Source organism: Oryx dammah, unplaced genomic scaffold, assembly GCF_014754425.2.
Source record: "Oryx dammah isolate SB20612 unplaced genomic scaffold, SCBI_Odam_1.1 HiC_scaffold_5, whole genome shotgun sequence".
Classification (NCBI taxonomy): Eukaryota; Metazoa; Chordata; class Mammalia; order Artiodactyla; family Bovidae; genus Oryx; species Oryx dammah.
This window is the reverse complement of record NW_024070189.1, coordinates 56,665,198-56,808,998: the sequence shown is the minus strand read 5'-3', so window position 1 is coordinate 56,808,998 and position 143,801 is coordinate 56,665,198. Positions and strand designations below refer to the sequence as shown.

The following is a 143,801-nucleotide window of genomic DNA, read 5'->3' as shown; positions in this document are numbered from 1 at the left end:
ACTTTGGAAGATTTTAGGAGCTCTGCGGGTACCCCCATCTTGGGATAAAGCGAGGATGTTAAACAAATGAATAGGACACACTTTGAAAACCCTTGAACTCCTCCTACATTTCTTTACCTGGGGTTGGAAATAGCCACTACCCGTGGGCAATCTAATAGCCAAACTCTGAATGCTGCAATTGTATGGAGCTGGATGGACATGGCTATAAAACAGTCACTGGCCCACTAAAGTTATGACCCTGTGGCATTAGTTCCAAGGAAACCCCAGAAAGAGCTGAAAATGGTGACTTCTTGTACTTACACAGTTGGAAGTTACAGTTGACTTCTTATAGCCCCTTCAAAGCCTATGATATGTCTAAGCACCAGCCTTGTAAAGAAGTAGAAAATCTACAAGCTCTATTAGCAAGGATGCCTTTGACAGCAAATCACAAAAATTACCCAGCTCAGAATGGCTTCAATTATATGAAAGTGGGACTTCCTTGGTGATCCAGTGGTTAAAACTCTGAGCTTCCCAATGTTGTGTGGCAGCCTGGATTGGAGGAGAGCTTGGGGGAGAATGAATACACGTGTATGTATGGTGAGTCTCTTTGCTGTTCACCTGAAACCATTACAGCATTGTTTGTTAATCGGCTATACTCCAATACAAAATAAAAAGTTTAAAAAACAAAAGCAAACAAAAAAACCCCTCCAAGCTTCCAGTGCAGGGGGTGTGGGTTTGATCCCTGGTCAGGAAACTAAGATCCCACATCCTGCATGGCCACAATATATGTGTATATACTTCATAATCATATGAGTATGAAAAATTTATTTACTTAGATAAAAGAAATCTTCAGGTAGAATGACTTCAGGACTGGCTAATTACGCAGCTGAGCGATGTCAAAAAGGACCCAGGTTTCTTCCCTGTTTTCTCTCTGACATCCGATTTCTGGCCTTTATCCTCAGGCCACCTCTGTTTATGGTACTAAGAAGGCTGCTGTTTCAGTGTCATAAGACACTACCGTATTTTCCTTTCTTCTTGGTTTGTCATTTTAACAATGAAGAAACTTCCTAGATTTCCCCTCCCATCCTATTGGTCATTTCTGTATTTCTTGTCCACGCATGAACCAGTCACTAGCTAGGAGACTGGGGTCAACATAATTTGATTACACTCCTTAGGGCTTATCTGTGCAGCTGTAATAGTTACTTCTGCCTGAACCTTGGAAGAAATCCAAACACAAACAGGGGATGGATATCAAGGTGTCTGCCTCATTAGCTATGAGAGCAAAACTTTGGAAGTAATTTAAATGTCCATCAATAGAAGATGGGTTCCTTTGTAAAAAGGAAAAAATGATAACCAGTATGCCAAGAACTGTTTAGACCTGTAGATACAGCAGTGAATAAAACTACTCTTGATGGGGGGAAGACAGATAGCAGTAAGCACATGAACACGTATGTGTATAATTGCAAATTAAAATAAGCGCAGGAAGAAGACCAGGACAAGAGACAGCCCAGAAAGTCCTCTCTGAGGAGGTGACAGTTCAGCTGAGAGAAGAGACAGGTGAGCCATGGAAGAATATTTTAGCAGGAGCAAGAGACAGTGCAGGGGTTCAGAAGCAGAAGCGGCTTCTTGGGGTTGAGAGTCAACAAGATAAGGGTGGGAGGGCTGGATTAGCCAGGGTCTTGTGGGCTTTGGTAAGGAGTTTGATTTTCATTCTAAATTGAGTGGGAAGAAACTGAAGATTTAAAAGTACATATTCCTTTTTAAAACTTTATTTTTTTTATTAATTTTATTGAATTAAGTTGATTTACAATGTTGTGTTAATTTCTGCTCTACAGCAAAGTGATTCAGTTATACATACATATATACATATATATACTTTTTTTTTTTTGTCTTAATGACCTTTATTGGAATCTTTTGAATATCAGCTCATTAAAGTCTTTGTTTTCTATTTCTTGCATTAATCCCCTGAAAGCTCCAGACTGGCAAAAATATTAAGTACACAGCTGATTTCTATACAACACTTAATATTTATAAATTTATTATTTGTTTTGCACATGTCTATGGCTTTACTACTTTCAAGACAAAAGTCACATATAAAAATACAGACTACTCAAAACAAAAGTCAGCCAATGTCTACGGTTTACAATGCAGACAACACAGACTATATAATTCATCTGTTTTTGAAAACAGAAAGCACTCATACTGAACTCTACAGAAAGGTAGATACGTGGGGAAGCTCACTGATGACTCTCCTTTATGTTTATAATATAGATCAACACCAAATTGTTTCACATATACTCAGTATCTATCTATCTATCTATCTTTATATATTTTTTTATTTTTTTAAACCAAATTCTGGTGTAAAAGTCACAAACCAACATGTAGATACGAAATGTTAGGAAGGGTTTAACATGTATAGGGAAAAATAATGTCTTATGTATTGTAAAGAGTTTTTACAATCCAGCATAAAGGCAAATGTGGTTGAAAAAATAGGGAAATCCATATACAATGATAGAAAAAAATTCAGTCAAGCCACCTAATAACAACAGATTTCAGATATCACTTATTTAACATTATGTCCAAAAATGTCCATGTGCTGCAGAGGTCTCTACAAATCAGTTAGAATAACGTCAACAAGATCTGCAAACAGAAGCCTTAGCAAATAAACATGACTCATGCTTCTGTCTCTGAAAGAATGAGGCTTGACTTCCAGTGAAAGGCAGGTAAGCACAGCAATGAAGAAACCTTCTTTATAACAGCTCAACTGTTCCAATTTAGGGCACTGTACACATTTCCCCAACTATGCGTGCACACAGTATTCTATGATAAAATGATTCAATTAAAAAAAAAAAGCATAAATGAAAAAAAAATAGAACTCAGTGAAGCTAGTGAAACCACAAAGGCATTGAACTCCAACAACATTTGAGAAGCTAAGGAATAAAAATTAATCATAAAATCTGGATGATCAATCTTCCATCAGCACTCTGATTTTGGATTTACTATTAAGATTTTATACTAGTCTTTGGATGAAACTGAAAAGTCTGACAAGAACCAATGTTTTGGAAGAAGCAGTGTCACCTGTAAACATCCTGCCACCCGACTAACAGAACGGCCTCTGCTTCAAGACCCGGGACGTGGTAAGACAGGAAGCTCTCAACACACAGGCCTGGAGAAGATGGACTGCACATATCACTGTTGAGTAAAACCACTCTACTGCAACAGAGCTACTGATCATTTATGTTTGTTCTTAAAAAAGAAATACAAAACTAACCAATCTTTTTCTCCAGAATTATAAAAGATAAAATCTATGAGTCAGTACTGTAATGTGATTACAGAAAAAGAGCCAACAGAAGAAAACTCCACGGGCTGTCCACATCATCCCCAATCCACTTTCTGTAGCCAGTACCTTCCATGTGCTCTGAGGACAGAGCCTCAGAAACTGTCACCTCAAAGCTGAATCAATGATCATCTCTGTCATGGCAGCACAAGCAATGTAGCTTCTTTCTTAACACCACACTGATTTCCTTCTTCAGGATTTTCTTTGATGGTATTACTCAACGCTGGTTCTTTTAAAGGTAACAAAGGTATCACAAAAAATTCCTTGGAAATTTTCTGCAATTCCATAGACACCTAGCAATTTCATACTTTCATTCCTCCCCCATCACAATTTTTCTTTTTCTAAATTACAAGTGACAACTCACATAAGATTTCATTAATTTACTTAAAATAACGGAGGGCTCTTCAGTGTCTCTCCATTCCAGATAACTGAAATATTTAGTGAAACTTCCACTCCGTTTCACTTATTTAGTGAAACTCAGTGCCAATAATTAAAAGGTTGATACTATAAAATTCAAACTTGGGCACAGGCGTGTCCCACTCAGAAAAGATTTTATACAGTTAAAAACTGGTGCTTTCTGTCTCACACTTTATAAGCAACACAGGTTAATTTCAACTTCAGTTCTCCTTTTTGACGCAGTGTATCTCGTGTAAGGAACAGTCTCCCAGCCGCCTCCACACACAGACCTCAGTGATTCCTGAGAGCGGGAAGTCAGAGCCTCCTCCAGGGGACTCTCGGCCTTCTGAGAAAACATTCTTAACTTGTGGACTGTGTTCACGCAAGTCAGACTGAGGGACGAGCGCTCTGGAGGACAGTCAAGGACAGACAAGCTGCAGAGAGGAGCCCCTCTGGCCCCAGTGCGCCTGCTCCGGTGGCCCTCCAGGCAGACTGGGTCTCCTCCCCTGAACCACAAGACCTACTTTTCTCTGTAATAAAGCAGGTAGTACTTCAGGGGATCTGGCAGAGGGAGGCTCAGGACCTTCTCACGCAGGAAGTTCACCGGGGGCTCAGGCTTGGTGTTCGGCAGGGTGGTCACCTCTTCTTCCTGCCGCTCCTCCTCCAGGTCTCCAGAGCTGTTGTCATCAGAGGGGTTGGAGATCCGACTGGCAAAGACCTCTTTGTCCAAAAAGACAATCGTTTCCATTCGGCGGCGGCGAACTCTCCTTCGTTTAAACCTGGGAGTGTTCTTCAGCCCGTTTCCATTTTTGTTCACTGCTTCCTGGTGAATGACCTTCTTAATGGTGCCCCGGATGGCGATGCGTGCCAGGTCCTGGAGGCTGCGAACCGCCAGGGGTGGTAACTGGACGAGCCTCGACTTCCCGTTCTCGGACTGGCAGGGCTGGATCAGCGGAGCAAAGGAGACAGCCAGAATCTTCTTGGTTTCCCAAGTGGAAGGGCCAGTGCGCGTTATCTTAGTCAGCGAGGATGAGCCCCACCATGGAGCTGAGGTAGCCAGTGCCACTGCCCAGGTTCAAGAATGAGAGACCAGGCTGCAGGTCCAGGGCCTCCATCACCTCTGAGTAGATGCACGGAGCAGAGAGGTGGATGTTGCCATGCTTCCACGCTAAATCTTTATATGCGTTCTCTTTAAATTCTTCGAGGTAATAGTCTGCACGGTCAATAGCTCGGAAAGCCTGCTCCACCAGCTCAGAGCGGATGTACCGCGCCTCCTTCAGATTGTCTATCAGCTCGTCGTTGTCCTCACCAGCACTCACCGCGCCTCCCATCTTTGAGATCGCGCTCAGGCAAAGCTGCAGCTCCTCCGCCGCCCCTCGCCCCGCCACCTGTCGATTCCCAGCTCCGACCTCTGCCGCTGTAAACATACGCCGCCCCCCATATATATACTTTTTCATATTCTTTTCCATATGGTTTATCACAGGATGTTATAGTTCCCTGTGCTATTCAGTAGGACCTTGTTATTTATCCATTCTGTATATAATAGTATGCATCCGCTAATCCCAACTCCCAGTCCATCCCCTCCTTCCCCCTTGACTGTTGCAAGTCTGTTTTTTATGTCTGTGAGTTTGTTTCTGTTTTGTAGATAAGTTCATTTGCGTCATATTTAAGATTGCACATTTCCGTGCTATCACACAGTGTTTGTGTTCTGACTTACCTCACTTAGGATGATGACCTCTAGGCTCACCCGTGTTGTTGCAGGCGGTATTATTTCACCTCTTTCATGGCTGAGCAGTCAGCCCACTGTGTGTATTTGCACCACATCTTCTTTAGTCACTCGCCCGTCGATTGGACATTTAGGCTGTTTCCATGTCTTGGCTATTGTGAGTAATGCTGCTACGAATATAGGGATGCACGTATCTTGTTGAATTGTATTTTTGGGGGGATATATGCCCAGGAGTGGGATTGATGGGTATATGACAACTCTATTTTTAGAAAAAGCTTTGTATTTTGAAATAATTTTAGATTTACAAAAGAGTTACAAAGATAGTACAGAGAATTCCTGTATTCTTCACCCAGCTTCCTCTGTTAACATTTTACATAAACCATGGTAATTTATCAAAACTAGGAAACTAATATTGGTACCATACTCTTTATTCAGATTTCATCAGTTTTTCTACCATGTTGCATGTCTCCTGTTTTCCCTAGTATGTGACAATTTATCACTCTTTCCTTTTTTTTATGGCCTTGACATTTTGAAGAGTACCTATCAGGTATCTCATGGAATCTCCCTCAGTTTTGAGTTTTTCTGCTGTTTTCTCATGATGTGACAGAGTCTGTAAATTTGGGGATGACTAGGAGAGGTGACAGGCCTTCTCTTCATGTGATTTCAGAGAGTATATGATATCAATGTGACTTTAACTGGTGATGTTTAACCTTGATGACTTGGTCAAGTGGCATCTGCTAGGTCTCTCACTGCAGAGCTACTGTTTTCCCCTTTCCATGCTCTATTCTTTGGAAGCCAGTTGCTAAGTCCAGCTCCACTCAAGTAGAAGGGCGAGCTGGAGGGTTTTAAGGGCAGTGACAAGAAAAAATTGGATAAATGGCTGTCACTGTGGAATACATGTCTCTAGTACAGACCTGGAGCTGTCAGTGAAAGTTGTGTATCTTAAAGACGATTGCCTTTCACCTTACCCTTCAGTTTATTTTCATGGCCATCTATAAGGTGAATGCTGTGCTATCTAGGCTTCTGCACTCTGTGAGAGATGTTCCACTTGGCAGTTCTTCTGAAGAGAGGACTTTGCTGTGTCTCCCAGTGGGCCCTGTGCACAGCCCTGCCACCCAGTTTGCCCCATCACACATACACACTCATGGGTCCAGTGAGGCTCCTGTTTTTAACCACTGGCCTCCTTGGGCAGGATGAGTAGAGGGTGTGTCGAGGGTGGTTTAGTTAAGGTTGGGTGGTTGGTTTGGAGAGCAGTGCATATGAAAGGGAAGGTGGGAAGAGGAGGTGGTGAGGCAGAAAATAAAACGACATATAATATCAGCTATTAAAAATCAGAAAGTGGAGTGGTGGAGGTATGATAGAAAGTCTAGGTGTGTTGTTGAGTGAAGAAAGCATTTTGCAGGAACAGCTTTATGCAGTATGATCCCATATATGACTTTAAAGATGGAAGGACAGTCCCTAGCACATGGTAAACACTCACTATTTGTTGAATGAATGAATGATATATAGCAAAATGTTAAACTGAGGCTGGGAATGGGGGGGTGAGTTTTTCCCTGTTATTTTCTCTTTCTTTTTTTTTTTTTGCAACATTCATGTTATTAAAAAAAAAAATTAAGTACCACCTTAATCTTCCCCTTGAAGTTAATGAGTAATAGTTCTCAGCTGGCCAGTTTGAGTGGTAGATATTTAATACTGACCCTTAATAAATGCTTTTGGTAACCATACCTCTTCTAGAAGGGCCAGGAGAACCCAATAGCTTAAGTTCCTAAACTGACTTCCTTTTTCCCTCCTTGGGATGTTCTGTCACAGGCAAGTGATGAAGGGAGCAGAGGACTGGGAATTTGCCAGATTCAGTTTTGCAAACTACTGGCCCCAAAGACCTTCGCATTTCACAAATGATCCTACAGCATGCAGCCTGGGCTCAGGCCTCTTCCCACACATCAAACATCCCCATAATCCATTGACCAGACACCCTCTTCCCAGTGTCCAGGGATGGGAGCACAGGTAGGAAAGCAGGGGCTCTGGAGTCAAGCCTGTGCAACCTTGGGCATATGGCTTCACTTTCTAGAGCCTCAGTTTCTTCAACTGTAAAATGGGTGTAATAGAAGTATAGGCACAGACTGAGGATGAAAAAAATGGGTCAAAAGCACTTGGTTGGCATCAGGACTTAAATACTCAAGTGTCAGCCACTGGGGGTAAAAGCTGGTCCTGTCATTCACATCATCCTGGTTATGTGGTGGAAATCCTCCATCCTCTCACAAGGCTGGCTTTGGGACAGAAATAAAGCCTGAGACCACTTGTCCCTTCCCCTTTGACTCTCCTTTTAGTATATCATTAATTAATTAACACATTTAACAAATATTTATTGACTGCTACTCACATGCCAGATGCTGTGCTGGAAGCTTCCCAAGGGGTGTGGTGTGTATGGGAATGCTGATCCCCAAGCTTGGGGCAGTGGGTATGGCTGGGGGTGGACAGAGACTTGGACTCTGGAGTGCTGCCAGTCACCAGCAAGCGATCTGCTGCTTTACCACAGTAGACAGCTTCTAAGTGCGCCATGACAAAGGCCAGGTGGTCCTGAAGTTGAGAACAAGAAGCCTCAGAACAAGAGCTCATCTGCTGGGGGGAACAGACAGGCTGTGAATAGACAGGTGTGAATAGGTCATCGCAACACTGCATGTTGCTGGAGTGTCAGGAGGGAGGCCAGTAAAGATCAGAGGAGGAGGGTGAGACTGAGTCGGGAGGTGTGGTGCTGATGGCATCATTACTGTTGCTATCAGTTTGGGGAACTTTTTGGTAGAAGACACTATAGACTGGTACATAAGTGCTTGGAAACCACAATTTCCTAGGGAGACAGAAAGCCTGGCTCCTCTTCTTGGCTTTGCAGCTAACCTGTGGTATGACTTCGACAAGCTACACTCAGGATCTTACCCATATGATGGAAGTGGGTGGATTGGACCAGCGATTCTGAACACTGTAGTGGGTCACATACCCCTCTGAGAAGCTGGAAACTCTCTCTCTAAAAGCAAAAATATACAGAAATTTATCTACAGTGTCAAAGGACTCCTTTTACCCCCTCCTCCACCTTCAAATCCTAGGCGAAAAATCTCCAGCTTCCATGACCTCAGATATCCTTTCTGGCATTATGACTCTGACACCTGTGCCTGAGAGACATGCCTGCAGGGTAGGCATCCTTAGGAAGCCTTCTAGATGGGGGTTGGAACATCTCGTCTTGGGTTCAACTGCCCAAGGAGGCCAGTCAGACTTGACGCCAGCTGTTATTAGGAATGGAGAGCCAGGAAGATGATGTGAAAAAGAGAAGCAAGGTTAGGCTAAGGGACATCAAGGTACAAACACCATGATCAGTGCCAACCGGCACTCAGTGCAGGGGATTTGGACAGTGAAATGGGTGGGGGGATGCTGTGCAAGAGTGAGGGGACCCTGTCCAGTTTGCAAAGGGTAATTAGTTGCCTTTCAGCTCCAGCCATCTGCCACAGGTGATGGGGGGCCCAGAGCAGCCAGTGCTTTTTGTTTTTCATGAGAAGTTTTAGATCTGGCTTTGGAAGCCTCTTCATTTTCAAATAACAACCAAGTTTCTGAAAACACTGTGAGCTACGGTCTGATTTCTTGCCTATGTGATCCATATGTCTAGGCTACAGATGGAGACACTGAGGCTAAGGGGAGAGGAGACCGAGTTCTTATTTCTCTACTCTTCTATGCACCATGTTTCCACCTCTAAGATAATGAGTAACGTTATATTAGTGCTGCACATAACCTCCAAGTGTCATCAGAAGGGCAGTGACCCTCCCAAGGTCATAAGAGAGAAGGTAGCAGAGCAGAGCCCCAGGCAGTGGGACCATAAGGCTCAGCTGCTCTTCCCCACACATGGTCCTAAGGGGAGGGGTCTGCGGAAGTGGCAGCCACTTCTCAGAGAGCCCCAAGGCCCTGGCTGTGCCCACTCTGGGAAACGGCTCCACCTGGATGGACACTAGTTCTTTAATCCGATTAGATCCGGCACCTCAGAGAGCCTTGGTAATCCAGGGCTGGCTGGAACATTGCCTGGAAACTCGTCAAGCAGTGGCCTCGGGTTGGGAGGAGCTCTGCTTAGAAACATGGGGGTCCCCAGTCCTGCTGCCTTCTGCGTCCACCCGGGTGACTGTGGCTCCTTGGTCTGTGCCTTCTTTGTGCTTTGCCCCTGGAAACCCAGAGAGGGGGCCTGCGCCCTTAAATCCTGTGTATGCATCTCTCTGCACACAGCCGCCGCCACCCCACCCACCCACAAAGCCACCAGACCACACTTCTGAATTATCTGGGGCAACTTAAAGTCCCCCCTCACCCTGTTAAGATTCTTGCCTCTGGCCACCACAGACCAAGTAATTCCACAGGTTGGGGAAGCAATTCGTCTTTTGATTGCGGAGGAAATGAGAAAGGCTGGCCAAGAGCAGTGTTGGGAGGGTTGTTACCACGTCGTGTGGTGACGCAGCATCCTTCCTGAGATCTGTTTGAGGGGGCCTCAGTGTTTTATATGGGGTGTTGTGAAGTGATGCGTAAACCTGGGTTCCAGTCCAATCTCAATCAGTCTATGTAATCTTGTTTAAATACTACCTATCCTATTGACTTCTGTAGAAGCACACAGTGGGGGTGGGTGCGAGGATCCTAGGAGACATGCTATCTGGGGAGTGTTTGAAAGTTAGAGTAGGCCCTTAGCATTCAGTACACAGGCTGTGGGGGAAGGCCTACCACTTATCAGCAGTGTGGCCTTGGAGGAGTGACTTACTCTCTCTGAGCCTCAGGGGTTTCTCATCTATAAAAGGAGACTGATTATATCAACCTACTTTGATTGTTTTTCAAGACTGTAAATGATAATGCAGCTCTGAAGCAATAGCTTTTGTAATGATTTCCTAAGGCCACTTGACCTCCATAACTCTGTGAAGACTTTCTAGAATACTGACTCCAAGTAGAGCATCACCTGGAACTCTTCTCTTGCTTTGTCCTTGGTGGATTTTCTGTTCAGAGTCGTAAGCCACTCACTCCCTCCTTCCCGAATCCCAGTGAGAGAGAAGCCAGTCAGGAGACTGGTTACCTAGTCTCTGCAGGTACAGGGAAGAAAGAGGATAGACCCAAGGGAGAAGTTAGGGGAGGAAGGCAGCAGGGAGGGTTCCAACCTTGCAACAGTTAAATGTTAATATAGGTGTCTGCATAGGAAGTGTCTTCTAATGACAGAAGGAAACGAGGGAGTTTTTCAATCATCTCCTGCTTAACAGATACAGATGTATTCATAATTATCCCTTGCCTCGGGCCTTGAGGCCCAGGTGGGCTCCAGAAGGCCTGTGTTCCTGCCAGACAACAGTCCTTAAGGAACGTCATGTAGACAATTGGAATGCCGTTTATCGTGCAAAACACAATAAAACCCTGAGCTCTCTTCCTGTCTCAGAGACCCATAAATTATGAAAATTATACCTGCCCCAGGCCATGGACATATTGTTTTATTAAAGTTCCGATGAATAAACTTAGGGCTCTGAAAAATGTCCTCTTGGCTTTCATCTGGCACACACCTCCAGCGGGTGCATTCAACGAGTTCACAACCCAACTTGGTGAAGTTAAGCTGATTTCAAGGTGCAGTTTCAGCAGGCTGCAGGGGCCAGCTTGGGGAGCTACGGAAGGGGCTCAGGGCCTCCTGGCCTGATGACATGAGTTGTCCAAGGGGTTCTTGTTTTCTGCCATCAGCATGGGGACTCTCCCTGTCCTCACTGTTCTCTTTTTTTGGATGAGCTGAGGCTTGTGGTGCCGTCATATGAGGTGTGTCGTTATGGATGTGGAGAGAGTTGAAATCCTCCTCTATTTTTAGATTTAGTTGCTGGGGAGTCTTTTTAGTCCATCCTGTGTTTCTGCCCCAAATTGAGTTGCTAACCCTTCAGCTCTCCATTTTCCCATCTACCCTTCAACCGTGACAGGCCTGTAACTCCTTCTCTGGCTCTCAGTTTCTGCATCTTGAAGAGGTAACCAGCAATGGTATCGGTCAGGTATGTTTCAGATTTGGCAAAAAGGAACCATTCACTATATTCGAAGCATTGTTACTGCCCCAAGTCATTTCATAACTGGGAGCCAAGAGGAACAGGGCCAGGCGAGGAAAGACAACGAAGGCACAGGCAGGGCTTTTTCTCTGGCCACCGATTTTTAAGAAACAAGCTCACATTTGTTTAGCTTGTTTCCTCAAGAGGTTTTGGGTGGGTGAGACAAACCCAACATCCTGTATAGGTTTCTGTTATTTTTAATCTCTAAACTGTAGAAACAAAACCAGAGGCAGGCCTGCCCCACGTCTCCACCTATCAAGACACCCAAGACTTAAAGCCTGGGTGTCAGTAACTGGGATTGAGCCAAGGAAAAGGAAAACCACCTCCAAGTGTCATCAGTGAAGGAAGACACAACATCCAGGAGCGGGAGAGACCACAAGTTCTGGCTGAAGGGGAGGCTGGCGTTGTCTTTATTCTGGAGCAGTTTTAGAGCTGAGAAGACCACAAGGAGGATGGACATCCTTTATGCCTTTTTGGGAAGTTACCAGGGGATCCTTGGCATGGGTTTGGATGTCTCGAAGAGGAGCCTGAGGCTTTCCCAAAGACTGGAAACATGCCATCCCTGGTGACCCCAGAGAAAACCCAGGGCTGGATTCAGGGCTCCAGACTGTACCTGTCTAGCTTCTGTCAACCATTGTTGGACCCCTTATGGCTAACAGAAAAGTGTCTTTAAAACAGGAGGCATGTGTTCAGTTTCAAGATAATAGTCAAAGTCTCCTTGTGATTGGCATATGCAATGAAAGTAATTAAATTCTCTCCTCCTCGCCTCCCCCAACCCCTCTCCTGCATCCTGATTTAAATGTCTGCGTGGTATGGGGGAGATGGATAGATGGAAGGTGTATTGCAAAGGCAGAGGCATGTCATTTACTAGATGGAAGTCCAAGGGGACGGGTCTGTTACAGTAGCCACCAGTCCAGAGAAAATAAGGAAACTGCCAAGGGTTTTTTTGTTTGCCTTTGGTAAGCGTGTGTGGGTATATATGTGAAAATGTGCTTGGGGAACACCAAAGTGAAAAGAAAAGAGCTGCAGAATTTGTATAAATTGGACAGGTAGACGAACCTCCCCCACTTCCCAGTCATCCATCTGTTACCAATACACTCTTGCATAGGGGAGGGCTTGCCAGAGGATTTAGCAGCACCTGGCAGGATTCAGCTTCATCAGACAGTGAAGCTTTCCTCCAGAGGCTCTAAGGTCACCCTCGAGGCAGCACCAGGGCCAAGGAAGCCTTGTCCCCCTGCCACACTGTCCGCTGGAGCCTGGTCGCTCATTTCCATTCGGCAGGTGTTTGACAAACTTTCACACCTTGCTGGGTGAGGATGTTGGGGGTGTGAACACACAAACACACGAGAAACGGCAGTCCTATGTATATTTAACAATATATATTTATATATATTTTCTAGATCAGTACATTCAGTTTTTAACTTGCTTTTTCTTCACATACAGAAGAACTCTTACAATAGTAGACTTTCTAAAATAAATACTATTAAAATAGAGCTTCAAAATAAATATTCTATACAAAGGAAACCTTCTGTGGTAACTTTTGATGTGGGGTGAGAAAGGGTTACAGTGAAGAGGGAAAATGTGACAGGATGGGACCCTTGAATAGCTTTTCTGTTTTTAACACAAAACAGAACTGTGGGGCAGTGAGAAGAGAAAGCAAGACAAGACACCACACTGAGTTACCCACAGCAAAAATGGCAGCTTAAGATTTGTCATCGACTGTCACAGTAAGCAGAGGGCATGAAAATGTTTACCAAAGGCATAAACCAGAAGGCCAGTTAAGTTCATAGGATGCTGTCGTGACATGTACAGTGCAAAGTGGTGGTGCCTACACCCCGCCGGACACCTCCTGGGGCAGCACGGAGACCATGAACGCGGCGGGATCTGGTCCCAACCCACACCTTCCACACTTGGGACTTGTCGTAATCTAACTGGGCCTCACTCGATGTCAAGCGGGGATGTATGCAGACTCCAGAGTGCTGAAAGAACCAGACACGTCACATGACACTCTCCTGGCTATCAGTTGTGAAGGGGCCCGTATCAACAGCAGGGACTGGTCTCCACTCCTCCCAGACAGAGCCAGTGGGGAGCCTTGGTGTACCCCATCCTCTACCTAGAAAGGCTTGGCTCTCCTAGACCCTGTTCTCAGGGCACTTGCTGGAGTTTTGGGACTTTACGAACCCACCCTCCAGGGGAAGCAGCTGTGGCCCCTTAGGACAAGGGTCCTAGACCCAGGCTTGTGGATCCCACCCCCAGTTCCAGGCAGAACCACCAGCCATCCCTAATTGAACCTTAGTGGGAAGCAGCTGGCAGTCTGCTTAAAAGGTCAAGATGAGGAGGCATAATCCAGCTAAGCAAGCCATTGGTCACAGGACACACAATCAGCCAGAAGTGGCCACAGAAATGCGTCGTGTTGCTGACAGGTTGATCCCTCAGTGGCCCTTGACTGGCCCCTGGGGGCCACAGGCAAGCCAGTTTTTTCTTTTTGCCAGAAAAACATGCCGAAGGACTGCTATGCAAAAGAGCTGGGAGAACGGAAGCTGAGCACACAGGACACAGAGAATTCTGCAGACATCTACCTAGCAGGTTAGATGCAAACCAAAAAGAACAAGCCAAAGCAGGGGAAGGAAAAAAAGGAAACCAAAACCCAGAAAAATCCGTGTTTACAACTATATACACAAAGGCAGGGTTCAGGAGGCTACTTGCCAGGAAATAAGGGTCTTTGTCGAGATGGTGGGGTAGGGGTAGGGTGTGTGTGTGTGTGTGTTCACGAGGCTGCTTGCCAGGAAACAAGGGTCTTTGTCGAGATGGTGGGGTAGGGGTAAGGTGTGTGTGTGTGTGTGTGTGTGTGTGCGCACAGCTTATGTAAATCAGTTCTCCACAGAATGGGCACGTAGAACACCAAAGATCACCAAAGTGCAACTTGCCACTGGGTCAAGTTTCCCGTGGAGACATTTGAGGGAGGGGCTTTGGGGAAAGTTCTGAGGCCTCTCCCAGAGTGGACGTATGCCCTCTCTTTTTGGGGGTAACCTCTGCACACCTGTTCTGAGGAAAAACATCTCCAGTCCCTTCAGTACACATCTGATACATTCAATTAGGACAAGTGGTTGGCTGAATGTGTTTTTCCTATCATTCCCTCTGATTTGTGCAAGAACATACATCCATGACAACCGTGGCAAGGGTAGCTACAGGAATCAGCCTTCGGAAATGCAGATGCAGTATTTCATATTCGCCTTTTACAAGCTAGCAAATGTTATATAAATAAAGCCTAAAATAAGAAGACCATCCCCTCCTTTCCTCCAGTCAATAAATACCTACAGTTACAATTAACTTATTCTAAATCATAAGATGTTACTACCAGTCTTTAAGAAGGGAAGGGGAAAAAAAGTCCTTGAGAAGCATTGGGTGCATGACCATCACAGCTCCCTGCCTCCTTCAAGAAGGCTGTTCTGTTCCTACAGAACAAACTGAAGTGCTACAAAGGCTGTGCCTAGTACACTTCCAGCACCGCCCCAGGGTAGCTCTTCTGACCCAAGCTACTTTCTCTCACGGCGGGGAGGGGGAAAGGGAGGAGGCACAAAATACCACATGAAGCAAAAACCCCACACAATTGCTGGGGCATAAGGACCAGACACACTACAGCTTTTGCATGCAACAAGTACCTACCCACGGGACGAGCTGCGCTTTCTGAGTCCTTTAGCACCTTGAGAGAGAGTTGCTATGTCTTTGGGGGCTGCTGGGAGGGGCTCATGTGGCCATGCACAGAAGCAGGGCTCAATCCCAAGAAGTCCCCCGGAGAATCTTCCCCCCACCTGCATTCTTCTGACTCCCCCCGCCAGGGCCTCCTAACACTAAAATAGACTCTTTTGTCACCATCTGACTATTTACATTAAAGATACAGACACTGTACACAAAAGGCTAGGACAGCGAGCAGCAGAATCAGGAGAGAAGAAGCCCACACCCAGCCGTCACTGCCAGCGCGAGGTGCTGCCTCTCTTCTCTGCTGTTAAAATCTTCTTCTTGGTGGGGAGGGGGGGATTGTGTTCCTTGAGGTTGCTCGCCCCCCAGATTTTGAAATCAGCCCTTCCTGGGGGTGGCCCAAAAGGAAGCAAGTGTTTTATTATTTTTTTTAAAACACCGTTAGTATCTGATATAAAAACGTGTAACGACTGGATCCAGAGACCACAGTCTCAGACTCATTGGCAAAATGCTATTTGGTCTCAAATTTGCTGCCCCGGTCTTCTCTACCCGTAGTCAAGTTTCTGGAAAGGATCTGGGTAGAGAGAACTGGGGGCACACAGCAGGCAGGTGAGTCTGTGACTCAGAAAGAGCCGAAGGACGGTATTATGAGTGGAACACCCCCGAGAGTTAGTGAGGAAGCTGGAAGGGAGAAAATGTACTGTGCAGTGGCTCCTAAATCCGTCCATGGCTCCAGGCAGAGCAAGGAACGACGGGCGGGGGCTCCCGAGTATATACAACAGGGATTGCCAGGGTCTACACCTTCCCCAAGATGGGGCAGACTGGGGTGGAGGCTGGGAGGAGAAGGTACAGACGGTAAGACTCCAAGTGTCTTCTTCCAAGTCCCCTGGCCACTCAGATTCCTCCCAGGCAGCCAGAGAGAATGCAAAAGAGCAGGGAGAAAGCGAGGGAGGAGGAGGGCCAGGAAGGCATTCAAGCAGCTGCAACTTCCGGATATGTGTCCACATCTGTGATGCATCTTCTGGAAAAGAAAAATCGCCCCCAAACCACACCACACCCCTGCCACTGTCTGTTTCACACAAAGTTCCAGGATCCTGAACAAAACAACCCCAAAGTGCTTCTTCATCCTTTTGGGGAAGAGAGGGGTGGGTGATGGTGGTCCCTGTTTCTTCAGCAGCTGGGGGTGGGGGGTGGGTGGAGTGGCAGGGTCAGCCTCAGGATGCTAAAACCTCTGGCTGTGCCATGGTGCTCTTCTCAGGTGTCAGAAGGGAACCAGGGTTCCAGGCGGAGCGCTGGGCTTGACCCCGAGCGTCAGAAAGGCTTGTCGGGTCTGCTGGCCTTGGCATCCCCGGCGGCCGCCTTGCAGATGACGCTGTTCGTGTGCTTGCAGCGGCACCCAGGGCGGCGCAGGCGGTCGTAGCCGCGCTGGGCCAGCTTCACACAGCCAGTGGCGGGCAGGTAGCAGAGCAGACAGGGCAGCACCAGGGACAGGGCACCCATGAAGGACCAGCGGGCGCAGCAGTTCGAGCGGGAGCAGGAGCAGGGGTGGTCGGCGCAGGAGCCCTCATCGTCCTCGTTGGTGCAGTGGTAGAAGATGCCCTGCACCAGGCACATGCAGGTGCCATAGTTGACCAGCGTCTGCGCTGAGCACAGGCACTCCTGGTTGCAGACCCAGCAGGAGGGCAACGTCCGGGGAGACGCGCACTCCTTGCACTTACACTTCCCGCAGGCCTCGCACAGCAAGAAGTGCTTGTCCAGCTCTGGGGGGCCAGAGGGGCCCTTAAGGTCCAGTGGCTTGCAGTGGATGGCCTTGGGCTGGATGCGCACAGCCCTCGGGGAGGCCTGATCAGCCACAGGTGGGGGCGCCATGTGGTCTAAGAGGCGCTGGTCGGAGGACGTGCTGCTGCTGCTGCTCACAGAGCTGGGGCGCCCGCTGAAGGAGATCCAGTGGTGGGTGACGTCCTGGTCACAGCGGGCTGGGGTTGGGGCCAGCTCTGGGGCTCCACCCCGGGTCCGCTTGGGGCCAGAGGGGGGTGCCAGGCCAGGGTTGTCGATGTAGTCGTTCTCCACATGGCTGGTCTTCATCTGGTCGATGGGAAGGATGGTGAGAGGGTGCTGGAGCCGGCTGTGGGCCGTACGGCTGTCCAGTAGGGGCTGGACCATGACTGAGCTGGGAGTCAAGGGGACGCTCTGTGGGATCGGGGGCTCCATGGGGCCGGAGGTCCTGGGATGTGCGGAGTAACAGGCTTCTAGGGGCCCTGGGTAGGGGGGGAGGAAGAGAATGGATTCCAGGCATCAATAGGTGGCCTGTTAACACCCCCATCCACCATTAGGTTCTTGGGAGCCCAAATGAAATAGGATTCCTTCGGTGGACTACCCAGCATTAAGGCTTAGATGATTACTATTAACAGTAATGACAATTTTAAGTAGTAGAAATAACTTATTTAGCACTTACAAGGACTCTTCTAAGCATCATATTATTATGTCATCAACTTTTCACAATAACCCTAGAATGTAACTACCACTACCCCTTTTCTAGTTATAGGAAATTAATGTTCAAAGTAGCTTGTCCAAAGTCACACAAAACCATCAGTAGCAGAACTAGGGCTCAAACTTGGGCCATCCAGGTTCATTCTTTTTTTTTTTAGGTTCATTCTTATAATCCCCATGAAACTTGCTTTTGATTTATGACAGACAGCTTAGCAGTTATAAATGCAGGCTCTGTAATTAGATCGAAGTTCAGGTTCTCACCTTTGCCTAGCAGTGTTGCTGTGAATGAGGTTCTTTAACTTCTGTGCCTTAGTACTGTCACCTGTAAAATGGGTTCTTGTGAGAACTAAATGAAAAAATGCATATCCAGGACCTAGCATTTTACCTGACACACAACACGTACTCTAATTTACCACCATCCCAGAGAGCAACCATTTAGATTTCCTGAGCACTAATAAGCATGACTAATGAGTACCAAGTGTTATGCTGAATGTGAGGATGAGTGACTACAACAGTCAGTCCCTGTGTGCTCCCATGGAGTTTTTATCAGCTAGATAAACAAAAGCCTTCATTTCAGATAGTCGCAAGAGAAGGAGGAGCTGTATCTGAGGCCTACACAATCAGGATTATTAACTTATTACTACTACTTTTAAGAGCAACAACCTCCAGTGGCTAATAACCCCTGGGCAGGTGCCCTCTGACAACTTGGATGGGAAATCCTCTCCGAGGGGCACTCACTTCACCCATTTCCAAATACTGAGCTGAACATTTAGCCTAAATGCTGTTTACTAGAATAGCTAAGCCAAGCCTGGATCAGTTTCTAATTTCACCGAGAGAGTGCAATTTTAAGTTGGAAACTGGCCAGAGATTCAACTGCAGTGCCTGACACGGAACCCCAGGAAGTCACTTAAATCAAAGAGCGGAAACAGCTTGGTTCAAATTTAGAAAGTGCACATTGTTTTCTATTAGAAGTGCCATTTCCTTGCCTGCTGACCTTTACATTCGGAATTCGGCTGGAGATCAATTTAAAGAAATAGCAGCAGAGGCCAAGACCTCTGCCCAATTTGGAATCCCAGAGAAAGATTAGACTCTGGGAAGATTCCACTGGGCTTGTGGCTGGGGGATAGAACAGACAGCCAGGGTGAAGATAGAAGGAGATCATAACCACCTTTGAAAAAAAAAACAACCACATTGGATTCATGTGCTATGGGGTAGGGCTTCTGTAAATGCTTTTTCAAGATGCTAATGATGCTCTAATTTGGAGAGCTGACACTGTACCTCTGCTATTAGGTTCATCTTGCCTCAAAGGTGATACCTTGGGAATTCCCTGGCAGTTTAGTGGTTAAGACTCCAAGCTTCCACTGCCGGGGGTGGGGATTCAATCCCTGGTTGGGGAAATAAGATCCCACATGCAGTGACAAAAATGAGAAAAATCCTTCAACTGGATAAAAATGAAAATACAACACATCAACTTAAAAACAATTTAAAAAAAAAAAGCGATACCTAAGAAGAAGATGTGGATAGGTTTCCACTTCCAGTTCTAACCTCACATCCCTCCAGACTTGGGCCCCAGCTAGTCATCCTAGTATTCCAATTATAGGAGGATACCTGGCTCTGAACAACACATCCATACTTATCAATGTCTATAACAAAGAATGAAGAGAGAGAGAGAAAAGCCATTCAGGACAACTCTGCATTATACTTCCTCTGCTTGGAAACAATGGTTTGATTAGAAATGGCTCCGTTGTTGGGGACGGAGTTCTTAGATGCTTTCCAGCCTAACTGAAATAAAGAGCTCCGTCTAGGTGCAAAGTTCATGAAGTGAATGAAAGGGAGCTTATCCCCAGGGTTCTCATCTGCAGAAAAAAGCCCTAAGTCTTTTCCACAAGGTTCATTGCTCAGTCAACTGATATTTCCCCTTCACAAAGGCCATGAACTATTGGCTTTAGTCCCACAGCCCTATCCACTTAAGAGATGCTGGTGTTTCTGTGCAGAGTTTTTCCCATTTCGGAGAATATGTGCCTGGGGATAGCCTCTCCCCTGCCTCATGTTCCCTCCACACGTCAGGAAAGCATCATCTTCAAGGAGGAGACTTTCCTATGGCAGAGTTTGACTTCAGTGTCAGGCAGGTCTGCCACCAAGAAGCCGTTCTTTGCCGAGACAGCCTCCTTTAGGGGTCCTGGGTTTGGGGCTGGATGAGAGATGTCAGTTGAGCATTTTGGGAGAGGAATTTTTTCCAGGGCTCAAGCTGGTCATTGGGCAGAACTTCAGGAATGCTTAAGTGGGCTCACTTTGTTCTTTGCAGGGATTCCAAAGCCTTGCTTCTAGAATAAATGGGTTTGGGGTCAAAAGAAGAAGAGTTAGGAGCCCTGGGTTCTAGCTCTTTGCCTGGAGGAAAAGGTGTGACTAGGCAAAAGAATGGAAAATGCTGACAGAGGGTCAGGAGACGACTCTCTGGCGCCAGCCAAGAGGTGCCTTCGCCAGAACCCACACCCCGGACAAAGACAACGTGATTCCCCTATGCCAGAAGCTCAGGTCACAAAGCTCAGGGTCCTGCCAACAAAATGTCAGTGGCAGTTTGAAGGCTGTATTGCCCCATGTAGTTGAGCTTTCATCTCTTAGGACCAGGGCTGGGACTTGCCATGCTGTGGGTACTCCCTCCCCTAAACCGATCACCCACTCTCCAATCCTATTCCTGAGATTCTTTAAACAACGAGCACACTTTCTATGGGTGAATCAAAGGCATGGGCAATGCTCAGGGATTTTAACAGGCTCTGCACTCACAAGGCAGATTCTTGGAAAAGTCCCACCAGGAAGCCAGGGTGGGGACAGTGGCTGCTGGCGACGGGATATTGACATTACCCCACTCCCATTACCCTCCAGAGGCAGCTGTCAACATCTGGGTCTGCACTTAGGGCCAGACAAGGGGGTGGGAGCTGGGTCCCTGATAACTCAGCTCTCTCGGGGTAAGCCACACCCTGGATGGCTCCAGCTGGCATATTCTAAAATGCATCTTCCCCATCATAACACTGATGCAGGATTCCTTCTGGCTACAGCCCAGTAAAAGCCAGCAGCTGGCTCAGACCTATAGGTCTCCAGTCTTCTCAGCCTTTATCTAGTTAGCTGGGACCATCCGTCCACAGGACGGTTGAATTCATTTGACTCACTTGAAAAAAAAACAAAAAACAAACTTGCTGATAGCCTGATGGATAACACTTCAGCACAGCAAAGTGAAGTTTCAAACAAACCCCCACCTCCCCATTCCTAGGTTTCAAAGATCGATCTCTACTCACTGGGACATACCTACCCTCCAGTCTCCCCAATACTGCTGAACTTAAGTGTAGTTTAATACGTACTCTGTTTCCCCTGCAAGAAAGGAAGAGATTTGTAATATAAATAGGAGAGAGGAGACTTTTGCTTCCTTTAGGTCGTTTGGGAAACTGATGGCCCATTTGGAAGACTGTGGACAGAGAAACAAAGCCAGGATTCCACTTAGCCAGAGAAGCACTTCTGTGGAGTTGTAGGTGACAGCCTTATGGATTAGCACGAGGAAAGGAAACTTTTACCTCCACTCCAATTTTCTAATAATAATTAATAGTTAGGAAAACATCTAGTATTTATGAAACATTTCTTGGTGCCAGGATCTGTGCTAAATCCTCAGTGATGTTCTTAAATCCTCACCATCACTTTGGAGAATAACACCTACTTTGCAGTGGAAGAAACAGAAGAACAGAGGGTCATAGAGCAGGCAAGTGGTCAGGGCAGGAGTTGAACCCAGTCATCCCCGCTGCCTGGACTTGCAATAACTTCTGGATATTCAAGGAAGGGCGTGAAAGCACGCTTCTCTCTTGTAGCTAAGAACTCTGCCAGTCTCCCGGGTCTGCCGTCAGCCCTCGGGGAACCTCATCAGGCCATCTTCGGGCTGTTAACCCAACCAGCCTGGAAATGAAGCCAGACAGGGCTGTATCAGACTGGCCCCCAGTTAGGGGAATTTTCAGTGTGGAGAGTGGGGGCCGGGGCTTTGAAACCTATCACTAAAGGAAGCGTCAGTGCTTAAGACATCTTTGCTTCCAACTCCGTTTTCTTTGCTGTCCCTTTTGTCCTCCACACACCCCCATTTTACTGAGTGTTTTCATTTTTAGTTTTCTTAAGGTTGAATGGGTCTCACTTGTAGGATCTCACCATAAAGCAGCCCCTAAAAGGGAAGCCTAGAGTGGGTGGGAATCCCCTCTCCTCCCACCTGTAAAGCTGAACTTCAGGGTCCCCAGGGCACATTCATGGATGTGGCTTCCTGGTCCAGGTCTGTGAGTAAGAGGAGGAGCTAGGGCAAGAGGAAGGCAGAAGAAAGAATACCCAGTCAGTGGATATTAAAAAGCCTAGAGCACAATGCCCTGTATTTGTCTATGATACCTGCGGGGAGGGGCTGAGTATCAAGGTGACACACAGCTCAGTGCAGGCTGGCTGCAGAGAATCAAGACCCATGGTAACTGTCAGCTCCAGCCATCTACCACTTCCCCTGGACTTAACCTAGGGAGAGGAGTTGAGAAATATTAGGAAAATCTGACAGCTGTACTTTGAAAACTACAGGTCAGCTAATGCCAAACTGACAAGAAGCTCTGAATGAAGGGGCACTTTTTGTATTGCCTCGTTCAGTCCTAGCAGGTGCTTTCAGGGAAGGTTGTTTAACCCTTTAACAGCTCAGAGAAAAAGGTCTCTAAGCAATGCAGGAAACACGGGTTCTATCCCTGGTTTAGGAAGATCCTCTGGCGAAGGGAATGGCAACCTACTCCAGTATTCTTGCCTGGGAAATCCCATGGACAGAGGAGCCTGGCAGGATGCAGTCAGTCCACGGCACTGCAAAGACTGGACGCAACTGAGCAACTTAACAACAGGCTGCGTGAGAGCCCGGGGCTACATCTGCCACTATCCCTTGGGTTCTCTGGGACAACATCTCAGTTCATTAAGCTCCAATTACTGCTTCAGAATGACTTTAAAGGGGAGGAAGGGGGGAACTTCCCTGGTAACCCAGTGGTTAAGACTCGATGTCCTCAATGCAGGCTGCAAGAGTTCAGTCCCTGGTCAGGGAACTACAATTCACTAAGGATCCGTAAGATCCCACATGACACATTTTTAAAAAGTAAAGGGGATGAGGAGGACAAGGGAAGCCAGAGCTTGTGTTCCCTGTACCCTACACAGAGGGAGATCATCTTGGCTGAGAATAAAGCATTTAGACAGCTAGATCTGTCTGAGAATCCTTGCCCCCACTCCACCCCACCCCATTCCAGCACCACTAGGAGCTGACCTCTGGCCATAACCTGTCAGAGATCATAAAAGAAAACAGCTGCTTATCCTCACTTTGTCTCATCCTCAGTTATCAGTTCCCAAACTTCTTTTTCCACAACCAGTCAGCTGCGCTCCAGAGCCCCTGTGCAAGGCTGAGTTGGAGGGGTCTTGCTGTACTTTTTGGTTCTGGACTATTCTAACCAGCTACACATTTTGGCTTTGATGTATTCCCCTCATAATTGTTGTCTGCTCAAATCCCAGGGACAGGGGAGCCTGGTGGGCTGCCATCTATGGGGTCGCACAGAGTCAGACATGACTGAAGCGACTTAGCAGAAGTAGCAGCAGATCCCCTTAAAGAGGGATTAAAAGTCAAGAGTGAGAAAAGGATGGAGCTAGAAGCCTGTTAAATACTGGTACAGTTTCAGAACCCCTGGCCTGCATCAGAGTTTGGGGGTGGGGGACCAGGAACCTAAACCCCAGGGAGGGACCTCCCCCCACATTGGCACAAAGATCATTTTATTGGTCTCACCACCCTCCACTATGAACTGGAGTTACAATAATAGGTTTTAGCTTACTCCTGGGATAGGGCAGGAAATGACTCCCCCTCCCCCCAACCAGAAAAAGACAAGGGAAACCACTTTTCTGCAAATGGCCACCTGCCCCAGAAGGGCCCCTTCCCTCCTCCTTGAGATCCAGCACATCTGTGCTCCCTCCCTGGTGCCCTTGCTTCCTCCACTGACTGTCCTTGGAAAGAACAATCATGATCACAGCTGAAAGGTGGAGCCTCTTAAACCCAGCCACATGTCCCGGATACATCCCCAGCCTTGTCAGCTGTCTGGATCTGCAGGGTGGCCCCAGGGCCCCTTGACAGCTCCGCATCCTCCACCCTGTACATCAAGAAGTACCCCACGTCTCCTGTGGAGGAAGGGTCTTCCTTACAACCAGGCCTGCCTTACAGGCACCCCTAGTAACAAGGGCACAGCCCCAGCCCTGCACACTTGGCTAGCTGCTCGGCTGGCCCTGGCCCCTGGGTAGGGGCGGGGGTTGTTCTCCCCACTCCGCAGATGGGGAGACTAAGGCCCAAGTTTAGCATATTTCCTAACCTCTCATCCGCTCTGACCCAGTTCCCTACCTTGGTCTAGAAGAGGTAATACAGTCTTCCGTTATGTTGCCCTTCATCACCTTCTTCCTCTGGCTCTTTTGAAAGAGTAAAAATATATTCCAGTGAGTCATTGCTTTTTGTCCAGTAGCTTTAGGTTGGCCATGCGAGGGGAGCTTCTCCACTCTTGCCCTTCCCCTTCCTTAAAAACACAAGTCGTATCGATATCCCAAATCCAACATTTTCAATTCTGTCCCTAGATCCAGAGGTTTTCCTCACAAGGAAACTTCTGCCTCAGCTGGGGCTAGATGATAGACAACTCTGGATGCAGAACCAAACTGAATCCCATAGTTTTTACACTGAACTCCTTCTCTGAAGAGAAGGGGCTCCTTTCTAAGCACCCTGGTACCATTACCCGGGCCCTCTCCAAGAGGACAGCCTGGGAAAAGAAAAAGGCTTGTGGGGGCCCAAAAACTGGTGCTGGAAGATGTAACATGAAGGGACCAACAGCGTCAGAAATCGGAAGAGAATTCCACACATGTGATCCCAAGCATTAAGCTCCAGAGCAGTACATCTCAGGGGCCATTTCTGGAAGTGTAATGGGTGTTTTTTCCTCCCTTAATTTTAAAATCACTGACTTTCAAGTTTTGCACTGAAAGGCTGCCTTCATTTGTTATTCCGGTTTACCAGAGTCGGGGATGGAATCTCCACCTATTCTGGAAGGATAAAAGCAAAAATGACATCTGTAAGCTCCAGATGTCTTCAGCCTCTGCCCTGCTTTAACTAGGAATCATTCTGTTCCATGTGGTCAGTCTCCTCCCACAAAGGCCCTTGGAAGCTCTAAGGAGATGTTGCCATTTCAGAGGGTACTGGTAGAAAAGGTGGTGGGAATGAGCAGGAGAGCACTTATTCTCCACAGAACAGAGTAAGAATCTAAAAAGGAAGATAACCAAGAGATGTCTTCTTCTAAAAAGGAAGATAACCAAGAGATGTCTTCCTCACTGAGCATTTGTCCATCAAGGAAATTTTACAAATCTGCCATCAAAATGCCTACCTTCTACTAGCCATGCAGCTCAGTTGGTCAGGATGTGCACTGTTCATATTAGAATTCATCTAGAGCCTTCTAGCAAGTGAGGACCCTCCCAAGGGCTAGGAAAGAGGCAGTTTGATTTTATACTGGACATGTCTACAACTTCTTTCCCACCCTTCTGCTTAAAGAGATAGAGGGAGACAGAGAAAGGGGCGGGGGGTAGAGGGAGGGAGGTAGAGGTGGAAGGGTGTCAATGGCTGCCCTCCCTTTCCTGCCCCATACCCACTTAGTTTTTCACTAAGGGGAAAAACTGAAATTTTCAGATGTTTATGCCCCATTTGTGTTAAGATCCAGGGAACTCTAAACATTGTGAAATCACCAGTGCAATATTGGGTAGGGCCTCAGGCCAGACCGAGCTTAATAAGACATTGATAAACCCACATTTCCTAAATGCTCTGGGCCTTTACCTCCCAGCTTTGTAGCCCTGAGAGGCTCAGAGGCACTGGAGAGCCTCCTCAGTCAGTGAACCAGACTGACAGGCACTTTCTCTTACCCAACCCCCAAAGTGGAGAGAATCGTGCAACTGGTTTGGAAGCAGGAAAGAGGGGATTCACGCTGGGTCTGGACACCCCTTTGAACACACACCCTTCCTTTCTTCACAAATCATCCTTGGGGGGAGAGGTGCTCTCCAAGCCCTGATGGGCCACAAGGCAGCCTTCTGCCCCCCTCATCCAGGCCTGGCAAAATGGATACCCATCCAGCAGCTGGTGCATGAGGCAGCCAGCATCTCTCCCCTCTGCCCACCATGCAGCCCTCCAGCCCAGTTCTCTTCTTTCCTTCATCACTCAGCCCATCTAGCTATGCAACCATTTTCCACCTCTCTTGCTTCCTCTGCCCACAACCCCCAGCCCTCAATCAAAGAGAATTGAGAAACTGGCTTCTTGCACAAGAGCAGCTACTGTCTAAATGCTTTTTGATCGTCTGCAGGGAGGGGAAACTGGGCACAGCTCTGGCCCCAGCCCTGGCCCCAGTGATGGAGCCAAGCTCCAGCTGTCCTGGCTGGCCAAACCTGCCCTTACCCCCTCTTCGTTGCCTCCCAAGCCTTGGCGATTCAGAATTTTCAGAACGTACCGTCTCTGTCCTTTCTTCTCGGTGATGTCAAGCCTGGTACCACCAAGAAGGAAGGTGGGAAGGCAGGAGCCTTATCTCTCCTACGCACGCAACCTCTTCCTCCAGCTCCCACACGCCCGGCGTTATGTAAACGCACCTTCAGCCCCCACCACAGCCCCAGCGCGGTCGGGGGCCTCGGGGCCTGGCACAATTCGGTGCCAGGGTATAGGGGGACACAAGGAGGCCGAGGATCCTCAGCCCCTGCAGAGGCCAGGGAAAGGAAAGCAACTGCAAGGCAGTTGCACAGCATAAAATGCGGCAGCAGAGCAAAGGTCAGACGGCGAGGAACCGCCTCACCAGAGAGAGCAGAAATGCCCAGTTCTGGGCCAACCCTGCGCTGACCATCGAGGGGTAGGCAGAAGGAAAGAAAACCTAGTTCATCACGGCTCCGAAGGGTAAACTAAAACCTCCGTCGAGCATAGGCCGCTGAGGCGGGCTGGGGAGATCTACGGCAGACTGACACCGTGGGCAGAGAGCCCAGGGTGGGCGAGCCGCCCAGGGTGAAGGCGCCCACCGGACCCAAGAGGTGGCTCCTCACGGAGCCCAAAGTCGCCTGTTCCAGCGCCCGAGGTGGGTAGTGGTAGGCGGAAAGGGGCCAGGCCAGAAGCAAATTCCCGGGACACGCACGGGGCTTCTGAGTGGTAGAGTGGGAGAGCCCGGCTTGGCAATGCCCGGGGGTCGGGAACGCCGGTACCAGGCTGTGAGCACCCCCGGCGCCTAACTGGCCCAGCCGAGGGCGTCAGGGAGCTGCGGCGTACCGCAGCTGCTCCAGGAGGCGCAGGGAGAGGGAAAGAACATTGAGGCGCGTATAGAAATAGCGCAGCATTTGCCCCAGCCCGAGGGGGAGTCGCGTTGCGACTCAGAGAAGGGTAGCTTCACATCCCGAAACCGGTCGAGGACTTACTTTGAGGAGCCGCAGAGTCACAAGCATTGCTCCACGTCTGTGTAAACCCCCGAACCCGAGCAGATCGGACGCCGCTGTCCTCGCAGACGCCAGCCAGAGGAACCGGCTCGGCTCCCTGCACTCCGCAGCGCCAGCTCCGCGCTGTCAGCCTCTCTCACTGCCTCCGCGGCGATGTTGCAACCACTGCCTGGGAAAATGGCTTTTTTATGAATGGGAGGGAAGGGAGCTCCAGTGCGCACGCGCGCCGCTCGCGATTCTATGAATGGGTGGGCACAAGAGACCCCGTGTGCGCATGCGCCGCGTTCCTTTTTTTATGAATGGGGGGCCGGAAAAGGACTTAACCCGTGATTGCTGGGGCTGGCTCTCGCTCCTCTAAGGGCCGTCGCTCTTTTACAAAGAGGGGTGGAGGTTGTTGTTGCCTTTTTTTTTTTCCTTATGAATGGAGGGCGGCGGCGACTGCTGCAGCTGGTTCAGCTGCGCGGGCTGTACCCCCTCCCAGCCTGCGAGAGGAGGTAAAGGCCACCTTCAGGCCACTGCGGACCAGGGTTGGAACCGTCCGTGTTGGGGGGGGGGGGGGGGGGGGGAAACACGGCGACCTCAGGATCCTGGGCTAAGAGCTGGGTGCGGGAGGACACACCTAGATCCAGGGATTTCTGCCCGCCGCAAGCATTCAGAGGGCGGGGGAACGGAGGACCCCTGCTAGGGGCCTTCTCTTTCTCTAGAGTAGGGGCGTCGGGGGGGGGGGGGTAAGGGTCTTGAAGCTGTCTTTACCAAAAATTTTAAGAAAATGTCAAAGGTCCATATCAAAGAAGGGCGGAGTGGTGGGTTACTGAGTGAATCTGGTTCCCTTCCTGAGGCTGAGTCTCCCTTGAATAAGTGCAGATCACCCCCCTCCCCCACTTCTTGGGTGTGGACAGGACTGGGCCGAGCCTCTTCCGGCCCTAGTACCCCCCGGAGTGGACTGGCTACTCAGTTAGAGACCTGGCTCTCGCCTGGCAGCGCCCCACTTCCTCCTGCCCCAGTGTGATGTCCGCAGTGCTCCGGCGTCCGCCCGCCCTCTGCTGCCCCGGCTGGTGCTCCCCTCCACTCCCGCGCGTTTCTCAGCCCTCATGGGACTCAGGCCTGAGGAAGGCCACAGCCTTTGCTGCTGTAGGCGCCACTCCCCAACCGCCCTGACTAGTGTCCCGCCGGAGAAGCGGGAGCGGTGCAGAATTGGCCAGGTGGATGGGGTGGAGCCGTCTGCGCCAAGGATGCTGCTGGGGTGGCCGCGGGATTAAATAACAACAGGGCTCTTGAGCCGCAGAGGAAATGGAAATGGCCGGGATCTTTTCTTTGCAGTTAATGATGGGGCGGGTGGGGCGAGGCGGGGAGGTGGGTAGAGCCTCAGCCCCGGCGGGTGAAAAGAAAAGCCCCCGCCATTAGGCCCGACTCCGGGAAGGCGGGGAGCCCTCGCAGCAGGCCCAGCTCCGCCCAAGAACGGAGGAGGCTGTAGCCTCCGGGGAGTACGGGGTAGGGGGTGGCTTTGATGCAGGGATAAGACTGGGCTAGGGCCTGCTTCCCCCCTGAAAGGTTTATCTTGGTGGTGTTTTCGCTTCACCGGGAGGTGGTGAGGCTGACTTTTTCTTCCTACGCCACCATAGGACTGCGCTTGGCAGTTGTCAACGGAGCCGATGCAAAGCTCCAGACCAGAGGTCTGGCCTTGGGCTGGAGCTGGGACCCAGGGGATCGGCAGAGGGAGAGACATTTTACAAACCCAGACCGGAGCCCAAGGTCACCGAGTCTAGGCTAAGATGGCTTCTCGCTAGTCAAATGCACCTGTGTAATGTGATTTACTTACTCATCTCCTGGGGGCAGAGCAGGCCCGCCGCTATGAAAGCTTAGTTTTCCTTTGAGTACCAAGATCTAACTGAATGCCAAGAGAAAAACACTTTACTAGAATAAGAGAGTATTTTAAAGTCATTCAGTTTTTTCTTTACAGGCATCCAAGCTCAATATCATTATTCCTATTTGTCAGATGTAGAAATTCAGGCCAAGGGTCCTGCTCCTGATAAATGAAAGATTTACTAAATTATGGTGCTGATTCTCTAGACCTTTGCAACTCGGATCTTTCTATCACCCAGTCTCCATATCACCAACCGTGTTGTTCAGTCACTTAGTCGGTGTCCAACTCTGTGACCCTGTGGACCGCAGCATGCCAGTCTTCCCTGTCCTTCACTATCTCCTAGAGCTTGCTCAAATCATGATCACAAACCTAAAAACCTGTTTTTTGCAAGTCATTTAAACATGTTAAACAAGGAAAGTTGAAGCAGTAATTTTCCAGCCAGTGGTTGCTCATGACCTTGCTTAAATAATTAAAAGAATGAGAATAAAGAAATCCTTTCTGAACTCTACCAGAAAGTCAAGATGGGGATGGGGGTGGGGGGCGGTGTGTGTGGGGGGGGGCGGAATTGTCCTGTGTTCTTTATTAGAGAAATTTGCCAAGAAACGTGTTCCTTTCATTCCTGGTCTTTTTTCAGCTTTTCTAAAGGAGGAGTGAGGAGACCCCAGCTCTGGTGGGAAGGTGGGTCCATGAAGGATACCAGTCCTAAACTGGGAGGAGCCTCTGATGCCTGAGTGGACTGTGACTCAGTGTCTGGGAGGGTTCCTGGAAACCTAAAGAGCGGAGAGGTTTGGGGGTTACTTATGAGAAATCCATCCATTCATTCATGCAATCATATATTCTGTGCTGCGGCCTGCCCTGACTCTGGGCACTTGGTCGTGAGGGACAGACAGCCCTCCCTGCCCTGGTGAAGCTCACAATTTGGGGAGAAGGCAGACTATGCAATTTGAGTCTATGATAAGTGCTAGGAGGGAGATGTAGCAAGATCTGAGGGTATGTGGAGAGCCAGGAAGGACCTGATTTTAATTTGGCATGGCGGTGAGGGGGTCAGGTCTCTTTCTGATAAAGTGGTTATAGAGTTGAGACTTGGAGACGGGGAAGGAGTCCTGAAGGAGGGTAAGGAGACAGGCAGAGGGAGCCCAGCGGGGAAAGAGAGGTGGATGGTTTCCTGGGGAAAGCCTCATTAAGTTGCCTACGGGAGGCCTCTGTGGCCACAGCTTGGCGAGCAGGGTTGAGATCAGCCTGGTGAGGAGTTCAGATAGTGTCCTCTTCAGGGTCTTAAGCAGGGTCCCTACACACTCTGATTTGTGTTTTAATACTAGCTGGAGGAGAGGGGACAAAATCAAAGATGATGGGGGAATGCTAGGCATCTGTGCCTTCCCGGTTTGATGGCACCACCTTCATTCTTTAGATTGAATGGCAGGTAGACCTGCACTGGATTTTTTTTTTTTTCCCTACTTCCTGGGACTTTGTTCATTCCAAAGCTGGCCTGTCTATCCCTCAGGTATAACTTTCCTGCTAGAGGTGGATCTTAACAGCCCTGCATTTCTACCTATGCAGTTATAGTCCTTTCACCCTAACACAGGTGTAAATGTCTTCACCCCTACCAGACCGTGTCCAGAGAGTCCAGTGGCTTCAGTTCTGTGCTTTGTCCTTTTTATTAAAATGGGAGCTGAATACAATGGGAGTGAGGAGAGGCAGGAATTCCCATTCAGTGCCACATATTTATGGGGAACCTACTGTATGCCATTGGGACTTCCCTGGTGGCTCAGACAGTAAAAGCATCTGCCTACAATGCGGGAGACCCGGGTTTGATCCCTGGGTCAGGAAGATCCCCTGGAGAAGGAAATGGCAATCCACTCCAGTACTATTGCCTGGAAAATCCCATGGACAGAGGAGGCTGGTAGGCTACAGTCCATGGGGTCGCAAAGAGTCGGACACGACTGAGTGACTTCACTTTCACTTTCACTTACTGAATGCCATTCCTGTGCTCGACCTGTTTTCATATGTCATGGTGCTTCAGAAAAACCATGCTCTGGGTCTTATTTTCTCTCTTTTTCAGATAAGAAGTCAGAGGCTCTGTTTGAATTATTTATTAATTCCACAAAACATTATTATAGACTTCTTGTGCATCAGGTGTTGGGTTTACAGTGATGAAAGAGATAGATGCTATTTTTACCCACATAGAGCTTACTGTCAGTGGTGACACCATGGTGTCGACCCTTATCTTCATCAGCAACCTCATTTATTTGTGTTTTCAGTTGACTTTTTTCAACCTTATATCAAATAGGAAGCCCCGGAACCAAGCCCCCAACACAAATAGATGACCTGCCCCCATCTATATAGAAACTCTGAAACTGCTATTATTTATATAGTCAGAAGGGGAGATAGATGTTAGCAAATAATAATTTGTTTGTTTCAAAGGATGATTTAATTACAGTTAACATCAGTGATCCGAGAGTACAGAAAGCAAAGGAAGGCCCTGGGGGCCCTGGCGATGCTTTCCTGCATCTCGCATCTGCAGGAAGCCAACTCAGCCAGGCGAGGGGTGGCAGAAGTCCCAGGAGCAGGAAGGAGCCATGCGGAGTGGTCCTGCAAGTTAAGATAGCCAGAGCGACATGTCAGACCTAAGGTGAGAACTCTGTTCTGGCACTAGCCCCTAGGGTTTCTGGGCTAGTGTACACCCTCAGTGTATTGAGGTGTTTTGAAGCCTGGAAAGCTTGAAAAACAGATGTACAAACATTGACCACAGGCTGCTGGGGTTCAGTTCCACCCTTATAAGCTCCACAGCCTCGGACAAGTTAGCTAAACTTTATGTGCCTCTTTTTCCTATGACAGTTTCTTTTTCATATGAAAACTAGTAATAGTACTTACCAAAAAGGCCTGAATGGACCTTGAATGGAATAATGCTCATAGAGCACTGAGGATAGCCCCTGGCACATTCTGAGTGCTAAATATACATTTTGATGATTATTCAACATATCCAACCATTTTAATGTAGGGAGTGAGTTAGAATTTTAAGAGAAGCCTATTTATCTGGGTGCATCAAAACCTCAGAAAAACACTAAAATGCACACAAAGTTTTCTTTTTCAGCACAGAGTTCAAAGGGTCATACCGTGCTGTCGCTGCTGCTTTAACTAGTACAGTTTTTACAGGACAAAAGTTATATTTTTAACTGTGTGGGTGGGTATCTTAAATAGTTCACGAAAAAGTTGATTTTACATGTTTGGCTTTAGGTAGTAGCAGATCCTGTAATATGCTGGGAATGATGGTTCTCTTATATCAGTATTGGGATGGGGATTGTTAAAGATTTGGTGACTTTACATAATTCTTAATCTCTTTAAATCTCTATTGTGAAAAAGGAGATAGTCATAGTATCTGCTTCAGTGGGTTATCATGAGCCCTAAAGGGCATGATATTCTTCAAGCAATCCAGCTCAGAGCCAAGTGCCCAAGTAGTTTTGAGATCCTCTCATTGCTCTGTTTAACAGAGAAGTTTTGAAGATTTTAGTTTGGTTATGATAATACAGGTCACTAGCCTCCTCTTCCCCATTCTTCCTTCAAGACCGTCCAAGAACAGGGCTGTGGAAGGCTATGCAAAAGAAGCTTTCCTAAACTTCAGATAGTCCAGAGTGATTTCCTCATAGGTGTGACTGTAAAGTCAGAATTGCATTGTTTTAGCTTTGGCTAACTGAATCAAGATTTTTATGAATATGTTTAAATGGTACAGTTCAAATTTGCATTAGTTCAGGTTCACCTACAATGAAGCACACTGCTCACTTCACATGTGGGAGCTAAATCCAGAGCAACCATTGAGAACAGTAAGTAGGAAGTGAAGAAAAAAAAAGAAAAAAAATTAGTAGCTCTCTTGGTCCTTGCTTGCAAATCACAGAAATTCCCTGGCAATGTTGAAAAACTCAGCTGGTTTTGTTGTTCAGTTGCTATATCATATCTGACTCTTTGCAATCCCGTGGATTGCAGTGTGCCAGGTTTCCCTGTCCTTCACCATCTCCCAGAGTTTGCTCAAACTCATGTCCATTGATGCAGTGGTACAGTTAATATACCTCCTAAGTGTCTGTGTCCTTCATAGGACAGAATGGGGACCCTGAGAGAAACACAGGGATAAGGAACAGATATCTGAACTCTGGAGGGGTCAGCAGCTTTTTGGAGGCTGATCTTGGCTTTCGTGTCCATTGAGAGAAATTGGAGCTGCATCCACCTTTCCATCTTGACACTGTGCTTTGGGCCACCTTTTGTCCCTTGGCCTCACGCCACTTCATGTGGTCAGTCAGTCATTGTTCATTCATTCAGCCAATATTTAAGCAGCATCTAGGTACTAGGTGCCATCCTGGGCCCTGAGAGTACAACAGTGAATAAGTTATAGGAATCTCCTGCTCTCATATACCTTAGTCTAATGAGGAAAGCAAATATTAAAAGGTAAACACCCAAATAATAACATAATTTCAGAGCTTGATCAAGTCCATGAAGGGAATGTGACAGTGATGAAAGGTCTTTAGGGAGGTCAGAGAACGCCTGTCTGAGAAGTCTGAAGGCTGAGGAGCAGGAGCCTTGCAGATGTCCAGGAAGGAGGTCACTTTGAGTGCAAAGAGCAGGGCAGGCGTGACCTGGTGTGTTGCAAGAACAATGAAACCTTGAGCCTGAGGCTGGAGTGGTTCCTTCATCTCTGCCTGAGGACATCCTGGCCTCCTCTAGCTGACTTGCACCACACCAGGGCTGGCTGGACTCTGGACTTGAGTACAAGGCCAAGTGCACCAGCCTCAGGCCCTGGGGAGGAATTTATAACCATCCTGAATCTGTTTACCACCTGCCAAAGAGCCCTTGGAAGGCACAAGCTCTTTCTCATAACTAGTTTTTACAGAGCTGTGTACAAAGCAATTCAACTGGGCAGGACTTTTTTTTTTTCTTCATAATTCTTTCATTAAAGTATAACATTATAGTTGAACCATATGAAATTGCTAATATTCAGTGACTTTTCATGGACAAAGTAGCATTTCATATGATTCAACATAAATATATTATTTTACAACATAGAAGTGTACAAAATCAGAAGTGTATAACTAAATGAATTTTCACAAAGCGAACACTGCCATGGAACTAGCATCCAGGTCTAGAAACTATATTACCTGATTCAGGAAGCCCCACTCATACTCTTCCCATCCCAAATGACCACCAGGCCCCAACTCCACCCCTAAGGATAGTCAATATTTTGACTTTTAGCAACATAGACTAATGAAGTCTATTTTAAAAATCTTTCTTTAAAGGGAACTATACAGTAGATACTTTTTTCTTGGTGAGATTCATTCATGTTGTTGCATATAGTTGTGTTTTCTTTTTTGTTGCTGTATAGTGTTCCATCTTATGATTATACTATAATATGTTTATTCATTCTATTTGATGGACATTTAGGTTGTTCCAAGCCTTTGATTTTAAGAATGTTGCTTCTGTGAACATTCTCGTACATGGCTTTTTGTTGGACACATGTTTGTGTCTCTGTACCTATAAACTAAGGACTGAGTCATTGCTAGTATTTCCAAACAGTTATCCGAAGTGACTGTACCAGTTCATACTCTGTACTGATTTACTCAATGCCTGTTTACTGTCTAGCTCTTAATCCAGGCTCAATGTAAAGAATGAAAATGGGAGTAGTAGTGGGGAGGATACAAGACATGATTCATGGGATGAATCCCAGTTTGCCAAGGCCTAGGGCCATTACTATCCATGGGTAAAGTCAATCAAATCAGAGAACAGGATGTAATGATTCAGAGCACAAGTCCAGGAGGAAATAGTCCTGGGAAAGATTGTTACTCATTGCCTCTATTTACTCACTGTCTCTGTGACCTTGGACAAGCCACCCAATGTCATTAAGCCTCAGGTCCTTCATTGATGAAATGGTGTAGGTAGAGTATCTCTTATCTTACAGGGTCTTTCACCCTTTTTAAAAAAAAAAAAAAAAAAAAACTTGAGAAATGTTCGTGGAAGGCTGATAAATGCTTGGCTCTGTTCTGGCCACTGAGAATTCAAGAGTGAACAAGATAGATAAGACTTTGCTATCATGGAGTGTATGTTCTAGTTAAGAGAGACAGATAGTAGTGGAGTAAACAAAAAGTTAATATAATTTCAAATAGTGATACTTGCTATGGAGGCCATAAAATGGTAAGGTGATGGAGTTGTGGGGTGAGCGGGGTAAGGGAGTCAGAGACGTAGTGACTGAGGTGAGACCCAATGACCAGCAGGAGGAACCCATGTAGATCTGAGGGATGAGCACTTCAGGCAGAAGGGTTAGTCGGTGCATTGGTGATAAGGTACGAACAAGCTTGACATCTGTGAGTTGTGAAAGGAAGGTGCATGCTGCTGGAACTGACTGAGGGGGGAGACCATTTAGTGTAAAACAGCAGAAATCATTCATGTAGGACCTTGAAGGCCATGATAAGGAGTCACTGAAGGGTTTTAAGCAGGGGACCAACCTGAGTTCATTTACATGAAGATTAAGAGATACTACATGTATGTATACATGTATAAAGAACTTACTCCTTGGAAGGAAAGTTATGACCAACCTAGATAGCATATTCAAAAGCAGAGACATTACTTTGCCAACAAAGGTCCATCTAGTCAAGGCTATGGTTTTTCCTGTGGTCATGTATGGATGTGAGAGTTGGACTGTGAAGAAAGCTGAGCACCGAAGAATTGATGCTTTTGAACTGTGGTGTTGGCAAAGACTCTTGAGAGTCCCTTGGACTGCAAGGAGATCCAACCAGTCCATTCTAAAGGAGATAAGTCCTGGGTGTTCTTTGGAAGGAATGATGCTAAAGCTGAAACTCCAGTACTTTGCCCACCTCATGTGAAGAGTTGACTCACTGGAAAAGACTTTGATGCTGGGAGGGATTGGGGGCAGGAGGAGAAGGGGACGACAGAGGATGAGATGGCTGGATGGCATCACTGACTCGATGGACGTGAGTTTGAGTGAACTGTGGGAGTTGGTGATGGACAGGGAGGCCTGACGTGCTGTGATTCATGGGGTCGCAAAGAGTCGGACATGACTGAGCGTCTGAACTGAACTGATGAAGAACTTAGCACAGTCTGTCACAGAGTGGTGTTCACTAAATGTTCACTAACTAATTGATGTTCACTAACTAAATGTTAGTTGCTGCTACTGCTCTTATTGCTATTTACTTGCGCTCTTTAAGAACCTAAAAAGCGTTCATCCTTGTTGAAGATGAACAAGCCAAGGCATACAGCCATTACCGTTCATGTGTAAAGTCAATCAAATCAGAAAACAATGTTGATTTTAATAATCAAAGGAAATGCTTTTTGTCCCTTTCCCAAATGGGAATTTTGAGGCAGAGGATTTTCTCTGTACTTAACAATTGTCTGGAGCCAACCAAACTCAGCTCCATCAGCCCCACTGTGCCAAAATGCCCAGAGTTCAGTCAGGTGGGTACCACTGACTGTGGCCCTGGCCACCATTTAGGGCTCTGGAAAAGGCTCATGGTTGACTGTTCAGTCCTAGCTCTGGGTCTGATGGGCCCAGAGTGGGGAGGCACTCCCTATTCTCCATCTTGGGTGCCCACCAAATTTACTGAGATGCCATCTACTGCCCTGGCTTGAAGACTCTCCCACCATGTTCTTGCCATGTATTCCGAAAAAAATTTTTGAAGGAAGCTGCCTCCAGTGTTCTTGCCTGGAGAATCCCAGGGATGGGGGAGCCTGGTGGGCTGCCGTCTATGGGGTCACACAGAGTCGGACATGACTGAAGTGACTTAGCAGCAGCAGCAGCCTTCAGTTCTGACACAGAGAAATGGCAAGTAAATAATCTGTGAATGAGTGAATGTAAATTTAATGAAATTGGGCAAAGCTTCTTAGGGTATATAACGCTTATTTCTGTGCCAAGTGCCCTTCTCTTAGGATATTTTCATTTCTTTATTCATCAGTATGTACTGAGCTTCTGCTAGGTGCCAAGTGCCACACAGTGCACAGTAGTGAGCAAAAGGGTACCTTTCTTGCCCTCATGCAGCTTCCAGTGTAGTGGAACACACATACATCAAACAATTGCACAAATACGAATTGCTGTTCAGTTGCTGTTTTGTCCAGCTCTTTGCAATCCTATGAGCTTACAGTCCAAGGGACTCTCAAGAGTCTTCTCCAGCACCACAGTTCAAAAGTATCAGTTCTTAGTACTCAGCCTTCTTTATGGTCCAACTCTCACGTCCACATATGACTACTGGAAAAACCACAGCTTTGACTATATGGACCTTTTTTGGCCAAGTGGTGTCTCTGCTTTTTAATACACTGTCTAGTTTGTCATAGTTAGTCTTCCAGGAAGCAAGGGTCTTTTAGTTTTGTGGCTGCAGTCACCGTCTACAGTGCTTTTGGAGCCTAAGAAAATGAAATCTGACATTGTTTTCACATTTTCCCCGTCTACTTGCCATGAAGTGATGGGACCAGATGCCATGATCTTAGTTTTCTGAATGCTGACTTTTAAGCCAACTTTTTCACTCTCCTCTTTCAATTTCATCAAGAGACTCTAGTTCCTCTTTAGTTTCTTCCATTAAAGTCCTATCATTTCCATATCTGAGGTTATTAATATTTCTCCCGGAAATCTTGATTCCAGCTTGTGCGTCATCAAATCGGGCATTTCACATGATGTACTCTGCATATAAGTTAAACAAGCAGGGTGACAATATACAGCCTTGACATACTCCTTTCCCAATTTTGAACCAGTCCATTGAACAGAAAATTACAATAGTGGTAAGTGCTCTGCAGGAGAGAGATTAATGTCCTGAAGGTATATCACAAAGGTGGAGTTTTGGGAAAGTTCCTCTAATAAGTGATGCTTGAGCTCAGCCCAAAAAGGTGAGTGGGGATGAGTGGGTTTAGAGAGTAGAGTGAGAAGTATCATATGCAGAGAACAGCACAAGCAAAGGTCCTGAAGTGGGAAGGAACGTTCTTGGTGAAGCCAAGAATATAAGAGAAGGCCATTGTGACTAAAAAGCTGAAAGAGAGTAGACTCTGGTCCCAGAAAAAGCTGGAGATAAGGCATAGAGGACAGATCACAAAAGGCTTTGAGGCTATGTGAAAGCGGTTTTAACCTTCTCAAGGACTATGAGGTTCTCTTAAAAGACTTGAAACTGTAGATGTGTGTGAGTGAGTGCATGTGTTAGGGAGTATGTCACTGGCCACAGTGTGGAAGATGGATTGGAAGGAGCCAGTATGGGTTCTCGTAACTGCCCAGCTCTCCTTGGCCTTTTAGTCCTGGAGGTGATAACAGAGCCCTGTGTTTTCCAGTTCCAGGGTGTTGCACTTATCCCTCTGGTTTCCTTACACTCTACCCGAATGTTTGACAATAGTTCCTTTATCAAACACTTGTCACATGACCACATTTGTTCTGGTTGACTTTATGGAAAAGTTGCATATGGATAAAGCAGGAAGGAACTTTCACTTCAGTTCAGTTGTTCAGTCGTGTCTGACTCTTTGTGACCCTGTGGACTGCAGCATGCCACGCTTCCCTGTCCATCACCAACTCTCGGAGCTTACTCAAACTCATGTCCATTGAGTCGGTGATGCCATCCAACCATCTTATCCTCTGATGTCTCGTTTGCCTCCTGCCTTCAGTTGTTCCCAGCATCAGGGTCTTTTCCAACGAGTCAGTTCTTTGCCTCAGGTGGCCAAAGTATTGGGGCTTCAGCTGCAGCATCAGTCCTTCCAGTGAATATTCAGGGTTGATTTCCTTTAGGATTGACAGGTTGGATCTCCTTGCTGTCCAAGGGACTCTCAAGAGTCTTCTCCAACACCATAGTTCGAAAGCCAGATCTAATCCCTTGAATCTATTTTTCACTTCCACTGTATAATTGTAAGGGATTTGATTTAGGTCATACCTGAATGCTCTAGTGGTTTACCCTGCTTTCTTCAATTTAAGTCTGAATTTGGCAATAAGGAGTTCGTGATCTGAACCCCAGTCAGCTACTGGTCTTGTTTTTGCTGACTGTATAGAGCTTCTCCATCTAGAAGAAACTTCAGCAGTTCCCTAACCTAGCTCTTTTACTTGTAATACGCCCCTATTACTGGATTTTGTTTTCTAGCCATTCTGACAACCTTTGTCTTTTCAGTGCAGAGCAAAATATTTCAGTTAGAATGAATGTAAGAGCTGAAGATTATTGAATTAGTTAGATTTCTTTCTATCTTATTTTGTGCAGTTTGTGCTGGGTGTGTGTGTGTTTAAGACATATTTTTTTTAGATTTGTAACAACATGGAAAGGAAGGTACAGAAAGTTCCTATATACCCCCTGGCCCTACACAGAAATAACTTCACCTATGTCCTGGTTTTTATTTTTGTTTTTTCCTTCTGCTTTCTTTTATTTTTACGGATTGAATTTTTTAACACCCCATCTTTTCCCCATTGATTGCCATGGAAGTTACAGTCTTTATTTATTCTTTTGGTGGGTCCTCTAGATACTTAAAATTTAATCAGAATTTTCAACTTCTAAAACAAAACAGTGTGTGCTGTGCTCAGTTGTGTCTGACTCTTTGCAACCTTTTGGACTATGCCCACCATGCTCTTCTGTCCATGAGATATTTTAGGCAAGAATACTGGGTGTGTTGCCATTTCCTCCTCCAGAGGATCTTCCCAACCCAGGGACAAAACCCACATCTCCTGCATCTCCTGAATTGCAGGCAGGTTCTTCACTACTGAGCCAGCAGGGAAAGCCCAAACAAAACAGTAAAGGACCTTAAACTACTTTAACTTAGCCCCTTCCCCCCTCATCATTTATTTCCTGTTATAGACCAGTATTTTCATTCTGTTTTTTTCCAGGATAGATGAGATACCATTGTTTTTTATGCAATCAAGTGTTCATTGGTGTCTTACAGAATCACCAATCTCTTTGTTCACAGTTCCTTTTTAAAATTAATCAATTTAAATTGTTGGCTGTGCTGGGTCTTTGTTGCTGTGCACAGGCTTCTGACTGCAGTGGTTTCTCTTGTTACGGAGCACAGGCTTCAGTAGTGTGGCACACAGGCTCAGTTGCCCCACAGCACGTGGAATCTTCTCGGGGCAGAGATTGAACCTGTGTCTTCTGCATTGGCAAGCAGATTCTTAGCCACTGGACCACCAGGGAAGTCTCCACAGTTCTTTTTGTAAGAGTATCCACCTGAGATTCCCTTCTTTCTGCCTGAAAGTCATCCTTCAGTGTTCCCTTCAGTGATGGTCTATTGGGAGTAAGTTCTCTTAGTTTTTGTGAGCTTGAAAATGACTTTCTTTTACTCTTGGGGGCTTCCCTGGTGGCTCAGCTGGTAAAGAATCTGTCTGCAATGCAGGAGACCCCGGTTTGATTCCTGAGTTGGGAAGATCCCCTGGAGAAGGGAATGGCTACCCTCTGCAGTATTCTGGCCTGGGGACTTCCATGGACTGTATAGTCCATGGGGTTGCAAAGAGTTGAACATGACTGAGCAACTTTCATGTCTTTTACTCTCATATTAAAGTTACTGAATGAAATTCTCGACTGCCATTTATTTTGACTCAGTACCTTGAAGATACTGTTGTGGCTTCCACTGTGGCTGCTGGGAAGTCTGTGGTCAGTCTAATTGTAGTTTCTTTTTTATTGATCTGTACTTGACCCTGGCCCTCTGCAGTTTTCACTTTGCTGTTACTGCACGTGAGTATATTTTATTTATTCTTGGAATTTCTGGATCCAGAGTTTGGTGTTTTACAACATGCTGGAAAAATTTTCAGCTGGATCAGCACTAGTGTATAGCCAGTGACATGCCTAGGGCCTCAGATTTAAGGAAGTGCTCATTTTTGAGTTTGTGCAAATGCAGGACTGGCTCTGAGAGTGATTGTCTAAACTAAAGTGCCCTAGGTCCCTCAGTCAACTCCTCTAGTTCTGGTGTTGACTCTATAAATACCTCTTCTTCCTTATTCTTTCCTTTACTTTCTTCTGTAAATATAATTAAATATATATTAGACTATCGTATTCTACTCTCCAGTGTCACATATGTAGTTATTTTATTTTTTGTCTCTTTGTATGCCTGGTCACTTTCTAGATTTCTTTAGGTCCATCTTCTAGTAAATGAATTCTGCCTTTTTTCTTCAGTTGCTCAGTCATGTCCGACTCTCTGCAACCCCATGGACTGCAGCACAACAAGCTCCTCTGTCCGTCCATCACCAACTCCCAGAGTTTACTCAAACTTATGTCCATTGAGTTGATGATGCCGTCCAACCATCTCATCCTCTGTCGTCCCCTTCTCCTCCTGCCCTCAATCTTTCCCAGCATCAGCGTCTTTTCCAGTGAGTCAGCTCTTCACATCAGGTGGCGAAAGTACTGGAGTTTCAGTTTCAGCATCAGTCCTTCCAATGAATATTCAGGATTCATCTCCTTTAGGATGGACTGGTTGGATCTCCTTGCAGTCCAAGGGACTCTCAAGAGTCTTCTCCAACAGCACAGTGCAAAAGCCTCAGTTTTCTTTATTTATTTTTTCAGCACTCAGCTTTCTTTATGGTCCAATTCTCACACTGATACATGACTACGAGAAACACCATGACTTTGACTAGATGGACCTTTGTTGGCAAGGTTATGTCTCTGCTTTTTAATTTGCTGTCTAGGTGGTCATATCTCACACACTAGCAAAGTAACGCTCAAAATTCTCCAAGCCAGGCTTCAACAGTACATAAACCATGAACTTCCAGATGTTCAAGCTGGATTTAGAAAAGGCAGAGGAGCCAGAGATCAAATTGCCAACATCCGTTGGATCATCAAAAAAGCAAGAGAGTTCTTCTACTTCTGCTTTATTGACTATGCCAAAGCCTTTGACCATGTAGATCACAACAAACCCTGGAAAACTCTTAAAAGAGATGGGTCTACCAGACCACCTTACCTGCCTCCTGAGAAATCTGTATGCAGGTCAAGAAGTAACAGAACCAGACATGGAACAACAGACTGGTTCCAAATTGGGAAAGGAGTATGTCAAGGCTGTATATTGTCACCCTGCTTATTTAACTTAATGTAGAGTACATCATGAGAAATGCTGGGCTGGATGAAGCACAAACTGGAATCAAGATTGCTGGAAGAAATATCAATAACCTCAGATATGCAAATGACACCACCCTTATGTCAGAAAGCGAAGAAGAACTAAAGAGCTTCTTGATGAAAGTGAAAGAAGAGAGTGAAAAAGCTGGTTTAAAGCTCAACATTTAGAAACCTAAGGTCATGGCATCTGATCCCATCACTTTATGGCAAATAGATGGGGAAGCAATGGAAACAGTGAGAGACTTTATTTTTGGGGGCTCCAAAATCACTGCAGATGGTGACTGCAGCCATGAAATTAAAAGATGCTTGCTTCTTGGAAGAAAAGTTAAGACCAACCTAGACAGCATATTAAAAAACAGAGACATAACTTTGCCAACAAAGGTCCATGTAGTCAAAGCTGTGGTTTTTCCAGTAGTCAAAGCTGTAGGTTTTTCCAGTAGTCATGTATGGATGTGAGAGTTGGACTATAAAGAAAGCTGAGTGCTGAAGAATTGATGGTTTCAACTGTGTTGTTGGGGAAGACTCTTGAGAGTCCCTTGGACAGCAAAGAGATCCAACCAGCCCATCCTAAAGAAATCAGTCCTGAATATTCATTGGAAGGACTGATGCTAAAACTGAAACTCCAATACTTTGGCCACCTCATGCGAAGAGTTGACTCATTGGAAAAGACCCAGATGCTGGAAAAGACTGAGGGTGGGAGGCGAAGGGGATGACAGAGGATGATATGGTTGGATGACATCATCGACTCAAGGGACATAAGTTTGTGAAAACTCTGAGGTTGGTGATGGACAGGGAGGCCTGGCGTGCTGCAGTCCCTGGGATCACAAAGAGTCAGACATGACTGAGTGACTGAACTGAACTGAGGATGTACATAGCTTTTTTTCCCCAAGGACCAAGCATCTTTTAATTGCATGGCTGCAGTCACCATCTCCAGTGCTTTTGGAGCCTAAAAAAATAAAGTCTCTCACTGTTTCCATAGTTTCCCCATCTGTTTGCCATGAAGTGATGGGACCACATGCCATGATCTCAGTTTTCTGAATGTTGAGTTTTAAGCCAACTTTTTCACTCGCCTCTTTCACTTTCATCAAGAGCCTCTTTAGTTCTTTTTTGCTTTCTGCCATAAGGGTGGCATCATCTGTATATCTAAGGTGATTGATATTTCTCCTGGCAATCTTGATTCCAGCTTGTGCTTCATCTAGCCCAGCGTTTCTCATGATGTACTCTCCATATAAATTAAATAAACAGGATGACAATATACAGACTTGACGTACTCCTTTCCCAATTTGGAACCAGTCTGTTGTTCCGTGTCCAGTTCTAACTGTTGCTTCCTGACCTGCATACAGATTTCTCAAGAGGCAGGTCAGGTGGTCTGCTCTTCCCATCTCTTTAAGCATTTTCCATGGTTTGTGGTGATGTGCACAAATATTTTAGCGTAGTCAATAAAGCAGAAGTAGATGTTTTTCTGACATTCTCTTGCTTTTTCTATGATCTAATAGATGTTGGCAATTTGATCTCTGGTTCCTCTGCCTTTTCTAAATCCAGCTTGAACATCTGGAAGTTCATGGTTTATGTACTGTTGAAGCCTGGCTTGGAGAATTTTGAGCATTACTTTGCTAGCTGTGGGATGGGTGCAACTGTGCAGTAGTTTGAACATTCTTTGGCATTGCCTTTCTTTGGGATTGCAATGAAAACTGACTTTTTCCAGTCCTGTGGCCACCGCTGAGTTTTCCAAATTTGCTGGCATATTGAGTGTAGCACTTTCACAGCATCATCTTTTAGGATTTGAAATAGCTCAGCTGGAATTCCATCACCTCCACTAGCTTTGTTCATAGTGATGCTTCCTAAGGTCCACTTGACTTCACTCTCCAGCATGTCTGATCTAGATGAGTGATCACACCATTGTGATTATATGGTCATTAAGATCATTTTTGTACAGTTCTTCTGTGTATTCTTGCCACCTCTTAATATCTTCTGCTTCTGTTAGGTCCGTACCATTTCTATCCTTTATTGTGCCCATCTTTACATGAAATATTCTCTTGGTATCTCTAATTTTCTTGAAGAGATCTCTAGTCTTTCCCATTCTATTGTTTTCCTCTGTTTCTTTGCATTGATCACTGAGGAAGGCTTTATTTCTCCTTGCTGTTCTTTGGAACTCTGCATTAATATGAGTATATCTTTCCTTTTCTCCTTTGCCTTTCCCTTCTCTTCTTTTCTCAGCTATTTGTAAGGCCTCCTCAGATAACCATTTTGCCTGTTTGCATTTTTTTCTTGGGGATGGTCCTTATTACTGCCTTCTGTACAGTGTCACAAACCTCCATTCCTAGTTCTTTAGGTACTCTTATCAGATCTAATCCCTTGAATCTATTTGTCACTTCCCCTATATAATTGTAGGATTTGATTTAGGTCTTACCTGAATGGTCTAGCGGTTTTTCCCTACTTTCTTCAATTTAAGTCTGAATCTTACAATAAAGAGTTCATGATCCGAGCCACAGTCCCCGGTCTTGTTTTTGCTGATTGTATAGAGCTTCTCCATCTTTGGCTGCAAAGAATATAATTGATCTGATTTCATTATTGACCATTTAGTGATATCCATGTGTAGAGTCTTCTCTTATGTTGTTGCAAGAGGGTGTTTGCTATGACGAGTGCATTCTCTTGGCAAAAGTCTTGTTAACTTTTGCCCTGCTTCATTTTGTATTCCAGAACCAAACTTGCCTGTTGCTCCAGGTATCTCTTGGCTTCCTACTTTTGCATTCCAGTCCCCTATAATGAAAAGGACATCTTTTTTGGGTGTGAGTTCTAAAAGGTCTTCATAGAACTGTTCAACTTCAGCTTCTTCAGCATTACTGGTTGGGGCATAGGCTTAGAGTACCATGTTATTGAATGGTTTGCCTTGAAAACGAACAGAGATCATTCTTTGTTTTTTGAGATAGCATCCAAGTACTGCATTTTGTACTCTTTTGTTGACTATGATGGCTGCTCCATTTCTTCTAAGGGATTCTTGCCCATAGTAGTAGATATAATGGTCATCTGAATTAAATTCACCCATTCCAGTCCATTTTAGTTTGCTGATTCCTAAAATTTCGACATTCACTCTTGCCATCTCTTGTTTGACCACTTCCAATTTGCCTTGATTCATGGACCTAACATTCCAGGTTCCTATGAAATATTGCTCTTTACAGCCTTGGACTTTGCTTCTATCACCAGTCACATCCACAACTGGGTGTTGTTTTTCCTTTTGCTCCGTGTCTTCATTCTTTGTGGAGTTATTTCTCCACTGATCTCCAGGAGCATATTGGGCACCTACCAACCTGGAGATTTCATCTTTCAGTCCTATCTTTTTGTCTTTTTGTAACTGCTCATGGGATTTTCAAGGCAAGATTACTGAAGTGGTTTGCCATTCCCTTTTCCAGTGGACCACATTTTGTCAGAACTCTCCACCATGACCTGTCCATCTTGGGTGGCCCTACACAGACAGCATGGTTCACAGTTACATTGAGTTAGACAAGGCTGCGGTCCGTGTGATCAGTTTGATTAGTTTTCTGTGATTGTGGTTTTCATTCTCTCAGCCCTCTGGTAGATAAAGATAGGAGGCTTATGGAAGCTTCCTGATGGGAGAGACTGACTGAGGTGGAAACCTGGTCTTGTTCTGATGGGCGGGGCCATGCACAGTAAATCTTTAATCCAGTTTTCTGTCAATGGGCGGGGCTGAGTCCCCTACCTGTCATTTGACCTGAGGACAAACTGTGGTGGGGGTGATGAAGATAATGGCGACCTCCTTCCAAGGTCCCATGCCTGCCCTGCTGTACTCAGTGGCCCGACCCTGCAGCAGGCCACCACTGACCCACACCTTCGCCAAAGACTCCTGGCCACTCACAGGCAAGTCTGGGTCAGTCTCTTGTGGGGTCTCTGCTCCTTTCTCCTGGGTCCTGGTGCTCACAAGGTTTTGTTTGTGACCTCAAAGAGTGTTTCCTCAGTTCTGTATAAGTTCTGACAGCTCTGTGGTGGGGTTAATGGCGACCTCTTCCAAGAGAGCTTATGCCATGCCCAGTCCTGCTGCATCCTGAGCCCCTGCCCCTGTGGCAGGCTACTAATGACCTGCACCTCCACAGGAGGCACTCAGACACTCAACAGGCAGGTCTGGCTCAGTCTCGGTGGCGTCTCCTGGTGCACACAGGTTTTGTTTGAGCCCTCCATGCATCTCTGGCGGGTATGATGTTTGATACTAAACGTGATTATGCCCCTCCTGCTGTCTTTCCTTGGAAGGAATGTTATGACCAACCTAGACAACATATTAAAAAGCAGAGACATTACTTTGCCAACAAAGGTCTGTCTCGTCAAGGCTATGGTTTTTTCAGTAGTCATGTATGGATGTGAGAGCTGGACCATAAAGAAAGCTGAGAGCCAAAGAGATGCTTTTGAACTGTGGTGTTGGAGAAGACTCTTGAGAGTCCCTTGGACTGCAAGGAGATCCAACCAGTCCATCCTAAAGGAGATCAGTCCTGGGTGTTCATTGGAAGGACTGATGTTGAAGCTGAAACTCTAATACTTTGGCCATATTATGTGAAGAGCTGACTCATTTGAAAAGACCATGATGCTGGGAAAGATTGAGGGCAGGAGGAGAAGGGGACGAGAGAGAATGAAATGGTTGGATGGCATCACTGACTCAATGGACATGAGTTTGAGTAAACTCCGGGAGTTGGTGAGGGACAGGGAGGCCTGGCATGCTGCAGTTTATGGAGTTGCAAAGAGTTGGACACGACTGAGTGACTGAACTGAACTGAACTGAACTGAACTGCCTTGCTGGGGCTTCTCCTTTGCCCTTGGACGTGGGGTATCTTTCTTTGGTTGGATCCAACATTCTCCTGTCGACAGTTGTTCAGCAGCAAGTTTTAATCTTGGAGTTCTCCCAGGAGAAGATGAGTTCACGTCCTTTTACTCCGCCGTCTTGTAGAACCCTATGTATGATGCAGGTCCCATTGTAATTCCCATTTTATAGATCACAAGGCTGCCCAAGGCCATAGAATAAAACCAGGAACCAAAACTATGTGAGAAACCTAGAGCTTTTACCCTTTACCCTTTGTAACAGAGTAGGCTACTGAGACCTAAACATTCAATACTTATCTAAATATAAATGCACTGAAATATTTAATGTTAGGTGGAATCAAGATAAAACTAGAACTTTGGACAAGAGGCACCATGATTTTGGAATCCACTTGATTGGCTATGAGATGAAAGAGAGAGAAGAAAAGATGACTTTGCATTTTTGAGTGGTGACCACCAGAAGTATGGTGCTTTTAGGAACAGGGAAGTCGGGAAGAAAGCCTTCTGGTTTTATCTGTTTATTTTGTTTACTGCCTCAGTTTCCTCATCTGTAAAGCAAGGAGGTTCGGCTGACTTTAAGGCTTCTGTAGCTCTAAACCTCTTGAAGTTTTGTTGTTCATCAGCTCAGTCACATCCTACTCTTTGTGACCCCTAGCTCAGTCACATCCTACTGTTTGTGGCCCCATGGACTGCAGCACACCAGGCTTTCCTGTCCTTCACTGTCTCCCAGAGTTTGCTCAACCTCATGTCCGTTAAGTTGGTGATGCCATCCAACCATCACATCCTCTGTCGTTCACTTCTCCTTACATCAGTCTTTTCCAGCATCAGGGTCTTTTCCAATGAGTCAGCTCCTCACATCAGGTGACCAAAGTATTGGAGGTTCAGCTTCAGTATCAGTCCTTCCAATGAATATTCAGGGTTGATTTCCTTTAGGATTGATTGGTTGGATTTATTTGCAGTTCAAGGGATTTTCAAGAATTTTGTCCAACACTACAGTTTGAAAGGATCAATTGAAGTTTAAACAATTGGCAAAATTAATTAATTAATTAATTAAATCAGGAGGCATTATCTGGTAGGCAATTGGAATTCAGAGCGGAATGTGGATTAATAGAAGATGGTATCTTTGTGGGTAATGGTTCGTTCAGTACAGGGAGTATATTAGTTTTCTAGGGCTAAAATAACAGAGGACCATAGACTGTGTCACTTAAACAACAGAAATTAATTTTCTCACTATTCTAGAGGCTAGACATCTGAGATCAAAATGTGAACAGGGTTGGTTTCTTCTGCGGCCTCTCTCTTATCACTTGTAAATGGCCATTCTCTCCCTATCTTCACGGGGTCTGCCCTCTGCCTGTGTCCTATTATCCTCTTATAAGGATACCATTGCAATTCAGTTCAGTTCAGTTCACTCACTCAGTTGTGTCCAACTCTTTGCGACCCCATGAATCACAGCACACCAGGCCTCCCTGTCCGTCACCAACTCCCGGAGTTCACTCAAGATTCATGTCCATCGAGTCAGTGATGCCATCCAGCCATCTCATCCTCTGTCGTCCCCTTCTCCTCCTGCCCCCAATCCCTCCCAGCATCAAAGTCTTTCCCAATGAGTCAACTCTTCACATAAGGTGGCCAAAGTACTGGAGTTTCAGCTTTAGCATCATTCTTTCCAAAGAAATCCCAGGGCTCATCTCCTTCAGAATGGACTGGCTGGCTCTCCTTGCAGTCCAAGGGACTCTCAAGAGTCTTCTCCAACACTGCAGTTCAAAAGCATCAACTCTTCGGCGCTCAGCCTTCTTCACAGTCCAACTCTCACATCCATACATGACCACAGGAAAAACCGTAGCCTTGACTAGATGGACAGGTCTGTCCTAATGACTTCGTTAATTACTTTTTAAAGACCCTTTGTCTAAATATCGCCACACTGTGAGGTACCTGAGGTTAGGACTTCAATGTTTGGACTGGGGGGAGAGGGAGAGGACACAATTCAGCTCATGACAGAAATCAGGAATCAGGCACTGAGGTGAGAGACAGGTGGATAACTGAAGAATATAGCGTCCCAGAGTAACCCATGGAGGAGAGGTGGTTGTTCACTTACTACGTCATGTCCAAATTTTGTGACCCCATGGACTGCAGCATTCCAGGCTTCCCTGTCCTTCAGTATCTCCCAGAGTTTGCTCAAATTCATGTCCATTGAGTCAATGATTCTATCTAACTATCTCACCCTCGGCCATCCCCTTCTTTTGCCTTCAATCTTTCCCAGCATCAGGGTCTTTTCCAGTGAGTCAGCTCTTCACATCATGTGGCAAAGTACTGAAGGTTCAACATCAGTCCTTCTAATGAATATTCAAGGTTGATTTCCTTTAGGATTGGTTTGATCTCCTTGTAGTCCAAGGGACTCTCAAGAGTCTTCTCCAGCACCACTGTTCAAAAGCATCAATTCTTTGGCGCTGAGTGAAAGGTAATGAGGAACAAGAATGGAAGAAAGTAGATTAACGGTGGGGTCTCCGGAGGCTACTTGCAAGGAAGCCATTCAATAGAGAGGTGGGGACAGCTTTGAGGGGTTGAGATGGATGCTAGCATAGGAAGAGAGTAGAGGGGACAGGGCCAAGAAGGGCCCTTCTGGCTTCAATTTCAGGCACAGTAGATGCTCCTTATATGCATTTTTTAAAAGTATTTGATTTTTTAGCTGTTTCAGGTCTTAGTTGCTGGGCATTTGAGATCTTTCTTGTCATGTGGGATCTTTCCTTGTGGTTCATGGAGTCTAGCTGTGGCTTGTGGGGATAGAGTGGGGGCAGGGAGCTCTATAGTTGCACCAGGTGGTCTTAGCTTCCCTGAGGCAAGTGGAATCGTAGTTCCTTGACCAGGGATTGAACCCCTGTCTCCTCCTTTGCAAGGCAGATTCTTAACCACTGGACTATCAGGGAAGTCCCAGATGTTCCTTCTATGTATTTATTGAATGAATAAGTAAATTTAGTTTCCTCCTTTCTCTGATGTTCCATGGTCCTGGGAGGCAGCTTCTCTTTAGAAATTGAAATGAGGCTGCATTCCAGGACCTTGGCCTTCACCTCATTGTTTTTATTTGGCTAGGATTTATCATCAAGCTAGGGAGAAAGGAAGTCTTTTTTCCTAGGAATAGAGAGAGGGAGAGGGAAAAGTGAGAATGGGGTGGTGTGAGGTTGGAGAGACCTTAGAAGTCATTTTGCAATTTTCTTATCTGCCTTCCAGAAATGAAGAGGTTATTCATTCATTGATTGAAAAAAAAGTCTTCATTAATCACCTACTTTGGATTGTGCACTGTGTTAGGCAAGGGGGACATATATCAATGAAGCAAGTATCACAGATTGAATGACTGCTTGTGGAATGCCAGGCCCTGTGTCAAAAGCTTGGTGTACTTCCTGCTCTCAAAGGCGGTATATGACAGGGACTGTTGATGTTCCCTTTTTTTTTCCATCAATAGGGAATTGACCCAACTGAAGCTTAGGGTGGTTTGCTAACTCACTGTAAGTAACTTGAACTCAGCCCAAGGGCACTTTTTTCAGCCCTAGCTTCTGCTAGGCCCCTGGGTCTTTTCCCAGGGTACAGTAAGTGACTGGCTTAGGGTGTTCTGCCTGACTCAGTTCCTGCCCTTCCATCCTGTCCTTGGCCTGAGAAAGGACGCTGTGTAAAGGGATAGATGTGGGTTAGGATAATCATGCCGAGTCACTGCCTATGAAAGCCCTGTGTCTTCCCCTTGTCCCAGCCACCACCTATAGCCTGGCTCAGCCCCTGTCCTTGTTGTCACACTCATATCCCTCCTGGTCTCACTGACAGCAGCTGGCATTGTGTCTCACAAACCAAAAACATGTTTCCTTCCTTCTCTGGAACTTCCTCAGAGCTACCAGAGAACACGGCCAGATTCTGAAATCCTACCCCCCAATACCAGGGATTTCCTTTGTGGTTCGAGAGAAAGAGAGAAATGGGTGTTCTGCAACTTCTGTTGCATGAGATCATGAAGAAAACAATCCAGTTACCTGTTTCTTCTATTTTAAAGTGAGGAGGAAGGTGTTCCTGCAGCTGACCAGTGAGTCAGTGGGTCTAGGGACTGAATGCTAGGTGTGGGTGGAGAACTCAGGAGGTAGAACCAGAGTTGGAAGAATCACCTCCAGTCTGGTCTAATCTGGCAGTCAGAGGCCTTAAAGACTTAAGGAGTCTACAGATTTTTATCTATATCTATCTATCTGTTTCTATATATATGTGTGTGTACATATATACACATATATAAGTATGCATATGTGTATAATTTTTATACTTATGTAAATATGTATCTATTCATCACATTGTTTTAGTGGTAGCAACCTACCTGCCCATCTGGAGGGGATTCATGAAATCAATAAAGGTTGTTCTCTACAAAAGAAATCTAAGTTGCTATTAATTACTGTGTGGTAGACCTATCAAGTGTGGGTAGATATGGAAAGGTGTTCAAGACGGTTATGTGAGTAAAGCAAGCCACAGATGGTGTATGTGTGTGTGTATGTTTCAATAGCCATGGTTGATTTCTAGAAATACTCTTGAGAAACTGCTAATTGGTTATTTGCAAAGAGCAGGAATGGAGCTTTGGGTGGTGACGAGAATTTTGCTCTTGTGCAAAGACTTTACACTCTTCTATACTTTAAAAAGATTTTTTTTAATAAATAATGAGTATGTATTGCTTCTATAATACAAAGAGAACGAGAAAGGAAAGTAGAAGAAAAAAAGGCCTAAGAAGTTTCACAAGCCAAGGACATGAAAACAATTTCAGTGTTGAATTCAGGAGTGTTGAGGGCAGGAGGAACAACACAGTGGGGCCTGAGATGACCTTGCATGATGAAACTTACCCTAGCCACTGTTTGCAGAGATACGCTTTAACCACCCACAGGTGGTCACAGAGGTAGGAACTGGCAGGAAATCCTATTTGCCAGGCTGACTCATGACCGTAAGTCTAAAATAAGATCCAGGCCAAAGTTCAACTTCACGAACAGGGACTGGAGCCTCTTATAACCCTAGCTAACATATATTGAGTGTTTACCATGTTTCAAAGTAATGTACAAATTGCTTAACTTAGTGCTACCTAATTTATCTTTACAACTCTGAGGTAGCACTGTTCTTATTCTACTGTTACTGAGGACCCTCTAAGGCTCAGAGGGTCCAAATCACTCTCCTAAATACATACAGTTAATTGGTTAGGCTGGGGTTAACCCAGGTCTGTCTGTGGCAGTATTACTTCCTGAGTTCTACTACATGTTGAGCTCTTAGGGTCTTAGGAGCCCTCAGGTAGAAGAACAGGACATCCTTACTGTGCCATCAAGGAGCACCCAGGCTAGTTGGAGAAAACCACACCAACCTAGGTAGACTGTATAGTGACTTATATAAGGCAGTCATCTGGATTTAATTGGGCTGCAAAGTTGATAAGCTCTATTTGGATTTTCAACTTGGAGAGATCAACAAGGCCTGAAGTTGTCAATGAAGGCATCTTGGAGGAGGACAGATATAAACCAGGCCTGGAAGGATGGATGGAATCAAGAGAGGGGTGGGGAGGACATTCCAGAGAAGAGAATGTGCAAACTGTGCAGAAGTCTGCTCTGTTGTTTCTGAGACAGTAAAGCATCTTGCTTAATCAGCATGAACGTTGTGTATGTGTGATAAGTGAGCTGATGTGTAGAGAGGGAAAAGAGAGCAATAGAAGCCATCCTGAAGGTTGAAAACTGGAAGAGTCGAAACTTAATGTGGAAAGAAATAAAGAGCCTCCAAAGAAGTTTTGGGCAGTGAAGAGACACTATGAAAAGTGATGATTCAGAGAGGTTAATCTGATAGAGCTGTCAAAGTGACAGTGAAGGAGAGAGCCATGTGAAAACCTAGGTGTGGGGTGATAGGGGCCTTGAGGGGGAACCAGCAAGAGGACTGAAAAAGGAGGGCCAGTGTGAAAGCTGCTTATGAAGGAAGAGGAAGCAACAGGACTTGATGATTGAGAAGAAAGAGACTATGAAGGAGCAGGTCTGAGCCAAATAATTCCAGGGCTTCAAATCAAGGTGTCCAAAGAAGGGAACACATATATCTGGAAAAAGGAATTGGGAGAGGGTTTTGGTTTGCTATGATGTGGGAGAAGATGATGGATTGTGTCTTTGTTCCAAACCTCTTTTTTTCCTCCCAAGTTTGTAAGACAGCTTAGGGAGTTTTTCTCACTTAGTTTTCTTAGTTGTGTAATACATAGGACTTCCTTTGGACCGGTTCTTTCAGTCAGCAGCTGTTTATTAAGCTGTCTTATGGTCTGGTTGTTGGGAACATAGCAGTGAGCAGGCGGACCTGGTGTCTGTCCTCATGGAAGACAGATATTGAATAACAAATCATAAGGGTTCTTTCTTTGCTCCTGATATCAAGGTGGCATTTCTTCACCAAGACCAATTATGTTCTGTACCTGAAAAATGTGAAGCATTAAGGGCATTTGTCAAATACTTTATTATAGACTGTATTTTGTAATAAAAAGCACCACAACCATTTATTTATTCCTTTGCTCTACAAATATTTATTGAATGGTACTGTGGCTCTGTATTTTTAGCCCTTATGTTCACAAAATAGGGGAGGACATAGACAAGTAAGTAGGTAATGATAATATGGTGTAATAAGTGTAGTAAAGGGTAAACACCAGGTATTGTGGGAACAAGTAGGAGGTGTTCTGATCTTCGAGGGGCAGGTAACTGACAGGAAAATGTCCCTGATAAGACTAATGAGATGTTAGCTATACAGGGGCGGGAGTGAGGGTGAGTGTATGTGTTCCATGCAAAGGGGATATCTAGTTCAAAGACCTGGACACTAGAGAGGCCTAGACTTGTTGGGGAATGATTTGTAACCTAGAATTTTATACCTAGCACAACTACGTATCAGAATGTGAAGAAAGAATAAAAAGAAAAGGCATGTTTGGATATACAGGGTGGCAAAAAATTATCTCCCATGTGTCTCTTCCCAGGAAGCTAGTGGAGGACCTGCAACGACAAAACCAAAGAATAAAGCAAGAGGATAGACACCATGGAAATAACTACATGGACCTCAGGTAGGAAGGGCTGAATCAAAAAGGAGACATAGTGAGCAGTTGGGACTTCATTATAATGACAAAATTACTTAAAGTAGTAATAGAATCATATTCTAAAATAGCGCTCCCCCCAACTTTGAATTCTAGGGACATCTTTGAGCAACATTGTGATTGGATTCAACCAGGAACAACAGTTTTAAGGTTTTTCATATTTTGTATTCCTTTGAATAGGATGCTGCTGAGTTTTAAAGAATTTGGAAGTCATTGTACTAGGGAAACCTAAAAATGTGTGTAACTACTTCTTCAGTAGCCTTGTGCAATTTGGCAGTGTCCCCAGAAATTCCCACCGTCAAGAAGTTGTAGAAATGTGAAGGCCTATACAGGCAGCCACAGGACTATGAAAGTTCCTGGAGCAGTGCGTTGTGGGAGAGGGATTAGTATAGGGAGGTAAGGGCCAGCTTCCAAATCCCAACCAAACTCTTTGATGGTCATTCTTTCTTCCATAGAAAAGGAGGCCCCTAGGAGAACATTTCTGCTAGAACAGATCTGCTTACCAATTAAGTGCTGAAGCTGCTCTCTCCAGTGACTTTCAGACTGCCTAGAAATAAAATTTTAAGATGCCACCACCGGGTGCCTGTTGAACTTTTCTGTAGCTGGAATAAGGCAGTGTATGTTTGAGAGAGAGAGAGAGACAGAAAGGGAAGGGAGGAGGGAGGAGAGAGAGAATACATGTGTGTCTGTTCAGTGGGCTCAGAAGAAATTTATGGCTATGTTATATTTTAGCAAATAATGGTCAAAGCCAGAGCAGGAATCCAGGTGTTCCCTAAATCTGAAGCTAAGCAGAACATTTTATTTATGGATTCAGCAGACAGATGTTTGTTTTCTTTGTTATATCTGTATTTCAAGTTTGGATGATAAAAGATCAGCCCAGAAACCAAGCAGCATATTATGGTGTTTACTGGTTTTACTGGCCATAAAAGAGGGCGTTACTCGGTTCCCCATCAGCTGAGAGAAATCCTTCCCCACCCACTCCTGGCCAACCTCTCTCCCTCCCCCTAAGCAAGTGAATTTTAAACACCACTCTAAAGTTGTTGGCTGGTGACCTGGAAAATTCCTTTTGCTTTGTTCCGCTGTTAATGGCCCATCAGTTTAAACCTCCTACCCCCAGAAACTTTCTTTCTCATAACTAGACAGAGGAAGGAGGAAGTAGACGTTAAAAAGAAAGAAAGAAAGAAAAGATTCCTATTCTAAGGGCTTTGAGAAGATTCAAAGATGGCCCAGCCCGGATGAATGGAAGGAAGGAATTTCATTTGTCTTGACCTGTCTGTACAGAAGCCAGCACAAGGGCATATGTAAATAGGGCCTTCTTGAATACTTTTGATGAAGTGATAATTTTTGAATGCAGCCGTGGCTCAACCATGTGGGATTTTAGTGGACATAGGTCTAGAAGTCTTCTAATTCTGGAGGCCAGGATTTGGATTTATGTTTGAGCTGTGTAAGCTAGTAAATGTGTGAACCTCATCGAGCCACTAAGCTCAGTAACCTTCCTTATTCTTATCGTATCATATTTAATGATAGTAACTGTTTTTGATCTTATTGTTATTAGTCCGACTCTTTGTGACCCCATGGACTGTAGCCTGACAGGCTCCTCTGTCCATTGGGATTCTTCAAGCAAGAATACTGGAGTAGGTAGCCAGTTCCCTTCTTCAGGGGATTTTCCCAACCCAAGGATCAAACCCAGGTCGCCTGCAATGCAGGTGGATTCTTTACCCTCTGAGCCACCAGGGAAGCCCTGTTCTTATTGTATCATATTTAAAGATACAGTTAGTAACTGTTTTGGATCTTATTGTTATTAGTTGTAAAAGCCAGTAATTATCATTGACTCCAGAAAAACATCTATTTCTGCTTTATTGACTATGCCAAAGCCTTTGACTGTGTGGATCACAAGAAACTGTGGAAAATTTTGAAAGAGATGGGAATACCAGACCACCTAACCTGCCTCTTGAGAAATCTGTATGCAGGTCAGGAAGCAACAGTTCGAACTGGACATGGAAAAACAGACTGGTTCCAAATAGGAAAAGGTGTATGTCAAGGCTGTATATTGTCACCATGCTTATTTAACTTATATGCAGAGTACATCATGAGAAATGCTGGGCTGGAAGAAACACAAGCTGGAATCAAGATTGCCGGGAGAAATATCAATCACCTCAGATATGCAGATGACACCACCCTTATGGCAGAAAGTGAAGAGGAGCTAAAAAGCCTCTTGATGAAAGTGAAAGAGGAGAGTCAAAAAGTTGGCTTAAAGCTCAACATTCAGAAAATGAAGATCATGGCATCCGGTCCCATCACTTCATGGGAAATAGACGGGGAAAGAGTGGAAACAGTGTCAGACTTTATTTTTGGGGGCTCCAAAATCACCGCAGATGGTGACTGCAGCCATGAAATTAAAAGACGCTTACTCCTTGGAAGAAAAGTTATGACCAACCTAGATAGCATATTCAAAAGCAGGGACATTACTTTGCCGACTAAGGTCCGTCTAGTCAAGGCTGTGGTTTTTCCTGTGGTCGTGTATGGATGTGAGAGTTGGACTGTGAAGAAGGCTGAGCGCCGAAGAATTGATGCTTTTGAACTGTGGTGTTGGAGAAGACTCTTGAGAGTCCCTTGGACTGCAAGGAGATCCAACCAGTCCATTCTGAAGGAGATCAACCCTGGGATTTCTTTGGAGGGAATGATGCTGAAGCTGAAACTCCAGTACTTTGGCCACCTCATGTGAAGAGTTGACTCATTGGAAAAGACTGATGCTGGGAGGGATTGGGGGCAGGAGGAAAAGGGGACGACCGAGGATGGGATGGCTGGATGGCATCACGGACTCCATGGACATGAGAGACATGAACTCCGGGAGATGGTGATGGAGAGGGAGGCCTGGTGTGCTGCGATTTATGGGCTCGCAGAGTCGGACACAACTGAGCGACTGAACTGAACTGAACTGAACTGTGTGTGCCAGGTCTCAAGACACTTCCTGTGTTATCTCATTTAATCCTCACTGAACAACTCTATGAGGTAAGTACTATTATTATTTCCATTTTAAAAAAGAGAAAACTGAGGCTTAGTCAGGGTGGTAGAGCTGAGATTTCCACCTAGGTTCTCTGTCTTTCTATTAATAGCTGATGCTCTTAACCTCAACATTATTCTGTTTGTAAACTACAAAGATCTGAGAAAACACGATTAAGAGGAGGCACAGAGTGGCCATGAGCTCTCCCTAGAGCATGACAGTGGTCACCTTGAACTTGCTGAGCTATCCCTGGAGGGGACAGTTCTGCATAGAATGTTGAAAGCAGGTCACTGCCCCTGGCCATTCGGATTTCTGGAATAAAGTTCTGTTTACAAATCTCTCTTAAGGTTTTGGTCTGTCAGATTCCATTTCTCAGCTGCCAAAACACCAACCTAGACGCACAGAGAAATCAGAGCCTTTGAACACTAGTGCCACGCTCTTTACCCATCCCCACCATCAAGTAGCACCTATGGTCTCTCAAATGAACTTTGTCATGTCTTACATCTGTTGGAGCTGGCAGATCTCAAATCCATCTTCTGTAACCCAGAAATGCTGAGGAACCCTCCCTAGCTGGACGGGAGGCAGCTGACCAGGTGAGAGACTGCCACTGATCTGACACACTGAGGACAAAGCAACTGAAGAGCAATGGGACCATTAACACCAGCTAGAAAGCTCTGAAAACATGGCATTAGTACAGATTTACTGAGCCCTCGCTCTAGACCCCAGGAGTTGCAACTACTGAAGCCTACATAGCCCGGTTGGTAAAGAATCTGCCTGTGATGCAGGAGATCTGGGTTCGATTCCTGGGTTGGGAAGATCCCCTGCAGAAGGAAATGGCAACCCACTCCAGCATTCTTGCCTGGGAAATCCCATGGACAGAGGAGCCTGGGGTCGCAAGAGTTGGACACAACTTAGTGACTAAACCACCACCACCACTTGCCTTAGAGCCTGTGCTTCACAACAAGAGAAGCCACCGCAATGAGAAGCCTGGGCACTGCAACTAGAGAAAGCCTGTGCAGAGTAATGAAGACCCAGTGCTGCAAATAAATAAAAGAAAAAACAAAGTACCAATCTACATCCAAATGAAATTACCAAAAATAAAAAATGGCATTGCTGTGGGTGTACCCTGGGTGGAATTCCCAAGGCCCAGGGTGGGCTTTTATGTTCTCTCTTTCGTGAAAGTGTGTCCAACTCAGTTGTGTCCGACTCTTTGTGACCCTGTGGACTGTAGCCCACCAGGCTCCTCTTTCCATGGGATTCTCCAGGCAAGAATACTGGAGTGGGTAGATGGCATTCCCTTTTCCAGGGGATCTTCCTGACCCAGGGATCGAATCCAGGTTTACTGCATTGCGGGCAAATTCTTTACCATCTGAGCCACTAGGGAAGTCCCTTATTAGAAGTATCTTTATCTTAAAAAATTAATACATGATTGTTGTCAATTTAAATAATATGGATATTAATACAGAGAAATTAAAAGTATATCATTAACAGAACACACTCCCTGACTACCCTCCCCTGATCACTGCCCCCTGCCCCAATGCACCAGTCCTGGCATTACTAGTAACAGTTTGATGTCTCTCTTTCCAAATGGTTCTGCTGATTCCTGTGTGTGTGGCATTTACATAAATATCAGTGAGAAGATCCTATTCTGTACCTTGTATATCACAAGTACATTTCTAGTCTATCCACACATCTCTTCTTTTTGACGGCAGCACAGTATTCTACAATAAGAATGGATCAACTTCCTTTTTCTCCTTTTTGTTTTATTTTTGTTTATTTAATTTTGGCTCTGCCATGTGGCATGTGGCATCTTAGTTCCCTGACCAGGAATTGGACCCATGCCTCCTGCAGTGGAAGTGTGGAGTCTTCACCACTGGACCAGCAGGAAAGTCCCCAGCTTCCTTTTTTTCTAATCTCTGCTTTGACAGATCTTTTACTCTCCTGAGAACCTGTCTCAGCTCCCACTTAGCAAGCCCTTGTCTGGGTCCTGCCTCAGGAAACTGCACAGATGGGAAGGTGGTCAAGAGGTGAAAAGGACAGTGGTGGGCACCATATGGGAGAGTGTGGGGATGAGTGTATTCTATCCTCGCCCTACTGGGATACACAGGAAGCTCTTTTCTCTCTTCCTCACCTTGCCAAATGGTTCCACTGTCTAGCTAAAAAGCTGCACATTTTATGGGAATATCTTTGAAAACGATTAGGAGGATCAATTTAGAGAAACATGAAAGGCTGTCGTCTTAGAGTCACACTCTATCATTTGGGACCTCCACTCTGGGCGTGCACACCTTGGGGCTGTCAGGATCACCAGAGGTCATCCAGGTCAGTCTCCTGCCTCTATCCAAGATGGATGAGTAGCTCCTACTGAAAGCACTCTGTGCTCCTCTGTTGGTAACTACTTTGTGTGACTAACATCTCCCTTATTTACAAATGTGCTCTTTCTCCCTCGAAAGGCATTCTAGCGTAGAGGATTCAGGCAAGACCACTTATTAGCTAGGTGCTCTTGACCAAATTTCATATTATTTCTCTATCTCAGTTTCCTCATCTGTGGAATGGGGATAATAGTATGTGTCTAATTTGGTAGGGTAACTTGTCTTTTTTTTTTTTTTTTTTTGGTAATTTACAATATATACATAGCATATTTGGTGTATTATGTAGTAGATGCTAAGTACTCATTGATGGAAATGATTATACCCTGAGTCCAAACAAGATCACTGGCTTCTAACCCAGGCTGCACACTAAACTCACCTGAAAGTGAAAGTGTTAGTCTCTCAGTGGTGTCCTACTCTTTTTGACCCATAGATTGTAGTCCATCAGGCTCCTCTGCCCGTGGGATTCTCCAGACAAGAATACTGGAGCAGGTAGCCATTCCCTTCTCCAGAGGATCTTCTCAACCCAGGGACTGAATCCCTGTCTCCTGCATTGCATTACCAGTGATTCTGATTCTGCTGGTCTGTGGTGGAACAGGACGGGACGATTGAAGGTTTTTGAAAATCTCTCTGGGAATTCTAATATGTACCAGGATTGAAAACTGCTGGTTCTAGTCTAGTGATCTCTTTCCAGATGAGGCCTGGAGTGGGGAAAGACTTGCCCAGGTTACACAGCCTGACCACAAGGACCCAGGTCTCTCTTATCCTGGGTGCCAACCTCCAAGACTTGTCCTCATGAAGGAAATCTGTTCTTTGCGTGCCCTTCAAGTGAAAGTGGAAGTCGTTCAATTCTGTCCAACTCTTTGCCGCTGGATAGACTATACAGTTCATGGAATTCTCCAGGCCAGAATACTAGAGTGGGTTGCGTTTCCCTTCTTCAGGGGATCTTCCCAACCCAGGTCTCCTGCATTGCAGGTGTGTTCTTTACCAGCTGAGCCACTAAGAAAGCCCTTCAGGTACTGCCCCAACTTTCAGTCTCTTTCCTGAGAATGCTATATAGACCCCTCAACTAACTCTTACCAGGAACGGTGCTTTTCCCCCCTTCTGGTCCCAATCAGATTGTCCCCTGCTCAGAAAGTTCTCCAGACCAGAAGCTGCTCTTCTAGAAAATATGACCCTTTAATCGTAGCACTTAAGAATATGTGAAATAATCCTGTTCATTCGTTTGTTCATTCATTCAAGAGTCTAAGCCCCCTGGGGCCAGGGACCGGTGTTATCTTGTCCCTGTTGTACAGGGCCTAGAATGGTGACCAGCCCTCATTGCATGACTGAATGAACGAAACCTCAGGAGGGCAGTTGAATGTATTTTATTTTTCTGTCCTAGCCATCTGATTCTCATTACTCCTACAGCTCGGGAAGCCTCTCTGCTTTGGTGTTTTATAACCTTGTGTGCCTACGTCGACATTTTAACCATAAATCCAGAGTTTAGGGGTGGAAAAATTCGAGGCCAAGGGATTGGAGGAGAGGGATAAAAGCTACCCTGAGGTCCGAGGCTGGGACGGCGCTGCCCCAGGGTTGGGGTGGGGAAAGGAAGGGAAACGTCGGCGGGGCTTGGGGGGGTCCCCTTCTGCCCGCTGTGTGTCCCCTTGGCGGGACATAGCTCCGGGCTGCGACGTCAGAGGGGTGCTCCGCTGCTGCCGTTACCTCCGTCCTGGGATGGGGACGGGAGGTGGGGGGATTCCCCAGGGGAGGGGACACTGCCCGGGTCGCAGCCCGAGGGACCGCCTCGAGCAGTAGCCCCCGTATTCCGGCAGCGCGCGCCCCGGGAGGTGGCGCCTTAGGGAGGCTGTTTTTTTTTTTTTTTTTTTTTTAATTTTTTTTTTGAGCCACAGGGGAGGGAGGAGGGGAGCCCAGTGTGTGTCCCTTTAAGAGCCGGAGCGCTGCCCCCGCCTCGCAGGCGCCCAGAGCCTCACAAAAGAACAGGATGTTGTTGATTTGTCACCAAACCACAGAGAGGAAATGATTGTAAATTTCCTTTAAACATCCCCACCGCGCTCCAGCCGCCCCCGCTTCCGCCTCCGCCGCCCCCGCCCGGCCGGGCGCAGCGGGGCCTCGGCGCTCCCGCGGGGCGCCCTCTCCACGGCCTCCCCGGCCAGGCCACAAGCCCCTGCCGGCTCCGGGGCGCCTGCGGGAAGAGCCCCCGCCCCGCGCCCCCCTCGCGTTCCAGTTGCTTTCTTCTGATTATTTTTTCAGCAGCTGCCACAGAGAAAGGGCCTCAGCTCGTGTGCAGCCTCGCGCGCCACCCTTGCCTCCTCGAACGGAGGACACCCGCACCGGCACCGCGGGCCCTGCCTAGGAAGAACCTGAGCATGACCCCGCGTTGAGCCTCTGGATTCCCTGCGGTCGCAGTGATCATTAGTTCCAGAGTCGCGGGGGTGGGGTTGGTGCACTGAGGCCCAGGGAGGTTACCGGATAGCTGAATGGTCACCAGCTCCTGGAACCATCTGGGGACTCTTTGAGCACCTACCTAGGAAGTTTAATTCACCCTGAGTTTACGTTTGTAACCCCACGGCCACACTGCCACCAGAACATGATAGAAGTCTCAGATCTTCAATCGTGGCTGTTTCCATTGGGAAGTCCAGTGTAACCGGTGGTTAAGACCAGGTTGTTTCAAGAGGCACATCCCCCACCATTTCCAACGGGACACCCCCGCACCCTTCCAGGAGCTGCTAGGGTCTTGGTTAATTACACCTGTGGTTTTATCCATTCTTACCTTTCCCGACCCCTCCCCACATGTCTTGGTATGATTTCTGGAAGCCTCTGGTACGGTTCAAGTTTGCTCCCAACCTGGGCCTATGGTGGGGTGGTCCAGTCTGGTCTGTGGTCTAGGGAAAGGTTGCCTTTGTTGCACACAGTGTTCTTCTGGAGCAATTAATGCTTATGGTTCCCGGAATGGCTTAAATATTCAGAGCAGCAGCTAAAGTCCCAGGTATGATGCGCAGCGGATTTTCTCATTTCATCTTTCCAATATTCCCTTGAGGTTGGCATTGCTATGGTCTTTATGCACATGAGGAATCTGCATGACCAACTCACACAGACTAAGGTGAAAGTGACTGGACTCATTTAGTCCTCACTCTGATTACTGGTGGTGTTCTTCTTTGGTGCTTTAAATCTGATTGAGGGGACTAGTAGTAAAAAGGATGTGGGGGATTTTTGTTGTGTCTTTTGTCACCCCAGCCTCCAGGGAGCTCTGGGTCAGGTCCCACTTTCTGGGGAAAAAAATCCAAAAAACCTGAGTGGCTGACACCCTCAAGCTGGAATCTGCCTTTTTGGGACTGTATCCTCGGGTCTTGGAGGAGGAGGGCCCTGGTGTGGAGTCTTAGTTCTTTCCCCTCTACTTGAATGGGAAAACGGGATCCTTGAAAAAGATTTCCCTGGTGCTGGATTCCTAAGGCCAAGTAGCCCCCTTCATTTCAAGACCTTGGATTCTAAGCTCAGAGGCGGTGAGGTGGAGGTGGGTGGGGGGAGGAGAAGTGTTTGCCTCTGGATTTCATCAGTGTCCTGTAGAACAGTTAATGGCATCCTGTACCTGCTCTGTGCTACGCACTGCTCACATGCTGTTTCTGGGCTTTCTCATTTGATCCTGTGATGGATCCTAAGAGATGAAAAGTTAGTTCCCGGAGATGTCGTGCCCCTAGGAATGTTGCAGCTGGGGTTTCTGTCCTTCCCCACATGGTCCGTGTGTGTGTGTAAGAGAGAGTCATTCAGACACGAAACAGGGCCGCAGTGCTTGCCTTTAGTTGGTGCAGAAAGCCAAGAGGGTCCTCGATGCCGGTGGACTTGAGAGAGAAGTGCAATGGCTTTTGGCTCCTTTATGCTGCAGCTGTCTGCGGTCCTTCACCACTGAGCCTATTTGTTGATGGATTTCCAGAGCGGCTGTGGTGTCTCCACCTGTCTTTGTTGCTTTTATAGATTGCCAATCACTGGGCATCTGGGTCCCGGGCATTTGGGAGGGAGAGCCATCTGCTTAATTGTTTCCAGTCCGCAGATGAGGAGCACCAGGTACCAAGAAGCTAAGTCGTTGGTCTGAGCAGGCTGGCTCGAGGCAGAGCAAGGGACCAGGAGTCAGGGCTCCCAGCCTCCACCACCACACAGTTCTAGGGAGGCTAGAACCAGAGGGCAGATCATGTGGTGTCTCTCAGCTTCAGTTTTCTACCCTGTGAAGGACTCTGGCCTGTGTGTTCTCTTGTGGCCCTTCTCGTCATCGTCATCAGAAAAACAACTTCTGTTTATTCATTCAGTTAATATTTATTAAATGCCCACTGTATGCCAGGAACCTCTTTTATAGGTGCTGGAGATACAACAGTTAACAGTTCCTGGAGTTTATCTTTTAGGATACAAAAAATTATATACACTTATTTATATACATTTAAAAGAAATACATGTACCTTTGACCCTTTACCCAGGGGTTAGGAGCCCTTACCCGCCACATTCAGTAGAAAATCCACATACTACTATCTTTGCCTCAAAAACAAAGGATTTGATAAATGACTCATCCAAGCACAAGAACCTGAAACAGTTTGGATAGAATCAAGACTCAAACCATAGTTCTTTGAATTCCATGTGTTATGATCTCTTATTGAACACAAATTTGCCCCACACTTAAAGATCTCTGAAAGAAAAATACAGATACTATAATGAAAAATTTGTGTATAAATGGATCTGCACAATTCAGACCCACATTGTTCAAATTGTTGTGTGTGTTTGTGTGTGTGTGTGTAAAATGTCAAGTAGTGTTTTGTGCTGTGGACCAAGGTGAAGAGGGTGTGTGTATGAGGTGAGGGAGTAGTATTTTATTTTATTTAAGGTAGTAAGGGAAGGCTTGTTGATAAAGTGATGTTTGAGGTTTGAGATGAGGGGAAGGGCTGAGCTATGCAGCTTTTTGGAAGCTTGCTTTAGCAGTAGGAACAGAGCAGTGAAGGTTGGGAGTTGTAGGTTGCATAGCACTTAGAGTGTGTCAGGTACTGTGCTAAGTGCTTTATGTTCTACATTTAATCCTGTTATTGCTGAATTTTATTTGGAGAAACTGAGGTTCAGAGAGGAAGCCAAGGTTCCGAGAGGTTAGGTGATTTGCTCAGTGCCATGCAGCAAGTAGGTAGTGGAGATGAAATTCAAATGCTCCTATTAAGCATCATGTTGCCTCCCACTTGAGGACTCTTCTTATGGATCTGGTACTTACTTTATAACCCGCTTTTTAAAAAAAAAATTTTTTTTTCCTTCTCTGTGCATGCAAAATCTTGGTTCTTAGACCAGGGACTGAACCTGGGCCATGGCAGTGAAAGTGCCAAGAGTCCTAACCACTGGACCACCAGGGAACTCTCCATGACCTGGTTCTTAGATTTTGTAGGGAGTAAGTGTCAGGGTACTCTTGCCTGGAAAATCCCATGGATGGAGGAGCCTGGTGGGCTGCAGTCCATGGGGTCGCTAAGAGTCAGATACGACTGAGCGACTTCACTTTCACTTTTCTGCATTGGAGAAGGAAATGGCAACCTACTCCAGTGTTCTTGCCTGGAGAATCCCAAGGATGGGGGAGCCTGGCAGGCTGCCGTCTATGGGGTCGCACAGAGTTGGACACCACTGAAGCGACTTAGCAGCAGCAGCAGCAGCAAGTGGCAACAGTAGCCAGGGTAGCTCCTGGCCCCTCAGTTGCATGGTTCTGGGGGTTGAGCTCAGGGTCTGAAGTTCCATTTTATGAGTGGAAGAAGGTAATCTATTTGATGCTGGAAACATCCCATGTTGTGTTTATGGCAGAAGAGGGAAAAACACCATCAGATTAGTGTAAACAAGAGAAATGGAAGAATGGGGTAGCCTGAATCTCTCCAGCCCACTCCTTGGTTTTAATTTCCCTATGACGGGGCCCGACACAGCACGCTGTATTATACAGTGATAATGAAAACACTTGGATTAGTAAACTGAGATTTATAGGGCAGACGGGAGCCAGCAGAGAAGATGGCAGTCATCTCTTTTATTTGCAGGCAGATATCCAAATTGCCACTTGCTTGCTTTTTCTTCCTGACACTATCACCTACTCTGCTTAATTAGATCCTTTCCCCCTCCTGTATCATTTCCAATTCCCGCCCAGCAGCTGGCTGCTCAGAAGAGTTGGTGAAGCTGCATGCAGAACGCTTTCCCAGAGTCCAGGGAAGATGAGTCAGAAACACAGCACATGAAAATCAGGGATGGGACCTGTGCATCAGGCTATGAGCCTGCCTTTTCATCAGCAACGTGTGGCAGGTTGAGGAGGGCTGGACCCAGGGCCACGTGCTTCTTAGGTCTCCTCAGTTTTCCCCCTGAGCATCCTCTTTGTTGTGGGGAGCAGAGACAGTGAATTCCCCAGACAGCAGACCACCCCCAGCACACTTTTCCAAAAGCACATCGAAAGAGTTCAGTCCTGCCTCTGAAGTATTTTGGAATACTCTACTATGTTCAAAGTATCATTCTGGACTCTGAGGAGGGTAAGAGGTCCTTGGAGACTGAGATGAACAGACTGCTGCTAAAATCTAAAATAGAGGGAAATAGAGTGGAATGGCCAGATTAATTTCTTCAGTAAGTATTTATTGAGTACCTGCTATGTATCAGGCATTGTTCTGGGCACTGAGGGGACCCAGCAGTGGCAAGACATGCAAATAAGTCCCTGGCCATGTGGACTTATGGTCTACCTGATGGGGGAAGGGACAGGACAGTAAGTTCATTACTAAACAGCCTAAGAACTATGGAGAAAAACCAAGTAGAGGAGGTGGTGAGAGAGTGTTTGGCCTTATAATTTTAAAAGGAAGCCAGTGAAGGCAGGATAGTGTGGTGGAGACTGAGAGAGCTGATCTGGAATCTAGGCTTTGACATCTAGACTTCGATTTTTTTTAAGTTTCTGTGATCAACTGATCTCAACGTATTTCTCGTCTGTGAAGTGGTACTAGTTATAGACATTCCTAAACTGATTAACTGAGGGAAAAAAATATATATACAATACACACTTAATTAGGGCTCTGTGACTGTTAACTGTTCCAAGTATTATGTGTGCTTGTAATAGAATAATGGGAAGCTGAATGAGTGACTTATTCTGTTTGGGGAAAAAAAGGATTATTATCCATGTCACGTTTTGTTTTTCTAGGAATCACAGTTGGCCTGTACGTAAGGAGAAGGCAGGAATGCGGATGAACTCTTGAAGCTAGAATTCAGATTAGAGGGGATTTAGATAAGGGTTTGGTATGTGGGATGTAGGTTGGAGTTGGACTATTGTTGGTATTTTGCATTCTCTTTTTAAAATGATTTTCCACATGCTTTGTGTTTGCCCTGATACTCCACAACAAGCCTGGCAGGGAGGCTGGGGCTGCCCATTAGACAAACAGGCACAGGATGTGAGTGCCCAGCCAAGGTCACCGCCAGTCTCCAGAGGAGATCTCCTGCCGGTCTTGAGATGAGTCATCCTGGAGTGTTGCTCCCGGGGTGAAATCACAAAGGAAGGAAGGCTTGAATTTATTGCAGGCAGTATGGGAAGTTTCCTGTTCTTAACAAATCTCAGAAACAGTAACCCTCCACCTGAGGGGCCTTATTCTTCAGAGGTCAGCCTCCTGTGTAGCCTAAAACCCTTCAGAAGATATAGGATCTAATTTGGGGTGAGGGAGAGGGTCTTAAAAGCTTTTGGCATAAACAGAGGTGAAAGAAAGGAGATGAAAAGAGGGAAAATGTATAGTGGTTGAGGGCTTGGGGTCTGGGTTTGGTGGTTCTGCCAGTTACCAGCTGGGGCAAGTCCTAGAACCTTCTCCAAGCCTCATTTCCTCATTTGTAAGATGGAATAGTAATGGTCCCTAACTCCCAGGTTGTTGGCACAGTGACACACCAGGATGAATGCCAAGGGTTTAGCACAGTGTCTGGCAGAAAGAGGCCCTTAGTAACATGAGCTGTCATTATTAGAGAGGAAAAGGAGGCCATGCTGGGAAAGGAGTGAGGGTGAGAGGGTCCCCAGGTTAGTGCATCTCTCCTGATGCTAAGCCGTGTAGATGGGGTCTTTTTGTTTATTTGTTTATTTCCTTGACTGTGCTTACTTGGTCATGGCATGTGGGCTCTAGTTCCCAGGATTGAACCTGGGACCCCTGCGTTGGAAGCATGAAATCTTAGCCACCAGACCCGCAGGGAAGTCCCTAGATGAGGTCTTGATGAAGCTCTTTCTGCCTGGGGTACTTTCTTCTCAAGGAGTTTCTACTTCGACCAGCAGCGCATACGTGTGTGGTCACTTCAGTTGTGTCTGACTCTTTGCGACGCTATGGACTACAGCCTGCCAGGCTCGTCTGTCCATGGGATTCTCTAGGCAAGAATATTAGAGTGGGGTGCTGTTTCCTCAGTCTTCCCAACCCAGGGATTGAACCCATATCTCTTTGGTCTCTTGCATGGGTTCTTTACCACTAACGTCATCTAGTAGACAAGCATATGATGTCTTCTGGTCCTTACTCATATTCCCTGGCATCATGGTTCAGTGGGCATGGCGGGCCTGGGATCATCCTCTGTTGGTTCCCTCTCTTCCCCTCCCTTTAACCCTTGCTTCTCTGGCAGACCTGTTATTTGTCCTGTCTCTCTTGACTCCATAGAATGAAAATAATGATCCTGTCTCTACTGGTAATTGTCTCGGAACAGATCAAGTCCCCTCCCAGTCATCTGCCTCTGATTGAACACACCCTGCCTGCTGTATACTGTCCTGCTGGAGCTTGGTGCCCAAACACAGGCACTGGGAACCCATTGGCTAGATGTCATTTCAAGGGTGGTGACACCCCACTGGACAGCCTTGAGGTTTGCTGAGGATGTTACACCTTGGTTCGGACCAACGTGGAAAGCTCTGAGAGTACCTCTGAGTGTTTACCCCAAACGCTAATTATTTGTTGTCCAATTATGAATCTGCTCTTCATCTTCCAGCTTCACTTCCTGTCCCCTCTTGGACGTAGAAGATTTCCTTAAGAAAACTGACTACAGCCTTTTCCAGCTGGGCTGAAGTGTTGCATGGGCTTGGGGTCAGGAAGCTCCAGAGGCTCCATATTTTTCTGATTTTTATAGAAATTGTCCCAAGAGCAGACCTCTTAGGAATAGCACTTCCTAGACTGAGTGAGAAGGGCAGGGTTGTGGGTCAGAGGAATCTTAAATTTAATTGTATTATTCTGTTTTAATAGATTCTAGTCCTGTTGATATTTGTGTATATTTTATTAAGATATAACCATCTTAAATGGAAAGCAAAATAAAACTCACCATGTCCTCTTCTTTTTTTTTATTTTACTTTATTTTACTTTACAATACTGTATTGGTTTTGCCATACATCAACATGAATCCGCCACGGGTGTACGTGAATTCCCAATCCTGAACCCCCCTCCCACCTCCCTCCCCATACCATCTCTCTGGGTCATCCCAGTGCACCAGCCCCAAGCATCCTGTATCCTGCATCGAACCTAGACTGGCGATTCGTTTCTTACATGATACTATACATGTTTCAATGCCATTCTCCCAAATCATCCCACCCTCTCCCTCTCCCACAGAGTCCAAAAGTCCGTTCTATACATCTGTGTCTCTTTTGCTGTCTCGCATACAGGGTTATAGTTACCATCTTTCTAAATTCCATATATATGTGTTAGTATACTGTATTGGTGTTTTTCTTTCTGGCTTACTTCACTCTGTATAATCGGCTCCAGTTTCATCCACCTCATTAGAACTGATTCAAATGTATTCTTTTTAATGGCTGAATAATACTCTATAGTGTATATGTACCACAGCTTTCTTATCCATTCGTCTGCTGATGGACATCTAGGTTGTTTCCATGTCCTGGCTATTATAAACAGTGCTGCGATGAACATTGGGGTACACGTGTCTCTTTCAATTCTAGTTTCCTCGGTGTGTTTGCACAGCAGTGGGATTGTTGGGTCATAAGGCAGTTCTATTTCCAGTTTTTTTAAGGAAGCTCCATACTGTTCTCCATGTCCTTTTCTTTCTGAAGGGCCCTGTGCTTTTTGCCTGAAATCCATTCTCATCTTTATCCTCATACACATCCATATATTGTGAGTTCTTTCACCAGGAGCCTGGATTGTGGTAAACCTTTTATGTATTTTCCACTTGATCTCAAAGTAACTTTAGAAAGATGGAATTATTATCCCTATTACTTTGATGAGAAGCCTGAGGCTCTAAGAGGCCATGTGGTCATGGCTGGCAAAATTGGGATTCAAACCCAAGTCTGATTCCATCCAAAGCCTGTAAACTTAGTGTATGATTTCTGCAACAGTTATTCATTCAGCATTATAGTCTAGACCTTTCCCCCATATGCCTTGATAGAGTTCCTAGTTACTGTTTAAAATGAGAACATAGGATGCCCTGACCTGTGTAACCATTTTCTCCTCTGGGCCTTTGTGGGCAGGGTCATTGGCCAGGGACTGCAGAGCAGTGCAGGCAGTAGGTTCGGGCTGCTAGAAGCAGGAGCACACTGCAGCTGGGAGGAACCCACGGAGTGCACACCCCCTGGGTCATTTCAACATTAGGAACTCGAGCTGGCAGCTCTGCACTACCTGGTCATTATTTCAGCTGGGGTAATAGGTGTGGGGCTGGGTGCCCATGGCAGCAGCTCTCAGCTCTGGTGAGGGAGGCAGAGGAGAATCAGTCCTCTTGAGGTAGACAGGAGAAGAATTTCTATCTCCATCTTACTGGTAGGGGATCTGATCTTGAAGATGGCAGGAGGTTTTCCTGCCAAACATAGGTCCAAAGTGGCGAGATGAAGACCAGAGCGTTGGCGTTCAGACTCCTGGTGCTTTTCTCCTCCATCGTAGAGTTTGTTTCTCTTTCTCTGGCTCATCTCCTCTAGGCCTCTTTTCTTCCTGATACATGGGGATGCTTCCCAGGTAAACTTTAGGTATACAAGTGCACATTAGACACAGCTGTTACACCAAGGCTAGCCCCACGTGGATAACCCATTTCTAGAGAAGGGCAGAGTGGTTGGCAGAGAAAATAACTTGTTTCCTAAACACTTCCAAGTAGTGGTGGGTTTTTGTCTTGTTGGGCCAGGATGCAAATGGTAGCTCAGTTTCCTCCCTTAAGTCTTCAAGAAGGCTTTCATCTGCCGCCTGGAGCAGTGCTATAAACATCTTTCTTGAGCCCAAGCAGTGGTCACTGCACATTTTTCTTTCACAGTAGGAAGATTGGAGTCCTTTGCAAGAGTTGACAAACAGCGTCCAGTTCTTAGGATGACAAGCCAAACTTAAAAAAAAGATGTTGTTAATGCAGCTCTGCAGCTTATCAAAATAAAATGAAGATTCAGATTCATTTATATATGAATGAAATAGACCATTTTGGGAGAGGGGTGTTAAAAATTCATATATCTTTACTAATGAAACCATTTTTACATTCACAATGGGGGAAAAAAACCCAAAACAAAAAATCAAGGTTCATACAAGTTTTTCTGTTAACCAGAAAAAAGTGAATCCCTGAAATTACAAACTTGCAGTATTATCTTTGCACATTAGCAAAATTCTTCAAGCTTTTGAATAGTAAGACTTGATTTGCTGTTCCGTGAATTTAACATCTTCTTTTATTTATTTATTTATTTTTGTTACATATTTTTATTTTTATTTTTTTTAATTTATTTTTTTTACTTTACAATTCTGTATTGGTTTTGCCATACATTGACATGAATCCACCACGGGTGTACATGTGTTCCCAAACATGAACCCCCCTTCCCACCCCCCTCCCCACAACATCTCTCTGGGTCATCCCCGCGTACCAGCCGCAAGCGTGTCATATCCTGCATCGGACATAGACTGGCAATTCGATTCTTACATGATATTATACATGTTTCAATGCCATTCTCCCAAATCATCTCACCCTCTTCCTCTCCCACTGAGTCCAAAAGTCCGCTATACACATCTGTGTCTTTTTTGCTGTCCTGCATACAGGGTCATCATTACCATCTTTCTAAATTCCATATATATGTGTTAGTATACTGTATTGGTGTTTTTCTTTCTGGCTTACTTCACTCTGTATAATCGGCTCCAGTTTCATCCATCTCATCAGAACTGATTCAAATGTATTCTTTTTAATGGCTGAGTAATACTCCATTGTGTATATGTACCACAGCTTTCTTATCCATTCATCTGCTGATGGACATCTAGGTTGTTTCCATGTCCTGGCTATTATAAACAGTGCTGCGATGAACATTGGGGTACATGTGTCTCTTTCAATTCTGGTTTCCTCAGTGTGTATGCCCAGCAGTGGGATTGCTGGGTCATAAGGCAGTTCTATTTGCAATTTTTTAAGGAATCTCCACACTGTTCTCCATAGTTAACATCTTCTTTTAATTTATACCTTCTGTAGACTTGAGTTTCTCTACACTCTGAGCCACACTGTACTAGCCCATTTTGCACTCAAGTGGCCTTGCATCATTACAACTCATCTTTGAGACAGTCACAGCTCCAATGAGCCTCAGTCCAGGAACAGACTAAGAATAGCTCCCCCTAGGGTTTAGCCACATGGAACTCTCTGAAAGGCTTCTAAGGGGAGGTGAATGGCAGAGGCAGGATTTGAATCCAGGTCTAGATAGCCCATAGCACATACTGTTTTCCACTACCCAGTTCTGCCTTGAGCGGGCAAATTTATGCTGAGCCTCTTCTTTGGAGTAAGACACCCTGTTAGGAAGGTACCTTGAAGGAGATGCTGAAGTGAGTCATACTGTTCCCTCTCTTCACAGTACCGTCAACCTAGCATGTGTTGGAGGATCATTTTTTGTTGTGAAGAAACATGAATTTGTAATCTTCATTTTACACAAAAGGAAACAGTGAATCAAAGAGGTCAAGTGACTTGCTCAAGGGCACACAGCTATGATGAGACAGAACTTTTACTAGGTGACTGTTGCTGGGAGCCCTTAGCAGTCCGAGACACTTATGTGGACCACCTCATTCCTAGGTGCAAGGCAGGTGAATCCCTTACAGGTCAGACAGAGGATGAGGTGCCAGTGCTTGATAGGTTCAGGTCAGTGCTCCTGAATCGAGTGGAGTGTCTAAGACAGATTTATCCAAAACGACGCCTCGAGGCTCCTGGGTCTGTGACTGTATGTGCAGCAGAATTCACGGGTTTCACCCACTTCTCTCTCCCTGTGGGGAAGCGTCCCCGCTTTGGCAAGCTGACTCCAGAGACCTCCAATCCCCAAAGATTCCTGAGGCCTGCTGAGTTGAGCCATGCAGTGTAGAAATATTTGCTTTAGGATGCAGGAGATGAGAAAAGCCTGGAGGGGCAGGGCAAGAAGGTGGGGCTGGGGGATGCCCTTTGCTGTCGCTATGGGCCCGTGGGCCCAGGTTTTCAGGACCCACACCTAGGAGTTTTGGGAACACTCCCAGCCTATCTGCTGTGCTTAGAAGTGGGCAGCAGGATAGTGTGGACTCCTTGGGAGGATAGGTGAGAAATAGCTAAGTCCATTGCCGGACATGAGTAGATGCTTCACAAGGGTTTCTTTCCTTCCTCTTTCATCCTTGCCTCTCTTCCCTCTTAATGTCTAGTTGATTAGCCCCGTAGGGCTTTCCTGCTGCCTTCACATCTTCAGTGTCTTCACAGCAAGTCCCTGTCTTGTACCCCCAGAGGCTGTCCTGACACACATGAAGCTCGTGTGAGGCACACAGAGGAACAGTAAAAAATGCTGGGCTCCGTCCCTGTCTCCCCCCGTCCCACCCAGCATAACATCCCAGGAGGGAGTCCAGTGAAGCCATTCTATATTTGTCAGACTTCAGAGTCACTCAGCCTGGGTGTTCATCCTAGCCTCCGCCACATTGGCTGTTGTGACCCAGACTATATTATTTGATCTCTCTGTGCCTCTGTTTCCAAACTTGAAAAAGATAATGAGAATAGTACTTACTTCATAGAGATGCAGGACGTATTGGATGTAATAGTGCATTTGAACCCCTGGCTCAGGTAAGTGCTGAGAACTGTTAGGTAAAACAGACATCAAATCCAACTGGAAGGGACTTTAGACAGCAGGGCCCACCACTCGATTTTAAAAAATTATTTAAGTCATTGACAGTAATAAGAACTAATAGCTAATAGTTATTGAATACTTACCATGGGCCAGCCACTGTGCCAAGTACTTCTCATACATTAACTTGTTTAAAAATGTGAAAGTTCAAGTGGGGTGTCTCCTTCTCATCTCAGTCCCCCTCCACAGAGACAGCCACTATTACTGATACTCTGTGTGTCCTTACAGATGTCCTCTGTGCATGTACAAAGATTTAAATATCTTTTTACCCCTTCAACTTTTTATAGAGGAAACTTGGGTTTGGGGAAGAAACACAGCCATTTGTCATAATAGTTCCTGTTCTGTGTGTGGAGGACTGCTCCTGTGCTGTGTGATTTTGAATCCTTGTTTCAACCCTGCAGCGTAAACTACATTATGTAGAATAAGTGCTCCAAGGCTTAGTTTACCTTAGTGCGTTAATTGAGGATTAAATTAGATAATCCATGAAGAGGGATTTATCAGTGTTCCTGGCACATCAGAACTGTTTAGAAGATGGTGGCTGTAGGGGAGGATCAAGGTTTTATGGGGACCTGAAGCTTGTACAATTTGAGAGCTATCTATATGAGAAATAATATAAAATTATGAATCCAGTATTAAAAATATTTGTTTAGAGAAAAGAGACCCAACAAGTTACATATTTGAAAAGCTACCAGATACTTCCAGCACTGTAAGAATATGTAACAGAACATTTTTGTCAATTAACTGCTGGGCACGCTCTATTATACTTTCCATTCCTACATTTTCTGGCTTCATACTCATTGTGATCACTTCGTCCTTTGATAACAATTTTATAAAACAATTTTCTGGGAATTTCCCAGCGGTCCAGTGGTGAGGATGCCACACTCTTACTGCCAGGGCCCCAGGTTCGATCTCTGGTTGGGGAACTAAGATCCTATAGCCAAAAATACAAACAACAAACAAACAACACTTCTAAAATAATTGTATGAAACAAGAATAAAAGATAATTCAGCCTTTTCTCTGGCGTGGTTGATCAAAATTTGCTTTTTGTTATTATTTTTTTAATTTATATGGAAGTACAGTTGACTTACAATGTTGTATTAGTTTCAAGAGAACAAAGTGATTCAGTTATACATATATCTATATATCTATTCTTTTAAAGATTCTTTTCCATTTTTGGTTATTATAAGATACTGAGTATTGTTGCCTATGCCATACCATATGTTCTTGTTTATTTTTTATATGGTAGGGTGTATATGTTAATTTGAAACTCCTAGTTTATCCCTACCTCTCCTTCCTCCCTTTGTTACCGTAAGTTTGTTTTCTATGTCTGTGGGTCTGTTTCTGTTTTGTAAGTCAGCTCATCTGTATCTTTTTAGTTTCCACATGCAGCTGATATCATACAATATTTGTCTTTCTCTGTCTGACCTACTTCACTTCATATAATAATATCTATGTCTATCCATGCTGCTGCAAATGGCATTATTTTATTTTTCATGGCTGAGTAGTAGTCCATTGTATATATATTGCACAACTTCTTTATTCATTCATCTGTTGATGGACACTTAGGTTGCTTCCACGTCTTTCCAGTTGTGAATAATGCTGCTATCAACACAGGTGTTGTCGTTTAGTTTTGTTGTGGAAAATGAGCAAATTCACACACGCTGTTTGTAGTGCTACTTCTTGTTCATGTCTCATAAACAGGAATTTTGGTGAATTCTGTTTTATACAGTTCCCATCAAAAATGAAAAAGAAGCTCTGGTATGTTATAATTGTAAGCATGGAGCATGTTTCTGACAGAAGGGAACTTCCTGCGCCTAGGGGAACCAAATCCTCCACTTAGGATTTTACAGGTCTAGGAATTAGAAGCATTTCCCACAGGCTGGTGTCTGACGCTGTACATGTTCAGCCTTTCTCCTTTTTCCCTACCACACATGTCAGTGTTGGGTGCTGCCAGACATGTTCCTGTGGCTTCAGGAAGAGGCTAGTGGGCCCTGTGTAGAGGAGGACTCCTGGGAGTTGGGCCTGCACTAGACGTTAGCAGTAATTCAGCATGCGTAAAAGGAGATGGTGAACCACAGAAACATAGCCCAGTAGCCTCAAATCATTTTTGACTCCTACTTGAAGAGTCCTTGGATGCCCTGGGCCACTGGAACATCACCCAGCATGAGGGCAGGAGTGATAGAGGGAAACGGGCGAGGCAAAACAGTGCCCTTTCCCTTCGTGGCTTAGACTTGACTTTGGCAAAACTTAGAGAAACCCAAGATCATGTGAGCACGTTTCTTTCCAGGCCCCCTCGTAGGGCTTCGGAAGGGGCTGCTGCAGGCTGGGACTCTGAAGCTTCAGGGCTTTGAGCTCTGCCAGCATCTGGTTAGCTGTTGTTCATGTTCTGGTTAAGAGAGGATCTCTGGGAGTCACGCAGCTTGCTTGGGAGCTGTGTGATCTTGGGTTATTGATTCCTCCCTGAACTCCTTACTAAGGAGTAAGTGTGACATTCCTCCTAGTATTTACCTCTCTGGGGATGTGACCTCTGTGAGGGCAGGCGCTGGTCTGTTTATTGCCGTGTCCACAGTGTCCAGGACACATAGTGCATACTCACACATCAGCTTTGTGGGTTTAATGAAAAGCAGGATGTTTGGGTGTTGAGCCTCAGGCTCTCAGAGAAAAGGAATCCTGGGCACAGTGAGCTTAAGTCCCTTTCCTGTACTACACGCTGCCTCTGGTCAGACCCAAGGGAGACCTTGGGTCTGTAGGCCTCCTTTCCTTCTTGCTGACCCTCCCATGTGAGCTGAATAAGAAGGGAAGCTTAACTCACTTCCGAGAACCTGAGATAATCGTCTCCGTTATTCCCTCCGTTGTGGATGTGTGCCAGGTTCCCTGGATCTCATATCTGGAATTCGCTCTGACCGGTGGAGCCTACTGTTCAGAGACTCACCTGCCTTTTCCCCTTCCCTGACCTGACTTGGGTCCTGGGGGATGGTGAGAGGCAAGGAGAGAGCTGGGAGAACCAAGGTGAATGGTTTTGAGCCACGAAATAGCGTGAAAAATCAAGTCTGGAAGATGAATGGCTCTAGGTTTTAGCAGGGACAACCCTCGGAATTACTGACATTACCTTCTGAGAACACCAGGAGCCCTTTCCTTTGTAGCTCCCCTGGATTTTGAGAGGTCCTTGAGCATAGCTGGAAGTCACTGTGCTACGGAACCATAGAGATGAGGCTGGAGGGGGCCACCAGTGAGTGGTCACCTTGTCATTGACAGGAGCTATGAGCTAAAGGGCCAGGTGGCTGCAGATTGGTACTCACCCAGCTGTGCAAAGCAGGTGACAAGACTCCAGTCCCGGCCCTGCAGATGGAACACACCTCTTTGCCCTACTTTTGCTCTGCCTGGCATAGATTTCTAGCCAAGCCCTGCACAAGCTTCCACCTCTGTTTTATGACAAGCTGCCCCACGGGGAGTGCCTGTGCTGGGATGGAGAGCTCAGGGAAAGAATTGGGGTACTCACCCCCCACCCCCGCCAACCTTGCTCTGTTAATAAGACAACTGGGATTTTGGAGCCTCTGCTTCCAGCCCAATTCTATTCTCCCTCCAGCCCTGGGATAGTATTTGTATGCAAATGTTGACTCTGATCTCCACCCAGGAAAACACCAGCTGAGACTGAAACTCTTTTTGCATGTAATAGAGAGCAGAGCATGGGGCCTCACATGGTCCCCCTTGAGCTGCTCTGGAGGATGCTAGGGAACATTTTATTTGTGTTTTCCAAACTTATCCCAGAGTTGTGTCCAGGCAACTGAGGGTCTGTCAGAGCCGAGAAAACATCTGATTCCTTTTAGAAAAGACACAGGGATTAGGTGTCCCAGGGACTTTGACAAATGCCTAGCTGCTGGTTTTGATTGAGCTTTCGTTTAGGGAAGGTTGATTGCAGAAGTGAGAATGCCAAAGACCCAGGCAGCCAGTGTTGAGAAGATGCCTGGAGACGGGCACACATATACCATTCGTTGGCAGGGATGTAAAGTAGTGCAGCCTTTTGGAGGGAAATTTGGCACCATCTTTCAAATAAAATGAGAATGACTTTTGATGCAGACATTCCATGCCTTAGAACCTACCCTAGAATGTGCCTGCCCATGTATACAAAGACCTGTGTTCACAAATTCCCACTTCTGCAAAAGTAGGAAATCACCTGTTTCTCTCAGCAGGGGGTCAGCTTGATAATTGATGGTTTAACCAGATGATGGAATATAACTGTCCATTAAAAAAGAAAAAGCAGAGTAAATCATAGCAATGGCCAATATGTAGAGAACTTACTCCATCCACTATCCTAAGTGCTTTATATATTTTATAATCTTTACATATTTACGATGTTAATTCATTTAACCTTTGCAACAATCCTCTGGTTACTTTTACTAGAATATTTTTATAGATGAGAAAAGAGATGTTAAATAACTTGTCCACAGTCACATAGCTTATAAGTTGGGAAGCTGGGCTTCAGGTCTGCTGGTCCCAGGTTCTATAACTACCTCACAAACCCCTGCATGTCCAGGTATGGAACGATACCTTTGATTTATTAATAAGTAAAAAATTCAAGTAGCAGTGATATAGAGTGTGATTTTTATTGATGTAAAAAAATAGTATGTGTGTATTCGCCCATGTGAATGGTCCCACATATTTGTAAAGGTGAAGTAAAGGTCTGAAAGAATACATATCCAATCGTCAGTTCCCTTCAGGGAGATGTTAGATGTAGTAAGTAAAGAGGGTTTTTTGTTTATAGATACAGTTAAAAAAAATTTTTTTTTCAGTTGAGTTATAGTTGATATCTGAGATTATCTGAGGTTATTGATATTTCTCCTGGTAATCTTGATTCCAGCTTGTGCTTCTTCCAGCCCAGCGTTTCTCATGATGTACTCTGCATATAAGTTAAATAAGCAGGGTGACAATATACAGCCTTAACGTACTCCTTTTCCTATTTGGAACCAGTCTGTTGTTCCCTGTCCAGTTCTAACTGTTGCTTCCTGACCTGCATACAGATTTCTCAAGAGGCAGGTTAGGTGGTCTGGTATTCCCATCTCTTTCAGAATGTTCCACAGTTTCTTGTGATCCACACAGTCAAAGGCTTCAGCATAATCAATAAAGCAGAAACAGATGAAAAAAAAAAAAAAAGAAACATGTTTTTCTGGAACTCTCTCGCTTTTTCTATGATCCAGTGGATGTTGGCAATTTGATCTCTGGTTCTTCTGCCTTTTCTAAATCCAACTTGAACATCTGAAAGTTCACGGTTCACGTATTGCTGAAGCCTGGCTTGGAGAACTTTGAGCATTACTTTACTAGCGTGTGAGATGAGTGCAATTGTGTGGTAGTTTGAGCATTCTTTGGCATTACCTTTCTTTGGGATTGGAATGAAAACTGACCTTTTCCAGTCCTGTGGCCACTGCTGAGTTTTCCAAATTTGCTGGCATATTGAGTGCAGCACTTTCACAGCATCATCTTTCAGGATTTGAAACAGCTCAACTGGAATTCCATCATTTCCACTAGCTTTGTTCGTAGTGATGCTTTCTAAGGCATACCACCCTTATGGCAGAAAGTGAAGAGGAACTAAAAAGCCTCTTGATGAAAATAAAAGAGGAGAGTGAAAAAGTTGGTTTAAAGCTCAACATTCAGAAAATGAAGATCATGGCATATGGTCCCATCACTTCATGGCATATAGATGGGAAACAGTGGAAACAGTGTCAGACTTTATTTTTTGGGGCTCCACAATAACTGCAGATGGTGACTGCAGCCATGAAATTAAAAGACACTTACTCCTTGGAAGAAAAGTTATGACCAACCTAGATAGCATATTCAAAAGCAGAGACATTACTTTGCCAACAAAGGTCCGTCTAGTCAAGGCTATGGTTTTTCCTGTGGTCATGTATGGATGTGAGAGTTGGACGGTGAAGAAAGCTTGAGCGCCGAAGAATTGATGCTTTTGAACTGTGGTGTTGGAGAAGACTCTTGAGAGTCCCTTGGACTGCAAGGAGATCCAACCAGTCCATTCTGAAGGAGATCAGCCCTGGGTGTTCTTTGGAGGGAATGATGCTAAAGCTGAAGCTCCAGTACTTTGGCCACCTCATGCGAAGAGTTGACTCATTGGAAAAGACTCTGATGCTGGGAGGGATTGGGGGCAGGAGGAGAAGGGGACGACAGAGGATGAGATGGCTGGATGGCATCACTGACTGGATGGATGTGAGTCTGAGTGAATTCCAGGAGTTGATGATGGACAGGGAGGCCTTGTGTGCTGCTATTCATGGGGTCTCAAAGAGTTGGACATGACTGAGCGACTGAACTGAACTGATAGTTGATATACAATATTAAATGTTTCAGGTATATTGCATAATGATTCACAATTTTTAAAGGTTATACTCCATTTATAGTTATTATAAAACACTGGCTATATTTCCCGTGCAGTACAACATGTCCCTATAGTTTATTTATATCATGCATGGTTAACTGGATACAGTTTTATATTTTCTTGAACAAGTAGTTTTGGAATTTTGGAAAAAGTAAGCTTGAGCACATCATCAAGATAATCATAATAAAATAATAATCATTAGTTTCTATTTCTCAATAACTTTCTTATTTTAATTGAGAAAGGCAAGGCTTCCTATAAACACAGGCTCAGAGTAAGCCTTGTGATTAACTCCAAAGTGAAAGAAGTGGAGTGAAGCCTACCAGACAGACCTTACCATAAATTAGATAAAGATAGTACAAGGTATTGCTCTTCTGATTGGCTGAAAGGCTTTCTGAGATAATTATTCTTTTTTTCATTACCCTTAGAAGTCTCACCTCCTCCTGGAAGCCTTGGCCCAGACAGTGGAAGAGAAATGGTGATTCTGTTGGCATACTGCCCTTCTCCATTCCATCTTCACTCTCCCACCCCATTGCATTTAATGAGTTCACTTAGTGCATTATTGCATCTTATGTAAACACTCCAGGTAGTTGGACTTTGTTTAATCACTGTCCCTTCAGAGTTATCCTGTAAAAATGGACTTGTGATGCATTACATTTTTAGGTGCTTTACAGCTTGCCAATCTTACCCTCATCCATGATGTTAGTGAACTGGTGCCTTGTCACTTCAAAGCCCTATGTACAACAGCTTTTTCAGAGTTAACCAAGCAGAGGCCTAGAAGAGGGGCTGATGAGGAAAACGAGGGCTATCAAAAATTTAATCCCCATTTAAAAATCCCCAGTATTTAAATATTGATTTGTGAAATGTGACCCAACAGAGAGAATATAGAGAAATAGCTCTACTTACAGGGTGAGGTCAAGAAGCATCCTGTGTTTCCATGTGCTTTCTTATTTAAATTCTCAAAGCAAATTTAGGAAATAATTTTTTGTCTCCTATTATTTCCATAAGGAAGCTGAAGCCCAGGGAGTTTACATCAAGTCCTCAGAGTTAATACACGTGGACAGTGGGCAATGGATTTCTCACCCAGGCCTGTCTGTCTGCAAAGTCTGAGTTGCTGAGCCTCTCAACAGAGGAATAATAGAGAAAAAAAGTATCATTCAGATACCACCTCCCTAACACACTGTTGACAATTTAGGTTTATTTCCTTTGTTTATCTACCTAAACAAAACTAAATTAGAATAACACCAATTTGGTAATCAGAAGTAATCATATCAAATGTTTATATCCTGTTTTCTTTCTTTCCCTATCTTCCTTGCCTTTGTGATGTCATTTTAAAATGATTGCATACTTCTTCCAAATCAGTAGTTAAAAAAAACAATAAGGTAGGACTTCCCTGGTGGTCCAGAGGTTAAGACTGCTCTTCCGCTGCAGGGGGTGTAGGATCATCCCTGGTTGGGGAACTAAGACCCCACATGCCAAGGGGTGTGGCCTAAAAAAAACCCCTAATAGCCTGATTAAAAGATGGTTTAAGAATTTGAATAGACACTTCTCCAAAGAGGGCGTAGAAATGGCCAACTGATAGGTGAAAAAAATGATCAGCATTACCAGTCATCAGGGAAATGTGAATCAAACTACAGTGAGATATCACTTATTGTCAGGATGCTTGTTATCCAAAAACAAAACACCCACTGAGTGCCTCCAAAAAAGTTGAGTGAAAATGATATTGGAAAACATTAAGGCTGTGTTTTTGAGCCATGGTTCTCAACCACTCCAGTCGTTGACACCTGAGTCCTAAGGACAGTAGAAGTGAACCTTCTTTCCTTGTGGCCAATTTCTTCTCAACTCTGGAGCGTTTATTCTACTCTGTAAAGGAAAGCCATGTCCTGATTAGTGCTGTTTGTCAGTTGCTTGCTTCTTCTTAAATGTCATCGCTACTCTCTGATGAATCATTCAGATTTCCTTGGGAAGGAATAAATAGCTATAAACACTTTAAAACAAAACAAACAGAAGAAAAGTATTGGCGAGGATGTGGAGAAATTGGAACTCTTGGACACTATTGGTGGGAATGCAAAATGGTGCAGCTGCTATGGAGAGAGTAGTATGGAGCAAAAAATTCAAAATAGAACTACCATATGATTCAGTAACCTCACTTGTGGGAATTACTCAAAAGACTTGAAGTCAGCATCTTGGAGCCATATCAGTACTCCTATGTTCACTTTATTCACAATAGCCAAGATGTGGAACCAAGTTACATGTACATCAATAGATGAATGGATAAACTGTGGTATATGCACAAAATGGAATACTATTCAGTTTTTAAAAGGAATGAAATTCTGCAATATGTGACAGTATGTGTGAAGCTTGAGGACATAACTCTAAGTGAAATAAGCCAACTACAGAAAGACAAATACTACATGATTCCACTTAGCATGAGGTTTCTATAGTAGTCAAATTCATAGAATCAAAGATTGGAAGAGTGGTTGACAGGGGCTGCGGGGAGGAGTAATGGGGGCTTACTAATCAGTGGGCATAAAATTTCAGTCAAACATGATGAGTAGGGCCTTCCCTGGTGGCTCAGCAGTAAAGAATCTGCCTGCAGTGAAGGAGACCTGGGTTTGATCCCTGGGTTGGGAAGATCCCCTGGAAGAGGGCACAGCATCCCACTCTAGTATTCCTGCCTGGAGAATCCCATGGATAGAGAAGCATGGCAGGCTACAGTCCATGAAGTTGCAGAGTTGAACACAACTGGAGCGACTGAGCACACACATGGTGAGTAAGCTCTAGAGACCTGCTGTACAGCCCTATGTCTAAAGTGAGCTATAATGTACTATCTGTTTAAAAATTTAAGAGGGTAGATCTCATTTTGTGTTCTTGCTACAATAAAATTAAAAAAACAAACAAAAAAAACCAACTCATTACATATCATTCCAGGAGAGTGATGTTCTTTGGAGAGATACCTAGACATGGAATCGCTAGGTCTACGAGTATGAATATTTTTTTATTGTAATTTTAAAAATTGTGCTATAATTGACATATAACATATAATATAAGGTGTACAAAATATTTTTGTGGTTTTAAATACACATTGCTAAATTACTTTTCAAATGGACTGTATTAATTTGCACTTTAACATACAACTTTGAGTATCATTTTCATCACATTTTTTCAGGCATTAGTTATTGTTAAAAAATGAAAAACACACATACTGACTTGTTTGCTTAATATATACCAAACTGTTCACAGTGGTTAGTTTGGAGAGTGGATTCGGGCTGATGGTGGTGGTGGGAATGGTGAAGGGGTTGTCTCCTTTCTACTTTAGGTAATGTGCTATTACAAATATTTTACTGTAGGCATATATTACTTGTATCAGTTCAGTTCAGTCACTCAGTCGTGTCTGACTCTGTGACCCCACGAAACACAGCACGCCAGGCCTCCCTGTCTGTCACCAACTCCTGGAGTTTACCCAAACTCATATCCATTGAGTCGGTGATGCCATCTAACCATCTCATCTTCTGTCGTCCCCTTCTCCTCCTGCCTTCAAACCTTCCCAACATCAGGGTCTTTTCAGGTGAGTCAGCTCTTCACATCATGTGGCCAAATTATTGGAGTTTCACCTTCAACATCAGTCCTTCCAATGAATACCCAGGACTGATTTCCTTTAGGATGGGCTGGTTGGATAATATATATATTTTAAACTCTTGAAATAACTTGCCTTACAATGGCAAAAATAATACAAAGAATTCCCTTTGTAATATATTTTTTGTATAAAAGATTTACTTATTTATTTTATTTTTTAAACTATTTATGGCTGCCATGGGTTCATTTCTGTGCACAGGCCTTCTCCAATTGCGGTGAGCAGGGGCTACTCTAATTGCGATGTGTGGGCTTCTCATTGCAGGGGTTTCCTCTTGCTGTGGAGCACAGGCTCCAGGTGTGCGGGCTTCAGTAGTTAGCAGCACGAGGGCTCAGTAGCTGCAGCTCACAGGCCCTAGAGCACTGCCTCAGTAGCTGTGGTTCATGGCTTAGTTGCTCTGAGGCATGTGGGATCTTACCGCGCCAGGGATTGAACCCGTGTCTCCTACATTGGCAGATGGATTCTTTATCACTGAGGCACCAGGAAAACGCTGTAATTTTTTTTTTAAAGATAACATAATTGAAAGAAATGTTACCCAAATGTCAGATGTCAGACCTTACACCATCAAGGCTCTGTTAGTCAGAGTTTCTTATTAGGTAGACTGGAACCTAACATAATAACAACTTAGGGAAGTTCTCATTAAAATGCAGACTTGTAGGCCTGAGCAGGATCAATGAAATCAGAATGTTTGGGGACAAGCCTGAAAATCTGCACTTTAAACACCCACCATCTTCTGTAATTCTGGGGCCCTTCTAGGGCTGAGAACTACTGTAGAAAAGGTTCCTCCTCTTGATATTATTTCCTCCAGCAATATTGTGGCTTCCTCACTTGGAAAGCTCTCCAAAGTGCAGGGATTGAGAAAAGTGAGTGAAATCTGAGCGTCCTTGTTGCAACTTTTCACACTGTGCTGCTATTGCTTAGCTGCAGCTGAGCTCTCTGTAATTTGTTTCCTCAAAAACTTGCAGTCTCCCTCCAACTAGAGAAGGCTGTTCGCGAGGTCTGGTCCAGAAAGCCATGTGGTGTGGATGCTAGTGCTCCTCCTTCCCCCCAGTCCTCTCATCCAGAATGTTCCAGGGCGTGGAGACTGGAGGCCTGCCCTCTCCTAGCTCCCTTGCAGATGTAGCCAGGAGGCCCTGAAATGGGGAGGGAGCCTACATTCCAACTCTAGGTCCTTTGGCTGTTTCTTGTGTCTAATGCTTATGCTTTTCCATGCACACTTTTTTCCCTTTGGCTGCTGTGGGCATGGCCTTTCTGTGTGTGTGTTTCATGTGTGTTAGATTGCCAGGTCGTCTTCACGAGGGCCACCTCTACTCAGTCCCTCACCTGGCCCCACCTTCTGCACCATCTGCCTCAACTGTCCACCTTCCTTAACTCCCCCAGAGCTGTTCTTTCTAGCTCATGGATCAGACCATGTCACCAAATAACTTAGCTTGGGGACTAAATGACTGTGAAAAAGGAATAGTTAGAAATGTGGCCAGAAGGATAGCAGAAAGCCAAACTCTGGCAGATTTAAGATGAAAGAATTGATATTGTTTGTATGTTACTTAGTGTAAGTTTATTGTTTTCCACATTAAAAAAGTAGTATGACCCATCAGATGTGATATGCCTCTATGACCTTTGAAATGGAAAGAAAAAGTGAATTAAAAATGTACTAATAGTTAATACAGTCTGGAAAATAAAGTAGAAAGTAGAGGGAGAGTAAGTTGCTAGCTTTTTCTCTAGCCAGGTCAAGCTACTGTCTGCTTTTGGGTGTGGTACAGCACGCAGTGTAAGGGCATGAATTGGGCACATCTTGTTCAGATCCCTTCTCCCCCCAATCCTGCTGTTAATGGTTGGCATCCATTGGGCAGCTTCATTATCTGGTTTTCTTCTCGGTTGCTGCTGCTGCTGCTAAGTCACTTCGGTTGTGTCTGACTCTGTGCGACCCCATAGACAGCAGCCCACCAGGCTCCCCCATCCCTGGGAGTCACTTCTTGGTTAGGTGAGGGTAAAAATAGTTCCTAACTGGTAGGCTTGCCGTGAAGGTTAAATGAGACAAGAAAGGTAAAGCAGTTAGAGTGCTTGATAAGTATTAGTTCTTCTTCATCTCACTCGTTTCCTTTCAGTCCTTTATCTGTAAGTATAGTGTTTTTGTTTTCAGATAGTTGTGATCACACTGCTTATATATTTAATTGTATTTTCTGTGTGTTTTGCTTAACATGGTAGCTCAAGCATTTTCTATGCTATATTCAGCTTTTCATAAACATACATTTTAGTCGTTGCATAACAGCCAGTTGAATGGATGGATTAGATACATCATAGCTTAGTTAACTATTTCTTTATTGTTAGCCATGGGCATTATTCCAGGTTCATTGTTTCAGGTAACTCTATGTATGAACACTTTTATGTGTAAAATGTCACCCTCCTACTCCCAGTCACTGCCAGTTGCAACCATTTCCTTAGGGAAAATTCTTAGAAGGGAAATTATAAAGTCAGAGGGCACAAACATTTATTAAGGTTTGGGACCTATCCTGCCAAATTGGTTCCTGTAAAGTTAACCTCCACTTTTATCTTCAAGGCAATGGATGAGAGTCAGGCTGAGGGACCTGGATTTTGTTATGAAGGGCAGCTATTGAGAGTGTCAGTTAGTTTTGGAGAAACACAATCAGATGGAGTTTTAATGGATGCATCTGGCAGTCCCTGGGTGTGTGATAGGGGTATGGCCAATGTTAGTGGGTGATGTGGTGAGACTCTGCACCAGGGCAGCAGTGTCCTGACTGACGTGAACTTGGCCCTTACCTCATAGCACCTATTAGTCTCATCTGTAGGAGAATCTGTGATCACAGACTCACAAACTCACTTTCTTTTTCATAGGTTCCACACAATTTTTTAAATTTATTTTTTTCTCTTAAAAAATGAAGTATAGTTGAGGCATAATATTAAATAAGTTAAAAGTGTACAATATAGTGACTCACAATTTTTAAGAGATATACTCCACTTATAGTTATTGTAAAATATTGGCTCTGTTTTCATCTTGTACAATATATCCTTATAGCTGATTTTATATATAATCGTTTGTACCTCTTAGCCCCCTACCTATATATTGGCCCTCCCCTTTTTCCTCTCACCATGGCAACCACTAGTTTATTCTCTGCATCTATGAGTCTGCTTCTCTTCTATTATATTCACTAGTTTGTTGTACATTTTGGATTCCATATATAAGTGATAATATACAGAATTTGTCTTAACTCTGTCTGACTTACTTCACTTAGCATAATACCCTCTGAGTCCATCTCCTCTGAGTTGCCAACTCCTTTGAGTTGCCACAAATGGCAAAATTCCATTCCTTTTTATGGCTGAGTAATATTCCATTGAGTTAGACAAGGCTGTGGTCTGTGTGATCAGATTGGCTAGTTTTCTGTGATTATGGTTTCAGTGTGTCTGCCCTCTGATGCCCTCTTGCAACACCTACCATCTCACTGGGGCTTCTCTTACTGTGGACGTGGGGTATCTCTTCACGGCTGTTCCAGCCAAGTGCAGCTGCTGCTCCTTACCTAGGACGAGGTCGCCCCTCCTGACCTTGAACGTGGAGTAGCTCCTCTCAGCCCTCCTGTGCCCGCACAGCCGCCACTCCTTGGACGTGAGGTTGCTCCTCTCAAACTAAGCCATGCCGTGTGGAGCCACCCAAGATGGAGGGGTCATGTTGGAGAGGTCTGACAGAATGTGGTCCACTGGAGAAGGGAATGGCAAACCACTTCAGTATTCTTGCCTTGAGAACCCCATGAACAGTATGAAAAGGCAAAATGATAGGATACTGAAAGAGGAACTCCCCAGGTCAGTAGGTGCCCAACATGCAGTGGGATCAGTGGAGAAATAACTCCAGAAAGAATGAAGGGATGGAGCCAAAGCAAACACAATACCCAGCTGTGGATGTGACTGTTGACAGAAGCAAGGTCTGATGCTGTAAAGAGCAGTATTGCATAGGAACCTGGAATGTTAGGTCCATGAATCAAGGCAAATTGGAAGTGGTCAAACGAGATGGCAAGAGTGAACATTGACATTCTAGGAATCAGTGAACTAAAATGGACTGGAATGGGTGAATTTAACTCAGATGACCATTATATCTACTACTGTGGGCAAGAATCCCTTAGAAGAAATGGAATAGCCATCATAGGCAACAAAAGAGTCTGAAATGCAGTACTTGGATGCAGTCTCAAAAAAGAATGATCTCTGTTCATTTCCAAGGTGAACCATTCAATATCATGGTGATCCAAGCCTATGCCCCAACCAGTAACGTTGAAGAAGCTGAAATTGAATGGTTCTATGAAGACCTACAAGACCTTTTAGAACTAACACCAAATAAAGATATCCTTTTCATTATAGGGGACTGGAATGCAAAAGTAGGAAGTCAAGAAACACCTGGAGTAACAGGCAAATTTGGCCTTGGAATATGGAATGAAGCAGGGCAGGGGCCAATAGAGTTTTGCCAAGAGAACACACTGTTCATAGCAAACACCCTCTTCCAACAACACAAGAGAAGACTCTACACATGGACATCACCAGATGGTCAACACCGAAATCAGATTGATTATATTCTTTGCAGCCAAAGATGGAGAAGCTCTATACAGTCAGCAAAAACAAGACCAGGAGCAGACTGTGGCTCAGATCATGAACTCCTTATTGCCAAATTCAGACTTACATTGAAGAAAATAGGGAAAACCACTAGACCATTCAGGTATGACCTAAATCAAATCCCTTATGATTATACAGTGGAAGTGAGAAATAGATTTAAGGGACTAGATCTGCTAGACAGAGTACCTGATGAACTATGGATGGACGTTCGTGACATTGTACAGGAGACGGGTCAAGACCATCCCCATGGAAGAGAAATGCAAAAAAAGCAAAATGGCTGTCTGCGGAGGCCTTACAAATAGCTGTGAAAAGAAGAGAAGTGAAAAGCAAAGGAGAAAAGGAAAGATATAAGCATCTGAATGCAGAGTTCCAAAGAATAGCAAGGAGAGATAAGAAAGCCTTCCTCAGCGATCAATACAAAGAAGAGGAAAACAACAGAATGGGAGAGAAAATTAGAGATACCAAGGGAACATTTCATGCAAAGATGGGCTCGATAAAGGATAGAAATGGTATGGACCTTACAGAAGCAGAAGAATTAAGAAAAGGTGGCAAGAATACACAGAAGAACTGTACAAAAAAGGATCTTCATGACCCGGATAATCACGATGGTGTGATCACTCACCTAGAGCCAGACATCCTGGAATGTGAAGTCAAGTGGGCCTTAGAAAGCATAACTATGAACAACGCTAGTGGAGGTGATGGAATTCCAATTGAGCTATTTCAAATTCTGAAAGATGATGCTGTGAAAGTGTTGCACTCAATATGCCAGCAAATTTGGAAAACTCAGCAGTGGCCACAGGACTGGAAAAGGTCAGTTTTCATTCCAATCCCAAAGAAAGCAATGCCAAAGAATGCTCAAACTACCACACAATTGCACTCATCTCACACGCTAGTAAAGTAATGCTCAAAATTCTCCAAGCCAAGCTTTAGCAATACATGAACTGTGAACTTCCAGATGTTCAAGCTGATTTTAGAAGAGGCAGAGGAACCAGAGATCAAATTGCCCATATCTGCTGGATCATCGAAAAAGCAAGAGAGAGTTCCAGAAAAACATCTATTTCTTCTTTATTGACTATGCCAAAGCCTTTGATTGTGTGTATCACAATAAACTGTGGGAAATTCTGAAAGAGATGGGAATACCAGACCACCTGACCTGCCTCTTGAGAAACCTATATGCAGGATAGGAAGCAACAGTTAGAACTGGACATGGAACAGACTGATTCCAAATAGGAAAAAGAGTATGTCAAGGCTGTGTATTGTCACCCTGCTTATTTAACTTATATGCCGAGTACATTATGAGAAACGCTGGGCTGGAAGAAGCACAAGCTGGAATCAAGATTGCTGGGAGAAATATCAATCACCTCAGATATGCAGATGACACCACCCTTATGGCAGAAAGTGAAGAGGAACTAAAGAGCCTCTTGATGAAAGTGAAAGAGGAGAGTGAAAAAGTTGGCCTAAAGCTCAACATTCAGAAAACTTAGGTCATGGCATCTGGTCCCATCACTTCTTGGGAAATAGATGGGGAAACAGTGGAAATAGTGTCAGACTTTATTTTTTGGGGGCTCCAAAAGCACTGCAGATGGTGATCGCATCCATGAAATTAAAAGACGTTTACTCCTTGGAAGAAAAGTTATGACCAACCTAGATAGTGTATTAAAAAGCAAGATATTACTTTTCCAACAAAGGTCCGTCTAGTCCAGGCTATGGTTTTTCCAGTAGTCATGTATGGATGTGAGAGTTGGACTGTGAAGAAAGCTGAGTGCCGAAGAATTGATGCTTTTGCACTGTGGTGCTGGAGAAGACTCTTGAGAGTCCCTTGGACTGCAAGGAGATCCAACCAGTCCATCCTAAAGGAGACCAGTCCTGAGTGTTCATTGGAAGGACTGATGCTGAGGCTGAAACTTCAATACTTTGGCCACTTCATGAAAGGTGACTCATCGGAAAAGACTCTGATGCTGGGAGGGATTGGGGGCAGGAGGAGAAGGGGACGACAGAGGATGAGATGGCTGGATGGCATCACTGACTCGATGGAGTTTGAGTGAACTCCGGGAGTTGGTGATGGACAAGGAGGCCTGGCATGCTGTGATTCACGGGGTCGCAAATAGTTGGACACAAGTGAGTGACTGAACTGAACTGAATATTCCATTGTGTATATGTGTGTGTGTGTGTATACATCCATACATATATATATCTCATATCTTATTTATCCATTTATGAATACAAGTTGTTTCCATATCTTGGCAATAATAATGATGCTATTGGGATGCATGTATATTTTCTAATTTGTGATTTTGTATTTTTCAGATCTATACCCAGGAGTGGAATTGCTAGGTCATATGTTAGATAGTTTTAGGGATTCCCAGATGGTGCTAGTGATAAAGAATCTGCCTCCTAAAGCAGGAGACATGAGACTGTGAGTTTGATCCCTGGGTTGGGAAGATCCCCGGAGCAGGGCATGGCAACTCACATAGGTATTCTTGCCTGGAGAATCCCATGGACGAGGAACCTGGGGGGCTACAGTCCATGGGGTTGCAGAGTCAGACATGACTGAAGTGACTTAACACACATATGCACACACATGGTAATTCTATTTTTACTTTTTTGAGAAACTGTGTTCTACAGTGGCTGCACCAATTTACATTCCTACCAACAGTGCATGAAGCTTCCCTTTTCTTTCACAATCCTGCTTTCTTAGTGTTTTGCTCCAGGTGTGTGAATTGATGCCTTTTTGGTCTCACATAAGTAGCTTCATGTTTCCCTCCCCTGTGATCAAAATGACAGGGCCTCTTTATATCGTTACAGATCACAGATCAAATAGTGAATTAGTCTATGAGCCCTGGTGTCATTGCCTGCACTGGGCTGCGAACCCTACCACTTATGTGTGATTCTGGGCCTCAGTTTTCCAGTGAGGAAACAGTACCAACCTCAGATTAATCAAAACAAAGTATATACAGCAAAGTACTGCAGGTTTGATATTATTCTTACCTATTTTCCTCTTTCTAAGTTAAAGGTTCTTGTAGAAGGAGACTAATTCAGCTTCTGGATTCACCACTTTCCTTCCCTCTAGCACACAGCAAGGGCATAAGGATTAGGGAGCAATATCAGGACGTCCACTTTGCCAAAATATGTGCCCACATGAAACTGTGAGAAAGGGAGGGGAGGAGGTTGGGGAGTGATAATTAACGGACCATCCTGGGATGCAGAAGTTTGAGTGCTAAGACCCGGACAAGTCCCTAGCAACCTGGGTGTCTGGTCACTCTAACTAGGACGATGGTACCAGGTGACAGCATCTGGTAAAATTTCCCAAGCAAGACGGAACCGGAATCCGGAATATTTGAGAAGGGTTTCTATTCCTTTAATTGTTGCCTGCGTGCTAAGTGGCTTCATTCGTGTTTGACTATTTGTGACCCTGTGGGCTGTAGTCTGCCAAGCTCCTCTGTCCACGGGGTTCTCCAGGCAGGAATACTGAAGTGGGTTGCCATGTCCCTCCGCCATGATCCTCCGCCAAGGGATCTTCCCGATCCAGGGATTGAACCCATGTCTCCTGTGGCTCCTGCACTGCAGCCGGATTCTTTACCACTGAGCCACTGGGGAGGCCTCATTCCTTTAATTGCTGGGCAAAACCATTTGGAAGTTCGTTTCACCTGAACTTAAACAGGCTGCCACTAACGAGGCCCACCTGTGCTGGGGGGCGTGGGGTGGGAGAGAGAACTGCTTCCGGGAGACAGGGTCAGGCCCATTCAGTAGCTCCCAGATTCCAAGCGCGAGACGGGGATGAATGTCCCGGAGTGAAAGCTGTGTGAAATCCGCGTTTTCCAGTCCTGGTCGGTTTTCTGCTCTCGTGAAGCCTTCTTTCTTGGCGGGAAAAGGGGTCAGCAGCCCGTAGTGGATGACTGAGGGGACGAGGGTTGGTTCCCGCTTCCACCCAGGTACCTTCCGGTTTTCTGGGTCTCTGTGTGAACAGTACCCGCAAGACAGAGCAAGCCGAGTGAGGGGAAAGTGGGCGTGCCTAGGCTGCAGGCCAGTGCAGGGGGTGGTCAGTAGTTGCTGTTTCCTCTTCCAGCCCTTTCAAAGCATTTTTAAATCGGATTAGTTTTTTGACAAACACTTGAAGGTTTGCTCTCCTCTGAGAGGCTGAAAAGGCTGAGGAAGAGCCTTCATCTTTTTACTTTTTCCCTTTATGTGGAAACTTACTTGGGCCGGTTCTACAACCAGCTCCTCTCCCCGCCCTCCAAGCTAGGTGCTGGAACTCACCAGCCACTAGGGTGTGGGCCTCCCTGCGTGGCTTTTCTGCCTAATGGACTCTCCTTACTCCCAGGCTCGCTGCTTTGAGCAGTAGAGCGCAGTATGGCTCGGGCAGCTCACTCTGCTCCTCGCTGGCCTTCTAATTTTGTGGGGAGCGGAGAAGTGAGCTGAGAGGGGCTGGCCTGTGGAATCCATCACCCTCTTGCAGGGCAGCCAACAGAAATGGCGTCTTTGGCGGGGGCGGGGCGCAGAGGGGCAGAGAAAGTCAGGAAGATGAGAAAGGAAGATGGGGACAAAGCTGGGCTTGGTTTTATTTATTTTTTAAAAATTTTATTTTTATTTTATTATTGGAGTGTAATTGCCCTGGTTCAAAAAGATCCCCTGGAGGAGGGCATGGCAACCCACACCAGTATTCTTGCATGGAAAATTCCATGGACAGAGCAGCCTGGCAGCTACAGTCCATAGGGTCTCAAAGAGTCAGACAAGACTGAAGCAACTTAGCAGGCGCACATGATTGCTTTTATAATGTTGTGTTAGTTTCTGCTGTACAGTGAAGTGAATCAGCTATAAATACACATAGATGGATTCCCTCTTGAGCCTCCCTCCCACATCCCCCCATCCCACTGTTCTAGGTCATCACAGAGCACTGAGCTGAGTTCCCTGTGCTGCACAGCAGCTTCCAACTAGCTAGCTATTTTATACAGGGTAGTATATATATGTCAATCCAACTCTCCCAATTTGTTTCACCCTCTCCTTCCACTCCTGTGTCTGCACGTTCATTCTTTGGGCTTGGTTTTAGAGAGCAAAGAGCTGGTCCCAAGAGGGCTCCTCTTCCTCTTCCCCTTAAAATAAATTTTTTTTGGACTGTGTTGTCTGGCATGTGGGGTAGAGCAAGGAGAGATTAGTGGGGATGGTTTTTATGAGCAAGGCCTATCTAGGGGGGTGATTTTAAGGCAGAAATTTATGTCATGTGAAGGAGCCAGAATTTCAAACACCCCAGAAGAATGTGCTCTGGGTAGCGGCAACAGCAAGTGCAAAGTCCCTGGGGCATATTGAGGAACAGCAGGGAGGAGATAGCATGCCAGGGTAGAGCACACAGGGTCTTGTTGGTTGTGATAAGAAGGGGTGAGAATGCAGGAAGGAAGGATAATTTGGAGCACGTGCCAAGATGCATGAGGGAATGCGGGTCAGGGAGTGCAGAAAGGAGTGTTTCTGAAATCCTAGGTGTACGACGTGGGAAAAACATAGGTGGCTGTGGGGCCAGAGTAGAGGAAGCTGGAGGGCCAGAGGGGGAGGGGCAGATCAAGCAGATCCTTTGCCATCTCAGTCAGGATTTCTCAGTCATTTCAAATGAGAGCTCTGCCCTTGTAAGTCATTTAAATGAGAGCTCTGCCCTTGTAAAAATTGGGCAATTCAGGGAGGAAGGCCTCTTCACTTAATTTGAAGGGAAACTACAGAAGCTGGGAAGGGTTGGTGAAACTGACCTAGCCTATTTGGCTCCCCTTCTTATATATAGCACTCTCACTGTCTTGGAAAGGCATTGGTAGGATTGTAGCAGCTACTGGGGAAACTCCTTCCTGTTGGAATGCGCTGGCCTTGGCTCCACATGTACATCTGCGCCTGTGTCATCCCTGGAAGCAAGACATGAGGGCGCAGGAGAAGTGCAGACCAATCAGCCCACTCATTTTACCCTACGGGGTGGCCCACTCCAGTATTCTTGCCTGGAGAATCCCGTGGACAGAGGAGCCTAGCGGGCTACAGTTCATGGGGTTGCAAAGAGTTGGACACAACTGAGCAACTGAGCATGTGGCCCACTTCCTCTCGGGGTCCTGGCTTCCCTTTGGCAGGTCATCAGCTAAGAAATCTGCACAAGTCACTGGGGAGGCTTAGAGCAAATCTTTTGCGCTAGAGGGGTTGGTGGTGTGGTGTGGAGGGGTGGCGGCTCCTTGGCTGAACCAGGATGCGCTTCGCTAGCTGTGAGCCCTGCTGAGCACCTGAGGTTTTGGGGGAGAGAGGGAAATGGGATTGGGCGGCCAGGGTAATTCAGCCATATGTGAGTTAAAAAACAGATGAAAACCCACCGAGTAACCAGACATTCTTCTCTTTGCATGCAAGATCCTGCCTAATATTAGAAGAGGAAGGAGTATTTTTCTTGCTTTTTAGACATTACATCCTGTGAGGGGAAGATTTGGAACAGATGGGGGCCTGGGGACCCCATTGTATTTGCTTGTTTCCCCCTCCCTTCCTCCCACAACCAGACGTGTTTCTTTTTTTAGCTAGTGAAATTGACTCAGGAAAAAAATTTGTTAAGTCCTGTAAAGTAGGAAAGTGAGATATAAAGGATCAGAAAGAAAAATCCACAAAATTCCAGAAACAATATACTTTACCTTGTAAAGCCTTCTTCTATGTCTAAAGACAGATAATTACCTCAGAATCTCATTTTAGGTTTAATGGCTGCTCCAGTGACATCTGCATTAATGAGGGGGAAAAGAAAAAGGATCCCTCACTGATGGAGAAGGAGTCCCCCTAGGTGGTGAAAGGTAAGGCATGTTTCTGAAATCCCACACAGTGTGGGAACAACAAGTGGGTAATATCTTATGGGAGCTGTTTAAGTATTTGCATGACTTTCACCACCACTTGTGTACTGCAGGGATGGGTTTCCTGAGAGCTGACCATAGGAGACGTGATGTAAGGTGGGCCATGATGGATTTGATTGGCTGCCAGAGGAGGGTCCCCAGTAGAGTGATGTCTGTGGCATGGCTGCAGGCAGCTGGACAGCTGGTAGGATGTTAGCTGCAAACCACAGCTGGTCCTTGATGCTGATGAATGTCCAGAGCAGGACTCATCTTCTTCTGGAGAGTGGAATGGGGCTCTGCCAGTGGGGTTGGATGGCAGTAGGCAGCTGGGGTGAGGCAGCTGAACTGCTTGGCCACCATTGTATCTGACCCCCAAAGGGACTGTGGGCTGATTGCATGTGAAAAGAAGGCAGGTGGGAAAGAGAGCAGCCTTTGTGTTTTCCTTCTGTCTTTCCTTTCTAGCTCATTGAAGCCTGTGTTGGACTGGTCTTTTCCTTCTTGGGAGAGGATTTTGTGCTCTGCGGTCTGCTGGAAGAGATGGATTACTATCTCATGATATGGAGAGCCATGTCGGGGGGCAGAAGAGGCTAGGAAGTTGGGTTCCTCCTCATCCGGTGAGACACACACGAGCTTCTGCCAGAAAAGCACAGCTTTAAAAAGTCACATGACGAGAGGAATAAAGCCTAGTGCCTAGGTAGATGGGCTCCCTCGTCTTGATCCTCAGTCTTTTGGAGCTAGACGTTATAACCAGAGACAGCGCAGCAGGAATGCTAGCTTCACCCTCCCTTTGTCGTTAAAATCCCCAGGTGTTACCTGGTTGCTGGAAAGGATTTTGGAAGCACAACAGGCATTGCCTGAGGACCATCACCTCCTGGGCATTGCATTTAGGACTTCAGGGGACATGTCAGTGAAGGAAATAAAGATCCCATTCCCACAGAGCCCAAATGAAAATGTAAGGGCATTTCACTCTATAGTGGCATCACCAGGGTCAGGCAGGCATCCACAGGAGAGACCACTTGAGTTCATTTTGCAGAAGAAATTGAGCACCCACTCTTCAGGAGGCCCTGTGGGTGCCTGCAGTGGAGGACAGAACACACCCAGGTCCCACCTCCTTAGAGCTGCTGTCTGCTCAGGTAGATGGACTTGTAAGACATTCTTGAGCTATAGACTGTGAGCAGTGCTGCAGCAGAGGACCTGAAGGGTGCTGTGGGCCTTTCATGTGGATTTGGGGAACAGAGACTACTGTTCAGGTTAATACATGGGAAGAAGAACTAACGACAGAGTGATGATTCTTAGCTGGCCTGGTAGGTCCTCTGGTTCTGACATTGTTTTTTATGTACCCTCTTTTAACTCTGAAAAGCACTCAGTTAAGATGGTGAATTGCATGGCACCCTACTATGTGCTGAGCAGTGCTGCAAGAGCTTCCTCTTCAGCATTGTGCTGGCTCATAGCGAGTACTCAAAACTGAGCTATTTGCCAGTCACTCACCTCAGGTCAAAGCCTAATAGTGGCTTTAATCAGAATGATTGCTGATTAAACAAGAAATTTGGAGACTGCTTTGGATCCAGTGGTTAAGATTTTGCCCTCCAATGCAGGAGGTGTGGATTCGAACCCTGGTTGAGGAGCTAGGATCTCACATGCCTTGTAGCCAAAAAACCAAAACATAAAACATAGAAGCAATATTCTGATGAATTCAATAAGAACTTTAAAAATGGCCTACATCAAAAAAATCTTAAAAAAAATAACCAACCAAGAAATCTGGGATTGGTGGGCCTAAGGTTGGCAGTGGCTGGCCAGTGACCAAAAGGACGAAGGTTCTTTCTGCTCTGCCATCAGGGCCAGCTACATAGTTTGTGGGGGCCCAGTGAAAAGTGTGAGATCCCTTTTCAAAAAGCAGGAAAAAATTGCCACTTAAGATACTAAAACAGAGCTTTTGACTTTCTTTTGTCATCTCTTGTCATGATATTTTTTGTCTGCTGGTGAACATTCTAGGTAAAGAAAAATTAACTTACTAGCATGAGTTTTGCTGTTTATCTTTATATTGTGCAGTGCCAGCGTTAGGTGCAAACATAAGAGCATTTACCTTGCCTACAAAATTACCCAAATTACACAATCATACTCACAATTATATTCAAATAAGATAGTAGTTAAGTGGTCTTTTTAAGAAGCTATTTTTCTTCTAAAATACTTAGATTTGTCTATTAAAAATAATGAGGCAGAATACAATTGATAATTAATATTAACGTTTTAGGCAAAATTCTTTAAAAGCCGAAAGTCATTTAATGTTTTGAAAATTAAATCTTAGTTTTAGTTTTTAAAATTTAATGTTTGTAATTACAGTGCTCAATGTCTATTTCATTTCCAAAAATAAGAATTCAATGGCACCCCACTCCAGTACTCTTGCCCGGAAAATCCCATAGACAGAGGAACCTGGTAGGCTGCAGTCCATGGGGTTGCGAAGAGTCGGACACGACTGAGCGACTTCACTTTCACTTTTCACTTTCATGCATTGGAGAAGGAAATGGCAACCCATTCCAGTGTTCTTGCCTGGAGAATCCCGGAGACGGGAGCCTGGTGGGCTGCTGTCTATGGGGTCGCAGAGAGTCGGACACGACTGAAGTGACTTAGCAGCAGCAGGAGCGTTATGCTTCATGCATGTTTTATTTTGTATATGTGTGAGTTGTGTATCTGCATATAATATGTATCTATGAGAAAATGATACAGTTTTGCAAAAAGTTGCTCAGCCACGTGTACCACTGGTGCTAATATAACACTAATCTGTGGAACCTGGAATAGGAACAGAAGCGAGAAAAGGGACGTTCAGCTTTCCTGAATTTCTCATTTTGCAAGAACGTGCTGTATTTGTGCTGAGAGGAAGGGTTTGACAAGCTCATTTGTCTGCTCTCAAGTGCTCCCAACACTCTACAGCAGTGTTTGTCTTTGTCTCTTCAGCTGGCCAAAGCACATCTACCAACCTTCTCCGTTGGACACAGTTACCTTTTGTTTTCAAGACCTAGGGCAACAGGTGTGAAGTATTTCTTTGGGACCTGAACCGTGTTAGTCTTCAAAGCAGATGCTGAGGGTTATGGATGATGCTGTGTGACTCTGAGGGATGGGGTGCCGAGGTGCTGTTTACCTTGTACCTGTGGTTTGTGATCAGTGGGACCCTCCTGCCCACTGGGGCCCTGAGCAGGGGGTTCTCTTGCCTGGTTCTAAAAGACTAGTACCGTATTTTCCAAGAGTCCCCTGTAGATTTCCTCTTGCATTGCACTGGCCAGAATTAATCATGGGCAAAAAGAGGGCAGGTTTCTATAAGTTATACTAATCACTATGGGTTCACTGGAATGAGCATGTGGCCCCTGAACAGATTTGGGGTTCTGTTAGGAAGGAGGGGAGATGGTTTGGTAGCTAACCAATGACGTCCTCTCAGTTATCACTCCCCTTTTCCTGAAGGATTAACGGCACACACCCGTGAAGTGGTGACACTGTGGCTGGAACCCAGGAAACCCAAGTGTTCCGCCACCCTCAACACCCTGTGGACTGCTTGTGGCTGGTGAGTCAGGGCTAGCTCTGCTGGGGAGTGAGCACGCTGGGCAGAGGAAGAGGGGTGTGCAGAAGCCTGGAGGGAGGCCAGAGATGGTGTGGTCTGGCTGAGGATTGAGGTATCTTGAGAGAACCTTGGTCTATCCTGTGAGAGGCGGCATTGAGGGATGGGGCTGCTGGGTGCGAACAGAAGGGGCAAGACTGGAAACAGGCCGGGCTGGGAGGCTGTTGAGATTCCAGCAGTGGGGAGAGAGCAGTAACTGAAATAGGGGAGAGAATGTATGTAATCAGGAGACACTTAGAGAACAGAATTGATAGGATTTCTATATCAGAGAGAAGGAGGAAGAAGAGCCAAGGTTGAAACCTGAGTTTGTGGTTTGGAAATGGATTAATGGATGTGCCAGTCACATATGGAAAATAGGAGGTGATGCCAGGGGTGAGGGAGGTTGGGAATATGAGTCCACTCTTTCCTGGTTTAGTTTGATTTTGGACATGTTGAGTTCAAGGAGGTAACAGTGGAGCTGCCTTGTATTCATTAGAACCTGAAGCTTAGGAGAGAAGTGTTGAGAGATGAGGGCTTCTTCCTCATGTACCCTATGGTTTCCACGGAGGGTGAGCATGGAATGTGTCCATGGACAGTCCAGGACAGAGGCTCAGGGTCCCAGTGTATATGGAGAAGGAACCAACTGTGAAGAAGCTGCCTCCAGTACAGTAAGCCAGGAAATTTGGTGTCACTGAAGCCAAGCCAAGAGAGCTTTGAGATGGAGAGAAAGATGGCACTTGAGAAGTGAATGCCCAGGTCACTGATGATTGTAGCAAGAGCAGTGTCCTTGAGTTCAGGAGGAGACGGCCAGAGAGTGGGTGGTTGGCTGGACAGGGGGAGGTGAGGAGGTCGAGGGAAGGTGATAACATCATTCAAAGTATCTGAACACAGGGGGAAGGGTAATGGTATGGGAGGATCCGGGGAAGGTTTTACAATCTGGGAAAGACTGGATAATGTTGAACTGTGAGAGAAAAGTAGATCTCTGGGAGACGAGAAGTTGAAGATGCAGAGAGGAGAAGGGGAATGAATAGTACAAAAACCTGAGCAGGCAGGAGTGCGTCAGATCCAGGGCTGAGGCCGAGACTGACGGAGGGAGTGGCTCTCATCTGAGTGGGTGACGACGCAGCTGTGGGGAGTGTGCAGCACGGGGAGGCTGCTACTTTTTTCCTCTGTAAAGTAGCTGGAAGAGAGGCCCAGGTATGTCCCATGCAGTATCTGGGACATACTTTCATTAAAAAATACTCATGGTATATCTGAAATTCAAGGTTAACCCATTTTATCTGGCAGTCCCATCTGGGAGGCAAAGAATGTAGCTGGTCCTGCTGGGGAGACATAGGACCATAGCAAGTAGTGTCGCAGGCAGGCTCCAAGGAGCTTGCTCTGTGAAGTGTCAGAGCAGGGGAGGTGCTGGGTGTGGAGGCGGGGTTAGCTCTTACTTGGGAGGCTCTGGAAAGATCTGCAGCAGGACCCAGCCTCTTGTGTGTCGGTGTGGAGAAGGCGAAGGTTGTGGGCGTGTCTGGATTAGACAGTTTGCCATCTCACTTGGGTGAAACCCAAAGGTTTCATCACCCTTGTCTGTGAGGCCCTGCCCTCCTTCCCACCTTATCTCCTGTCCTCTCCATGCTTGTGATCCCTGCAGCCTCTGGGCAGCTTGCTGTTCCTCAAACACCCCAAGCCCGTTTAGATCTCAGGCTTCTGCTCCAGTGATTGTTTCTGTCTGGAGTGCTTCTCCTCAGGGTAACGGCAAGGTGTCTGCCTTGCTTGCTGTGCGTCCCTCAGAGGGTCTTCTCAATCCTTTATTGCATGGCACCACCCCCTCCACGTGCCAGCCTGCTCTGTTTAGATTCATGTCATTTCTTACTTCCTGATGAACTGTGTGTGTTTATCCATTTTTGTTTTTTTACCGTTAAAATGAAAGTGCCACGAGAATAAAGTAAAAATGTTACTTTGCTCTTGGATGTAACCCATGTTCCTGGGTACATATAGGAAATTTAAGCATTTGGGGTGTGTGTGTGGGGGGGGTATGGATCAATGATCAGCAATAAAAGGAGTGAACTACTTGACATGTGCGCCGACATGGTGAAGTTGCTCAGTTGTGTCCGACTCTTTGCGATCCCATGGACTGTAGCCTACCAGGCTCCTCCATCCATAGAATTTTCCAGGCAATAGTACTGGAGTGGGTTGCTCCCAGACTTAAAAGGCTGCACACTGAAGAACTTTATGATATTCTGGAAATATAACTTCATGGTACTCGGTTGTAAGGCTTCAGAGCAGATCAGTGGTTGCTCGGGGCTCGGAGTGGGGAATATGGAAATGTTCTGAACCCTGATTGTGGTGGTGGTCACACATAGCTGTGTCCATTCACTAACACTGGTAGAACTCTTTACTAAAAAGGATGAATCTTACTATATGTAACTCATACCTCAAACGTGAGTTTAAAAAAAATGCATTCTCACTTAGATTGTTGTAGTCTGAATGTAGACTAATAATTCATTTTGCCTTGGTGGCAAAGTAACCCCAGCTTGATGGTGTCATTCATGCTTACCACTGCCAGTGAATGCCTGTGCCAAGAAACTAACGTGCTCTTAAAGTGGGAGAGATTCATTAAGGTGGAACTCTTGTTTTTTTCCTTTCCAGCAGCTCCCATTCGCTTCTAGAAAGAGAATACCTTTTCCGTGTGACTGGAAGGCACTGGCCTTTGCCCTGTGTCCCTAGGAGTGGGCTGATGAATGTAGCCAGTTGAGTCCTTCCCGGCACTTCTCTGCCAGAGCTCTTGGGGAAGATGATGTACTTTTGCTAGGACTGATAGGGTATAAATGTAAGCCTGTTGGCAAAAATCTTTTTTATTGAAAAATTTCTTCCACTGAAGGCAGTTTATTGGTTCTGTTGGTGAATATCTTGGTCAGTAAATGGAGAAAGTCAGACAAATAGAGCCCTGATGTTTGAACACCTAGATCCAGTCATGCCTGAAGCTATATGTGCGCTCCGGACAACCCAGTAACGTGAGCTAATGAATTCCATTTTTCTCCACTTAAGCCATCCTATGTCAACTTTGGTTGCTTCTGTTAATCATGGCTGAGTGATTTCTGACTCATATGTTGAAAATAAGAAGTTCTTGATCTATGAGGTGATAGGATTGTAAAAGATTAGACAGTTAACTGTATCAGTGAGTTGTGAGAGGAAGTTCTCCTCATTTCTCTGAACCTTTTCATTTTGGAATCAGGAGCAGGGACAGGGTTGATACGGTGATGAATGAAGGAAGTTAAAGGGTGAGCAGGCAGGCATGCCCCTGGCTAGATAGGACTGGGGATGCCAGGGCCCAATGCCCTCCCAGCTAGGGGTCCCTGGCTGGCTGAGGAGAGCCTGGAGTTGGTGGGATTGGAGAGAGGTGAACTGTAAGCCAGCTCTGGGCTCTTGCCCTCAATTCCTGAATCTCAACTTTGCTCCTAAACCCTGAGTGCTGCCTGCCTACCCACCTCAGGGTTTATAAGAAAGAATCCAAGGAGCTGACAGTCTCTGAAACAATCATGCAAACTGGCCCTCTGTGGCTTCATTTGCTTAAAGGTAGAAGGCTGGACAAGACAAGGACAAGACAGACCCTTGGTGTCTGAGGGACTTGGCGTTTCAATCCACCTTCTTTGCGTGAATGGAGAGTGATAGCTCCTAGGTGAGAGGAGGATGAGTGGAAACATGAAAGTAGGGCCCAGGGACTTAGGGGTCAGGGGTGTGCTTGAGGAAGAAGTTTTCTGAAGAGTGTGCTGGGCAAGGGGCCTGAGGCAGGTTCCTGGCTGGAGTTGTTTGTTTAATGCCTTTTACATATTAGAAAAAAGGGAAGACATCTTTTTTCTTTTCTGTTGTTTAAAAAATGATGTAGAGTTTTTCTGACTATAAAAGATTTTTTTTTATTTGTTTAAGGATTTTGAAAATACAGAAAAGCAAATATGAGAAAATAAAACCAGCCATGATCATGCCACTTCCAGAGATAACACTGGTAATACTTCTGTTTGTTCTTCAAGTATTTGTTTGTGTTCCTATGTGTATTAGAGATGGCTTATATGTAAAATTTGGGCTTAGCTTCTGTCTCAGCTGGTAAAGAATCTGCCTGCACTGGAGGAGACCTGGGTTCAATCCCTGGGTTGGGAAGATCCCTTGGAGAAGGGAAAGACTACCCACTCCAGTATTCTGGCCTGAAGAATTGCATGGACTGGATAATCCATGGGGTCACAAAGAATGGGACACTTCAAGCGACTTTCACTTTCATATATAAAATTGGATTCTACTGTCTATATAGCTTTAGAATTTGTCTTTCATTTAATAGGAAATATAAACATTTCCCTTATCTCTGCATTTTTTGCAGCCTGATTTTTTTTTTAGTTTTATTATATTTCACCATAGAGCTGTGTCCTTCTTAATAGAAGATCGTTGCCAATTTTTACTCTGGTTAAATCTTTAAAGATTTTTTTTTTTTTTTTTTTGGTACACATTCTTGAATAATTTTGTAGGACAGATTTTTAGAAGCAGAATTGTTGCAGGAAGGGGGACCCCTTCCAGGACCCGAAACTGGGCTCTTGTCTAACGCTTGAAAATGAATTGTCCGAGGAGACAAATCTGCTGAAAAAGCAAGAGATTTTATTGGGAAAGGGCACCTGGGTGAAGAGCAATAGGGTAAGGGAACCCAGAAGAACAGCTCTGCCACGTGGCTCGCAGTCTTGGGTTTTATGGTGATGGGATTAGTTTCTGAGTTGTCGTTAGCCAATCATTCTGACTCAGTCCTTTCTGGTGGCACACACCTTGTTCAGCCAAGACGGATGCCAGAGAGAAGGATTCTGGGAGGTGGTCAGACATGTGGTGTCTCCTTTTGACCTTGCCTGAACTCTTACGGTTGGTGGTGGCTTATTCCGTGTATTCCGTGTTCCTTACCAGGACCTCTTGTCGTAAAACAGCTCATGCAAATGGTTACTATGGTGCCTGGCCATAGTAACAGTTTCAGTCAGTGTGCTTCCCCTAACAGAGTTATTAGGTTGCTTGGGATGTCCACTTAAGAATTTTTGTTGTCATCTGGCCAGGTTGCTGCTGGTTAAGTCAGGCTGCCTTGCTGTCTACTGATGATACACTAGGATTTGAAACTCTCTGAGTCCCAGCCTTTGCTGGGTATTATTGAGATTTTAGGAACTTGCTAATTGATATATGGGGAAGCTCTCTCATTTTAATTTTAATTATGTCCTTTTTCTGGTTACCAGTAAGGATTCTTATTCCTCCCCCTTGCCCCTAGAATTAAGTTATTTGTATGTTTTTGTGAATTGCTGATGTCCTTCATTCATTTTCCAGTTGAGGTTCTTATATTTTTCTCACTGACTTATGAGGACTTTGTTTACAGTGAGATTATTAGTCCTTTGTGGGAATTGATACATTTCTAAGAGTGTGGTGAAATACCTTAATAATGGATCTTTTATCGACGTCAAGGCAGAAGTCTTGATTCTGGTGGGAGTGGGGTAGTATCTGATAATGTCCACTAGCTTCCCCATGCATAAATCCAGAACAGAGTGTGTCTTACTATGTTATAATGTCTCAGTGAAGCCAGGCTGTTACCGTTATTTCACAGACAGTTATCTTTAGCCCAGAGACGGGGAAATGGCTCAACCCGGCAGAGCTGGCTAGAGACAGCAGAGGCTCCACATGTGTGCTCAGATGACCACTTTGCATCACTTGGAACGTCTCCATCTCTTCTCCCAGGTTTCCAGACCCTCCCTGGAGGCATTGGGGCCTAGATGATGTATGTTTTTTTACTAGCCACTCTACTAGAAGACAAAATCTGTTTGAAGACCTGTGTTACAGGCTTTTCCAGAATCTGTAGCTCTTCAGAATCCACCTGTTGCCCTTGCTGTCAGCATGTAATGATTGGGTTTCTCAGTCTGCAGCTTCCTTTGTATCATGTGTTCACTGGGTCCAAAGGACCCCCCGCCCGACTTGAGGCAGGCTCCCCAAGAGTGGTCCCTCATGCATTTCCTCAGGTCACTAAGGATGTGGACTCTCTACCTCTCTCAGAGGTTTTTTTCATTTAAATTTGTGCATACATTTTTTTCTTCTGCTGCTCTTTCTTCCTAAAAGAATGAAGTTAGAGGCTTTGGTTGCTAAATTTAGCTCTTGCTGACGCACAGGCCTTCGGCAGCAGTCTCCTCCTGTCTCGGTGTTTCTCTTAGCCTCACTTTGGGTAGACGAACACCATCACATCCTACATAATGTTTAGCTCTGAGGCGTTTCCAGATGGGGAATGCATTTCTCTATTTTCGTGTTCTTTGCGTGCATAGACGGCTGGGAAGTGGTGGGCTGGCAGCCAGCCTGCGAGAGGCAAAGATCCACAGGGCAGGGAAGCAGTGCCTTGGTTGTTGGAGGTTTGCTTATGCTGAGCGGAAGAGAAAGGTTACTTGCAGGAGATCTGGGATGGGATTTGACTAGGACATGACTGGAGAATTTTCAGGAAGAGATGCCCTCCTACTTAAAGCAATCCTTAGGGTAGTTAAAGAAAAAATTATTTTGATGTTTGTTAGAATAATAAAGAATGTTTTATTCAGGAATATTGCAGTAGGGATACTGCAGTATCGGGTTGAACTCTGAACACAAGGACAGGTGGGGATTTAGCCCCAAGGAGCAGGATGAAGGCCTCAGTGGATGGAAAATTACTAAGAGGAGGCATCCAGGGCAGGGGATTCTTACTAAACTGATCTAACAGGATTCTTTCTAACGGCAGGCCAAAGACTGACACATCAAAGGTGGGAAATTCTCTCTAAACTGACTTAGCAGGATTCTTGTGAAGACTGGGCTATGCAGGCCTGCCTAGGAAGGCCAAGGTCAAGGCCCTTTGAGAAGAGGGCTTGGGGCTCAGAGAAGCCAGCAAAAGTTTGATCAAGGGGAGAGTCTTTGTTGCCTGTCCTCTTGTTCAAGGACAGAGGAGGTATTCTTCTTTTGAACGGTGTAAGTTCATTTCTTGTTCAGTCACCTTTTGTTCATGCAGGACCACCTGACCCATCTGTGGGACTCATGCAGTGGAGGATGTTTGCTGGATAGTGTGAACTATCAGGCATTTAAACAAGAGAGTTCATGATCTGTTGTGGTGATAAGTCTTTTGAAGTTTTTATCACATTGTAGTCTGGCTTCAGCTTGTGAGACTTCTTTAGATCTGGAGGGGAAGGTCAGCCACCACCAGCTTGGACTTCCACTAAGGAACTGGGTGGTCAGGTTGTAGTTCTCAAAGAATCCATGCCAGGAGGCTGGGAAAAAATGGGAAACTAGAAGAACAGAGAATTTGGTGAGGACAGAAACGTCTAAGATGGCAGGATCCAATCCAATTTACAGGGGAGTAACAAAGTAAAAAGTGTAATTTACCAAGAGGTGAAAACTAGGTCAATAACAAAGAGCAGGACCAGAATTGGATACCTATAAGGGTGTGTTGAGGTCTTCCCTGGTGGCTCAGAGTTTAAAGGGTCTGCCTGCAATGCGGGAGACCTGGGTTCGATCCCTGTGTCAGGAAGATCAAGGAGAAGGAAATGGCAACCCACTCCAGTATTCTTGCCTGGAGAATCCCATGGACGGAGGAGCCTGGTGGGCTACAGTCCATGGGGTCGCAAAGAGTCAGACATGACTGAGTCACTTCACTAAGGGTGTGCTGTAGTTTTTTATTGAAACATAACATTTCTCTCTTCTGTGTCGCTGGTCACTGGGTGAGTGTGTTAATGTCAACCTCGAAGTGCCCTGGGGTTAGGCAGGCTGGGGTCAAATCCCTGAAACAGATGAGAGATGTCAAGCAAGTTGGTTGTCTTCCTAGTTGTCTGTTTCCTGGGTTACGAAATAGGATGCAATCATGAGCTAACATTTATTGAGTGTTTCTCACGGGCCAGGTACTGCTGTAAGCATTTGACATGCTTCACCTCTTTGAGTAATAACTGAAGACAGTTAAGTGACCATCTCTTCCATAGAAAAGTAAACTGAGACTTTAATAAATCATATAACTTGTCCACAGATGATGCTGACTGCACGGAGAGTTTGGGGCTCATGTACGTAAAGTGGGTTGGGTACTTGCTAGGTGCTGGCAGAGCCCCTGTCTTCTGCCTTCCTGAGCAGCTCTCCTGTGAAGCAGAGGGAGCCTCTGACCCAGCCTTCAGTGGCCCCTGGGCAGGACCCAGCTGGTGGAAGTGGGGAAAGTGTGTCTGTCTGGCCCAGAGCTCATGCTCTGTGATCTGCTGTGCATCCTCAGTGACCAAGGAGGCTGACCCAAGCTAGGGGAGGACCCCTGTGGGCACCCAGAGGCACTGGCAAAATAGCAGGTAATAGCATGGCCTTTGAAATCAGACAGACCAGGGTTCAAATTCCTAGCTCTGACACTTCTTAACTGTGTGTTCATTAAAAGTGAGTTAACCTTTCTGACCCTTGGTTTCCCCTCTAGATTGAGGAGTCATGACTGAGAAGGAGAGTGTGGGGAAGATGTGAGACAAAGTCTGTACATGAGCATCCACTGCGGACTTGCCTGGTGGCTCAGGGGTAAAGAACCCACCTATCAGTGCAGGAGATGCAGGTTCCATCCCTGATCTGGGAAGGTCCCCTGGAGAAGGAAATGGCAACCCCATCTAGTATTCTTGCCTGGAGAATCCCATGGACAGAAAAGCCTGGTAGGCTACAATCCATGGGGTTGCAAAGAGTTGGACACAACTTAGTGACTAAACCACAACAGGAAGCATCTAATACATGGTGGCTGCTGTGGTTGTGTAGGACTTGTGGAGCCCTTTCTGATCTTTAGGAAGGGCAGAATCTGGAGGGCAAGCCTCTCAGATACAGGAGAGACCTTGGGCTTAACTTACTTCTTGGGATGTTTCCCTGGGACCTGTTTATCAGAAATACAGCCACTGAAGTTTGGAAGGATGATGGGGAAGACTAGGGCTGAAAATGGCACTGCTAGAGGAATCCACCTCCACTCTTCTTGGTGATGGCCCAGCAGAAGAGGCCAGTAGGATGTGGTAAGGGTTAAATGCCCATGTGCATGACACTGTTAGCCTCATGCTTTACGGGTGAGGAGTCCCCAGTTTCTAACTGTGGCTCATTAATTTGATTCTGCACTGTTTTAGATTCAGAGTTCGCAGCAATGAACCAAGTCCCCATCCCCACGGAAATGCCATTCTAGTGGAGAATATGCACAATAAAAAAGCAGGCAGATAGATTTGAATGCAGTATTGGTGAGTGCAGACTAATACAGCAGCGGAAGGGGACAGAAGTCTTTTTGGAGTGACCAGGAAGGTGGCATGTGAGCAGAAACCCTAGTGAAGCAAGGGTGCCAATCATGGGAATGTTGGGGGAGGGGGGCACATCCCAGGCAGAGGCCCCGGGGTGGGGCTGGTATAGTGGGAAGGCCCCCAGGAGAGGGGGAGGCGGGCAGAGATAGGTGGGAAATGAGACCAGGCTGGAAACCACCAGATAACATCAGCCTTAAATGAGTTGAATGTTTTAGACATTATTTCCAGATCTTCCCAGGCAGGTTTAGCTCTCCTTCCCTGGTCTGTGTCTTGTGTGTGCACAGCCATTGTAGCAGAGGTCCCAAAGGGTTAGGATTGTTGCCCTTTGCCCTCTGAGTCCTTAGAGCCAGGGACCCTGTTGATTTTGCTTTTACCTGGCCCCTAGCATCAAGTACATCCCTCACACACTTAAAAATGAATTTGAGTGATAAATGGGTGCTATCTCTCAGGGGGTTTCTATGTGCCAGTTACTGTGGTAAGAACTTTATATATTTTAGCATCTTGTTCAGTCATTAGAGCAGCCCCTCCCTGAGGTGTTGTCCCTATTTATATGTAAAGAAATAAGCTCTAAGGCAGGCCTGTGTCTCAAGGATACACACCCGAGAAATCTGCAGAGCTGGGATTTGAAACCAGGACTGGCAGGGCTGTGCTTTCAACTATGACAAAGCTGAGAGTAGCTGCGGTTTCTGCCCTTCCCAGGGCTGTGGTGTGCACTGTCAAGGGTCCTGGCATCACTCAGTTGTCTCGGTCCCCGAGGGGTCACTTTGCATCCCTGCCTGCCTGTGGCATCCTGCAGGGCCATCCCTCAGCCCTCCTCACTGCTTTATAATCCACAAAAGGAAAAGTGGCACTTAGAGCGAATTTATTCAGGTGGGAGCTCCCTAAGACATGAAAATAAGGCTTTTGAGCTGCTGCACATAAACTGGAGTGTAAATGAAAAGCTTTTTATTTGGTTTCAGAGCCAGACTTTGAGCAGCCAGTGGGCCGTGCGGTCTGGAAGTGCGCATTACAGGCAGTGGGTCGGAACGGGGGCACTTTGAATGGCCAGGAGGGCGACTGGCTCTGGCGCAGCTGGACCAGCCAAGAGGCAAGGATGTCAATAAACAGGACACAGAAAGCCTTTGCCTGAAAGATGGAAGGCAGGGAGGAGAGGAAAGGCCATGCCTCGCTCCCGGCATATTTGAGAAGGAACATGCTTGAGGTAACCCATGTTGGCAGCTTTTATAGCTTCCTCCCAGTAATGTGCTGGGTAGGCCCAGAACAGGCTGGTGTTTTATTTTCACGTAATGGAGCCCAGTGGATCAGGGGCAGCTCTCCAGCAGCGGCTTGCCTGGGACCCTGCCTGTGGAGGGAGGCGGGGGGCCCTGGGTCCAGGGCAGCAGGAACCCGCCCACCCCCTCCCTGCAACAGACTGCTGGCAGGTGAGCCTCAGGGAGGCAGGGGCAGGATGCCCGGCGCCTCTAGATGCTGGCCTGGCTTGTCGTGGTTCTTTAGCATTCCCTATGGTTGGTGTCAGTGAGGGAGGTGGTGGCAGTGGGAGAAGGCAGGCAGCCATAGGTCTGCATGAAGAGCTGGGGTTGGGACCTCCATGGGAGCCATATTGTGGGGAACTTACAGAATGGTCTCTGTGCTTTTGGTTACCGCCTGCCAAGGCACTTTCCGTAACTAGATTTAACCTACATTTAATATCGCCTCTCTTTGGTAATATGTACCTACGTGTATGAGGTATACTTGGACACGGGATTACATGTGTGGTTAAAAATATATCTCCGTTCCTTTTTTTGACCTGCATGGGTGTGTTCTACCCCATGCTCTCTCCATATTTTTTGAGAACCATGGCTGTGGGACACACGTGACTAACTACTATGAGACACTAACAAAAGTCAGACTTCCGGTAGGATCTGCTATTTTGTTTTTGTTACAAACTCTTTCCCCCAGTTTTCTTCCATGTGTTATATGGAAACAGTATGCACGTTAAAAACTTCTTTAAGCATTTTTTTATCCTAAGAACTGTAGGTTTGTTTTTAACTTGTATTGATTATGGAAAAATTAGAATATCAACAAAAATAAAAGTCCTTTGCAACCTTATCATTCAGTATTACATATAACAGAGCTAAACAACAAGAACAAGAAGCACTGGGAAATAAATTCAGTATCTTGTAACAACCTATAATAGAAACAAATCTGAAAAAGAATAGATGTATATGTAATTGAATCATTTTGCTATATACCTGAAACACTGTAAATCAACCATCAGTTCAGTTCAGTCACTCAGTCGTGTCCGACTCTTTGCGACCCCATGAATCGCAGCATGCCAGGCCTCCCTGTTCATCACCATCTCCCGGAGTTCGCTCAGACTCATGTCCATCGAGTCCATGATGCCATCCAGCCATCTCATCCTCGGTCGTCCCTTTCTCCTCCTGCGCCCAATGCCTCCCAGCCTCAGACTCTTTTCCAATGAGTCAACTCTTCTCATGAGGTAGCCAAAGTATTGGAGTTTCAGCTTTAGCATCATTCCTTCCAAAGAAGTCCCAGGGTTGATCTCCTTCAGAATGGACTGGTTGGATCTCCTTGCAGTCCAAGGGACTCTCAAGAGTCTTCTCCAACACCACAGTTTAAAAGCATCAATTCTTCGGCGCTCAGCCTTCTTCACAGTCCAACTCTCACATCCATACATGACCACAGGAAGAACCATAGCCTTGACTAGATGGACCTTAGTCGGCAAAGTAATGTCTCTGCTTTTGAATATGCTATCTAGGTTGGTCATAACTTTTTTTCCAAGGAGTAAGCGTCTTTTAATTTCATGGCTGCAGTCACCATCTGCAGTGATTTTGGAGCCCAAAAAAATAAAGTCTGATGCTATTTCCACTGTTTTCCCGTCTATTTCCCATGAAGTGATGGGACCGGATGCCATGATCTTCATTTTCTGAATGTTGAGTTTTAAGCCAACTTTTTCGCTCTCCTCTTTCACTTTCATCAAGAGGCTTTTTAGCTTCTCTTCACTTTCTGCCATAAGGGTGGTGTCATCTGCATATCTGAGGTGACTGATATTTCTCCCGGCAATCTTGATTCCAGCTTGTGCTTCTTCCAGCCCAGCGTTTCTCATGATGTACTCTGCATAGAAGCTAAATAAGCAGGGTGACAATATACAGCCTTAACGTACTCCTTTTCCTATTTGGAACCAGTCTGTTGTTCCATGTCCAGTTCTAACTGTTGCTTCCTGACCTGCATACAGATTTCTCAAGAGGCAGGTTAGGTGGTCTGGTATTCCCATCTCTTTCAGAATTTTCCACAGTTTCTTGTGATCCACACAGTCAAAGGCTTTGGCATAGTCAATAAAGCAGAAATAGATGTGTTTCTGAAACTCTCTTGCTTTTTCCATGATCCAGTGGATGTTGGCAGTTTGATCTCTGGTTCCTCTGCCTTTTCTAAAAGCAGCTTGAACATCAGGGATTTCATGGTTCACGTATTGCTGAAGCCTGGCTTGGAGAATTTTGAGCATTACTTTACTAGCATGTGAGATGAGTGCAATTGTGCGGTAGTTTGAGCATTCTTTGGGATTGGAATGAAAACTGACCTTTTCCAGTCCTGTGGCCACTGCTGAGTTTTCCCAATTTGCTGGTATATTGAGTGCAGCACTTTCACAGCATCATCTTTCAGGATTTGAAACAGCTCAACTGGAATTCCATCACCTCCACTAGCTTTGTTCGTAGTGATGCTTTCTAAGGCCCACCTGACTTCACTTTCCAAGATGTCTGGCTCTAGATTAGTGATCACATCATCATGATTATCTGGGTCGTGAAGATCTTTTTTGTACCGTTCTTCTGTGTATTCTTGCCACCTCTTCTTAATATCTTCTGCTTCTGTTAGGTCCATAGCATTTCTGTCCTTTATCGAGCCCATCTTTGCATGAAATGTTCCCTTGGTATCTCTAATTTTCTTGAAGAGCTCTCTAGTCTTTCCCATTCTGCTGTTTTCCTCTATTTCTTTGCATTGATCGCTGAAGAAGGCTTTCTTATCTCTTCTTGCTATTCTTTGGAACTCTGCATTCAGATGCTTATATCTTTCCTTTTCTCCTTTGCTTTTCACTTCTCTTCTTTTCACAGCTATTTGTAAGGCCTCCGCAGACAGCCATTTTGCTTTTTTGCATTTCTTTTCCATGGGGATGGTCTTGACCTCTGTCTCCTGTACAGTGTCACGAACCTCATTCCATAGTTCATGAGGCACTCTATGTATCAACCATACTTTTATTAAAAAAAAAAACAACCATCGTTCAGGATAGTGGCTACTGATGGTTTTGTTGTTTCTATATTCCTCCAGATTCTTTCCTAATGATTATGAATTAATGTCAAATAAAATCTAATTGATGGCTAATATATGAATGTTATTATTTGCCAGCACTTTACATGTATGCACTGATTTGATCACTCAACAATCCAATGATTGGTTTTATTATTATTACTAATTTTATCATTTTATTATAAAATTATATCTCACATACTGAGAAGTGCAAAAGCAAAAAAGAATACAGAATGTTAATAATATTTATAATGCAAACAATTTTGTAATTAACACCTGAATCAAGAAACAGAGTACTGCTATCAACCTAGATGTTGTTGTGATAGTACAGCTTTTCTTAAACAGTCATCAGTACAGTTCCGTAAGTCAGTCCTGTCTGACTCTTTGTGACCCCACTCGCAGCACACCAGGCTTCCACGTCAGTCACCAACTCTCGGAGCTTGCTCAGACTCATGTCCGTCGAGTTGGTGATGCCATCCAACCATCTCATCCTCTGTAATGCCGTTCTCCTCCTGCCTTCAATCTTACCCCGCATCAAGGATTTTTTGAATGAGTCAGTTCTTCGCATCAGGTGGCCAAAGTATTGGAGCTTCAATATTCCATACTTCCAATATTCAATACTTCAATATTCCAATGAATATTCAGGACTGATCTCCTTTAGGATGGACTGGTTGGAACTCCTTGCAGTCCAAGGGACTCTCAAGAGTCTTCTCCAACATCACAGTTCAAAAGCATCAATTCTTCGGTACTTGGCTTTCTTTATGGTCCAACTCTCACATCCATACATGACTACTGGAAAACCATAGCTTTGACTATATGGACCTTTGTTGGCAAAGTAATGTCTCTGCTTTTTAATATGCTGTCTAAGTTTGTCATAGCTTTTCTTCCAAGGAGCAGGCATTTTTAAATTTCATGGCTGCAATCACCATCTACAGTGATTTTAGAGCCCAAGAAAATAAAGTCTGTCACTGTTTCCATTGTTTCCCCATCTATTTGCCATGAAGTGATGGGACCGGATGCCATGATCTTAGGTTTTTTTAATGTTGCATTTTAAGCCAGCATTTTCACTGTTCTCTTTCACTTACATCAAGAGGGTCTTTAGTTCCTCTTCACTTTCTGCTATAAGGGTGGTGTCATCTGCATGTCTGAGGTTATTGATATTTCTTCTGGAAATCTTGATTCCAGCTTGTGCTTCATCCAGTTTGGCATTTTGCCTGATGTACTCTGCTGCTACTGCTGCTAAGTCACTTCAGTTGTGTCTGACTCTGTGCGACCCCATAGACGGCAGCCCTCCAGGCTCCCCTGTCCCTGGGATTCTCCAGGCAAGAACACTGGAGTGGGTTGCCATTTCCTTCTCCAATGCATGAAAGTGAAAGTGAAGTCGCTCAGTCATGTCCAACTCTTCACGACCCCATGGACTGCAGCCTACCAGGCTCCTCCATCCATGGGATTTTTCCAGGCAAGAGTACTGGAGTGGGGTGCCATTGCCTTCTCTGCATATAAGTTAAGTATGCAGGATGACAATATACAGCCTTGACGTACTCCTTTCAAATTTGGAACCAGTCTATTGTTCGTGTCCAGTTCTAACTGTTGCTTCTTCACCTGCATACAGATTTCTCAGGAGGCAGGTAAGGTGGTCTGCTCTTCCCATCTCTTTAAGAATTAAAGCAGACATGCAGATGACACCACCCTTATAGCAGAAAGTGAAGAGGAACTAAAGACCCTCTTGATGTAAGTGAAAGAGAACAGTGAAAATGCTGGCTTAAAATGCAACATTAAAAAAGATGGGCCCACAGTTTGTTGTGATCCATATAGTCAAAGACTTTAGCGTAGTCAATAAAGTAGATGTTTTTCTGACATTCTCTTGCTTTTTCTGTGATCCAGTGGATGTTGGTAATTTGATCTTTGGTTCCTCTGCCTTTTCTAAATCCACCTTGAACATCTGGAAGTTCATGGTTCCCATACTGTTGAAGCCTGGCTTGGAGAAGTTTGATCATTACTTTATTAGCCTGTGAGATGAGTGCAATTGTGCAGTAGTTTGAACATTCTTTGGCATTGCCTTTCTTTAGGTTTGGGATGAAAACACCTTTTCCAATCCTGTGGCCACTGCTGAGTTTTCCAAATTTGTTGGCATATTGAATGCAGCACTTTCACAGCAGCATCTTTTAGATTTGAAACAGCTCAGCTGAAATTCCATCACCTCCACTAGCTTTGTTCATAGTGATGCTTTCTAAGGTCCACTTGACTTCACACTCTTGGCTTTCTGACTCTCGGTGAGTGATCACACCTTTGTGGTTATATGGGTCATTAAGATTTTTTTAAAAATAGTTCTTCTGTGTATTCTTGCCACCTCTTAATATCTTCTGCTTCTCTTGGGTTCATACTGTTTCTGTCCTTTATTGTGCCCATCTTTGCATGAAATGTTCCCTTGGTATCTCTAATTTTCTTGAAGAGATCTCTAGTCTTTCCCATTCTATCGTTTCCTCTGTTTCTTTGCACTGATCACTGAGGAAGGTTTGCTCATCTCTCCTTGCTATTCTTCGGAACTCTGCATTAATATGGGTATATCTTTCCTTTTTTCCTTTGCGTTTCCATTCTCTTTTCTCAGCTATTTGTAAGGCATCTTCAGACAACCATTTTGCCTTTTTGCATTTCTTTTTCTTGGGGATGGTCTTGATTACTGCCTCCTGTACAGTGTCACAAACCTCCATCCATTGTTCTTCAGGCAGTCTATCAGATCTAATCACGTGAATCTATTTGTCCCTTCCACTATATAACTGTAAGGGATATAATTTTGGTCATACCTGAATGGTCTAGCCTTTTTCCCTACTTTCTTCAATTTAAGTCTGAATTTTGCAATAAGGAGTTAATGATTTGAGCCATATTCAGCTCCTGGTCTTGTTTTTGCTGACTGTATAGAGCTTCTCCATCTTTAGCTACAAGGAATATAATGAATCTGATTTTGGTATTGACCACCTGGTGATGTCCATATGTAGAGTCTCCTTTTGTGTTGTTGGAAGAGGGTGTTTGCTATGACCAGTGCGTTCTCTTGGCAAAACTGTTAGCCTTTGCCCTGCTTCATTTTGTACTCCAGGGCCAAACTTGCCTGTTACTCCAGGTATCTCTTGACTTCTTTCTTTTGCATTCCAGTCCCCTGTGATGAAAAGGACATCTTTTTTTGGTGTGAGTTCTAAAAGGTCTTGTCACCCCTGAAACAGACAGAATCCACCCGCTTCCCCTGCCTTCCCAGCCACAGTCATGGCCTGTCAGCAAAAGCAAGGCTCGCATGTGGAATTGAACACATGTTTCTTGGCAAAATCAGGCACCCTCTAGTTGACCCCGAAGGAGCTCTGACCAAACTGTTGCTGGATTTTGCACATGGAGCTATGGGAGTGCAAAGCAGGGTTGTTCCAGACCCCCACCCACCCTGCTTCAGAAATCCCAGATAGTTGACCTGTGCAGTGTGTGTGTGTATGTATGTGTGTGTGCACATGCACGTGCGCTTCTGTAGGTGTAGAAGAACATCTGGTGGTCTGCATGGACCTCCTGAGCACTGGGGACCAGGCTCTTGCTTGCTGAAGCTTCTGGCCACTCTTGGTGGAAACGGGATCCCAGACCAGGGCCTGGCAGGGCCAAGGTGGAGGATGGTAACTTAGAGGAGCACCATCTGAAATAGCAATGAGAGCTGGTCTGCCAGGTAAGCTAGGGTTGCTAAAGGGCATCACCATCCTAAACTCATTACATGCTGAGTCTTGTTCCCCACCATCCTCTGAGACACGCAGAAAGATGGAACTGCTTCACATGAAGCCTCTCCAAGCTGATGCAAGTGAGAGGAGATGAACTTGGTCTGGCCTTGAAACTGTACTTCCCTAGCTCCGCAAAGCTGAATCTGCGGAGCTGAGACCTCTGGTCTGCAGGTGTGAAGAGCTGCCCTCCCTAAACAAGGTGGTGGGCTACCAAGAGAACATTCCAGGCCAGCAGTTGATGCATGCCTGCCAGAGGGTCTTTCTGAAGGGCAACTAAACGAGGGGAATGGCAGCAGTTCAGCTGCCCTAGTTTTTAAAGTAGATTGCAGCAGTTTAATGTTCACTCATTCTTCCAGCCTTGAACCATGAAATGCATAATACAAACATAAATAAGACTTGGTCTCTGCCCTCAGGGATGGACCATAGTCCAGTAGCATCAACAGCCCCAGGAAACCTCTTAGAAATGCAGAATCCCAAGTCTCATCCCAACTTTATTAGAATTTGCGTTATCACAAACCTATATTGTCCAGGAGTACCCCCCTCCCCGCCATGCTTCACATCTCCATTCAAGCCCATGTTTGCCCCTGCCTTATTTCTTCACCTGTGACAACACTTGTCCTTTGAAGAATTTTTTCACTAATTATATGTTTGAGTTGGTACATGTGGTAAAATCTCTTTGTCATCCTTGTTGGAATAGAAGAGAATTCATTAGAAAATAACTAGAATGCAGCCTGATCATTGCACTAAGGTACAGGCTGTGGACACCTAAAGGAGAGACCAGGGCTTTCTGTGAGGAGTTATATGTTGTATTATGTCCCCTCAAAAGATGAGGGAATCTCAACCCCCAGTACCTCAGAATGTGACCTCACTTGGAAGTAGAGTCATTGCAAATGTAACTGGTTAAGATGAGATCTTACTGGAGCAGGCTGGGCCCCTAATCCCATGTGACTGGTGTCCTTAAAAGAAGAGATGAAGAGAAAGTGAGAAGGCCACGTGAAGATGGGACAGAGACTGGAGTTATGTAGCTGCAAGCCAAAAAGCGTCAAGGCTTGTTTTTGAAAGATGCCTGAAGCAGAGAGAAAGTAGAGAGAAAAGTTTCTTCCATAGATCTTTTAGGGAGCACATGGCTCTGTTGACACCTTGACTTGGACCTCTAACCTCCAGAACTGAAAGAATACATTTGTTGCTTTAAGCCCCACAGTTGACAGTACTTGGTTATGGCAGCCCTAGGAAACAAACACAGGGGTGTCGAAGAGAACAAACAAGGGCAGCTGAGTGGATTTGCTGGGCACACCCAAGGGAGGCAGAGGCAGGTAAGGGAGAGGGAGCGAGGACTTGTTCAGATAGTCAAGGGGTGGGTGCTGGGACTTTAAACCTTGGGAAGGGACAGCTCTTGCTGTTTGGAGAGAGAAGCTGGAGCTGAGACCAGCCTCATTGCTAGTAGAAAAGCGGCGAGGTTGTGTAGGTCTGCCTCAGTGTGAACATACAAATACTTTAAACATTTAGGTAGTAAAAAAGGAAAGAGGAGCAAGAATCTTCATGTGTAGGACAGGTAGGTAGTAGGATTTCCGTGAAGCTCTTCAATTCTCTTGCTGAATGTTTGTGGTGTACTCTGTGCCTGGTGCTGTGATAGCAGAGGGATGTAGCTTAAGATCAGACAACCTTCTTGCCCAGAAGAGCTTAAGTTGCACATGGAGGGCAGATGGTAAGCAGGAAGGAAACATGCAAACAAGATAACTGTGGATGGTGATAAAATTCTTTGAAGGGAATAACCAGGTGATAGGAGAGCGTGATCTCCAATGGGGTAGTCAGGGAGTTGAGGATTGAATGAGATAACTCCCTGTAGCATGTGATAGGTGCTAGATATGGTTATTACCCTTGCTTCAAGGATGAACATTTTATCTACTGACTCTCTTTGGGGTTTTTAATTTGCTGCAGTAGATGATGGATTTCCACCCTCAAACAAAACCTCTGTTTTCTTGATATGCTGGGAGCAGCCTTGTCTCCCTGCCATGGTGGCCAAATGGGCTTCTCAGTCTGTGATCACAAACAAAGTCCACCTCTGCTGGCTTCTCTGTCAAAAACAAGGGTCTAAAATGGGTAGAGAGCCTTCTGCTGTCTCCTCCAGTCCTGGTAGTCAGTTCTCTTCCAGTTGCTTCTGATTTCTTTTTTTTTTTTTTTTTTAATTTATTTATTTATTTTTAATTTTTACTTTACAATTCTGTATTGGTTTTGGCATAGATTGACATGAATCCACCACAGGTGTACATGCGTTCCCAAACATGAACCCCCGGGGGAGCCGCCTCCCCACAACATCTCTCTTGCTTCTGATTTCTGACCTGGTCTAGCTCTGCATGTTGGAGGGAGGCTTTTTCTGTTCATACACCGCCTTCTCTTGCCCTCCCTTGGAAGCCAGATCCCCTTCCCCACTCTGAGTTGGCCACACATCTCACCTCGTCACCTTCCTGCTTCTGCCTGAGCACACTAGTGCCTATACGTCTCCCCTTCCTCAGTCTCCTCCTTGTTGGTTGAGTGCTTATTCTGTGCCCAGTTCTGTGCTTGGTGCAGGGAGTAAGTTTCTGAGTTAAGAGACCTGGTCCCTACCCCTGGAGTACAGGCATGTAGACTAAGACACTGCTCCTACTGTCCAACCTACCAAAGGAAAATCCTCTGGGACCCAGACTGGCAGTGAGATGGGTGCCTGCTACCATGAGAGTCTATGGTGGAGGATCTGGCCTGATTGGGAAGACTTCCCGGAGAGCTGAGCTCAAAGGCACAGCTATTCAAAGACAGGGTGGTGAGAGAGAGAAGCTGGGAGGGGAGGGCAGAAGCCTCCTAGGGTCAATGAGAGAGCCTTGCCTACCTTGTCTCTGCCAAATAGCACCCCAAATAGCCTGGCTGCCTGCTCTTCTAGCCCTTCTTGTCCAATCCAGTGGTCATTTCACCAGCCTTGTCTTAATTGACTTGTGAGCACTGTTGGGCACGATCGATCACTCCCTTCTCTTTGGAACAATTTTCCATGTGGCTCCCAGGATACCCCACTCTGCTGGTGTTCTTCCTGCTGCCTAGCAACTCCTCCTCAGACTCCCTTCTTGATCCTCCTCTTCCTTCAGGCCTTACCTGTTGAGGTCCCTAGGGTTTTGTCCTTGGATCTCTTCTGCCTACCCTCACTCTCTTGGTGACCTTCCACTCTAGCTTCAAATGACCTGACTCCTCAGTGTCAGACTCATATATCCAACAATTCAGCCTCCCTACTCGAACCATCAGTCATCTTAAAATTAACAAGGCCCAAATCAGTTTGTCTGCTTCTCTCTACAACTTTATTCTTCCTGCAGTCTTCCCTGACCCTGGGAAGTAATTATTCCAAGGTGTATTCAAGCCACAAACCTTGGAGTCAACCTGGACCCCTGTCCCGCCCCCCATCCACTCACACTCAGTGCTTCAGTGGACCCTGTGTATCTATTCAGAGTTTATCTAGAGGTCGTTCCCTTCTTTGCACCTCCATCACCAGCTTTGCTCTAAGACAGCAGTGTCTTTTGCCTAGAATATAGTGATCAGACCCTAACTGTTCCTTCTGTTCCTGATGCTGCCATTCTCAACATGCAGCCAGAAGAATCCTTCTAAAGTATAATCGGGTCATGGTTATGTCACTCTGCTCAAAATCCTTCAATGGCTGCACATGTCACCTGAAATAAAAGCCAGCCTTTTAAAATGATAGTGACCTACAAAGCCATACTGGAACTGGCCATCTGCTGTTCTCTGATCTCATCTACTGTTACCCTCCCCTTGCTTACTCTGCCCCAGCTGCACTGCCTTTATTGTTGTTCTTAGAATATTCTAGGTTTGCTCCCATCTAACAGAATTTTTGTTATTTCCTCTGCCTGGAGTACTAGCCCTCCAAGTATTGATAAGCCTCACTGCCACTCTTTTATCTGATCTTTAAGTGACTCCACCCCCTCTGAGTTTTCATTCCTTTCTCCTGGGTCATTCCTTATCCCCTTCTCCTGCATTGTTTTCTTCCCTAGCATTTAAACTTTGTGTTTAAAGTACATATTTTGTGTATTTTGTCTTTCCTGATTAAAATGTAAGCCCTGTGGGGGCAGGGATTTTTATTTATGTTTTACACTGCTGTGTCTTTGGCAATTAGAACAGTGTCCAGTACATTTTGTTGTTCAGACACTAAGTTTTGTCCGACTCTTGCTGACCCCATGGACTGCAGCATGCCAGGCTCCTCTCTCCTCCACTATGTCCCGAAGTTTGCTCAGATTCATTTGAGTCCATTTAATCGATGATGCTATCTAACCATCCAGTACATAGAAGATGTTAAAACATATTCAAATGAATTAATTAATACTGATAAATTATTTATAGATTCAGCTTAAAAATAGTGAATCTTCAAATCTATGCACAAGAGAGACCTTTCTGTTTAGTTTGGTCTTTTTTCCTCCTGGCAGTGGTTTGTAGTTCAGTGTATAGGCCGTGCATGTCTTTTGTTAAATTTATCTGTAAGTGTTTTAAGTTTTTAAAGTGCTGTTGTAAATGGCACTATTTTAAAATAAATATTCCAGAAGTAATGACTGAGGTCAGGGGGCGGGATCGCTGCCTGGAGACGGCGGGAGCACTTTCGCCATGGCGGCCAGGCCGATCTCCGAGCGAAACCAGGATGCCACTGTGTACGTGGGGCCCTCGATGAGAAGGTTAGCGAACCACTGCTGTGGGAACTATTTCTCCAGGCAGGACCAGTAGTGAACACGCACATGCCAAAAGATAGAGTCACTGGTCAGCACCAAGGCTATGGCTTTGTGGAATTCTTGAGTGAGGAAGATGCTGACTATGGCATTAAGATCATGAACATGATCAAACTCTATGGGAAGCCAATACGGGTGAACAAGGCATCAGCTCACAACAACAACCTGGATGTGGGGGTCAACATTTTTATTGGGAACCTGGACCCAGAGATTGATGAGAAGTTGCTTTATGATACTTTTAGCGCCTTTGGGGTCATCTTACAAACCCCCAAGATTATGCGGGACCCTGACACAGGCAACTCCACAGGTTATGCCTTTATTAATTTTGCTTCATTTGATGCTTCAGATGCAGCGATTGAGGCCATGAATAGGCAGTACCTCTGTAACCGCCCAATCACTGTGTCCTATGCATTCAAGAAGGACTCCAAGGGTGAGCGCCATGGCTCAGCTGCTGAAAGACTTCTGGCAGCACAGAACCCACTCTCCCAGGCTGACCGCCCTCATCAGCTATTTGCAGATGCACCCCCTCCACCATCTGCTCCCAATCCTGTGGTATCATCATTGGGATCCGGGCTTCCTCCACCAGGCATGCCTCCTCCTGGCTCCTTCCCACCTCCAGTACCACCTCCTGGAGCCCTTCCTCCTGGGATACCCCCAGCCATGCCACCACCACCTATGCCTCCTGGAGCTGGAGGACATGGCCCCCCATCAGCGGGAACACCAGGGGCTGGACATCCTGGACACGGACACTCACATCCTCACCCATTCCCACTGGGTGGGATGTCCCATCCAGGGATGTCTCAGATGCAGCTGGCCCACCATGGCCCTCATGGCTTAGGACACCCCCATGCTGGGCCGCCTGGCTCTGGGGGGCAGCCACCACCCCGACCACCACCTGGAATGCCTCATCCTGGACCTCCTCCAATGGGCATGCCCCCCCGAGGGCCTCCATTTGGCTCTCCTATGGGTCACCCAGGTCCTATGCCTCCGCATGGTATGCGTGGACCTCCTCCACTGATGCCTCTTCATGGATACACTGGCCCTCCACGACCTCCACCCTATGGCTACCAGCGGGGGCCCCTCTCTCCCCCCAGACCCACTCCCCGACCTCCAGTGCCCCCTCGAGGCCCACTTCGAGGCCCTCTCCCTCAGTGATTTCTCATTGTTTTTCCTCCTGTTGTAGCCTCCCAATATCTATTCAGTTCCTTGGACCAATCAGAGTTGCTATAGCTCTGAGGGGCTAAGGCACTAATCCCTCTCAGGCTTTTCTTTTGTAAGTGTAATTTTTTCACAGGAGGCTGTATTTTATTTTATTTTTTCCTATGTTGGCCCTAAGTGTTTTACAAATACCCAGAGAAAATTAAACAAAACTCCTTGTTAAAAAAAAAAATAATAAATATTCCAGTGCTTATTCCTGGTTATATAGAAATACAGTTGATTACTATATATTAACTATTTTGATTTTCTATCCTGCAACTTTGCGATATTTACTTATTAGTATTAATTGGCTATGGTTTTTCCAGTAGTCATGTATGGATGTGAGAGTTGGACTGTAAAGAAAGCTGAGCACTGAAGAATTGATGCTTTTGAACTGTGGTGTTGGAGAAGACTCTTGAGAGTCCCTTGGACTGCAAGGAGATCCAACCAGTCCATTCTGAAGGAGATCAGTCCTGGGATTTCTTTGGAAGGAATGATGCTACAGCTGAAACTCCAGTACTTTGGCCACCTCATGTGAAGAGTTGACTCACTGGAAAAGACTCCGATGCTGGGAGGGATTGGGGGCAGGAGGAGAAGGGGACGACAGAGGATGAGATGGCTGGATGGCATCACTGACTCGATGGACGCGAGTCTGAGTGAACTCCGGGAGATGGTGATGGACAGGGAGGCCTGGCGTGCTGTGATTCATGGGGTCGCAAAGAGTCTGAGACGACTGAGCGACTGAACTGAACTGAACTGATTAGTAATTCTTCTGTAGATTCCTTAGGATTTTCTACATATACAATCAGGTTGCTTACAAGTTACAGTTCATTTGTTCTTTTCCAATTTAATGCTTTTTATTTATTTTTCTGGCTTTATGCCCCTGGCTAGGATTCTAGTCCAGTGTTGAAGTGCTGAATGGACACTTTTGCTTTATCCTGTACTTGAGCAAGTTTCTTTCCTTTCTACCTCTCTCCTGGCCCATATCTGTATCTCTTCAGCAGTTTTACAGTCCTCTATACACTGCGTCTGAAGACCTTCACTCCAGAATCAGGGCCCACGTTAGTGGTTTGGGACCCTGCCCTTTGTGGTGATACTGGAAATGTGGCAGGAGCAATACCCAGCTCTCCTTTGCCAACTATCAGGCCATCTGCATCTTTCATCTTCTTAGGTGTGTAATAACCATGAATGAGTCTTAGGATAGGCAGGGTTCCCTGGGCAACTTAATGGTCTTGAATGTGATTTTGTGTTTCGGCTTGTCCTCAAGGGTAGGACCCTGAATGGAGTTTCTCTGTGTGCAGCACAGCCTTGTCATTGTCTGTGCGAGGCCCCTGCCCACCCTGTGATGCTGTTGGTTCCCATTCCTCCTCCTCCCCGGCTTCCATTTCCTCCTTAGGCTCTGTGTGTAGAAGAGGTAGCCTTTTCTTAATGCATTTTTAGAAAGTTTGTATAGTTAGTTTATGTTGAAGTTTCTAAAACCTTTAATTATATAATTGTGATATTTTAATATCTAAGTGGTATTGTTACAGAAGTCATTTTGATTCTTAGTTCAGTGTCTTTAATATCTTTGTGTTGCTAATGTATGATAACATAACCAGCTGCACACACAAGATAAAAGATTAATGCCATAATTGAATTTAAAAGGAAAGATGAAAGGAAGTTAGTTTATAATAAAATATATAATTTGATATATAAATACACAGGCACAAATGTACTAGAAGACATGAAATTGCTACTTTTAAGGAAAAGCTTTAGATTTAAGAGACTTTAAGAAGAGTCAACTACTTAAAGTTTTTGGTACTTTGAAGCAAGAACTAAATAGATATCCATGTGACTATAAACAGTTTACCCACATGAATGTTTGGCAGGAGAGTCCTGTGGTGCATGGGATATGTGTTCCCTGTGTATTGTAAGTCCTCGAGCGTCCCTGCCCACCAGTTGCTGGTTGAGCTCCTTTCCTCAAGGAAATGTGGCAAAAATGCCCCCACAAGTGTCCAAAATGCCCTCTGGAGATGGCTCATAAGCCCAAATCTAAAGCCTAAACTATAATACTTGTAGAAGAAAACATAGGAGAAAAATCTTAGTGATCTTTGCTTAGGCAAAAATTTCTTAGATATGACACTAAAAGCCTGATGCATCAAACAAAAATGGGTAAATTGTACTCTATCAAAGCTGAAAACTTTTGCTCTTCAAAAGATACTGTTAAGAGAATGAAAAGAATGAAAAGCCACAGACTGGAAGAAATAATTCTGATAAGGAGTTTGTACAGTAATTTATAACGATCTCTTAAAATTGAATAATAAAACCACCCAATTAAAAATGAGGAAATAGTATGAAAAGACACTCCATCAAAGAAGGAATATGGATAACAAACATATGGAAAGATGTTTGGCATCATTAGTCATTCACTTCAGTTCAGTCGCTCAGTTGTGTACGACTCTGCGATCCCATGAACTGCAGCACGCCAGGCCTCCCTGTCCATCACCAACTTCTGGAGTTCACTCAAACTCACGTCCATCAAGTCGGTGATGCCATCCAGCCATCTCATCCTCTGTCGTCCCCTTCTCCTCCTGCCCCCAATCCCTCCCAGCATCGGAGTCTTTTCCAGTGAGTCAACTCTTTGCATGAGGTGGCCAAAGTACTGGAGTTTCAGCTTTAGCATCATTCCTTCCAAACAACACCCAGGACTGATCTCCTTTACAGTGGACTGGTTGGATCTCCTTGCAGTCCAAGGGACTCTCAAGAGTCTTCTCCAACACCACAGTTCAAAAGCATCAATTCGGAAAATACAAATTAAAACAATTTATATGTTGATTGATGCATGCTATGAGATAACACTAGTACCTGTTATAATTGCTGGAAATTGAAAGACTGACCATACCAAGCGTTGGCAAGGATGTGGATACTCTACTCTGCTACACTCCTGGTGGGAAAATTAAATAGTATGGCCACTTTGGAAAATAGTTTGGCAAATTTCTTAAAAAGTTAAGCACACACCTCCTTTGTTATCTAGCTATTCCGCTCCTAGTTATTTACCCAAGAGAAAAGAAAGGATGCAAGCTGACTCATATATATATTCATAGCAGCTTTATTTGTAGTGGTCAAAACCCAGAAACAACACAAAAGTCCATTTACAGATGAATGGATAAAGAAATTGTGGTATATCCAAAATGCCCCTAGAAAGGTATTTTCCCTCTGGCAACCTCCAATCCAAATTTCTTAACTTTATAGTCAAGGCCTTTCAACCTCAATTTCAATTTCTCTTTCCATCATTCTTTCCTGGCATTTCCCTTCTAGAAGCTCTCTGTATTGAATGATCTAAGTTCTCTGAACACCCTGAGTGCTTTTATAAGATCTTGTAAAATCAGATTGCCCTATCTCTTATTGTGGTTTTCTTAATTGCAGCAAACTCCTACTGCAGGCACCTCTTAGCTGTTTATTCTCAGGTACCTGCATCTCCTCCAGACTGACATGCTCCTTCACATTAATCTAGAATAGCTCTTAAACACGATTCAGAATGCACTGATGACTGTGTCTGCCCCCTGAATCCTCAGTTCCTCAAGTGTAGGAAGTGAGGCTTGGTCTTTTGTTTAGTTTAACCTTTTGGGTTTAGAATAGAGTTTGGCAGACCAGAAGTACTTATAAATGAGTGAAGGAATGAATGATTTGGTGTTCAGTTGTATGTTTGTTGAAAAACTAGTGATCTCAGCAGCTGGGATGGTTTTATATATAAGCTAGATCTTTTATTCAACTGAAGATATGCTCTCTTTCAGCACTGATACCAAACATCATAACCCTAATCAGTTGATGGGTCACTGGGACACATACTGTCAACTAAAGGTTCTTATGTATATGGCTGAAATACTAATAATCCAAGTGTTTTTCAAGTAACTGATTAAATTGTAGTTGATGCGTATAATGCTGTTGTGTTGATTAAAAAAACTGAGGTAATTCTGTACAAATATTTCTGATGTGGAGATTTGTAAAAAATACAGTATTGAGTGAGAAGAAGTTTCAAAAGTATAGAATATGATCCTGATTTTTGAGAAACAAAATAGTATATGCATATAAATCTGTATGTATACTATATTAGTACGTTCTTGGAAAAATCTTGAAAAATACTTAGGCTGAATCCAATGGGGAAAACTTCTTTTCTTTCTCATTTTTCCCCTTAAAAAAATCACTTTATATGCTTCAGCATCATTTGATCTTGTTATGAGCATGTTTTGCTTTAGTAGTTAAAAAACCCACACAGGGCTTTCCTGGTGGCTCAGTGGTAAAGAATCCGCCTGCCAGTGCAGGAGACATGGGTTCCATTCCTGATCCACGAAGATCGCACATACTGTTGAGCAACTATGCCCATGTGCCATAACTATTGCGCCTGTGCTGTAGAGCTTGGGAGCTGCAACTACTGAGCTAACAGACCACAGTGACCGAAGCCCTAGAGCCTGTGCTCTGCAACAAAAGAAGTTGTTGCAGTGAGAAGCCTGCACCACAGCTAGAAAGTAGCCCCTCCTCGCAGCAACTAGAGATAAGTCCACAGCAACAAAGACCCAGCACAGCCAAAAATAAATGAATAAATAAAAACTAAAAAAAAAACCCTGCAGAGATTTAAAATATATGCCTGACCAGTAAGACTTACTATTGTAAACTTATTTCAGATACTCCCAAAAATTAATTCTTAGGTTAATTTTAACATTTTAGGTTTATGTAGCATTTTCCTAAAATGCAAGCCGCTTTTACCTTATGATCTGATTTTCACCTTCAGATAACTTTTTGGGGCGTTGAAGGGGGAGGTGAAGTCCAGGAAGGGTGGATGCTGTATCTGAGTTAGTGTCTGAGTGTGGACTGCAGCTTTGTTCTCCTGCTCTGAGGAAAGCTCAGCTATCACTTAACAGAAATAGGATGTTCTCATTTCTTCAGGTGGGTAAGTACATGGGCTTTGCATTCACATATCTGTTTTTGAACTCTGGCTTTACTGCCTACTAGCTGTGTGACCTGGAGAAGGCAATGGCACCCCACTCTAGTACTCTTGCCTGGAAAATTCCATGGACAGAAGGGGTTGCTAGGAGTCAGACATGACTGAGCAACTTCACTTCCACTTTTCACTTTCATGCATTGGAGAAGGAAATGGCAACCCACTCCAGTGTTCTTGCCTGGAGAATCCCAGGGATGAGGGAGCCTGGTGGGCTGCTGTTTATGGGGTTGCACAGAGTCGGACATGACTGAAGCGACTTAGCAGCAGCAGCAGCAGCAGCAGCAGCAGCTCTGTGACCTTGGCCAAGATTCTTAAAGGCTATGAGCTAGGTTTCCTCATCTAGAACATTAGGATCCTGGTAGTATATATGTCCAGGGGTGGTTGTGAGGCTTGGATGTAAGGATCTGAAATCAGTGAGGTGCTTGATAAATGTTAGCTTTTGTTGTTATTATTATGAAGGAAAACATAGCAGTAGAAAGAAATGAGACCAGATGAAAGGAAATCAAAGGAAGAAAAGGACAATTTTTTTATAAGGGCTGAAGATATGACTTCTAGTTACTATCTCCCCTCAAACTCCTCCTTTTTTTTTAAAACTGTCATTCAGTTCAGTTCAGTCGCTCAGTCGTGTCCGACTGTTTGCGACCCCATGAATCACAGCACGCCAGGCCTCCCTGTCCATTGCCAACTCCTGGAGTTCACTCAGACTCATGTCCATCGAGTTGGTGATGCCATCCAACCATCTCATCCTCTGTCCTCCCCTTCTCCTTCTGCTCCTAATCCCTCCCAGCATCAGGGTTTTTTTCTAGTGAGTCAACTCTTCACGTGAGGTGACCAAAGTATTGGAGTTTCAGCCTCAGCATCAGTCCTTCCAATGAACACCCAGGACTGATCTCCTCTAGAATGGACTGGTTGGATCTCCATGCAGTCCAGGGGACTCTCAAGAGTCTTCTCCAACACCACAGTTTTAAAACATCAATTCTTCAGCGCTCAGCTTTCTTCACAATCCAACTCTCACATCCATACATGACCACTGGAAAAACCATAGCCTTGACTAGATGGACCTTTGTTGGCAAAGTAATGTCTCTGCTTTTGAATATGCTGTCTAGGTTGGTCATAACTTTTCTTCCAAGGAGTAAGTGTCTTTTAATTTCATGGCTGCAGTCACCATCTGCAGTGATTTTGGAGCCCCCCAAAATAAAGTCTGACACTGTTTCCACTGTTTCCCCATCTATTTGCCATGAAGTGATGGGACCAGATGCCATGATCTTAGTTTACTGAATGTTGAGCTTTAAGCCAACTTTTTCACTCTCCTCTTTGACTTTCATCAGGAGGCTTTTTAGCTGTCGTGGGAGTGTGTAATTTCCTCGGTTCTGTCCCTCGTCACAAAAAAATTTGAAGTGATAGACGTTAAAGCCTTTGGACAGACTGTGTCTCAGCTCTTGGACAGATCAATGTTACAGCTCCGAGTTACAGCTAAGTTTTATTTAGAAAATAAAAGGAAAATACATCCTCGAAGCGTGAGGGCATGTCGACCCAAAAAACTCAAAGAGGAGAGAGAGCACGCGTGTGCGACAGGGAGGGAGGGAGGCCCCTGGCCCTTTGGCTCCTCTTTTTATGTTTTTTCTCCTCCCCTGGGCCTGGGCTAGCCAGGAGTGCTGTTTGTTCTACCTGAGGTCTTCACTCTGGTCCTGGGACCTTCCTTGTCCTATTTTCACAGGCTTTTCCCTTGTCTTTTAGCCACCACCATTCTGGACTCCTTATTCCTATTCTAACCACCTAACAAAACTAAGCCTTCTGTTGTTAAGTGCTAGCAGATACATCACTGTTAGCTTAGTAGGAATTGTAAGAAGAACTGAAGAAAACACTTTGCAGTGTGAGTTGTGAGAGAATGCATGGGCTGATGCAAAACATATAGGCAAGGGACTTGGAAAGCCTCTTTGCAATTCTGTAGTGATCCAGGAAGCCAGGCCTGCCATGCCTCATAGCCCCCAGCGTGATGGCTGGTCCTGAAAATACTGTGGGAGGAACAATGCAGTAGCCCTGGGCTAAAAGCTCCATGAATTCCTGAGCAGGACCATGATTTCCACTGGGCTCTTTGTGCCCAGAACATCTCTGTGACTAAAGGTGCTGCCTGAGGAGGCATCCTTAGCTGCCTAGCAGAGAGGTCCTCAGTTCACTTTCACCCCTGGGGAGTGAGGGGACCAGTAAGGAGAGATAACTGATACGCATTAACATGTAGTGCCCAGAATCCTCCACAGTCTAGCTACATGGAGTCCCCGAGCCCTGGGATGGCTGGCAGTAGAAGCAGAGTGTCTTCTCACTCAGCCTTTGCAACTGTACGAGGCTGGGGTGTGTGCCCCATGAATGTATCAGAACTAATATCTCAAAGTGTTGGCTTTTATGGGAATTTCTTGAGAGAAGTTTCTCATTTGTTCACATAAATTATAAATTAAAAAATATTTGTAGATATGAATGAAAGTTTATAAAAGTGTCAGGCACTCCAAGATGAGGAGTGTTTTCAGCCCTATTTTCCCTGTGAGTCATCATGTAGAGTAACACAGACATGAACTTTTTTCCAGGTCTGTGCTTTGGTTACTGTATTATTCTGCCTTGCCTTGGGGGCTGGGGGTTTCTCTGACCCTATTAGAGATTCTAGGGTAAAGGCTGATAATTAGAGCAGAAGAAATTGCAATACTGAAGGAACCCAGTGTAAAATAGCCAGCAGCCCATGTCTGTTTTTGTCCGTGCATAGAGTAGACTGCTACAGGGCATAGTCGGCTCTCTAGAACTATTCATTGAGTGAAAAACAGACCAGAAAGAGTTATTCTTGAAGAGAGGAGAGAAACCTGACAATATTTCAAAACGTGAATCAGTACCTCATATATAAGTTTTAAAATACTTTACTTAACCCCCCTCCGCCCCTTATTACTAGAGGAAATACCCTGCTTTTTCTAGCGGGATTTTTGTTTTTAGAAAGAAAAAAAAATATTATGTGGCCCATTTCTTAGGCTACTTTATTTTAAAATTCCCAGAATCCTCTTGAAGCAGTTTGAAAATCAGAGTATGTGCTAACAAGAGCAGCTGAGGAAGAAGGTTTTGGCTTGGGTATTGTCTAACCAGGTGGGCTGGGATCCTTGAACTTCAAGAAACTTTTGTGTTTCCAGCTGTATGAGGGGGATTAGTAGCTTAGTCTTACCTCATGGGAGCAAGTTTTATTGTTACCTCTTTTAGGGCTGAAACAGTAATGTTAGGGTTTTTTATACAGCCCCATCTGCTTCAGGCGCTCAATATGCTTAGTTTTTTCCCCGTTGTGACCCCCCTCTTCCAAATAAGTTCTGTATCTGGAAGAGTGAATTCACTTTGAACATAGCAACAGATGTGCTTGGTAATATGTAAAATTCAGTCAGTTAGTTTTTAATCAATTCTGCTGTCATTGACTATCTAACACAGGCAAGGTGGTGTGCCAGACTGGTGCGATGGGAACAAAGTTAACTAAAAGGTGGTCCCTGCCTTAAGGGACCCAGTTGGGGCATATAAGGCCAAAGCATGAAAGAGTATAGTAGCTATAGGAAATTAAAAATTTAATAAGAAGCAAAAGGGAGAATACGCAGCCCATGATGAATTTCCAAATGAAGGCCACAGATGTTAAGAACTAGAGGAAGTCTGAGTTCTCTTTGATAAGATTCCTCCTTGAGATGCAGCAGAGTCCAGAGTGAATGTTCACAGTGCAATTAGAGGGACACTTTGAAGGGGAACAAAGCTGCTTGTGTGGGAGCCAGGGGGAATGCTGGCCTCCTCAGCGTGGTCCGGAAATTCATTCTGTAACAAAGAACTGTAATTCCAAGTCAATGACACCTTCTAAATCCTCTCAGACTATGCCCAAAATTACAGAGGAGAAACGGCGAGTCAATTCTGTTCAGCCAGAACTGGATAGCTGTGTACTTTGCTCAAATGCCTGGGATCTAATGGCGATGGGACAGCAGCCAGGAGATAAAGCAAGTCAATTCAGGACTGGAGGACTCTGATGCTGGAGCAGATAATGAGGAAGGGGCCAGGATTTGAAAGCATGACCTCTAAGTCTTCCTGTGTAATGAACAGAATATAATGGAGGGCTGAGATCTGAGACCCTGGTGCACCTGTGTTTGGAGCTGCCCAGCCAGTGGCCCGGCTACATCCCTGGAGAACTTGGGTGAGCTTTATGGGAACCTGACAGACTCGGACTACTTTTACTGCTTGTTGAAGAGAACAGAAGACCAGAGGTTTCTCTAAAGGCTAAAAGTATGTGACTTCGTGGTTAAGAACTTGAACATTGGCATCAAGACCTGTCTCCCCCTCTTTCTGGCTGTGTGTGGCTGAGCAAGTCACTTACCCTTTCTGAGCTTCAGATTAGAAAATGATGATCATTAACTTGTAATTATGAAGACTTAAGTACGATAAGGGATTAAAAAACCTGTATACGTGTTATGGCCCATATGAGAACATGATAAATCCTACCTTTATTTTTAGTAAAGGAGATGATCTTGAAATGCCTGTTATAAATTGCTTTTTCATTCTTTAGGTTCTGGACCTGGATTAGAGGCAAAGTGGATATTATTCCATTCTTCTCCTTAGTTTTCCATTTGTAGCTCTTGAGACGACAAAGAAATAATTCAAGCAATGGATTGAGGATGGTGGGTTGAGGACAGGAAAAAGATTTAAAGAAGGGTTCCTGCTTCATAGCCTCAAAACCCAAACTTACTTAAAGTTAAAAGGACAGATCTCTGGAGGCATAGGCTGCTGAGGGACTGCAGTATGATTTCTCTCCTTTTAGAGAATCTGAGATACCTTAGAGCAGTGCTTCTTAAACACCAGCATGCATACAAGTCACCTGAGAGTCTGCATTTCTAACAAGCTCCCAGGTGATGCTCCTGGTCCTCAAAGCACCTTTCAAGTAGCAAACACCTGAAAGGCTTTGGCTCACTGAGTCCAGGATGACTGAATCTCTTTATTACCTCCCTGAGAATGCTCTTCCAGTTTTGCTTGCATTTCTCCAGTGAAGATAAGCTCCCCCCACTTGCTAGGCAGCCCTTCCTGTTTCTAGATGGCAGGACATGATAGAAGTCTGTGTCTTTTTTTTTTTTTTTTTTACGAAAGCTTAATTTTTCTAAACAGTGATTCTCAACTTAGACTGTGTGTTTGCATGCTTGTGTGTTTTTGCTTTTTATTGAAGTATAGTTGATTTAGAACGTAGTATTAGTTTCTGGTATATAGCAAAGTGATTCAGTTATACATATATATACTTATGCTTTTTCATATTCTTTTCCATTATGGTTTATTATAGGATATCAGATATAGTTCTCTGAGCTATGCAGTAGGACCTTGTTGTTTTATCTGTTTTATATGTAGTAGTGTTTATCTGTTAGTCCCAAACTCCTAATTTATCCCTCCTCCGTCCCCTGTCCCCCAACTCATCCCTTTGGTAACCATAATTTGTTTTCTATGTCTGTGAGTACCTTTCTGTTTTGTAAATAAGTTCTTTTGTGTCATAGTTTAGATTCCACACATAAGTGATATCATATAGTATTTGTGTTTCTCTTTCTGACTTATTTCACTTAGTATGATAATCTCAATGCCATCCGTAATGGCATTATTTCATTTTTTTAATGGCTGAGTAATAATTCATGTAATGGTTCATCTTCTTTCTACATTCCTCTGTCGATGGGCATTTAGGTTGCTTCCATGTCTCGGCTGTTGTAAATAACGCTGCTGTGAACATGGGGTAGCATGTATCTTTTTGAATTAGAATTTTCCCTGGACATAGGCCCAGGAGTGGGATTTCTGGATCATGTGACAACTCTTTTTAAATTTTTTATTTAAATTTATTGTTTCAGTTCAGTTCAGTCACTCAGTTGTGTCCTACTCTTTGCAACCCCATGAACCGCAGCACGCCAGGCCTCCCTGTCCATCACCAACTCCCGGAGTCCACCCAAACCCATGTCCATTGAGTCAGTGATGTCATCCAACCATCTCATCCTCTGTCGTCCCCTTCTCCTCCTGCCCTCAATCTTTCCCAGCATCAGGGTCTTTTCAAATGAGTCAGCTCTTCTTGTTTTCCCTCTGCATAGTCAGAACAGTTCCCAGTCATTTACACATGTACTACATTGAGCCCCATTTTCCACCATCCTGAATGTTTTGTATTGTTTTTGGACCACATATGCCAGACCTGATATTTATTGCTTTGACATGTCTTGTTAGCCCATAACCCAGATGATACCATCTCTCCTATCAGCCTCCTATTCAGCTTAGGGTCATCTTCAGATCTGATCAGCATGCCAATAGATTAGCGATGTTGAACCAGATAGGTTCAAGAACAGAGCCATAGCTTGCTGCCTGGACACTCCTGCCGATTGGTGTCATGTACCCTTTGAATGAACAGTTCTTAGAGTGTATTCTGAAGGATCCTAGACTGCAGGATGCTTCTCAAAAATGGACCCCTATAATCAAATACATAGGGATCGGGCTACAGACCATGACCCATTCTTGAAGAGTCATGATGCTTATGAGTACATTAAAAAAATCTAATAAAAGGAATTGTTAAACACGGTTTTCTAAATATTTTTGACCATAAATTCTCCTCCCCTGTCCTGCTAATAATGATAACACCTAATAATGATCTGTAAACAAATATTCTAGAGAGCACAGTCTGAGGGAGAAATGGCTCACATAGATGTTCAGCCAGTTAGCAATTGTTTAATTGTCTTATCATCTGGTCCACGTTCTGTTTTTACCCACAAGGGTAAGATGAGAGATAATGTAAAATGCCTTGCTGAAAACCAGTTTATTTTGCCAGTCTTTCACCTATTCAGAAAGGAAATTATTTAAAACCTGGGGCTACTCTCATCCTCATTCTGCTCAGTGAAGCTTGAGTGCCCAATAGATGGGTGTTTTCTTAGGTTTTAAGTGCAGAAGGCAGACATATGAGGAGACTCTTAGGGAAACCCAGAGCCAGGGTGTGCTTGTCATCATTTGCAGTAGTAATAGTCATGGATAACTCAGTTACTGAATGTTTACTTTATGCCAGGCACATCACTCAGGGCTTCATATGTAGTATCTCCAGGAACGGTAGGAGTTGGGCAATACTGTGGTCCTTATTTTATGAATGGGGAGCTGGAAGCATCAAGAGCTTGGAAAAGTTACTCACGGGGACACAGCTAATGAGAAAAGGAGCCAGGTGTCAGACCCAAGTTTGACTGACCCTAGAGCCCGAATGTGCATCAGTTCACTGTATTTTTTTTTTTTTTCTTACAATCACCTAGTCATCAAGCATCTGTTAGATGTTGACTTTGGGTATGGCTCGTTATTTGGTGAAATTGAGGACACCAACAGAACAGCAGTCCTTGCCTTAAGGTACTGACACTTCATCTGGGGGAACTTTTGTTGTTGAATGAAGACAGTGCTTATTAGCAAGCAAAAAGAAGGGAAGGTATGAAACATGAAAGCTGAATACCACACAAATGACATCTCCACAGTTTGCTTTCAGAGACCCACTTGCCTGCGCATGTCTCCCTCTCATTCTTCTGCTCTAGCTGTTTTCACAAATTCCTTCCTTGGTCTCTGTCTCTCCCTCACCCTCTTGGCCTCTGTGTGTCCCCAGGGAAACCACTAACCTCTTGGCTCCTCCGTTCTCTGTCAGTGATGAACAGCTGACACCACAGCACTTGGAGGTGACCTAGTTTGAGTGAAATGCTGGCTTTTCAGTTACATCTTCAATAGGCTGAATTGGCTGCTTGTCAGTGGGCTTATGTCACCTCATGACTGTGTCAGTTCCCTTCTTGCCTGGCTTCCTGTTAGTAAGTATCCTCAGGATGCTCTTGGAAGCCAGAAGGTGTAAGAGGCCTGGTAAGGGAGCCAAAAAGAAAGGGAGAGAAAAGCAGAGAAGACCTGCCCTTTCCTGGAAAAAAAATTTGTACACTAGGGGGAAAAAAATCTCATTAGAACGGAGGGAGGGAAATTTCTGAAGGTGTCTCCCTGCAGAACAATTCTGCTTTAAGAAGGACATTAAAATTTTTTTATATTTTTTGACCCACTCTGACCTCCTTTATCCCCCACCTTGCCCTCCCTTCCTGTTTGGCACTTTTAAAATGGTATTACTTCTCTTCCACAATAGTGACCTGCTGGGAGTAATAGCAGAGACATTTCCTCTCCTGTGGTTCCAGTTGTCTTTTTAATAATGATCCCCTCCTCACCCCCTACACCTCTGCTGCCTTTCATAAACATGTTCTCAGGGGCATGGGTAGAAAACCTTCAGGGGTGTGCTTGTGTGCCCCAAAGGCTAGCTGTGTTTGAGGCTTGATTTCCTCCCACTTCTGGGGCTGCAGCAGCGTGAACCCACCCCTTTGCAAGGTGAACTGCCGCCTTAAGTTTGGATGGTACAGACTTGGAGGTTTGGCTCTTATATTTGAGGGGAATAGTAATTATGTGAGCTCATTCCCAGCAAAGTTCCTCTAGGAATTCGAGGTGCTTCTAGCTCAGTGAAGTTGGAGTAAATTTCAAACAGCATTGAGGATGCTTGCCTGCCCACTCTTGCTTGAAGCAAGTCATCCTGGGCAGTTCCATGGTCCTCTCCAAGGACTGCCTCTTTAAAGGGCAAAGTTCATGTTCACAGGAATCAGAACAGATGAGCCACTTGGAGTTTTCTGTAGGTCACTTTCTTCAAAAGCATGGGCTCATAATCTTGAAGTCTCGTCTTAATTTTTTCCACCAAAATACCATTGCTCTCAGTGAAGGCTTATCTCCCAGAGTTGAAAGCCTAAGGGGGCAGTTCCTCCTCTCCTGCAGCTCTTCCTTCCTTTGATTAATGAGTTCACTCAGTTCACCCGGTTGTTTGTACATCTAGTAAACGTTTGACTGCTTCACTGCTGGGTGCCAGGTGAGCAAAACAGAAAGGTTCCTGTCCTCATGAGCTTTGTGGGGCAATGGGGAAAACAGTGTCCAGCTGTAGAAGGCAACCATGTGGCCAGCCACTGGGAACCCTGCTGTGGAGAGGATGACCATGGTGCTGGGAGGGAGAAGCAGAGGAGACCCGGGCAGGGTCGTCAGGCAAGGTCCATCCGAGATGGTGAAACCTGAGCCGGGGGTCAGCTGGCTGGAGACCTGGCAAGGTCTGTGGAACAGTCCCAGCAGAGGGTCGCTATGTGTGAAAGTTCCTTGTTGGAAATGAACTTGGCACCTACTGGAAACTGAGAAGAAGCCGAAGTAGAGAGAGGGAGTTGGAGAGGAGCTTGGAGGGGTGGGTGAGCAAGGCCTGGGTGCCGAAGTCCTGTATGTTATCTTAAAAACAAAAAAAAACAGAACTCATGAGATGTGCGACTCATTCCATGACATTGCTTTCTGTTTCTGTAAAGTGGTTTGAAGAAAAGCAGTGTAGTGTAGTGGTTAGCAGTGGACTTGAGATCTGTGCCCATGTCTGAACCCCACTGCTGCCGCTTGCTGTCTTTATAACCTCAGGCAGCTCATTTAACCTTCCTGGGCCTCAGTTTCTACATCATAAAATGGGGGCAACTCATAGTACCCACTTTGTGGGACCAATTTGAAGATTAAACGAACTGACATATGTGCCTAAGACATAGCAAGAACTCCATATATGTTGTTGTTTAGTCACTAAGTCGTGCCCGACTCTTCTGTGACCCCATGCGCTGTAGCCCGCCAGGCTCCTCTGTCCATAGGATTCTCCAGGCAAGAACACTGGAGTGGGTTGCCATGCCCTCCTCCAGGGTGTCTTCCTGACCCAGGGATTGAACACACATCTTCTGCGTTGGCAAGTGAATTCTTTACCACTGAGCCACCAGGAAAGCCTGTTTAAAAAAAGCTGAAGAGTATTAGATTGTCCAGGAGGGTGTCCCTTCTTGTCCTGTGGCTTTGTGCAGTCCTTGGCACAAGGACGTGCCCTCAGATGTACACATCCGATTTTGAGATGGACACTCCCAAGGCAGGCTGGGCTGATACGGTGTCCTTGGCCTGAGGCAGCTTCAGAGTAATGCCTATCCTCTCCTTGGGTGGTGCTTGGATGTCTTCCTGTTGCACTGAGCATCCAGGTCCCAGGTCTTCCAGGGCTGTGTGGGCTTCATCAACCTGGAGCCTTTTGTTTCTTCCCTTCCTCAGATGGAGGGGGCTCTTGGTTGAAGTGCTCATTGTGATTCTGTTTGGGGATTGGAGGTTCATTTCAGCTCGGCAAACATTTGTTGGTCATTGGCAGTGTTAAGCTGAGGTGCTAGGTGCTGGGGAATGCTGGGGATCCAGCCCACTCCCTACCTGGAGGAAGGTAATACCTAGTTGGGGAGTCAGGCTCATGGACCTGTAATTCCAGTTTAAACTAGTTAAATGGGAGCCTGTGTGACCAGAGGAAGGGACTTCGGCCCCAGCTGTGTCTTTTGAGAACACATCCTAGAGGAAGTGCCCAGTGAGTCATCAAGAGTGATAAGAGTAAGGCAGAGATGGGAGAGGCTTTCTGGGAGGTAGAAAGAGATAGCAAAAGCCCGGGGTGGGGGTTGGGGGCAGTGGGGAGGGGGAGGGAAAGCTGCAAACATTTTGATAAGATGGAGGAGGAAAGGACAGCATGGAGGCTGAAGCTGCAGAACAAAATGAGGCTTGTGTGCTTTCCTAGGGACTGTGGGATGGAGCCCTCAGGCCATGGGGCCCCTGGGGGATCCCAGGAAGGGGCTTCTATGCTCCGAGCATTATAGTCGGACCTTTCTGATGGCAGAGTGAAGGGAGGATGTGGGGAGAGGGGAGGGGCATCAGCATGCATAGCCAGGAAGACTGCGGGAGGCCGTGGCTCTAGTCCAGTTGAGAGGTAACGAGGACAAAGGTAGGGCTCTGGTCGCTGGTGTGTGGGGGGTGAACTAGACGGAAGTCAGGAGATACGGGCAGGCTTTGGTGGAGAAAGGCTCCGTGGGGGACAGATCCCACAGAAGGTGGCTTTCAAGGATGTTGAGACATAGGACAAAGATCCTGTTCATGGACGCGGGCACTGATTCTGCTTCCTGCTTCCCCCCCAGGGTGATGATGTCTCCTGAATGCTGAGTTCTGTTCAAGGACCAGAAGATCCCCATGTGGGCAAACACTTCCCTAAACAGAAACACAAAGAGTTTTGAGTTAAATTCTCAGTTGGTGATGTGTGTGTGTATAAAATAGAAAAGACAGTAATGTACAAAGATTCAGTCTTCTCAACTCTCGTAGGACCCTTAGGCGAAGAGTGTTGTCACGTCATGTGTTAGGCTTGTGAAAATCCTGGGCCTAGGAGTGGCAAGGGGGGCTAAGGAATGAGAAAACGTATGCAGCATCTGTGCCTTCTCTGTGTACCCACGTGGCCCCAGCAAGTTTTATAACCGTGACTGACTGAGTACATGATGAATTTCTAGCAGGTATCTGTGTGCTGTCTCTCCTAAGCGAGTCTGTAGCTCCCAACACGCCTGCTCTTTCATACTCTCCCAATTCCTGCAGGTCATCTGTTCAAGGGAGCGGTTTTCCTGAATCCTGTCACAGTTTTGTAGTACTCTGTGCAGTGTGTCTCATTTACAACATGCTGGGTTATCTGATTATTGTCTTCATTTCTGTTCACAGTCTCACGAGGAAGGTGTTGGCCACCCCTCATGGCAACTGGAACTGTGTTTCCAAGAGGTTAAATAATGTGCCCAGATGGGGAGGGAGCTGGGAATCAAACCTGCATTATTGGACTGTTTTTTCCACCATGTTGAGTTGCATTTACTGAAATGGACACCAGTAGTGTACAGTTTCTGTTTGGAATCTTCCTGGGAAGGAATGAACAAGTGAAAAACAGCCCCATAGTCAAGTCCACACAGCTCCCAAAACATCTATCCTGCATTTCTGCCCCTTCTGCCACCCGTGAAGGCGATTCTGCTTATCCCACCCTGGCAAGACTTGAAAGCTGATCCCTGAGCTGAAATGACCAGATGGAGTGAGCAGTATGTTATTATTATTTAATAAAGCATGTGTTGTTCCCTATTTGGCACTTGCGGCCAAGTCACTGTTCTAGCAGGTGGTGGGTAACTGGACCCAAGCCCCCTGATTCTGGCTCAGGAACTCCCTGGTCCAGCCTTTGATAACAGAACAAGAGGAGAAAAGAGTGACATAGGACACTTCCTGTCCCGAAGGGGATGTGATACAGGACACCTGAAACAACAGGCAGAAGAAAAGCTTTACTAGAGCTGCTTAGGGAGAGCCAGCCCCAGCCCGCCCTCCGCAGGTCATCTAAGATCTGGTGAGGAGTGGGATTGGGCCAGCTCACTCAGTGGATTACAACATGTGCTCTGTGGGCTAGGCACAGGTTTACCACTGACATCCCAGCTTCTGCCCTTGTGAGGGGTGCAATTCTGTGATGGGGAGCAGCAAGCAACCAGGCAATAAAAATTGTTAGGATGAGATTTAATTTTTTATTCAGAAAGGAGAGGGCTTGTGGGAACCCAGAAGGAGGGTTCCTAAATTATCCTGGAGAAACCAAGGAAGTCTTCCAGGAGGAAGAGGAGTCTAGGCTGGGAGTTGAAGGGTGAATAGGAGTTTGACCATGCAGAGTTGCACAGGCTTTAATGGTCAAAGGTGGAAAAGAAACAAGAAAGATTGTTTTAATAATTATAGTAAAAATAGAAAATTAAAACTTCATTGCTAGTCTTTCTACCACTTCTGTAACTCATTCTTATTAGAGATATAATCCACATAGCGTGTGGGGCAGGCAGAAAGGGTTTATGTTTGAATGATTGTTTCTGGGCTAGATATATGCAAATGAGAAGGCTTTTATTTTATGAGGTAAAATGTCTGGAAGCCTGAGTCCTAGATTAAAGTCACCCAACATTGTTTTGATTTCTTTAAGCTGGCACATATCCAGCCAGTAATTCAGTTCAGGGCCCTGAAATTTACCTGTTTGAAACTGTCACAAGTCCAGGTGAGTCACTTGCAGTGGAAATGTAAAAGGTCTGAGAGTTTCGATATTTCAGTCAAAATCTCAACCCTGCCAGAGGCTATACATATGAACTTGGGTAAATCACATCACTTCAACCAAAAATGAGAAATTAAACTCTTTTTATTTGCTTATTTGTCCATCAGTTTATTCCCTCCTGACCCTCCCCCCCCCTTTTACTTTGAAAAGCCTACAGAAAAATTGCATGGAGAGAATGAAGGCAGTGTGTGAGTGTCTGTAGACATACACAAATATATTTATTTTTTCTGAACTTTTGAAAGTAACTTGCAGACTTCATGGCACTTCCCTCCTAAATATCTGTCTTTTCCTAGTTTAGAATGGTGGAATTATCAAATTATCAGAAACTTTTATATTGATGCAATACTTTTGTCTGATGTTCAGCCCATGTTAGAGGCTCCATTATGGCCTCAACTATGTCCTTTATGATTATAAGCTCTGTTTCTGATTCAGTCTAATCAAGGACAAATGGTATTCAATCTTTCTGGTGTCCTCTGATCAAGAATGTGGTTCCCCAGCCTTGTTTCTTTGCCAAGTGGACGTTTTGGAGGCATTCGCAACAGGCATTTTGCAGAGCCCACAACATATTCACTCAGCAGTTCTCACTGTTTGGACAGCTCCTATGTGCCAGGCACTGTGGTAGGAAAACATCACTGTCAGGGCCAGTGTGATCTTTTTCCTTTTAGAGCTTGTCTAGTGGGAGAGCCTAATGAGAAATAAGCAAATTGTGGAAAAGGAAAAGTGCTGGGAGGGACTGGAGAGAATTCCTGGTTGGACATACATCTGAAAAAGAAAGAAATAGGCTTGAGATGAGACTGAGTGGGAAGAGCGTTACTTCTGATGATGTGACTAAACTAAGGAAGGCCCGTCTCTTAGGTGGTGGTATTTAAGTTGAGATCCAAGGAAAGAAAGTGCCAAGGGAAGAGAAAGGGAGCAGGTGGTGACTGCAATCCTGGCAGAGGGAATTGCATATGCAAAGGCCCGGAGGCTGGGGCATGTTTGGCCTGGTTGAGGAACTGAGCAAAAGGGCATTTTGATTGCAGAATGATGGGCGGGGAGCAGGGGGGATGAGGTGAGCTTGATGCCGTGGGTAAGGGTCAGATCAAGGAGTGGCTTTTCGACCTCATTTTAGATACAGTGGGAGCCATTGGAAAGTTGAAAACTGGGGCACCTTATGAGCTGAGGCATGTTTTATAAAGATCACTGGCTGCTATTTGAAGCACCTCTGAAGGTAGTTGCTAGGTTGAAATGAAGTCTCTTCCACAAATTGAAAATGATTGTACATTGAAGGTATTGTTTGCAAGAATCAGAGGTACCACAAAAGATGATTTTAAAAATTCTGAGTTATTTTTGTATTCGAAATTAGACGAGTAATTTCTGACTCTGCCTTCCAGAGAGCTTGGTGGGGTCATGTCTTACGTCCTCATCTTGTGTTTGGTTTGTCATTGATGGGAGCTGACATCCTTGCACTCTAGAAATGACCCAGTGGTCCCATTGCCTCCCAGGCAGCTTGTACCTTGGTGGGAGGCTGGCGTCTCTGGGGAATCTTGCCCCTGCTGGCTGTGGAACTCTTTCCCCCCTGTCCTTATTCCAGCTTCTTCCCAGAGCCCACTCAGCTTTGCTTCAGCTCCTTCCAGTGGACCACACTGGAACCAAACCAGAGCTTATTAAGAGGAAACAGGAGGCACAGTGATGTGGCTGCCTCCTGGGCACCGGCTGTTCCCTCTGCTGGAATGCTTTTCCTGTCCCATTCTTTTGAGCAGCTGCTGCCCAGGGAATCCTTCCTCCCCTGACCACCCTTACTATGCCTGATCACTTTATTACATGCATGCACAGGGTGATCCCTTGTCTTCAGAGTGTATGGTTCTGTTTTGAATAATGCATGCATGAATGTCTGTGAACATTCAATTACTGTTTGTCTCCCCTACTTGGCTGTAAACTCTGTGAGGGGCAGGAACATGTCTGCGGTTGCTCATCACATCACCCCAGTGTACTCCCCTGCTTAACCCTTTGGTGGCCGGGTTCTCCAGAGCACCGCTAGACACAGATGGAAGCTTGCCAAGTGTGTGCACGTGGGTGGCTCCCGAAGCTGGAGGGCATGGCTCTTTCTCCCAGGGGCCTGAACTAGTCAGTTGTTGGCAAATCCTCTCCAGACTTCAGAGAATGCAGTAAGATGGAAATGAGAGAGTGTAGGAATGCTAAGTGTTAAGAGAGTGTTGGGAGATAGCAGGCATGTCCTGTCCTTAGCCCCAGGAGCTCAGGACCCCTGAAATAATAGTCACCCTTTTACCTTCAGAGCAGGCCATCAGGCACCTACCTCCCTCTTTGTTTCCCTGATCTCTCTCCCGCCTCTCCCCTTTTACATCTCCTGTCCCCATGTTGAGATTTTCTAGAGAGGAACCGGGGTGTGTTTCATTTTTCTGTTCTATGCCAAGTCTCCACGAGGGAGAGGATGCTGTGCAATCAGAAGTGTTTTCCCTTCTCAGCTCCTTCATGAGGACACTGCTCTGAGTGAATGTCCTGTTTTATTGAAGACCTGAGCCAGCCTCAGCAGGAGCCCTTATTTCACTTGGATTGTATTTATTCCCCAGTGGGAATAGATACACTAGTTCTGGGCAGATACACTTCTGTGTACTCACTTCCCTGGGATGTCTGCTGGACAGCCTTTTGAATGGAAACTTAGAATGCATGTGGCAGTGGGTGGAGAGAGGTAGCAGCAAGATGGAGGAGGGACTCTTCTTGGGTGATCCTAGAGAGGGATGCAAGCATGTAGCAAGCAGCCTTGCTCCTTGACCTCCCGATAAGAATAAAATGTTAACAGAGGCCAGAGGCTCAAATGTCTATGAAGACAAGGCAGGTGGGGAGCTTTCCTACACTTGAAGGCTGTATTCTCTGGTTAGCCCCAGTCTTTACTGCTCCCTTTTGCCCTGAAGATGAAAATGACTGCTGATTTTAAAGGAGCAGGCTTCTTCAGTGGGCACATAGTTGCGTTTCTTTTGTGGGTGTTAGTTGTTTGGGGTGAGGACTGTGGTAAACCAGAAGTCCTGTGGTTACTCAGGAGGGCAGTGCCTCCACTCACGGCAGTTGTTGGCTTGTGAGGATGGGGACCCAGTGTCACCAGATAATCTGGGTTTCTGAGAGACTTTTGAGATCTGGATTTGTATGTAGAATTACCTGATTTTTAAATGTTGACAACAAACCCAAGTTTCAGAAAATTGTGTGTGTGTCAAACACAGCTTCCCTGTGAGTTACCTTTTCCCTGAAGACTGGCAGTCCCCAGACTAGCGCAAGGTGGGTCATCAGGAAGGCTCTGTTGCTTTGATTGGCAGAACACAAGCAAATGAGTATAGATGAGAGAAGGATTTAAACCCAAAGAAGAGCTGCAGGGAAGCTGCCTGGGGAGGTGGGGGGAGATGGCTTTGGCCCAGGGAGACACCATCAGCCCGCCTCGCTGAGCCTCAGCTTGCTGGTGAATGAAATGGGGCCAGTGGCATTTGTTTCTTAGAGCATTTCTGGGTGTCCTGCCCAGAGCTCAGTAGCTGTCACTCCAGCAGTCCCTTAGTGCACTTGCTCACACTGCACTTGGCACGGCCCCTGGGTCTTCCTGCTGGTTTTTAAAGAGCCCCATGCTCCCAGTCCCACATGGGCTCATCTTTCCCCTGTGACCCCTGAGGCATCACAGGCTCCTGTCCCTTCTGTTTCTGCTGATTCTCTTGAATCCCTTCCCTCCTCTCCTGCCACCATCCTCTCCAGGTTGTTGTTGTTCAGTCGCTCAGTTGTGTCTGACTTTGTGACCTCATGGATTGCAGCGCACCAGGCTTCCTTGTCCTTTACCGTCTCCTGAAGTTTGCTGAAACTAATGTCCATTGAGTCAGTGATGCCATCCAACCATCTCGTCCTCTGTCATCCCCTTCTCCTCCTGCCCTGAATCTTCCCCAGCATCAGGGTCTTTTCCAATGAGTTGGCTCTTCACATCAGGTGACCAAAGTATTAGAGCTTCAACTTCAGCATCAGTCTTTCCAATGAATATTCAGGATTGTTTTCCTTTAGGATTGACTGGTTTGATCTCCTTGCAGTCCAAGGGACTCTCAAGGGTCTTCTCCAAACCACAGCTCCAAAGCGTCAA

General features: G+C 45.4%; 2 protein-coding genes, 1 long non-coding RNA gene and 1 pseudogene across 5 annotated transcripts; 2 read left to right on the top strand and 2 right to left on the bottom strand.

The window, feature by feature from the left end:
- Positions 1 to 1,855: 1,855 nt before the first annotated feature.
- LOC120863525 (protein-L-isoaspartate O-methyltransferase domain-containing protein 2-like) lies at positions 1,856 to 5,092 on the bottom strand. The gene is given in 2 exon segments (XM_040239832.1): positions 1,856 to 4,738; positions 4,740 to 5,092. Coding segments are annotated over 2 exon segments (810 nt in total). The 5' UTR covers positions 5,044 to 5,092; the 3' UTR covers positions 1,856 to 4,232.
- Positions 5,093 to 12,869: 7,777 nt separating this feature from the next.
- Positions 12,870 to 27,383, bottom strand: SPRY4 (sprouty RTK signaling antagonist 4). 3 transcript variants are annotated; one of them, XM_040239829.1, is made up of 3 exons: positions 27,188 to 27,359; positions 24,117 to 24,181; positions 12,870 to 17,469 (listed from the first exon to the last, which is right to left on the bottom strand). In XM_040239829.1, exon 3 carries the CDS (start codon positions 17,420 to 17,422, stop codon positions 16,523 to 16,525), a length of 900 nt encoding a protein of 299 aa, XP_040095763.1. In that variant the 5' UTR covers positions 17,423 to 17,469; positions 24,117 to 24,181; positions 27,188 to 27,359; the 3' UTR covers positions 12,870 to 16,522. The 3 variants fall into 3 exon arrangements, with proteins under 3 accessions (XP_040095763.1, XP_040095762.1, XP_040095764.1); XM_040239828.1 differs by lacking the exon at positions 24,117 to 24,181 and having other exon boundaries at positions 27,188 to 27,383; XM_040239830.1 differs by lacking the exons at positions 24,117 to 24,181; positions 27,188 to 27,359 and adding an exon at positions 17,963 to 22,467.
- A 22,591-nt stretch (positions 27,384 to 49,974) lies between these two features.
- On the top strand, positions 49,975 to 99,847 carry LOC120863521. The gene is made up of 3 exons (XR_005721018.1): positions 49,975 to 53,987; positions 94,740 to 94,834; positions 98,324 to 99,847. It is a non-coding gene; the product is annotated as an uncharacterized LOC120863521 (long non-coding RNA).
- A 20,564-nt stretch (positions 99,848 to 120,411) lies between these two features.
- Positions 120,412 to 121,920, top strand: LOC120863520 (annotated as a pseudogene).
- Positions 121,921 to 143,801: the final 21,881 nt, after the last annotated feature.

Excerpts from the sequence above, each read along its gene's own strand:
- SPRY4 (XM_040239828.1), bottom strand. The coding sequence starts at position 17,422 with ATGGAGCCCCCGATCCCACAGAGCGTCCCCTTGACTCCCAGCTCAGTC.